The sequence below is a fragment of the Tamandua tetradactyla genome, chromosome 25, assembly GCF_023851605.1.
Source record: "Tamandua tetradactyla isolate mTamTet1 chromosome 25, mTamTet1.pri, whole genome shotgun sequence".
Lineage (NCBI taxonomy): Eukaryota > Metazoa > Chordata > Mammalia > Pilosa > Myrmecophagidae > Tamandua > Tamandua tetradactyla.
Genome location: NC_135351.1, coordinates 29,371,479 through 29,512,511, shown reverse-complemented (window position 1 = coordinate 29,512,511; position 141,033 = coordinate 29,371,479). Strand labels below are relative to the sequence as shown.

Genomic DNA, 141,033 nt, shown 5'->3' with positions numbered 1-141,033 from the left:
CTCCTCGTAGATGAGGCCGGAGATGCGCTTCACGCCGCCACGCCGGGCCAGACGCCGGATGGCGGGCTTGGTGATACCCTGGATGTTGTCGCGCAGAACCTTGCGGTGGCGCTTAGCACCACCCTTGCCAAGACCCTTCCCGCCTTTGCCGCGACCAGACATTATTACTAGCTAGAATATAGAAGAGGAAAAAATAAGAAGACAGCTACAAAGTAACTGCAGCGCTAAAGCTTCAGTAAGGCGAGAGTCTCTTTTATAACCCTTGTGCGGACCTTTTTGAAAACCATGAAGGCAGCGGGAGGTGGTAGGAGGCGTGCGGTGCGATTTTATCCCCGCCCACAAATGCTTTGCGCGGGTCTGTGAGACCGAGGTGGGGAAGAGACAAAGCACTGTGGTTCCTTGCTTATTTCCTCAATTCTCTGCAACAAATCTTGTAAAGACATTAAAAAACAAACAAACAACAACAACAAAACAAAGAAACTACACTTGTTTATCAACGGACTGAATTAACCGCGCCTAATACGCTAACACACATTTTATATATTTGAATTATTTTACATATCTGCACACCTTAAGGCAAATAAATCATCCACCAAAATTATACCTTCCCTTGCAGATTAAACGCCATGTATGAAATGTAAAGTCTTTTGCATCTCCCCTCCCGGAGAAACATTTTTATACATTTTTTTTTTTTAGTCCATAAGCACTTTTTATTTATTCTGGAATTTTTTAATCGTGAAAAATAATATGTACAAAAAGCAATAAATTTCACAGCACACCACAACAATTAGTTATAGAACAGATTCAGAGTTTGATATGGGTTATGATATGGGTTATAGTTCCATAAGTTTAGATTTTTTCCTTTTAGCTGCTTCAAGACACTGGAGACTAAAAGAAATATCAATATAATGATTCAGCCATCATACTCATTTGTTACTCCTAGATATACTTCTATCTTTTCTGTTATAACTCCACCTTCTTCTTTGATCTTTTTCCCAATACTTCAGGGTATTTGAGCTATGCCCATTCTAACTTTTTCATGTTGGAAAGGGCTGTTGATAATATGGGATAGTGGGATGTTAGTTGATATTCTGGAGAAACTGGCCCCTCTGGCTTTCGGGATTTATCTGGTATAGGAACCAGAGGTTGTAGGTTTCTGGAAAGTAATCATAGTGCATGGAAACTTTGTAGAGTCTCAGATAAAGTCCTAGGTGTTCTTTAGGGTTGGCAGGAATGGTTTTGGTTGGGGTTTGGCAAACCATGACACACAGCAATATCTAGCTGAAGCTTGCCTAAGAGTAGCCTCCAGGGTAGTCTTTCAACTTTATTTGAACTCTCTCAGCCCTTATTTGTTACAATTCTTTACCCCCGTTTGGTCAGGGAGACATTGTACATGCCATGGTGCCACAACTGGGCTCATCCCTGGGAGTCATATCTCACGTTGCCAGGGAGACTTTCACCCCTGGATGTAATGTCCCACCTAGCGGGGAGGATAATGATTTTACTTGCAGATTTGGGTTTAGAGAAAGAGGCCACAAAAGAGGTCCTCTGGACATAACTCTAATTAAGTTAACTCTATTAACTATAAGGAGACTTAGCTTCTCCACTACATAAATAAGCTTCACAAGAGCAAGCCTCAAGATCAAGGGCTTGGCATATCCTTAATGTTTGAGATAGTATCAAGGGTTTTCCTGGAGGTAAAGTTTATTAGTTCCATTTTTTTCCTCCCATCCCTTAAGGGACTTTGCCAATCCTTTTCACTTATCTGCTCAACATATTTTGAGATGTATCTGGGCATTACATTAGGCTATACAGAATTACAGCCTTTCATTTCCATTCTGGGCCCCATGTGTTTGGGTTGTTTAAATGCTTTATTGAGACAAGTTGAGTTAGATTATGTGCTACAGCATATGCTCCTTTCAGAAGACATGAATAATTAAGAGATACAGAAAAATGGAAAGATTATGTGCTACAGAAATTTTAGGTTTTGGAGAACATAAATCTCTCTTCCTTTGGCCTTATAGAGTAAGTGAAGTTTTTAAAATTCCGACAATGTCATCCTTACCCCTTATTCTGATTTACCTTAGTCTGTACATGATTGGCTTCGTTTTTATTTCTGAAGCCTGATTTCTTTTTCAATTTAACAGTTGTATGTGGCAATGCTGACTTGCAGACCTTCAGAACTGCTACTCTAGGTCTTACGTTACACAGGTACTCAAAGTTCCAGGGAAATACCAGGTTATACATACATTGAACAACCTCTCAAAATCTAAAAATAACAATTACAGCTCCGGGCTAAATGTGATTGCTGTAAGAGCTTCAATCTAGGCCCAATTTTCTTATAAATATTTTCTAAATGAGATCATACAATATTTGCTCTTTTGTTTTTGCCTTATTTTGCATCATATCGTGTCCAACAGGTTCAATCACGTCATTGCATTCTCATGACTTTGTTCTTTTCTGTAGCAGCACAATATTCAAACATATGTATACACCACAGTTCACCACTCTACTTCCCAGTCAGTGTATCCTTCAGCCATCTCAATCTATTAGGCATCATGTATAATGTCCAAAGTCATCACCCTATGTCTCACATTATCCTCACTTAGTGGTACAATCATCAGCACTCTCAATTTTAGACAATTTTCACTGCTCCCTAGAGAAAAATAACCAACAAACACAACCTCACTGTTCTAGTCTGCTAGCTGCTGAATGCAATATACCAGAAACAGAATGACTTTTAAAAGGGGGAATTTAATGAGTTGCTAGTTTACAGTTCCAAGGCCGAGAAAATGTCCCAATTAAAACAAGTCCATAGACATATCCAATTTAAGGCATCCGGGGAACGATACTTTGGTTCAAGAAGGCCAACGACGTTCAACGTTTCTCTCTCAGCTGGAAGGGCACATGGTGAACATGGCGGCTTCTGCTGGCTTTCACGTGGCTCTACCAAAAAGGGACTCTCTCCAAAATGTTTCCTCTTTTAAAGGATTCCAGCAAGCAACTCTACCTTTGGTGGGTGGAGACACACCTCCACAGAAATCATCTAATCAAAAGTTACCACCCCCAATTGGGTGGGTCACATTTTCATGAAAACAATCAAAATGCTCTCACCCAGCAATATTGAAGGAGGATCAAAGGGCATGGCTTTTCTGGGTTCCACCACAGATTCAGACCAGCACATTCCACTCTTTGGACCCCAAAAAGACATGCTGTTTCCAAATTCAAAATACAGTCATTCCATAGCAATATCAGAAAACCTAAAACGTCTCAGTAGCAATACAAATGAAGTACCAAATTCGAGACAGTATAAAATCTCAAGTCAGTTACAGGCATGGTCTGTTCTAAGGCAAAATTCTCTCCATTTGCTTTGGACCTTCGAACACTCATACAAGTTATTTGCTGCCTACAAAGGAGGAACATTCATAGAATACATATACACATTTCCATAGGGAGGAAGGAACACAGGGATCACTGAACCCATGAGGTTTTGAAAACCCCCATGGCAAAGTCCATTAGATTTCAAACTCTGAGACTCATTTATCCTCAGGGCTTCTGAAAGCGGCAGTCCCACCCTTTCCAAGGGCCTACACAGAGACCTGTCTCTCTCCAAACGCAACTTTGGGAGATTTTGGGGAGACCACCTTTTATTCGGCTCCACCCTCTGCAAGCATCGGGACTGCTCCCGGGCTCTCTGCCATCTCTGGGGCATACACTCAACCCCTCCATGTGGTGGAAGCCAGGCTATCCCTAAACCCCAAGGAATGTGCTTCACCCTCTCCAAGACCTGAGGCAGCATGACTCTTCCACTGCAACGAGGGGGAAGGCCCATTCTCTGCCTTTGGGGCCAACTCACCCTCTCCACAGGCTTGGGTGGGTCCGCTCTCCTGGCCCAAGGCTTCTTGACTTCAGACCTCAGTCTCCATGGTTTTGTCTCTGAAGTTATTTTTCCTCCAATATGCCCCTTCTCTGAACCCCTCAGGCCAGATTGGCAGCAGCTCTGTTTATATAGGTCCCACAGCACTCTCGTTGGCTTTCTATGCAGTAGCCTTGGATCATGCCCATCAGACATAAGGAGTTTCCACAAATCCTTCCTGGATAACTCCATGTCCGATCCTGACTTTCTCCGAAATGGCTGACTGGTTCCACTTCTGGTCAAATTCTCACATGGAGCACTATTTTCTGGGGTCTCCGTTTCTGGAAGCCCAGAATTTTCCAGATCTTCAATTTCTGGTTTCTTTGTACCCAAGAGTTCAGTTTTCAGCTTATCTCTCTCCTGTCGCATTTCACTATAAGCTGTGAGGAGAAAGTAGGCTACACCTTTGACATTTAATTTGAAGATCTCTTCTGCTAAATATCCAAGTTCATGGCTTTTAAAATCTGCCTTCCAGCCAAAGCCACTAGTCAATTTTGCCAGATTATCTGCCATTTTAAAACAAGTATCACCTTCCTTCCAGTTTGCAAAAACACATGCCTCATTTCTGTCTAAGGCCTTATCAAAATTATCTTTAGAGTCCACATTTCTACCAACAGTCTCTTCAAAGCATTTTAGGCCTTCTCTATCAAGCTTCTCACAACTCTTCCAGAATCTTCTCCTTATCCATTAAAAAAGTCTTTCCAACATGTTTGGTATTTGCAAACTGCAGCAGCAGCACCCCACTTTCCTGTACCAAAATCTGTTCTAGTTTGCTAGCTGCCGAATGCAATATACCAGAAACAGAATGGCTTTTAACAAGGGGAATTTAATAAGTTGCTAGTTTCAGTTCTAAGGCCGAGAAAATTTCCCAATTAAAACAAGTCTATAGAAATGTCCAATATAATGCAGCCGGGGAAAGACACCTTGGTTCAAGAAGGCCAGTGATGTTCAACATTTCTCTCTCAGCTGGAAGGGCACATGGCAAACATGGCGGCATCTGCTGGCTTTCTCGTGGCTCTACCAAAAAGGCCATTTTTATACATTTTAAGTCAAGGTAACGATCTGTGAAGATGGGAAAATTCTCCAGGAAAGCCAAGAAAGAACTGAAATTCAGTTTTTTAACACGAACTTGAGGTCTGGGGTTTTGTTGAAGCTAAGCATGTATACCCAACCCTACATCTCCCATCTTAAGGTCCAATACCTGTTTCAGGATGTTAGCTGCTTTCTCTTAGCATTAGCTTTTTCATTTCTAGATTGGGCATGTTAATCTCCACTTCAAAAGGTAAAATTTAGGTCGAATGGTCAATACACTGAATAGTTGAGTTCTAGTGTACCTACTTGAAGAAATCCCATCTTCCACCTCAGACTGATTCCCTCCCAAAGGTTCTTAAATCTCTCAATCTAGTATTTTGCAGCCTGGATTTACCGTTAATTCCATTCATAATCTTATGTGTAAATTTTTGAATTTGGAAGATAAAGCTAAAATTACATGATTACATTAAATTGATAGATTAACTGTTGGCCTCCATCATATCCACGGATCATCTGAATTTCATTATTAAAAAGGATTAGAGGCCTCCTATGGGCTACGGGTAATTGTAGTTAGTTTTCTCACTGTTTATTAACTAATTACTGGAATAGGACTTCATGACTTTACTTGTTAATTTATAGTTTAGAGATGCAAATTATTTCAGCCACAGAAGAAATCAACGAAATATTCTTGCAGCAAAAGTCAGGTCAGCGCTTACCTGACCAGACAACTGGGCATAAGGAGTTGGCCAAGTTGACAGTAGAGCCTACCCATAAAAGTAAGTTTCTTGAAAAATGTAACACTTCTTAAATACTTGCACCCGGTCTTGTCAGTGAACTGGGCAAACTCTTATCTTGTGTTAGGGTCTGAAATCTTTGGAACAGTAGTTACTTGTAACCCAGACGCTTGAATATTTGGATAACATCTTGCGTTGTAATTCATGATTAACTCTTCTTTCTTTCTTTTTTTTTTGTTTTTTTACAGAGTTGCATTTAATATTTACAAAATCATTATGTAAATACAGTGATTTTACATATGCATAGTTGTAGTTGAAAGATTCAGGGCATTTCATTTCTAAGATTAAGCTCCATAGGTATATGCTGTTTAAAGTTCTTTTCATCTCCCCCAAAGGTATATGCAACATAACATGGAAGTTGTTTTAATATTAGTTCTTCTGTTCTATGTACTGTGAAAATGCCAAGTTTATTGACCCTGGAAAAGTGACAGTTCATTTGGCAGAGAAAAATAAAAATGCCCTTTTCCCTTAGAAAAAAGACAATAGTTTTTAATCCTGCAAGTGTTTTATGAAAGTATCATCTGACTCTGTATTTTAACAGCTGGCTTTGTATTTATTATCGGAGAGGCCCTTCATACAGTATGTTTCTTTTTTTCTTTTCTAGTCTAACCTTTTTTTGGAATTATTTAAAATTTAAGAGACCTTTCTTCAGGTTCTTACTAAACAAACGTCTTATTTCTTACCCCTTTAAAGAAAAATAAAAGAGTTGTTGACAAAAAGGAAATGAAAAGATTTTGTAAATAGACTCCATTAGATGATGAGCTCCTTGGATTTGGGAATTTGGACTCTTCTGTTTGGTAACTCCAAAATTTTGCACTTGTCTGGCATTTTGTAGGGCTCAGGAAATGCTTGCTGAGTGGAATTGGTTTAGGCAGGTAATTATTATCCATATTAGTTAGAATGGGGAAACTGAGCCTCAAAGACCTTGTTAGGTATGTTTGTATTGTGCTTTGCATTTTACCAAGGGCACTAAACTAGCAAATTTCAAAGTTGGTATTCACAATTACATATAAAGTAGACAAGACTAATATTTTTAAGTAAAATATAAGTGTAATTAGTTTAGGACAGTTTTGAAAACTTTTAATAAATATGCAGAACTTGGAATTGAGGTAAAAAGATGACTTCTTATCCTTTCATTGTCATATGAGAGTATTCTAACAGGCCTGCCCATGTGTCTTTAATATTCTAGAGGAATACATTTCTGTTTAACTTCTATTTATTAGAATACAGTATCTGTGAAATTAGCTGTTAACTTGTTGGATATTGCTAATTTGCAATACTTTTTGTCCTCTACAGATGAAAATTGTCTTAGTCTGCTAGAAAAGAACCCCCCCCAAAATACACACACACACACACACACATATGTATACACACACACAGACACATACACATGCTGTGTGGTGGGGCACATTTCATTCTTTTCCCATGTGATTATCCCCTTATTGCAGCACCATGTTGAATCACTAATTCTTTTGGTGTAAATTTGGCCTTTTGATCTTCTTTCAATCTTTTTTCTTTCACAAACTGCATATTCTTGGTAACCTCCTATATTCCTTTGAATCAGCTTTATCTTCCTCCTGGTTCACTGACTGATTAATTATATATTTGAAATGGATTCATCATATATTTGTTTATTGTTAACTTACATTTTGATATTTCAGTAAGGGAATGGCAAGAAAGATCAATTTCTCCATGTGGGAAGTCCTGGCTGTATTTATAGTTTTAGGAAATTGAAGCCTACCCAGTGGACTGAAAGCCCATTATGAAGATTTGCATCTCAGTGGGTCACCACAACTCCTAAGAAGTAAATTTCCTGTCCTTTTCTTTCTCCAAAGACCCTTCATTTGCAAACACATTTCATATTTGGCTATAAAACTGCATGGTAGGAAACCTTCCTTCCTTTTGATAAATACCTGGGAGCTATTCTGCACCTCCTCCCCACAAATGCACTTTCCAATTTGAAGCAGTCTGGATAGTAAGAAGTGAAGATTTCCTAAAATGAAATAACGGAAAAGTACACACCATTATATATCTTATATGAACCACACACAAGGTCCTTTGTCAGAACACGATTCTGTGAACTTCTAATTCTGGACCAAAAAATTCCTGAGAAGAGCTTTTCAATAGGGAAGTTAAAATAAGTGAAAGCAATAACAGCAAATAAAATGAGTGCCTGTGAAAAGAGCCTTATTTCAATTCAGAGTTAACAATCGCCTTGGTTTACGCCCCCACCACAGATGCAGCAAGTAAGCTGGTGGCTGCTGTCCCTGGTCATGTAAACCGGCTAGCTGCTTGCTCAGAGCCTTACTCCTGGTTTGGTTTGCATAAGCCTAGAACCAAGTAGAGATGGAAAGTGATAGGACAGTAATAATACTGTGGTTTCTGATCTTATTTACAGGAGCAGGTCAGTCCTCTTCATATGTCAGCTCAGTGATGTAATGGTCTTCTGATTGCTCCCCAAAAATTGATTAGATTTCCTTTAAAGATTGATTGGATAGCCAAATATTATTTAGCAATGTACTTAATAAATTTAGTCCATAAAAGTGAGCTTTCATCATGCATCTATGTGATGATGTTAAGAATTACTGATTGCATATGTAGAATGGTATGATTTCTAAATGTTGGGTTAATTTCTTTTTTCCATTAATTAATAAAAAAAACAAAACAAAACAAAAAAAGTGAGCTTTCATTTAGGATTGATTTTAGTGTACAGGGTTTATTGAGTTTTACTAGAAAGAGAAATAGCCAACTGAATTTAAAACTCCCACTGGCAGGAATGCCATTGTACCTAATATTTGCAAAGCCCACCCTGAAATATGATCGATCAATTCTTTTTTCTTCTCATTTCTTTCACTCGTTTCTAGGCGTTTGAGTGCAAATTTATCTGAATATAGTGTATGAATAATTACACACATGCATGCGTGTATTTGTATATGCGCACCACATATACAATAAAATGTATAAACGTACTGATACCCTAAAGTGGATTACTGCCATTTACATGTAGTCTTATATAGAAAGTCCTAGTTTAAACAGATTTAGAAGCTCTTTTCTCGCCACATAGTAATATTTCCCATCGTTGCTTCAGCAAATTGGGATGCCAGGTTTCACTAATTTTCCTAAAATATTTTTCATGGAACATAAAACATGATCAACAGCTTTAAATATAAACTGATGCATATTGGGGGAAGAACGGAAACTCGCAATTTTCACTTTTAAGTTTGAAGGCTAAGACAGATGAAGGGAAACCTGTTATATTAAATGACGGGAGGATAGTTAACGATCCAGCCATCAACTTCAGATGTTTTTCAGCGCTTTTTAGAAGAAATAGGTGGCTCTGAAAAGAACCTTTGCATTTCGGAGAAATTATGGGTAGGCTACTTACTAGGCGTCTCACTTGCCCTTGGCCTTGTGGTGGCTCTCGGTCTTCTTGGGCAGCAGTACGGCCTGAATGTTGGGCAGGACGCCGCCCTGCGCGATAGTCACGCGACCCAGCAGCTTATTGAGCTCCTCGTCGTTGCGAATGGCCAGCTGCAGATGGCGCGGGATGATGCGGGTCTTCTTGTTGTCGCGAGCCGCGTTGCCCGCCAGCTCCAGGATCTCGGCCGTCAGGTACTCCAGCACCGCCGCCAGGTACACCGGGGCGCCGGCCCCGACCCGCTCGGCGTAGTTGCCCTTGCGGAGCAGGCGGTGCACACGGCCCACCGGGAACTGCAGGCCCGCCCGGGAAGAGCGAGTTTTGGCCTTGGCGCGCGCCTTGCCGCCCTGCTTGCCGCGTCCAGACATGCCACTTATAGATAGCAAGCTTTACAGCCCTTAAACAAGGCAAAAAAGAAATGCGCTGAAAGGAGACTTAAGAAATCCATTTTAATGCTGGATTGGACGACTACTACGCCAGACTGATTGGTTAAAAATAATCTTGACGAGACAACCAATAAAAAAGGAGATATAATACATCTAATTTGCATATTTCCTGTCCAGTAACATATTATCAAATCAGATCACGATACTCTTTAAGCCTTTATTTGCATAGAAGTCTTATAAAATACAAGCGCCTAAGCGGAAGTAGCCACTGTAAGTTGACATTTTTTCCTGTGTTTGTAGTTTTCATCATCATGCCTGAGCCCGCCAAGTCCGCCCCGGCCCCAAAGAAGGGCTCCAAGAAGGCGGTGACCAAGGCGCAGAAGAAGGACGGCAAGAAGCGCAAGCGCAGCCGCAAGGAGAGCTACTCGGTGTACGTGTACAAGGTGCTGAAGCAGGTCCACCCCGACACCGGCATCTCGTCCAAGGCCATGGGCATCATGAACTCGTTCGTCAACGACATCTTCGAGCGCATCGCGGGCGAGGCGTCGCGCCTGGCGCATTACAACAAGCGCTCGACCATCACCTCCAGGGAGATCCAGACGGCCGTCCGCCTGCTGCTGCCCGGGGAGCTGGCCAAGCACGCCGTGTCCGAGGGCACCAAGGCCGTCACCAAGTACACCAGCGCCAAGTAAACTTGACGAGTAAGCTTTATACTTAAAGGCTCTTTTCAGAGCCACCCACTTTTTCAATTTAAGAGCTGTGAACACCAATTTGAAAGCAAAATAAACAGGTGCGCGTTAGATACTGCTCACTTAGACTAAAAGAATAGTTACTGGCTACATATCCACGGCCAATTATTGGTCCTATAAAAAAGATAAAAACAGTGGTTGACACTAGGATGATCCCAAACAGTAGCAGTGAGTATCCTCCAAGGTACCTAATTGAGGATTAGCCCTCAGGTAGGATAACACAACGTCTGGTGGTTTCTTCTAGCAGCCCAGGAAAGAAGCAAGTTTGCTTTTCTTGCAGGCAAAAATATACTGTTTGAACAATTGGTTGACGTAAGCTCCTAGTTAACACTACCACTGTCCTATTCTATGAAGATAATGTAAAATTACTTAAAAGTTGCACTTCTTGCAACTACAACATAAGCTTTTGCCCCCAGCTATGAATGGCATGTTATGTGGAGGAAATGCTCATAATGTATGTGAATTTGAATCCAGTAAAAAAAGGTACTATTCTATATTATTTTTAAGTCATGAATAACAATACTCCCACACTTAATTCACATTCAGGCATGAAATAGAGCACACAACGATGACATAAACAAGCAAATGAAACAGTCTAAGAACTAAGCAACAAGAAACATTTAAGAGAATGAAAATTATGCCTAGCTGATATGTGAAAGCTATTATATAAATGGTCAAGTTTTGTTTTCTTTCTCAGATACCTAAACAAGGGGAGCACATGAACCCCCTGAAGTTATTTGCATAATGTGCCCATATGGCCTTCCACCCCTTCTAGAATAGAATGTACATATCTTTCTTCGAATTCTAAAAAAATTCTGAGACCCACTGTGGAAAGCAAAATAATGCTACCCCATGTAGGCCTCACACCCCAATCCCCAGGGCCTGTGATTGTATTTGGTTACAGGGCAAAGGGGAATTGAGTTTACAGGTGGAATTCTGTTTGCTAATCAACTGCCTTTAACTATAGAGATTTTCTCTGATTTTCCCACAGTGACCAGTGTAAGCACAAAGGTCTTTAAAAGCGGAAGAGGGAACCTAAAGAACCAGAGAGAAGGCAGCATGAGAAGGAATTGGCTCCAGATCACTGGCTTTGGATTTGGAAGCAGGAGACCATATGCCAAGGAATACTGGTGGCCTCTATGGCATGAAGAAGTTCTAGAGCCTCCAGAAAGAATGCAGCCCTGCTGACACCTTGACTTTAGCTCCTTGGTATCATTCGCGTCCCATTTCTGATACACACAACTGAAAATAAGAAATCTGTGTTAGTGGTAATTTGGCATACCAGCCATGAAACTAATTCACCCACACAAGTTTAAGAATCATTAATTAATGCAATCATTAATATTCTTTAACATTATAACCATGTATATTTAAATTTAAATATAAAGATACTATTACATTATTATAACTATTGTAACTTTATCCTAAATAGAGCAGGCTCATGTAATTTTGAAATTGCTTTTATTTCGAGAGCATCAATACACACTTTTTAAATTTAGTGATTAGGGCATCAGATTTTGTTTTAACAGCACAAAACCTAGTTTCATGGAACAGTGCTTTCTCCACTCATTGTAAATATTTTCATTATTTCTGAATCTTATATATTACTTCAAAAAGCTTGCATTCATTATCTGTAATGATTAATGAGAAAACTTACCTCATAATATCCATAATAATTTCATGAATTTTAAACCCATCCAAAATGCTTGTTTAACTTTTATTGTTATTGCATCTGTTTTTACAAAAAAATCATAGATTTTATTTTAATAATACTCTCATTTTATAAGTAAGGAACAGAGGGTGACAACTTGTTTATTTAAGTTCCTGAACTCAAATATAAAGCAAGGTCTTTTGATATGTTCTTTCAAAGATGTCTTGTTCAGAATTCAAAATCACTTCACATCTGTCAATTTCTCAATGCTTTACAAAGCATTTTTAGAAATATTATCTCCTCTCCCCAAAACAAGGTTATATCTCTTTTCCTAGTGGATCTTTTATCCATAATGTTATGTGTCTTGACAAAGTCAACCACCAAAAATGGAGGCTTGGTTAAGGTAGGGCAGGAAATCGCATATCCTAGAGACCTGTAGGGTGCCCTAAACAAAACGAAACAAAAAACAGAATAAAGCAAAACAAAATAAAATAAAATAAAACCTCATTCTCCTAGAATAAATGATTTACCTAACTCTGAGAACTGATGTTGATAAACCCCATTTTGAGGACTGGGACCATGTCGCATCTGATAATTAAAGGGTCTAATGTTGATAGAGTTCAATAAGCAAATGCTTTAAAATGGAAAGTAGCCGAAAAAAACAACTAATGAACAACAACAACAACACGAAATCAAAATGGGAAGTTTTTTTTAAAAAACTTAAATTTAAATTTAAAGCCTCCTTTAAATCAATGGAGGCTTGAGGTCATTCAGGGCTCAATCAGGAAACAGAAAACTGTTACTATGTTAAGAAAGATAATTTAATAAAATTGACATAAGTATTGGAAGAGTGAAAAAGCAAAATCAGATCCTGATAAGTTCCAGACCATTGAAGGAAGCAACAGCTACAATGTAGGGCTGTGGGCATAAAGGATAAGAGTGACACTATTAGTTCCTAGAAACTTAGAGGGGAGAAGTCTGAGGGAATGAGATGAAGCTGGTTCTAGAAGTGTAGGAAAGTAAGGTGGAAATTGGAACCAAATGCTGGTGCCAAGGTGAAAGATCATTAGTGGGGTGATAGTGACAGTAATAGAAAGTTCCCTCTTTGACCTCCTCCCTTCTACTATTGCTAGTGTCCTCTATTTGTTGAACCTACCAAAATTCAAGTTGGAGGAGTAGCAGGAAGGGGATGAGGGAAGGTAGAGGGAGAATACTAGAACACTAGCCCTTGGACCATATACAGTATAGAGATTGGGGGTTGGGGTGGGGGTATTTGAAGCAGAGAAAGAAAGATGAACTCAGTTCTTAAACACACGGGCCTCTTGGTAGGCTGCTCACAGGACAGTGAGCCTCTCTGAGAGCTAAGGACTCCAAGAGAGGGAGAGAACCAAACAAACTACAATGTATTTTGTAAACAAATCTTGGAAGTGATAAACCATCATTTCTGTTTTATTGTATTAATCACTCTGGCAGGCAGCCTAAAAAATTTTGCCCAATGATTACACAAAGGGATCTGCACATCCCTTTCAGTGTGGCCTGGACTTTCTCATGAATAGGATCTAGCAGAAGCAATAGGATCCCACTTATGAGATGAAATAATAAAAGTTCTGTGGCTTCCCTCTTGCTCTCTTCCCTTCCTGCCTCTAAAACAAGTCAACTGTCAATTTTATGAGCTGCCCTGTGAAGAGAAGCCCATGTTACAAGGAACTGAAATTTGGTCTCATTCTTCATGAGGAGCACATCAAAGAGAGGAGGGGGATGAGTTGAAGGGAACCGAGAAGTGACAGAGGAGAAAGTTTGAAATGGGTCACTAACTATACATCTATGATTATTGCTGATGACAATTTTGGACAAAGAAAGCAGAATGCTCACCCATCCCATCCCAGCCCACCTCACCTTTGCCAGCCTAACAACTGAAAATCAGAACACAATTTATTAGCTACAATAATTGATGTCTTTTACATTCAAATTCTATAAGTCATGGAGCAATGACATGAAAATCCATACAAAATAATCACAAAAATATTTAAGTAGCAAAATGGCAATTTAACCTTAAACAGGCCAAGCAAATACTTGGATAAATCTGCACATGTACATATAAAGTTCTAGCCACAGCCATTCTCTGCTATGACACCAGCTCTTTACAAATAAAAGGATGTATATACAGGTTTATTTTCCTGTAATTATAAGGACTTTCAGATGTAGAAGTAGGAAGCAACCAGCCCCATCTCCGTACTGCCAAACACCTTCATTTACCAGCCTTCAACAATAAAAAAGCATGCATTCTGAGATTGGGAAACTCGGTTGTAAAGGTCATTTTGTTAAACATTAAAATCAACATGATTAGGGTTTTTAAAAAAGCCAAAAGCACAAAGCCAACAAAGTGAAAGTAAAACTACAACCCTAAAACACAAAAACTGCTCGAGGGCAACAGGACAGGTGATGAGAGTACATAACGTAATCATCCAGCTGCAGTGCAGACTGAAGACTGGGGGCCAAGTTGACTTGACTATAAACCCACATTTCCTAGATCTGAACATCACCTCTGACACATGGTCATTTTACATTACAACTCTTTATAAGAGAAATGAACTGACTCTGAAAAGAGCTCTTGAGTTACATTCAAAGACACAGTTGGCAAGTTTACTTAGCGCTGGTGTAGTTGGTGATGGCCTTGGGGCCCTCGGACACAGTGCTCTTGGCGTGGCCTTGGACGAGATGCCGGTGCCCGGGTGGACCTGCTTCAGCACCTTGTACACGTACACCGAGTAGCTCTCCTTGCGGCTGCGCTTGCGCTTCTTGCCGTCCTTCTTCTGCGCCTTGGTCACCGCCTTCTTGGAGCCCTTCTTTGGGGCTGGGGTGGACTTGGCGGGCTCAGGTATAGTAAGTATGGACTAAGTTTTTAAATTTTTTTTTCACTTTTTTAAAGCATTTATTATTATGAAATATATACAAAAAAAGCAGTAAGTTTCAAAGTACATTGTAACAAGTAGTTATAGAACAGATTTAAGAGTTTGAAAAGAGTTGTTCCACATTTTTGGGTTTTTCATTCCAGCTGCTCCAAGACCCTGGAGATGAAAAGAAATATCAATACAATGATTCCGCAGTCATTCTCATTTGTTAAATCCTATCTTCTCTGTTATAACTCCTTCTCCTTTGATCCTTCTCCCTTTTTCTTTTTACAGCTTGAGACATTTATTTCCAGAACACTGGATTATAATGTTTAATACTGTTTTTAAAACTTTTTTAATGGTATAATATAACATATACAAAGTAAAGAAAAAAAAAAGCAAGTTTTCAAAGCACTCTTCAACAAGTAGTTACAGGACAGATTCCAAAGTTTGTCATGGGCTACCATACCATCATTTCAGGTTTTTCTTCTAGCTGCTCTAGAATACTTTTGTTTTATCATCACAATCTACTTTTGTGTGTGTGTGTGAAAAATAACATATACAAAAAAGCAATAAATTGAAATGCAGAGCACAATTAGTTGTAGAACAGGTTTCAGAGTTTGGTATCGGTTACAGTTCCACAATTTTAGATTTTTACTTCCACCTGTTCTAAGACACTGGAGAATAAAAGAAATATCAAGGTAATGATTTGCAATCATATTCTTTTGTTAAACCCTACCTTCTCTGTATTATACAGAGGGGACCCATCTGGTGGTTCTAGGTTTCTGGAAAGTTATCCTAGGGCATGAAATCTTTGAAGAATCCTATATATTGTCCTAAATATTCTTTAGGATTGGCTGGAATGGTTTTGGATGGGGTATTATTATTACTGTAAACTAAGTTTTAAAAGATGGAAATAGAAAACACCTTATGCCAAACTTTTAATATTTATAGGATCCTATGCAAAAGAAGTATTCCAATAGTTTACACTCTGATTGGATACGTTGTTTCAGGCTGTATGCAAATTAGGTGACTGTGACTCTCCTTTATGATTGGTTAAAATTGTAGCAAGCACTTTAACCAATCGAAAGCTGGAATTTGCAATCCTGCTTTCAAGTATAATACTTTCTCATTTGCTGAAAAATCTTACGAGTTTTCTCCTTTTTGCTTTGAATTATCGTATTTCTAGACGCTCGAAATGTCTGGACGTGGTAAACAAGGAGGTAAGGCTCGCGCTAAAGCCAAAACGCGCTCTTCTAGGGCGGGGTTGCAGTTTCCCGTGGGCCGAGTGCACCGTCTGCTCCGCAAAGGGAACTATTCGGAGCGGGTTGGTGCTGGCGCCCCGGTGTACCTGGCGGCGGTGCTGGAGTACCTGACCGCCGAGATCCTGGAGCTGGCGGGCAACGCGGCCCGCGACAACAAGAAGACCCGCATCATCCCGCGCCACCTGCAGCTGGCCATCCGCAACGACGAGGAACTCAATAAGCTGCTGGGCAAGGTGACCATCGCGCAGGGCGGCGTCCTGCCCAACATCCAGGCCGTGCTGCTGCCCAAGAAGACCGAGAGCCACCACAAGGCTAAGGGGAAGTGAATTTGGTAAATTTCCTGGAATTTTGGGATTTCAGATTGTCTTTTAAACCCAAAGGCTCTTTTCAGAGCCACCACTTACTTGGTGTAAGGGGCCTCACCATTACTGATCTACGCTTATTTCTGCTTGCAGTCATGTCTACTACTGAAAGTAAGTAGTTTTGACCCAAACTTAGTAAAATTAAAAGCAAGTTTATATTGTGTATGTATCATGATTATTTAGAAAGCTGTTATAACTTCTGCTTTCTCAAGGCTGTTGCTTATATGCAAACCCTCATTACCGTAATAAAACCGTAACCTTTAAAGCGAGTTTAATTCTTGTTAAGCTCCCAGCTACTCTGGGAACACAGTGAAGGGCCTATCAAGCTAAATGAAATTACAGGTTTAAAATGGTAGTGTCGGTAGTATCCTTTACAACAATATCGCTTACGACAATTCTAAGAAACTGAAAATTCCTCAGTTACTAAGCTCCCTAAATTACACGAGATTAAAAAAAAAAGCACTTAGCCAACTACATGGTAGCGCGCCTTTTAAAGTTGTGAATCAAAAAGAAAGCCAGAGTGTTTCAGGCGACATCATTGTGAAGTTTTATTAAGCAGATGCAGGAGTAATTTTGTTAGGTCTGCGAAGAAACGTCAAAGAGCATTGTAAACATACATCAACATAAAAGAGAAACAGAAGCAGTTAAAACCAAAGGGGCGGGGGAGATGCTAACTCTTGGTCCAAACACGAGATTCCTGAGCTCACCGGGTGAAGATCGCCACCACACCTTCAGGAAGAGCTTCCGGGAAACACTATCGTTGTCCAATCAGAAAGTGACAGCCTTAAATATTGAGGCAGAAAAGTGTTCGCTTCCATTTTTCCATCAGGCAGGTTGCTTTCTGTAAGTTTATAAATAACCCGTACGAAACAGACGGCCACGACGTCCCCTGGCTACAAGGCGCCGGCGCAAGCAGCTGGCCACCAAGGCTGCCCGCAAGAGCGCGCCGGCCACCGGCGGCTTGAAGAAGCCGCACCGCTACCAGAAGTTCACCGAGCTGCTGATCCGCAAGCTGCCGTTCCAGCGGCTGGTGCGTGAGATCGCGCAGGACTTTTAAGACCGACCTGCGCTTCCAGAGCTTGGTCGTGATGGCGCTGCAGGAAGTGTGCGAGGCCTACCCGGTAGGGTCTTCGAGACACCAACCTATGCGTCATTCCCGCCACGCTTGTCACCATGGTAGCTCGCCCAATACATTGGTGGTGAACTTGACAGTCTAATCTCCAAAATATTTTTTCAGAACCAACCACCTTATCGGTGGATGATGCTAAAACTACATTTACTCTCCCCACCCCGATGCACCTCGCACCCTCCCCCTTATTGCCTAAACAAATTTACGAAGCTCCTTTATAGAATAGTTGGGTGGCTCTGAAAAGAGCCGTTATGATACGTAGGAGTGGCAGTTTCTTTACTTCTTTTTGGGTGCTGCTTTCCTGGCCTTCGCTACTTTAGGTTTGGCTCCCTTAGGCTTAGGCGCCTTGGCCTTTGCCGGACTGCCGGTCTTCTTCGGCTTAGCTGCTTTCGCTTTTTTTGGACTCTTGGCGACTTTCTTCGTCGCCGCTGGCTTCTTCGCTTTTTTCGGCGTCTTCTTGACGCTTTTCTTCGGAGTAGCCGCTGCTGTAGCCTTCCTGGGCTTCTTGGCGGACCCGGAGACCTTTCTGGGCTTGGCTGCACCGCCTTTCTTGGCCTTAGGCTTGACCTCCCCAGAAGCCGCCTTGTTGAACTTGAAAGAGCCCGAGGCGCCGGTGCCTTTGGTCTGCACCAAGGTGCCCTTGCTCACCAGGCTCTTGAGACCGAGTTTGATGCGGCTGTTGTTCTTTTCCACGTCGTAACCGGCAGCTGCCAGCGCCTTTTTGAGCGCAGCCAGAGACACCCCGCTGCGCTCTTTGGAAGCGGCCACTGCCTTCGTGATGAGTTCGGATACCGGGGGCCCCGATGCTTTACGCTTTACGGCACCCGCTGGCTTACGGGCCTTTTTTTTCGTCGGCGTCTTCTCCGCTGCAGGAGTGGCAGGTGCTACAGGTGCAGTTTCTGACATAATTGTAAGCGTGTGTACCGAAAAGTAAAGCAAAAAGTCTCTGAGTTGAGCGCCGAGAGCCGGGCGTGAGTGTGTATATATAGACAGTGACGCTGCGCGCTGATTGGCTCCGAGTTTAGTCTTCCAGTTTGCAGTGAGCTAGTCTTAGCTCTGTCCCGGAATTGTGTTTGTTACAATTCAGGAATGCAAAAAATTAAAAATTCCCGTGGAGGAATCACACTAATTCTATTCTAGAATGAATCCGGACTGCCTCAGCTTTGAGATTTTCATATTTTCATTCTCCAGTTTTTATTATGTCGGCTTCAGGCTCTCTCGAAAGCCCCTAACTCTCTGGCAAATTCACAGGTCAGAGAGACAACTTCTTGATTTTCGTTTAAAATATAAATTCTTCCCTTTGTGCCTGCAAGTACTTGCTCTCTAATAATGTTCTATACTTTCTTGGCTTTTCTTTCGCTCAACAACTGCTTGATTTTCTTTGAGATTTACCCAGAAAATCTGTTTTGTATTAGGGGAAGTAACACACGCTCTTTCTGGATTTGTCTACAAGAATATTAGTAACAGAGGCTTGGAATAGCGATTCTTTCTGCCAAGAAAAGGCGCTCTTTCAGGCTGAAAAAGTGTTAATATGGAATTTTGTGTCTATTAGGAAGGTTGGTACATTTGGGGGGTTCAAGTATTCAGCATTTCTTTTGGCAAATTAAGAATGCAATGATCAATAATCCCTGTGACATGGTAGTTCTGCCTGGATTGCAATCGCTGATCATAGAGAAGAGCCAAGAAAAAAAACAAGTGAGTTAGACCCTTTTATGTTATTCTTTCCAATTGGTTTTATGGAGGAGATCAATTATTAGAATGGTCAGGAGTGTTTCAAGAGAATAGTGTGCTAAGCTTGGAGAAGATAAATTTAGGCAAAATATTTAAGTAATCAAGGTTTATGCTCCACTCTTTATCTTCATGTATATTTATTTTCCTTGAAAGGGAAATTTCTTTAAAATCATGTTTTATATTCACCACTAAATCTATTCCAGCAAGGTTTATGGGAAACACATCATGGCATATGCTCAATGTTGAGTAGGAAATTGATGGCAGAAAGTGATTTAATTTGTTCTTCACTTCTCAAACTATATATTCATCTCTAGTTAGTATGTGTTTCCTTTAAAACATGTCCAAGTCTATACTGTACTAAGACAATGAAGGAGAGAAACGCTAGTAATAGATGAGCACAGTCTAAGAGATAAGGATTTCACACCTCTCCTTTGTTTTATGAAAGTCACAGATGTCGGATTACTTCATGTAGCACACCCAACTTCGACATACAAAAATTAACACGTTAAATTTAAAGACAAGAACCCAGCTCAATAAAAATGATTTTACCTTGAATGTATATTCACTTTTCCATGAAGCTCATTTATTCCTAATCTTTTAAAATTGTTTTTGACTCATTGTGGTTGGTTTTCTGCAGCACTAATCAAGGAAGCACAGCCATCTACGTGTAGGAATTCTCCAAGGTACTGCCACTTTCACCTTTACTTAGCTTTCTCTGAACTCTCTCCCTTCATGCCTATCCTCTAGTCTAAATGTCAAATCTGCAATTTTACATGCTTGGTGGATATTTGTTTGTACATCTACCTAAACCAGACTCAACATGACCAATCTCATCTTAGAAGCTTCTAGTCAAAATACAACCTTCCAACTGACATTTGTATAAGTTCTATTGACATTGTCATTCTTTAATAAACTTGCACGAAAACTTCAACTCTCCTTTTTCCTTTGTCAACAAATCCAGTCTGTCACTGGGTTTCATGAATTCTTCTTAAATTCACCTCTCTTCTTTCATTTCCCTGGCCATGGTTATAATTCTGGCTCCTTGGTTTCTTGAGTAGATTGGCTAATCTCACAGTCTTCTAGTGGGCTTCTCTTTCCTCTCAGCTCTTTGAGCTATAAGTCATTCTCTTCATTCCTGTCGGTGAAATATTCTTCACGTTGGCCTCCATATGACCTGCAATAGGTATAAGGATATGTGTGACCCTGTTCCTTCTTCTTTTTTGACTCTACCTTGGCATTGGTGGCATCAGCAGCCATGTTTCAGTTGCCAACATGCAGCTCTTTGTGCCCAAGTGGGAGAAACGTTCAAGGTAACTGGCCAGGATGAAGGCTCATGTATTGTTGCACAAAGGCAGCGCCCTGGAAGATTAAGTTGTGTTTCTGACAGGCACATCCCTGGAAGATGACCCTAGCCTTGGTCATCTTGGGGTGAAGGCCTTCTCTGGAAATAGCCAGTCACATTCTTGGAGGTTAAGTCCATGGTTCCCTGAGAGGTCAGACACCCAGTGTGGCCAAACAGAAAAAGAAGAATATGGGTCCAGTCAAGCAAGGGATCCAATACAATCAGCCCCTTGTCAATGTCATTCCCATCTTTGGGAAGATGGGCCTTATGGTTAACTCTTAAGTCCTCATAATTCTGGCTTTTTCTAACAAAGTCTCAGCCTGGCTAAAAAAAAAAATTGAAATGACCCATCTTCCTGTAACTTTCTAATTTCAGAATAAGCTCTTTCATATGGCATTCAAATTCGTGTATATGGCTTTAAATCATCATCATCACAATGTGATTTAGAGAACAAGCACAGACCTTGCAGTCATTTGGATCTGTATTTGAGTTGAGTGTGGCAGCTTACAAACTGCATGATCATGGTCAAATTATCTAACCTTTCATGGAATGTTTTTCCATTTTTCCTTTCCTTACCCTTTCCCTCTCCCTGTTTTAAAAGTCAAGGTATACTTCAGAATAATTTAATGAATTCTTAATGCATTGAAATGTTTATGTGTGTCGTTCCCTATTTCTTAAACTGAATGAGACATCTCTGTTGAATTTCTGCATTGATTTCTTAAGTGACCAATCTGCTTCATTTTATCTACTTTTTCTGCTTTTAAATCTTCCTGGTAGATTGTAGAACTATGGACTTGGTGCTATAGATTTGATATACAACGATTTTGGTACAAGACTTTATACAAATACACATAGGCAGTCCATGTTGAACCACAACTCAAGGGTGCCCTTCATCCCATTGCATGGCATTATGCTTTCACCATGAAACCATCCCCAATGCTTGTTTCTCTACTATGATACCCTGTAGAGTACTATTGGCATAGAGTGGGTGCTTGGCTCTTATTATTCATTTTAAGTGAATGAGGATCACAATGATCAGTTGGAGTCTTATTCACAATTGAAGATGTAGAACAATTATGAAATAAGTAACTTGTCAATGGTAATTGAGCTCTGAGTGGCCCATAATATGCCTCTCCTTAGAGAGTTTTAATCTTTACATTAATCCAGACAGAGATTTCATGTTTCTGCAACCAATGGACCTTATGGTTTCTTTCACATGTTGGGAAAATACAATTCTTTCAACAAAAAGACTCCACTGAATCAGTATAGAAGAGAGAGAGGACATGATTTGTGATTGAATAAGTACTAAGAGATTTACATGAATATAAGGTAGCACAAAAGTGTCTACAAGGTTAGGACAAAATCTCAGTCATTTTATACAACAAAGCAGAAGATAAAACAACAACTGGTCTTATTTCCTGGAGAGACAAATTCCCTACATAAATTGAAAGAAACCTCTAAGTTAATTTCAGAGGTACATTTCTATATATCTGGAGAATATTTGACTCAAAATCTTGGAGAGAGCTCTACTTTGTAAATATTGGAGACTGAACTTAATCCTTAGAAAGATGTATCTCTATTCTTAATATTAGAGTAAGGACTCAGACGTACCTTGTCTCAAGGAAAATCCCTAAGAAAGGAGGGAGGGAAACTAACTTCTCCTTTCTATAATTGGAGAAGATTATTACCATTTACACTTCTTATACCTCCATCAAATTATTGTTACTACCATATGATTTTCATTCCAATATTAATGGAATTTCGTAATGCTCTTCTCTGCACATTTTTGAAGCCCAGGGTCTTTCAAGGCTTTCAGGATAAAATAAGTAGCTTGTTCTGCCATTAAGCTTTCAGTGGCCCATAATAAGGCTCTCCTTAGGGAGTTTTAATTTTCACATTAATCCAGACAGAAATTTCATGTTTCGGCACCATGTCCTTTTTATTAAGATAATAAGAGGGATTCTTAAACATTTCTGTGCTATCAACCTTTATTACTGGACAAAGGTAGTGAATTATTTTGCCTGTGCACTCAAATAACCAATTCCTGAGGGGTTTCAAAGAGAGAAAAAAATTATTAGTAGGTGTGAAGCAGGAGATGAGGTGGTCTATCGGCCCCAAAATCTGTCTTCCTGGAACTGCAGTAATTCTGATAGTTGTATAGCATTAAAAGGTGTGCAGGTCTTAAGATAATGAGCAAAACGGCCCCAGATGATGTAATTAGAGGTGATTTAATTATCAAGCATTCATAGCTTGATTACATGCTTAGTCACAGAATAAATGTAAAGAAAGTTGTAGCCTTAATATGATGATGGGCATGACTTTTAGTATTATGAGGATAGGTGACCTATAGGTTAAAGTGTAAGCTGCTGTGCCTGTCAGGGAGGCCTATTTTGGTTAGATCCAGTTTCAAGTATCAAGACAGCTTTGGATTTGGGGTGGGTTAGTTCTGGACTGACTAAAGATCCTTCATTAATAAACATAAGGGGCTGTCTTTACTGATTACAAGACTCTAAAGTTGAAAAATTGGGTAAATAGTTACAAGTGAAGGTTAGTTACAAGATCTTTACAATCACAAGGGCACAGGATAAAGGCTATACAATCATTATCAGAGATCAAGGCAAATGGATTGCAAGTCAAAGATTTCAGGTATTTCCTTCTGTCTACTCTAATACACCAGAGAGAAAAGGGAACATCTATACAATAATTCAGTAATCAATATCATCTCTTAAATCCCAATTTTTAACAGTAACTTAAATGTGAACTTAAAACTGTAAGCAAGCTGGAATTATAACGTAGGTTTAGAGTGTGATTTTTAAAACAGCGTTTGAATAATTTGAAGCTAGAAGCAGGTTTTAATGGTAGCTTTTAATCCTACAAGGGAGCAATATGTAAATGTAAAGTCAGCAGCAGTATATAAATGTAAAGTCTGCACCCAGACCAGGAAAAGCTTTATTGCCCCAGACATCCCAAATATTAACAAGCCTTTCATCCATATATTAGGCTCAGAGGCACCTTCCCCAGGTGTCACAGGATTTAATCCTGAAGGAAATAGGACATAACGAAGATAAACTACTGAAATTCTCCAGACTTCTGTTACTTGTTAGCTGAAATGATTATCTCTCTTTGTGTCTGAGGGGTATAAAAGCCAACTGAACAATCTCTTCTGAGAGGCTGATTTGGGAAATCTCCCCAGCCCTTCTGTTTGAGTAATTAAACCTCCTTTTCCTCCTCAGCCTGGTAGTTCAGTGTGACTTCTGTTAGCATCCCAGAGCGATGAACCCAGGTTTGGGAAATGCCCCTTCTACAATTTTCTCAGTTACACCTCTTTATATGACTGATGAAGCTTATGGGTTCCTTCCAAGAATAAAGTTTTTAAATGCTTAAAACAAAATATATAGTATTACCAAAAAAAAAATGTTGAAATGCCATTATAAAATTATAAAAATCCAAATTGGTGAGATATCAACATATGTGCTTCTTTACTAATGTATTAAATAACAAGATCTATCTGTATGACTAAGAATTACCACAATTTAGCAGAAGTGAAATATTTAAATGATACTTTGAGATATCAACAACTGCAATATGAAAACAAAAATCGATTTTTTGTTCTATACATGTTCCCAGATCTCCTGAATCCTGCCTACTGATCCTAGGTCATGGATCCTTCTCTGGAATCTGTTTTCATACACTTTAAACTCTTGGCCACAACTGTGGGGAACTTGGTCCCCTTAAAAACTGAGGAAGAAAAGCCAATTTTCCATTCAAAGCAGCTGGCCACTGCTCAGGGAAATTAAGTATGAGCGAAGGCCTAAGTATTTTATCATTTTTGGAATACTGAAAATCAGTTTTTAGCAAATAAATACAGTGTGTAGGTGCATCTCTTCAGTGGGGTACTAAGTGAAGGAGTCGAGAGTCGCCACATTATAACACATTACAAAAACTAATATTTATTGAGTGCTTATTTGCAGATAGTCTTCTAAGCATTTTAAACATATTAGGTCTTTTAAACTTAACAAAATACCTATAGGCTTTAGCAGATACCGTTTAAATGAGGAAACTGAGAACAACCCATCTCTAGTCGCTGTATGCCAATGCGGTGGGGAAATAGCCCTGAAAGGTACAGTTGCTAGATGCACCCTGTCCGTGAGTAAAGGTATGATAAACCCATAGTTCTTTGAACTCACAACAGAAAAAGTTTCTTACATAGACCTCAATGCAGCCCTCAGTAATTTCTAGCTGGAATTCACCTCTAAATGTGCTACCTTTAGTTCCCTAATAGGTGTTGCTTCCTATGAAACGGAGCTCGAAGGATATTAAGGAATGACTAGAAAGAAAAAAAGAAAGACACAGTCGGGTTCAGGGGGTCTGAGGCTTAACTTTAACAAACAACAGACAACTTTATTCTTAACCAGATCTTGCTTATATACTGCAGAATGACAAAAGACACGCATGCATTTCCTAAGGGAACAGAGTAGTTATCTTTCAGTGCTCTTCCTTCATACTTAAGATAACCATTTGGGGTTAACAAACATTCTTTTCCTCCCAGACTGTTCTACCGAAATCAGATAACATAAAACAGTTTACTGCCACCACCACCCTAATGCCATCTACTCCCAACTAGTTCTGCAGGTCTTATGTTAATCCTATCTCCTACTAATAGGTTTTCCAGCCTGCATGTCCCAAAGCCCTGCTTAGCTATGGACATCCATAAAATGATAAAATTAATCTTAGAAACTTAAGCTATAAACGCATGGTTTGCTGAAAACCGTATTTAAAGCTTCTACAAAGCAGCACAAGAAGGTATTAGTGATTTCATACACTGGAGAAGTCTGAATGACAAGTGTCAAGGCTTCTTTGTGAAAAGTAAACAGTTACTCAGGAAGAGAAATTGCGTAACAGCACAGAATAACGGCCAACCCCAATAAAACCAGTTAATGGATGCTGATGATCTATGTAAACACAGTCACATAGCCATATATAGAAGCATTTACTAAATCCCATCCCCAAGCTCCACTGTCGCCTCGGGCATCCGGCCCGGTTTTTTTTTTTTTTTTTTTTTTTTTTTTGTCTTTGAGCCAGAACAATGGCGCAGGAAGGCGGGACAAACCGTGGTTACCGCCCCTGCTCGTGCGGCTTTCTCACAGGTCCGTCTTGTAACTATAAAGGAGCTTGGCTATCCAACAAGGAAGTATCGTTTCTGCCTTGCAGTTTTGTTAGTATGTCTGGCCGTGGTAAAGGAGGGAAGGGCCTGGGCAAGGGTGGTGCTAAGCGCCACCGCAAGGTTCTGCGCGACAACATCCAGGGCATTACCAAGCCCGCCATCCGCCGTCTGGCCCGGCGCGGTGGCGTGAAGCGCATCTCCGGCCTCATCTACGAGGAGACCCGCGGGGTGCTGAAGGTGTTCCTGGAGAACGTGATCCGCGACGCCGTCACCTACACCGAGCACGCCAAGCGCAAGACCGTCACCGCCATGGACGTGGTATACGCGCTCAAGCGCCAGGGCCGCACCCTTTACGGCTTCGGAGGCTAATTTGCAGTCCTGGCTACCTTCAATGCAAACCCGAAGGCCCTTTTCAGGGCCATCCATCTATCCATTTGAAAGAGCTACTACCTTTTGCTGTTGGGGCCTTAGGACGTTGGGTATATTAGAAACACGGTTTAATTTAAAAGGTATCTGTACTTCATTACATGTTCAGTTGCAGTGTCTTTCATCAAACTGTTTAACATTTTTGTAAAGCATACCTACATCATAGGTTTTGAAGTGAAAAAGTCATGTATTAAGCCTTTTGCTCTATTCTTGACATTTTTGTGGCTTAGACCTTTATCTCTTTTCATTTCTACTGTTCTCCAGTCCACGCAATGTCTTACCACCAGAATCTCCAGGAACAGAATCTTTTTCTAACTTCTCATCGTTTGCAAAAGAAATGTGAACATTACTGTTCGTCATTCAGATCCTTCGCAATCTTCCATCACCACCTCACCTTTACTACAAGATCAAGGGCAGAGGCTTTAGTGAGCTTGTTATGCCCCCTGTCAGAGATTCTCAAGTCCCCACATCGTCAGCATCTGTAACACCCTGGGAAATCTTTTTAGAAAGTCAAGGTCTTGGACCTCTGCTTCAGATCTAGTGAAACAAAAACTCTAAAGGTGTCACCAGCATCTGTGTTTTAACAAGCCGTGGGGTGATTCCTGATGTATTCTCACCAGCAATCTGTGGTTTAACAAGGCCTGGGAGTGATTCTGATGTACTGTCAAGTTTGAGAACCTCTCCTGTATATATTCTCAGTACATAATTAAGTGTTTGGCACTGGAAGTTGATGAATGCCCACCCACTCTTAGAACCGGCATGTTCCTTTTTGTCTACCTGCAAGACCCCTGTAACAGACAATGCAGGTGGCCTCCCCTCCTGCACCCCTCACCTCACCCCACCCCTGGCATTTCCTCCTTCCTTTCTAATACCATCTCGATTTTGTACAGGCATACCCCTCTTCCCTGCATGTCCTCCAGGGAAATCAGAGCCCTCTCTGGCCTTAGGAATTGTTCCTAATTCAACCACAGACATCTTAAAAGTTCAAACAGTACTTGGGGCTATGAGTAATTTAGAAGGGGAGTAGCTTCCTCAAGGACATGATGATTAAGCTGACATGGGAGTAGTTGTGTGTGAGTGTGTATTTTCTCTGGGGCAGAGAGAAAAATAGCAAAGGTCCAGAGACTGGAGGGATACAGGTGATTCCAGAAACTAGAAGGGGAAGATAGAGGGGGAAGGCAAAAGGGTTAAGGAGAATCACAGCAGGTTGGGTTCGAGAGTTCAGTAATGTCAGACTTTACAGGCAGGGCTTGAGGATCACAGCAGGTTGGGTTCGAGAGTTCGGTAATGTCAGACTTTACAGGCAGGGCTTGAGGCAGTAGTATAGATTTCTGAATCTGTGCTAACAATGGGAGACCATTGAGGGGCTTTGGGAAGGGATAAGAAAGACATCAGGAAGTGTGCTTTCAAAATGACCACTGTCACTCTAGGTGGAAACTGGATTTGCTATTGACTGAGGAATTTAAGAACTATCTCAAACTAAAATAGAGGCTACCAAAGTTGAAACAATTTTAGCTTGAAAATACATACTTAACTGTATCTCTGTGCTTACTGTAACGTGTCAGGAAAATGAAAGGGCAACCAGATAGACTGGCTGGTAAGGCTGGCAAGGCATGTTTTTCAAAATCCCCTCCATAGGACAGCCAACAGTGATTCTGGGTGGATTTGGGATTTCCACTGCAGTAAGCTGCTTTCAACGCAGACTTTCTCACTGATTACTTGCACACTACCCTTTGACCTGCCCTGGAATCCTTTTCATTCATTCTTACAAGGACCAAGGCATTTACTTAACTAAGCAAGGAAGGCACTACAGGAGGGGTGGGGGAGATGAACTCCAAAGAGAACTCGCAACTAACAAAACCATCGACCAAAGGCCGCGTTCTATGGCCACACTGGCGAGGAGACAGGCTGTTTAACACTGGGGATTGTTTCTGCATGTCTAGTTTGTGATAAGAGGCAGAGAGCAGCAGGACTTAGAACTTAATACCAAGAGGGGCGCTTTTTAAAAATACTTTTAGAAATGGAGAAACCAAATAAAACATTAAAAACCACATTGTTCCTTTATTGGACAGCAGCAACAACTACTCCCCCTCCCCCTCTCCCTCCCCCTCCCCCTCTTCCCCTCTCCCCCCCCAAAAAAGCGGGTTCCATAGGAACCTTAGATTGTTAAAGGTTTAAGAGCTCGGAAGAGTGGTGGACAAAGGTAGGGGTGATTATACAGGGGAGGACCAGCCAAGCAGTGCTAAGGGGGAGACAGACAGAGCCGTGCAGAGAAACGCCATTACGTTTTTAAACACATAACAATTGTTACTGTAGCCCTGTTTGCTACAGGGGCATTTATAAACAAAATGAGGGTAATTTCCCGCTAGGCAGCCACAATTGCCCACGCTAATTAAGAAAAGTCAACCACTACCACGTACAGGAAACGAAGCACAGCCCACGTTTCCATAGCCGGGAATCCTTACAGAGCAAGGTTCTACAATTTTCAACGGAGGGCCCCAGCCACTAGCCCGAAACATGCTTGTCTACTGAATGTTACCGCTAAAACCTACGCTTAAGCATGTAATACAAGAACCCAACAACTGTAAGCAGCTCTGTTAATGAGAGTGTGAGTGGCTCTGAAAAGAGCCTTTGGGATTAGGTGTAAAGACGTCTACTGCCAAGTTTACTTGGAGCTGGTGTACTTGGTGACGGCCTTGGTGCCCTCGGACACGGCGTGCTTGGCCAGTTCCCCGGGCAGCAGCAGGCGCACGGCCGTCTGGATCTCCCTGGAGGTGATGGTCGAGCGCTTGTTGTAATGCGCAAGGCGAGACGCCTCACCCGCGATGCGCTCGAAGATGTCGTTGACGAAAGAGTTCATAATGCCCATCGCCTTGGATGAAATACCGGTGTCAGGATGAACCTGCTTCAGCACTTTGTAAACATACACCGAATAACTCTCCTTGCGACTGCGTTTGCGCTTCTTGCCGTCTTTCTTCTGTGCCTTAGTCACGGCCTTTTTGGAGCCCTTCTTCGGGGCCGGAGCAGAGGATTTGGCAGGTTCAGGCATCTCTCCAATATCGCAGCTTCTCTATAAAGTAAGTCTCCGGGCGCAGAACCCTGTTTATTTGTAGACAGTATTATGCAAATGAAGACTTTGGTTAGGCAAACGCTGATTCGGTCGTTTGCTTGATGGCTTGTACGCAAATGAAGGATTCTAGATCTACGCTTCTATTGGCCGAGTTTTAAGAGTAATTTCCACCAATCAGGCCAGCCTCTTTAACCTCGTTAACCCTCTGCAGTCATGTTCCCTGCATTCGTAAGGAACGCTTATTAATTTTAAAAACTTAATCTCACCTATATCTTGAAATGCCAGGGAAACTAAGCTCGTGGCACAGGTACTTCTCCGAAATGCGAGGTCCTTTGACAGCTCCTGGAAAACTAGATCTTTACATTTGAAACTAGTTTCTAGACCAGTGAGAAAGGAAGACCCGAGAAGACAATTCTGGGGTCAGTAGTTTTTACTGCGTGCAAAGTGCACAAATATAGAGAGAAAGCAAAGGGTAGAGGACTAAGATAGCTGAAGGAAAGAAAGCAAAATAATATTTCTGGAGATAAGACAGTAAATAACTTTTAAATTAATATGCCTAGAAAATATTGAAAAGAAGCAAATCATATCTAATTTAGCCACAGAACTAGGATCAAAATAGTTCTTCAGTCTAACTGGTGCAAAAATACTAAAATGGAAGAACCCGGCATTTAACGGCTTCATTTTAAATTTATCTTACAATCTTTGGCTGAAACAGCCTTCTTAACTTGTTCTCACCTTTCTGCGGGGAGAGTGTCTTTCCTAAATTTGACTTTTTCTAAACTGCTCTTTATCCCCCAGTATCCATGGGTTGTAAGGCGAGGCTTCAAGCAGCTTTCCACCGAGTCTCCACCAGTGGCAAGAACGCAACCAAGGAGCGCTCTCCTGATTTCATCACATCTCATCTTTGCATCGTAAGACATTTATATGTCTTTCTCACGTTAATGATGAGGAAATGGGCCTGAAGATTCATCTATTCAGCTCCTTTTTTTTCTTGCCTGTTTGCCTGGTAAGCCAATTTACTTATGTTCAAAACAAGTTAACCAGCTATATACAAAGTCGCTCATTTAATCATCTAAAAAACACTATGTGATAGTTATTTTTACATGCTCCATTTTACAGAAAAGGAATTTAGAGAACCCGAGACATGGTAATTTCCCCAAGATTCCACCGCTTGGAAGTGATGGTGCCAGGACCCTGATTTTGGCAGATTTGAAGTCAGAGCCTGGGCCTTTCTCCAGAAGACTAACTGCCCTGAGTTGTTATTTCATGAAGAGAAATGGTTGTTGTTGCTTACTTCTGGCTTTAAAGGGAAGAGGAATAGAGCATTTATTTTTTTTAAGATCTAAAAGAGATCTTTAAAAATGAAAACACTTTTATTCTACAGTATGCTTAATCACTGGAGAAATAAGAGAAAAAAATTAAAATCGGATCCATAGAAAGTGGTGGACAGAGAGAGAAAAATTTAGAGACCATGGAAGGAGAGCAAGAGGAGAGGAGTAGAGTCAAGACTAAGAAAGAATGACATAGGGTCTGGGAGACAAGATGTACATACACAAAGGAAAGCATAGGAAGAGGGATTTAGTTTTACAATCTGCAATTGCAAGATCCAGAAAGAGAAAGGCAAATGGAAGCTCTTAGCAAGAATTACTCCTATCACATGGTCAATTGTTAGGATTGAGACACAATAACTGAGTTTAATGAAATAATGTTGCTCTTTGTGATTTTTTAAATTGTTGCTGAAGACTGTTAAACTCTGCATTTTTAGATGCATTTGAGCAAAAAGTAAGCTATGGCACATAAGTAAGGAAGAAGATAGGATGCATGGTCCAGGAAGGAAGAAATTTTTAAAATGCCAAGAACCACTAGGTGGACTTGGTGAGATTCATTATCCCTGATTGAATAGATTTTTAAAATTTTAAAAATGTTAGAGTAATTTTTTTTTAAATCTATACAAAAAAGATTTGTGTAGCAGCAAGAAGAATTATAAAATAAATACCTGCTACTCATAACCCAGTTTAAAAACCAGACTACCATAAATATTTTAGTAAGTCCTGAATAACCTCTTCATTTAATCTCCTCTCCTCCCCCACTCTCCAAACTCCCAGAAATAAAGTACTATCCTTCATTTTGTGTTGATTAGTCCTTTGTTTTTCCTTATAGTGTCTCCATCTAAGTATGGATCCGTATGTTCATATAAATGGACTCATGTCTGTATATTATTTTATGATTTGCTTTTTCATTCAAAGAAATGTTTTTGAGATTCACTCATGTTGCTGTATATTACTCCAGTACCATCACTTTTATTACTAAATCGCAACATTGATACACCTAATTTACTAAAATAGACATTTGTGTTTTGTCTCTTTGGTATTATAAAGCCATGAAATTTCTTGTAAATGTTTCTTGATGTAGATGTGCACACATTTATCCATGAGCTAGATGTTAGATAGACAGATAGATAGATAAAGAAGACTTTCTGGAAAACTGATTTTTCAAAGCAGTTGATTCATAGCTCTTTCATGACAACATACTTTTCCTTGTGCCATTATTATTTGACTCTATGAGACCAGAGACCAACCCTTTTGATCTTTGTCTCCATGGGCCAGGTAGACTGACCAGCTTTTAGTAGCCATTCAGCACATGAATGAATTGGCAATTGAATGGATCAATCGTAACAGTGATAATGAGAAGAAATTCCATGGAGGGATGTGCACACCTGGCCTGACTGAGCTGGAGGTACTGATAAAAGGACATTGGCACATTTCACAGTGTGCTCGTTTGAAAAGATGAATGTACCCTAGAAAAGCTATGTTTTAATCAAAATCCCATTTCATAAAGGGAATAATAGAATAATCCCTGTATGTTTGAAAATGCAATCAGAGCATCTCCTTGAGATGTGATTTAATCAAGAGAGGTTGTTAAACTGGATTAGGTGACGACATGTCTCCCCCATTTGGGTGGGTCTTGATAAGTTTTTGGAGTCCTATAAAAGAGGAAATATTTTGGAGAATGAAGGAGATTCAGAGAGAGCAGAGAGCCCACAAGCCAGTAACCTGTGGAGATGTAGAAGGAAAAAGCCTCCTGAGGAGATTCATGAAACAGGAAGCCAGGAGAGAAAGCTCTACAGATGATGTCTTGCTCTCCACGTGCCCTTCCAGCTGAGAGAGAAATTGTGACTGTGTTCGCCATGTGCCTTCTCACTTGAGAGAGAAACCCTGAACTTCACTGGCCTCCTTGAACCAAAGTATCTTTCCCTGGATGCCTTTGATTGGACATTTCTATAAACCTGTAATTGGGACATTTTCTCAGCCTTAGAACTGTAAGCTAGCAACTTATTAAATTCCCCTTGTTAAAAGCCATTCCATTTCCAGTATATTGCATTCCAGCAGCTAGCAAACTAGAACACACAGGAACAAACTGTTGTATGATTCCACAGCTAAATTTGCAAAGTCTCTTGAGGACTATACAAAAGTTACACTTGTTTTCTCTGATACCTGTAGACAGCCTGCTCGAGGAACATATGGCCCAGATTGACCTCCTCATTGTGTCCCAACTAATTTATACACTTCCAGTCAAACAATAACTTCACGCAACTCATCCTCCAAAATCCATCCTGAATCTTATCAATTCTTTCTGCCTCGTGTTACCATACTGATCCCATCAACTTTCATTTTCACCTGGATCTCCACAATCATCTCTTCATGGTCTTCCTGCTCCCACCCTTACACACTTACAGACCAAAATGCCACACAGAGGCAGAGCGAGCTTTTATAAGCTCAAGCCATACTGTACCCCTACTCTGCTCAAAACCCTGATAGAGCTTCTCTTCCCTCTTAAAACAAAAGCTGAGCTACCTGCATGGCCTGAGGAGCCCTCCATGGTCTGGGCTCATATTACCTCTCTGCCAGCAGGCCTCCTGGTGGTGCCTCAACCTGCCCAGCACCTCCTACCTAAGAGCTTCTGCACTTGTGCTTGCAATAGTCTTCCTCAAGATTTCCCATATAGACTTTCTCACTCACTTTTTGGAGGGTATTGGTCACATTGCACCTTTTCCTAGTCACCATGTGTAAATATCCTTTCTTGGTCTCCATGTAGAAAATACCATGATCCCTCCATGCCTACCCTGTCCCAAATATACACACCATATCCTACCCCTGCTTATTGTTCACCATGTCATGAAATCAACACAAGGCATATTACATATTTTATTTTATTTCTTTTTTCATCTTCTGACCCCCGTATATTTTTTCACATTCCTTGGGGCAGTGGCTTAAATTCTTTTAGGGTCCCCATATTCAAATTGCGGCCCTTGGATCAGCAACAGCTTCTGGCCTGGTGCTTGTTTTAAATGCAGCACCTCGGACTTCATCCCAAACCTACAAACCAGACTCTGCAGTTTAACAAGATCCCCTGGTGTTCCGGGTATTGATCTCTACCTGGAGGAAATGGTGACTGGCAGAATAAAATAAAGGGAATGTTTTTCTTGAAGCTCTCCTCTTTCCCATATTTTTTATATGGGCAGGCACCAGAAATTGAACCCAGGACTCTGGCATGGCAGGCAAGAACTCTGCCAGGGAGCCACCATGGCCCACCCTCCCATATATATTTCTTACATGGGCAGGCACTAGGAACTGAACCTGGGTCTCCAGCATGACAGGCGAGGACTCCGCCACAGAACCACTGTGGCCTGCCCATTCCCATATATTTTTTAAAGCACTAAATCTTTCCAATTCTTTGTCTAGTATCATTTGTTTTTTGTTAGCTTATATTAGTATTGCCATTAGCTTTATTTGTTTTATAAGTTTTACCAACACCATCTCTTTCTTAAATTTAAATAATTGACGACTTGATACATTTCCATTTTGGGTAAAGTTGAAAGCCATTGATTAAGAGCCAAAGCTGGGAAGTTAAGCTAACATGCAGGCATTTTAGGTGTAATGATTTCTCTAGCTTTACTGAAATTTCAGCCTCTTCATGAAATTCCACCCTGAAAAGGGCACCCATTTGTACACATGTATATGCTAATTTTATGAATAAGGACATATTCCCTGGGGACTTTTATGATATGATTTATTTCCAATTTAGGACAAATGCAGCTAATAAAATAACTGTGTCATCAGTAACACTTGACCATTACCTCACAAGTGAAATCAAATTTTGCCACTAACTATTGAATTTATAGAATTTAAATAGGGGTCTGAAGGTCTAATAAACTAATTTGAAATATGTGAATCATGAACATATGAAACTCTCCTCTATACCACTTTGGAGAGTGGTAAGATTAACCCAAACTGGAGTGTTCTTTCCATATTTGCATGAATTATGTGAAACTCACTGAATGGGGCAGACAAAAATTGTCTAACAACTGTGTCGAAAAAAAAATACAGACTTGGTTAAGGGAGCCTTTATTCAGAAGGATTATTGTAGTATGAGTAGAGTGCTCAGATCATAAAATCTGAAAGCTTTTCAAGGGTTAGGCAAAAAAAAATGGGCTTTCATTTATAGGGAGGAGTAAGTAAGGCTTAGAAAGAACAGGGTGTGGGGAAGTGGGTTGAAATGGTCAGGTAGTGATCAGATCATATTTTACCCTGGTCAGCTTATTCTCCACAGGGACCTCTGAGGGGTGGTTGTGGACTGGCTCAGGCTGAGGTTGGGTCACATTTTAGGGGTCTGGGGGGGGAGGAGAAAAACTTAACCAAAATATGATTAGCAAATTTGTGTTCTGATTGATCATTTGAGACGAATCCTTTATGAGGCAAAGAATTGGAATTTGGAAAGTGTATGTATGGGGAAGGACAGTTTAAAAACAATTTAAAAAGTGGCTAGAAAGCTTATTTCTCTGATAGACTTTTTCCCCCTAAAAATTCTCTCCAGATGCAAGAGCAATGACCTTTTTTAGGTGTTCGTACATAATGCTAGATGCTAATTTCAATGTAATGTGTTCTAAATTATTCTGCTATGATTGTACTCTTATGGAAATTTAAATTTCTTTTTGCTTTGACAGAAAAGCTGATGTCAGATTTCTAGAATATGTACAGTATTTTATCTTTTTATGATGTGTGCCTTTTTTTCATAAAGTAAAAGAATGAATGTAATAAAAAGTTGTAATAGAGAGCAGTTCTCTTAACTGAGCCTGAAAATTTAAAAAGGAAAAAGGAAGAGGTAAATAAAAATGCAGCAAAAATATACCTGGGCAATTTTTACCAAGAGAGAATAAATATAGCAATTCTGATAGAAAAAAAAAAAAAAAAAGGAGAGAGAGAGCTTAAGGCTAAAATATTAGTAGGGATCAAGGGGGACACTGTAAGGACTTTTCTTGCCAATGTGGAAAATAAGACATTCTAGAAAGCCCTCTTGAGAGAGAGGAATAGCACCTAAGGACTAGGTAAACTACAGCAAACACACTAGCATATTGAGAACACATAGCTAACGAGAAACCAAAGAAAAATGACGAGAACAACAAAAACTAGGAGCTGAAATTCATGTGATGAAACACTGTAGCTGAGGTTCCATTTTCAGGACTTTTGGGGATTAAGGGAAACTCCTTGGGAAGGAGGATTTTAGGTTTTTAAATGGAACTGGAGCCATTTAGCATAAAGCCAGGAGCCTTGGAGACAGAGTAAACAGAAGAAAAAAAATTGGCAACAACTCCTGAGAAGGAAATTGTTTATGTCTGACGCGCCCTCTGGAGGCATACAGAGGAAATTTGCTTCAAGGATTTAATACAAGGTCTGGGTTTCAATGACTGCTTCTTGAGTGGCAAGTTTATAGCACCCTCCAGTGCCTTACAAAGGCAAACGTAAGGGAAACATCTTGAAATTAAGATTCATACAAATTATTTAGCCAGCAATTATTAATTGAACACATGTTCTGTACTGGGCATTCTTCCAGGAGCTTGGGATATGGCCAAATATAAGCTCATAATAAATGTGACCAAATTGAACTGGAAAACAGAAATTGGAGAGTCAGCCTTCCAAACAAACAAGAACCTTGGATGTGCCCTGCCAAGGCAAAGAATGTCAGATATTAAAATTATCAGATAGGCTATAAAAATAACTATTTACTTAAAGTTTAAAGAAATAAAAATAGAATAATAGAACATTCAGGGATCAAGTGACAATAAAAACTAGGCGGGTTTTAAAAAGAACCAGATAGAACTTCTACAAATGAAAAAGAGCTACACCATATTGATACAATAAAAATCCATTGAGAAGATGTAACATTTGGCACCTCCTTTGCACCATATTGATACAATAAAAATCCATTGAGAAGATGTAACATTTGGCACCTCCTTTGCACCTGGCCATACAACCCACCCTTACCTCTGTAAGACAAGAACTGGCAGATTTAGAAGAATTTCAAATTGATGATTGTGGAGTAACCTTTAATATACTACTGTTATAAATTCATAGAACAAGTCGAGGAAAATGCTTAATGTATTAGAAGATTTTGAACATCACACACAAGTTTGAATATCTATCTTTAATTAAAATATTTGAGTAATTTCAAAAATTTAACTCTTCAGAAAAGCCAAAATGTATACACCAAAGAATCAATTTCTTACACATTGCACTCTTTTATAACAATTTAATTAAAGAGCAATGGATTTGTTTTTTTAAAGGAAGTAAAAGTAAAACAGGAAAGTTTCCCATATATTTGAAAACTAAAAGTCACACTCCTAAATACCATATATTAGAAAGGAATTCATAAGAGAAAATATATAATATTGCAAATAAATGAAAATAAGAATAGTACTTGTGAAAACTGTAAGATGTATCTGAAGTGGTACTAAAAGGAAAATACATAACATTAATTTCACATTAAAGGACAATGAACACTGAAGATATATAAACTAGATATTCAATGAAAGAAGTTAGACAAAGAACAAGAGAGTAAATAGAAATAAAATAGGAAGAAATTTCTAAAGAATAAATGTTACTTAAATTAAAAATAAAGATAATCCATAAACAAAAAGCTTGTCTCTGAAAAAAATAGACTTCTAGAAAAACTCATTAAAGAAAACACAGGGCATAGCTGTAGGAATAAAGAAGGGAACAATTTAGCTTCCAAAAGGTAGATATACCAAATTACAGGAAATGCCTTTAACAACTTTTAAAAATAAATTAACTTAGCAGAAAAGGATACTTTTCAACAAAAAAAAAACATAAAAAAAAGTAAATCTAAGTAAATTATGATTAAGGAAATTGAATAGACAGTAAAACCCAAATGACACCAAACCCAGTTAGGTTTTATGAGTTTTAGTGAATCTTAAGGAATTGATGATCCTTATTTGATGGAAGTAGTTTTATTGGAAAAATAGGGATAGCTCCCTTGTTTTTTATTTTGTAATTAAATGACCTAAAGGTGTTATAAGCTAAAGGAGAACTAAAAAAAAAAGAAAAAAGAAAAAAAGAAAAAAAAACCCCACAAGAAATAGGAAAGAAAGAAAATTATAGGCCCATCTCACTTAAGAACATTCATAAAAAATCCCTATGAAAACACGGGTAAATGGAAGCCAAGACATCATATTATCTAAGAAGTAGTAGTATAGTATGATCATGTACGTGTTTTTTCCAAGAATGAAAGAGTTAATGTCATAAATCTGCTAGCATAAGAGAGTAAAAGATAAATTAAGTGCTCATCTCTATAGATGCTGAGAAGGTATATGTTAGAATATAACACTCCTTCATCATAAACATTTCAAAAGACTGGAATGAGAAGAGAACGTCATCAGAACCAGGTAAAGTCAGCAAAACAATTGTATGACTTTGGAAAGAGGCCCACCAAGTCAGAAGAAGACAAGAGTGCTAAGAGTCAGTGTACCACTCCTACTCAGCCGTGCTCCGCAAGGTCAGGCAGTGCCATCAGACAAGAACAAGAAGACAGGTAAGAATTCAATAAGAAAAGACCCTATCTTTATTGCTTGAAAATAATAAAATTAATGACATAAAAACCCATGAGGAGTATAATTAGATCTAAAAAGAGCTCAACATATAAGAGCAACATAAAAATCCATAATCTCTCTAGACATTAACGATGATCTATCTGAAAAGTACAATAGGAAACCCAGATATCACTCCAATAGTACAACAGATTATAAGCATTCTAAATCCAAGAAAAAAATATGCCAGATAGCTATAAATAAAACTATGAAAAATTGAAATGACACAAAGCAGGATCTGCTTAAATGAAGAAATATATACTGTTGTATGTTTATATTTTATTATGACTCAACATGCTATAATGCTCATACATTCCAAGATAGCATTTACATTCAATGTTACGCCAAACAAACCCTGCTGGATTTTTAGTGGAGCATGGTAAAATTCATACTAATGAATAAAAACAGTCAAGATGTTTCTCAAAAGGAAAGAAGAAAAGGAAGAAAGGAAAAAGAAAGCAGCAGTGACCTTGACTTACTATATGAAGGCATGCAAAGCTACATTAATTAAAACTGTGGCGTTGGTACAGATATAGACAACAGATGAGCAGAGCAGATTCAGGCAATCTGGTTGCTTTCTGGGAACCTTTCTAATTTTCTAATTGCCTTACATAGCTACTCACTGGCTGCTTTGATTCTGTGAGTGTCAGCTTCTGTGTCTTTGGGGATGGATGAGGATGAACAAGTTAAAATACTTCTTTGATCCTAAACTCAACTCACACTGCTGCCCAAAGGAACCTGCCTGGTTGACTCAACATGATGAATGCTACCGATGTATGCAGGAAATTGGGGCTGCTCCAGCATATATACTGGTGGAGTGGTGACAAGAGAAGAGTTGAGAAGATCCCTCCAGGCTGAGAGAAGGGGTGGCTGGATGGGCGTGTATGTGCGAGAGTGGGGTGGGCTGGGAAGCACCTGTGTAGCACCAGTAGTGGAAGAAAAACTGACATGTCACTGATTTTGTGAGAGGCAAGGTTTTAAAAAATGTTATCTGTCGTTATTTGGAGTAATTGCTTAGAATTGCCAAGAGGTAGCGTCTTTAGTGCAATGGATAAGCACAGGGCCCCTATCCCAGTCAGCCATTTATTGACATTGAGTCAGTTACTTTAAACTTTGGGTGACTCAGTATACCCAAGGGTAAAGCTGGGATAATCACCTGCCTATCTTTGTTATGAGGACTAAAGTAGTTCACATCAGGAAAGCACTTAGAAATGTGTCTGTCTGTTTGCCTAAAAAATAAAAAGAAACTAAATAAAAACAAGCTGGGGGGGGGGGGGGCAGGGGCGGGCAACAGTGGTTCAGTGGCAGAGTTTTCGCCTGCCATGCCAGGAGACCTGGGTTCGATTCCCGGTGTCTGCCCATGCAAAAACAAAAAAACACAAGCCTGGAGGGTTGTCCTCTACATGCACTCAGGGCCGCATTGCCTTGTGGGGTCCTAATAATAATAATAATAATAATTGCCTTGTGGGGTCCTAATAATAATAATAATAATTGCCTTGTGGGGTCTAGGCCCTTTGGCCTTGGTGGGCCCTTTCCTGCTTCGAAATAATAATGACGACGATCATAACTAATTGAAATTATAAAAAGCATGATAGAACATTTTCTTCAACCTAAAAGTTCTTTTGTTTCTTCGGCTTTTAGAAGAAATTGAAGTGTTTTCGTGGGCCACAAAAAGTACTGTGAGCCTCGGACCCTGTGCCTCATGGCTAACTGCCCTGCGTGCCCCTTAAGTTGAATTTTAAACAATATGTAAATGAGGGAACACGCCCACGCGTAGATATCCACTTAGCCCTCACAAGAAAGGCCCTGCAATCCTGAGGACAATGAATATGCATGATGAAGGAGAGGCGTCCTTGGGGTTATGAGAGGGAGTCTTCAGCCAGAGGCGAGGGGAAGGGCTGGCCCCCCAAAACGCAAGCAGAGAGGCCCCGGGAGACTGAAGCTGCATTTTCATTTCCGGCTTCCTCACTCCCCTTCCTCTCGTAAGTTGTGAGTGGTCAGAGGAAAAAGACCAAAGAAGGACCGTTGCCCGCTTCTAGGTCTTCAAACTGCCCGAATCTCTGCGTCAATCTGAGAATGACCTCCTAGTAGGAGGGGCGGGGCGTGGAGGGGGGACTGGCCAGCCGGGAGAGGGCGGGGGCGCGGGACCGGGCGCCGCCAGGGGGCGCGGGTCGGAAGTCTCCCAGGCGCTGGGGTCCCGCGGGGGCGGGCTCTTCAGACCCGCAAGGGCAGCCAGGCCGAGAGGCGCCTGGTTTCCCGGTCTCTCACTGTCACTTTGCAGCGCCAAGTGGGATCTGGCGGCAGCGTTTCGGGGCAATCTTGCCCTTGAAAGCAAAGTTCTCCAGGTGTGGTTCCCGGAACATTAGCATCGCTGGGATAATTTCGAAATGCAAATTATCGGGCCACACCTCAGACCTAGTGAATCAGAAACTCTGGCAGGGGTGCTTAGAAAGCTGGGTTTTAAAGAACCCTCCAGATGCATTTTGGTGCACACTCCTTCTTGAGTCTGCTTCATAGTATCGGGTTTCCTATAGTTCCTACAAGGGAGGTGACCTCTCAAGTGGCACTTTTGCTAAACTAAGCTATTTTACCTGCAGGAAGCCAAAACCGTTCTTAAGCCTTCCCCACTGAGACTTTGATGCCGGCAAATAAAATAACACATTAATAAATGTATGAACGTATGTAAGAAGGAGAAATCAGACAATACATGCAGAATTCCACCTCTCCACCGAGTTTATTAATCCTAGCATTTCGTTTACACATGTATGGACATCCTCTCATTCAGACTTTTCCTAGCAAAGATAGTTCATGGAAAATAATGAATTCTCAGTAACGAGGTATGTAAGAGAAGTAAATTCTATTTTTCTCATACCAAAAAACAAAGTTTGAAAACAAAACACCTTGTTTAGGCATGTCCACACAGGTAATGATCTTTTTATGAATTAACGTGTAGCAAACCAGGATGGCTGGGTTTGGACACCGTGTATGCAGCATTTGTTCTCAGGCAGACGGGACTTTTCATGCTTCATAACTTTTCAGTTATTCTTTGCATTCTTTACTTCTCTGCATCATCTCTCCCCACCCTGAAGAAATAAAGAGGATGCATTTGTTAGGGACCATTTTAGCACCGTGATTAGTAACTGCTATTCAAAGAAGAGGGTTTTTGATTGGGTTTTTCATTTGTTTGTTTTTATACTGTGCTATCAGGAATCACTGCTCCTGTGTTACCTACACTTCATCATCATTAGGATTTACAGATAATGGCTCAAAGCATGCTAGGTGAAGAGATATCCCTGCATAATTTTATCTTTGTTCCAAATCCCCAACTACCTTTCCTGGAGTGGGATTCAAAAGTGTTCAAAAGCTTATATTCTTTCTCTTTAGTCTTCAACCTGAAGAAAATTTGCCACCCTGACTTTCACTTTAACTCAAACGAACCAAAGTATAATAATTGTGATAATTGCTAAATGCTAATTAAATACCTATCACTGTTTTAAGAGTTTTATGTGAATTATCGCATTTAATCCTTAAAATAACTCTAAAAGGTGGTTAGTATTATCGTCTCCTTTGTTCCGAAAAGGAAAGTGTGACCCAGAAAAGTGGAGTCACTCAATCAACTGAACCATTGTGGCAGCTCAGCAGTAGCCTCAATTGATCCCTGTTATTAGAGACGTATGTGCACTTTTATTACTTTTTGCATGCCACAAATACTTAATGAGAGCCTATTGCATGTCTGGAACAGCCTTAGGCATTAGGGAGGCAGAAGCAAAAAAGACTCTCTGCCCTCATGGAACTTAGTCTTGAAGATGGGGAAGGAAGACAGATAATAAATTTGTGTCACATAGTGCTAAGTAAAATGACAAAGAAGAATAGAGCAAGTAACGTATGGGATAGAAAAGTGCCTTTGTACATTTGCTGGACAGAAAAAGCCTCTGAGACGTGGTGACATTTTAATAGAGGCGCCAAGAAATGTGGGGAGTTTTTCAGTTATTGTGTGACAGATATTATACCCAGCCGAGATACCATATAATGAAAGGTGTATCATTCCATCTCCCTCATTTTTATTTTTCTTCTGCCTTTATCCTATCGAGTCTGCTGTTGGGTTTTCCCTAAACTCTTCACTTCCCTTTTGTAGCAGCAGTTTGCTTCTTCTTTTCCTTTCCTGGGTCCCTCTGAATTTCTCTCACCTTTCTTTTTCACCCCATAGTCTTCCTTTTTTCCTAAAAAATAGTCGTAAACTGGCTGTGATATTTCTAATGCAGTTTTGTGTTAATGAAATACTGTTTAACACTCAAAAGATCAATTTCTCCACTTCTCTTCAATTTCAGTTCCTTGTCCATGTTAGTAAATGTTCTGTTTTAGGGAAGGAAAAGCCACTCAGTTATTGCTGCTCAGCTAATGAAAAGGAGTCTTTCTTCTATTTAACACTGAATGCCAATGTAACCAAAACAAAGTACCGCCAAGGTGTGGAGAGAGTTGGGAATGTAAATCAGGAAGGAGATTGTTCAGCTGAATAAAGCACAAAAAACCGTCTTCCGTGAGAAATCTTTTAATGATTTTTGGGTCCACAGGTGATCTGAGTATCTGACAGCAATCAGAATAGACAGCAATTTTAATATCTCATTAAAAACGGCAAAAATATCATTTTGTTTGTTTTTTTTTAAAATAACTTTGGGTGTAGTAAAGCATAAACCTTACAAGCAGAGAGGTCTGGCCTTTGCCCCAGGCTCCGCAGAAGTGGTCTCTAGGTCCTTGGAATGTCTTGCCTGATAGGAGTGCCCTTGTTTATCTGGGGGTCCCTGTCATGCCAATGGTCTAACACTCTGATTTATGCTATGGGTTTTGGTACCCTCTCTACCTCCAAGAGGGCAGAAGACTAAAGGTTAGTCACATGGGCACCCAGTCTTGGGTGCCCTCTCTGGCTGGCAATATTCCATGTATGTTGTCGCTTACTAGCAGGAGGAGTGTTCTAGTTTGCTAGCTGCCAGAATGCAATACACCAGAAACAGAATGGCCTTTAAAAGGGGGAATTTAATGAGTTGCTAGTTTACAGTTCTAAGGTTGAGAAAACGTCCCAATTAAAACAAGTCTACAGAAATGTCCAATCAAAGGCATCCAGGGAAAGATACTTTGGTTCAAGAGGGCCGATGATGTTCAGCGCTTCTCTCTCAAATGAGAAGGACATGGAGAACACAGGGCTTCTCTCTTGGCTGGAAGGGCACATGGTGAATACGGCATCATCTGCTAGCTTTCTCTCCTGGCTTCCGGTTTCATGAAGTTCCCTGTGAGGCGTCTTCCTTCTTCATCTCCAAAGGTCGCTGGCTGGTGGACTCTCTGCTTCGTAGTGTCGCTCTCTCTGAACCTCTCATTCTCCAAAATATTTCCTCTTTTATAGGACTCCAATAAAGCAATCAAGACCCACTCAAATGGGTGGAGACATGTCATCCCCTAATCCAGTTTAACAGCCATTCTTGACTAAATCACATCATCCAGGGGTATGATCTCATTACACTTTCAAACATACAGTATTGAATAGAGATTATTCTACCTTTATGAAATGGGATTTATATTAAAACATGGCTTTTCTCAGGGGGCATGCTTCCTTTCAGACCAGCACAAGGAGTTAACGCTCTCCCTGACTCCACTGGGAGAGGACAACTGGAGGCTCTGTATTCGGAAACATCCTTGACTTTGCCCCAGGCATCTCTTCCCTTGGCTGATTTTAATCCATATCCTTTCACTGTAATAAACTGTAATCATGAGTATAACAGTTTTCAGTGAGTTCCATGAGTCCTTCTAGTGAATTGCTGAAACTCAGGATGGTTTTGGGGACCTTCATACTATACTTGGTGTCACAAGTGAGGTCGGTCTTATGGACTGCATCTTAACTTTTCACTCTGTTAACTGATATTAATATTACTATATTTTGTTTCTTACAAAAAAATTAGGATGAATAGTTTTGCTTTAATTTAATGAGTTTGGCAATCCACCTAAGAGTCCATGTCCAGCTGCATGCCTATGGGTTTCAAAGTGTAAGAAACATCTTTTTAGGCCTCAGTGAAAGGCAAAGGAAAATGAAAGCAATTAGTTGTAAGACTTCCTAACTCTCACTATGCAAATCTGCAGGAGTTCAAGGAAAACCTTACCTCTCTGGGCCTCACCTCCATTGCCCATCCCAGGTCCTAGCCTAAACACTCAATAGGTATCTGTTGAACGAATTGATTTATAACAAAAAATCTTGGGCTACAGCAATGCTATAATTTACTGGGGAGTGTTGACACACTTCAAGAATCCCTTGTAAGCTTTCCTGACTAAATTATTCTATTTGGTTACTTTTCCTTTCACCTCCCATGACTAATTCTTAATCTCAATAACCTTACAAGTTGAAACAATCATTTTGAATATTAATCATCAGTTTTAAGTTCTGTTATTAAAATAAATTATTAAATTAGCTTTAAAATTTAACTTCCTGTCCAATTTTAAAGTTCATTTGTTTTGTTTTGTCTACATCATTACTTTCTTCTGTTTTCCTGCTCCACAGTATTTTGGGGATATTAATTTCTTATTTTAAGTATTTACTTTCCTCCATTAATTTGGTTTTCTTCAAAACGGCCAAATCTACTAGTTGGACATTTCAACTCCAATCATGCATCAGAGATTTGCTTTATAGATTGCAGTTTATGATTCTCAGATGAATTAAGTAAAAACATTTGATAGTTTTAAGTATTTGTTATGTGCTGGGCTAATAAAACAGCAAAGGCCACTATTTTGATTTCCCTTTGATTTCAGGGAAAAATCCATCAGGGACACATTCTGATCTATTTTACTGGCTTTATCTCTATGAATAGTGGTGAATTGAGTCTAAGTTAGAATTCTTACCATTTACATAAGGGATCAGGCCCACGTGATTTTATAGCTGCCTTCTAAAGCTGACTTTTAAAGCTCAAATAATTTTTACATTAAAATATTTACAATATTAAACAGGTGATATGTTGGTTTTAAAATTCCTTGACTAGCCCTACCTTAAGAGGTCTACCTGATTCTCTACCTGATTGTGACTTGTTTTCTAACAAATAAAATGTGGCAGGTGATAGTGTGTAACTTCGGAACTGATGTCACAAAAAACATTGTAGCTTATTTCCCCACCCCACCCCCTCTCTCTTTCTCTGTATGATTTATTTTTCTGGGGGAAATCAGCTGCCATGTTTTTAGGACAGTTATTAACCATGGTGAACGGTCTATGTGGTAAGTAACTGAGGCCTCCTGCCAAGAGCTAGACCAAACTTGTCAGGCACATAAGTGAGCCATCTTGGAAGCAGGTCCTCCAGCAATAGTTAAAGCTTTAGATGATGACTGCAGCCTTTGCTGACATCTTGACTTCACCACCATGTAACTCCCTGAGTCATAACCACCCAGCTAAGTTCCCCCTGGATTCCTGACTCACAGAAAGTGTATGAAATAAACTCATTGATTCAAGCTGCTCAGTTTTGGGATAGTCTATTACACAGCAATAGATAACTAGTACAGATGGAAAGCCCTACAACTAAGTTTATAAATTTACCATAATTTTATTGACAAAAGCTGATGAAAATAAATCCAAAAGAGAAAATCATAGAACAAGTTTATGTATGACTAGATACTGGGAAAAATCCATATGCAACATTAACAAAATTTAGCCAGCTGCTATTTAAGATAATGATATATACAACATGACCAAATAAGATTTGACCGAAGAATGTAAATAGGGATCAATATTAGAAAACTGTCTGTACTTCATTGCCACAGGTTAAAGTAGAAAAAGCACATGATTTCATTAGACGCCCAAAAGTGATTGGATAAAATTCATAAATCGTTCCTAAGAAAAACCCTTAAAATTGATTGGAAGGAAACTGCATCAACACAATAGTCTACTCACCAAACTAAAAGAGCAAATACCATCATAAGTCAGGAACTACCAAAGAGTTCCCTGAAAAAGAGGAATAAGTGATGTCTACTGATATTTCAAATATGGCATAGTAATTGCGATTTTAGTTAATACAGTAAGTTGATAAAAACAATTATTGGAAGTAGTAGTCAGAAAAAATATCACACTCTTACTTTCTAATGATAATATCACCTGCAAGAAAACTCAAGACTGTTCATTAAATATTGATTAGAATGAACAGAACTTGGTTGTCATCAAAGAATCAATTGCCCAGTTATTCTCCTCTATATAGAATTTCAAACAGTGCTTCAGGAAAATCAGGATTACATCTGCTGAGAAATTTTTAGGGCTTAGTTCATGATGTCACACAGCGACCACTTTTTCTTGTATCACTTTTCATTTCACTTAATTATTTTTTTTCCATTTAATTTATTTTTAATTGTATGATTAACCCACCAATTCTCAAAAACTCTGCCCCATGATCTTTTCAACAGCACAACTGCATCATTTTCACTAATTTTCCTTCTGGTACTATGATCAAATACATGACAGATGCCTGCACTACTAATTTCAGATTACTTAAACTCATTTCTACATTTTTTCCGCTTTTTTTTACAATTTTTTTTTCTGCGTTTTGATAATACCTTAAGGTCTGGTTATTTAGCTCATTAAATGTCTTCAGTTGGGTCTAATTGGCTTAAATGCATCCAGTAAGCTTTTAATTTTAACTTCGTGTTATAATTACTGTTATATATGTGAATACACACACATATATATATATTACATATGTATATGTGTGATATATATGTTCTGAGAATTCCTATGTAGCTTTTTTTTTTCTTTCAAATCTGCCTGGTCATTCTTTGCATTTTCTTAGTCCCTGAACATATTTTGAACAGTTGTTACTTTTTTCAGGACATTAAAATTAATCATTTGAGGTCTATATCTGATAACTATTTTCTTACTCCCTTTATTCCCATAATCTGTTGCTTTTGGTCATGGTGTCTTGTTTCATGGCATATTTAGTTAATTTTGATTGTGAAACTGCTCAAACACTGTCTGATATTTTATCTGTGGAGATTTGTTGAGGCCCAAATGAGAACTGATTCTCCGTAGAAGATTGGGATTTGCTACTACTATGTTGCTCAGGGGCCCAAAACCAGTTTAGATGATCCCTAGATTAAATTCTCATCTTGGGGTTTTTAAAGCCTGTGTTATGAATACCAACAACAAATAAATGAGAGGGCCAGCTGGCATGAAGTCCAAATTCTCAGTGCCAGAATCTACCCCTGTTCAATACCAAAGTTCAGGACAAACTAACTTATTTGCAATCATTTCTGGTCAGTGAGTCTGCGTGTGTTTGACTTTGTGGTTATTTTCAGTTCATTCTTCTATCTTGAGAATGCAGTTTTTTGTCTTGTGTCTCAGTTACAGGAGGAAAGCTTTTTATTTTATCAGGCTCCCTTCCATGGAAAGTCTCCTAAAACCTATCCCAAAGCCTAATATCTATGGGGCTCAGGTTTTCACCCTAAGCCCTTGGACCTGAAGAGTTTCTTATTTTCCTAGCAGCTTTTCAAATGTTCTAAGAGTTAAAAAAAAAACACAAACAAAAAAAAAAACTAGGATTTTAGTTGTTCACTCACTGCTGAGTTTGCCATATTATGGTAAACCTATTCCCATCATCTAGAAATCCATGTTTGTTTGGGAAGCTGATGAGTCCACTAGACTTTCTAGGGAAATTGATTCCTACCTTAGCCAACCTCACTCCATCAGCACTTCACTCCAAGCCCAGACTCATACATTTGCAATGCGGTTGTCTAACTCTGAGGACTGATTCCTTTTCTCTTGGTGGCTCCCTCCTACCTCCCTCCAATCTCTCTTAAGAGTTATTTTCCCCACAATAATTTCTTGGAAAGAAAATCCTGAATGACATCCTGTCTTACCCAGCAGAAGGAACTTTGCTTTTCTTTCTACCTCCTCATGTCCTTGACACTCAGGAACATTTGGAAAAGGGTTCTGAAAGGGGTGGGGGCGGAGGTGGGGGGACTCATTCCTTACCTAACTGTTGCCTACCCATATTCAGTCACGGGAATTGATTAGGCTTCTCTCCAGTTACCAGGACGACTTTTAAGCAGAATGCTTAAGAAGATTGACTTCTCTGAGTCTGTAAAGAGATCAGACTTCTGCAAAAGAAATTTTAACTTGACAGCACTTGAAGTTATTGCAGACTGCTCACCTATATCCCCTTCCCCTCTGTGCCTTGTAGACACAGCATCTTCTCTTTTCCCCACCTTCCCCTGGCCCCATCAGAGGTTTAGGCAGAAATTGGCCTAATTGCAAAACGAACTGGTAAAACCTTTGTAATATGTCTGTGAAAATGCACACCATCCTCAGCCAATTATAGCAATACACGTAAACAGTAAAGCTCAAAGCAGAATAAAGCTGTCACTGCCCAGGGTGACACAGTCATCATCGAGTTCTTCAAATTGTTGTAGGATTAGTTATGATCAATTTAGAGATCTACACATGAAAACAAAAGCTCTACACTTCAAATGGCAAGGTCAGTTCTTGTTAATATCTAGTTATGGGATACTAAATGAGTCCTATAGAACTGTATTATTTAAACATACTGAAAGCTCAATTTATGCTATTGTTATCACTGACGGATCCTTACAAGTGCCCCACACAGCTAATGAGACATTAAAGAACGGTAGCGTGCCTTTAAGTTTGGCAAGATAAATTCAACAATAACTTTTGGGATTAAAAGATGACAACTCATTTGTTGAAAGCATGCGTGGCTCTTAAAAGAGCCTTTGGGTTAGGCGTAAAGACGCTTACTTGGCAGGTTTACTTGGAGCTGGTGTACTTGGTGACGGCCTTGGTGCCCTCGGACACGGCGTGCTTGGCTAACTCCCCGGGCAGCAGCAGGCGCACGGCCGTCTGGATCTCCCTGGAGGTGATGGTCGAGCGCTTGTTGTAATGCGCCAGGCGCGACGCCTCGCCCGCGATGCGCTCGAAGATGTCGTTGACGAACGAGTTCATGATGCCCATGGCCTTGGACGAGATGCCGGTGTCGGGGTGGACCTGCTTCAGCACCTTGTACACGTACACCGAGTAGCTCTCCTTGCGGCTGCGCTTGCGCTTCTTGCCGTCCTTCTTCTGCGCCTTGGTCACCGCCTTCTTGGAGCCCTTCTTCGGGGCTGGGGCCGACTTGGTGGGCTCAGGCATAGTAACGTTACAGACAGACTCTAAATCAAACACTTGCGGAAATACCCCGTGGCAGTGAGGTCGCATTTATTTATAGACGCGGTATTCAAATTAAGTTAATAGGATTTCACTTACGATTGGATTAATTTCAGAATGTCGTCACAAATGCGAACGTAAATGATTTTTTGCAGGTCTACTTTCTCATTGGCTATTTCGTTACTCTGCTTTGACCCAATCAGAAAGCCAACACCAGGACTACCAGAGCGTACTATAAAATGAACCTTTTCGGACACCGAGCGCTAGATGCTTCAGAAAGCAGACAGGCCAACTATGCTAATACATTAGCTTCTCCTTTGTGTGGAATCCCCAGCTCCCTGCTTTTGAAAGCACCTCTGCTGACTGCGTCTGGCCTAGGGCTAGTGGGTGGGTCCCCAGTAGTCGTACCGATCGCCTGGAGAGGTGTGCGGCTGCCGCTGAAGATAGCGCGGGTTGTTACGGCCACGCTCTCCCACTGCCCAGCAAGGTCCGCGAAAGTCCGGGAAACCTGTCGTTTTCTCTCTACCATGTGCATTCACTGCTAGCAGGATCGCTAGCAGGACCAACCAACCCAAGCTGCCGAGAACACACGCCCACACCATTAACCCGTCAGCGCTTCCAACTTTTTGTACTGTACCCCCCAATAGGAAACTCCCGCCAACCTTCTTCCTGCCCAGGAGGCCCGCCCTCCCGCCTTCGTGGCTTCTTACCAGCCACGCCCCCCCTGAAAGTGCAGCAGCTCTCCTTCAGGTGTGGGGTGGCTCTGAAAAGAGCCTTTGGGTTGTATTGAAGGTTTTAAGTAGTTGGCCAAAGGGAACTTCCTATTTCTTCTTGGCTGCCGCCTTCTTTGGCTTGGCGGCCTTCGGCTTGGACGCCTTTGGCTTGGACGCCTTAGGTTTCACCGCTTTGGTCTTAGCTGGGCTTTTGGGCGCTTTCTTAGCCTTGGTTGCTTTTGCCTTTTTCGGGCTCTTCGCTGCCTTTTTGGCCCCAGTAGTTGCCGCCGGCTTCTTCGCCTTCTTTGGGGTCTTTTTGGCGCTCTTCTTCGGGGTGGCCGTCCCCGTCGCTTTCTTGGACTTCTTGGCTGCCCCGGCGGGCTTCTTGGGCTTGGCCGCACCACCCTTCTTAGCCTTAGGCTTGGCTTCTCCCGGGGCCGCCTTCTTGTTGAGCTTGAAGGAGCCGGAAGCACCAGTGCCCTTGGTCTGTACAAGAGTGCCCTTGCTCACCAAGCTTTTGAGACCAAGCTTGATGCGACTGTTGTTCTTCTCTACGTCGTAACCAGCAGCCGCCAAAGCCTTTTTGAGCGCAGCCAGAGACACGCCGCTGCGCTCCTTAGAGGCAGCCACGGCCTTAGTTATGAGCTCGGACACGGGGGGGCCCGACGCCTTGCGCTTTGCAGCACCCGCAGACTTGCGGGGCTTCTTCTTCACTGGCGTTTTCTCTGCAGGGGCAGGAGCGGCGGGCGCGGCGGGTGCAGTCTCGGACATGCTGCGGGCTGGCGTGGGGAGCGTAATTCGAGCCGGAAACAGAGGCGCTGGCCGGGACTCGGGCCCCGCCGCCGCGCCCGCCGGCTTATATAAGGGCGGAGCTGCGCGGTGATTGGTGCGCTGTCCAGCCCGCCTCGCTGGCAGCCGCAGAGTGTCCTCTTGGATCCCGAGTTGTGTTTGTTACACCTCAAAAAAGGCCAAAAATATCAAAATTCCTTACACCGAATTGCCCAGTTTTTCTCAGAAAATGATCCCTGAAGCCTCAGACTTCACGCAGTTCTCAAAATATAAGAGAAGCACAAATCCTTATGCCAAAAACCATCAATATTTCCCGCCATCCTCGGCAAATTTCAACTCAGAGCAACAAAACTTTCTATTTTCTTCGTAAATTATAACCTGATCTTTAAGTGTGGAGTTTTCTGACCTCTCAAATACGATTCTCCAAGTGGTTAGCTTCCTACATGTCAAAAAAACATGCCACTATCTTTAAGATTTTTATTATAAATCTGCGCTTAAGTGAGGGAAGTAACACAGGCTCCTCGGAGAGTCCTGCCTATTGAGCCGAGGGCATTTGAGTTCATCAAACTGGTTTAGTTTAATCCCAAACAAATTATTGTACATTTTGGGTTAACTCGGGAATACTCAGGACTTCAGTCTATACAGTCATGGTTTTATTTCTGTCCGCTTCACCTGGGTTTTAGTTTTATTTTAAACAATTCCTTAGGATAATTCTTTTCCTTTCGGCTCCCAAGGGTTGGGGGCGGGGCTGTTGCTTCTCTTCCTCTGGACAACTGCTCCCTGGGTTGAGCTACCTTAAATTCAAGATATTTGGGAAAGCAGGGGGTTCCAAAACACTGTCAGAGTACAGAGATGCAGAAGGGTGCATTTTCAATAAACACAGACAATGTTCAGAAAGTGACTGGAAGTGGGGATGCACTTTACTTTGAAGAATTTATCCGCAGCCTTGCTGAGTTCTTTGGGCATATGTTTCAGGACCGAACTGTAATATACTCGTTAGACCTGGAAAAATAAATGAGAAGCATAAATTATAGCCCATCTATTCACATTATTAGTGAAACTCAGGCCCTATTATTACTGAATAGCTGATGAATGACTAGCCAACTCAGAATCTGATTTCAGGTCCTCTGAAGATTATGGTCAAATGCTTCCCAGATCTCCATTTAAAAAAGAAAAGAAGTGGCATGTAAGGATTCAATAACAAGTTTAAATTTCCATTTCAGAAGCAGAACTTTGAGAGGCTATTGAAACTATGTGACCACTCTCTGAAGACATCCTTTACAAAGCCCCTGAAAGAATGGGTTTGTTTATAGGTAGCTGCCCAAACAATGGAAGAACATATGTTGACAATTAAAGTCCAGCTAAAGGAATTATTCCTGGAAAATGGTCTGTAACTGTCTTAAAAGCTGTAAGCCAAGTAGTTAGAGGGACAACATACAATTTTGCATTAGGTTATAAGGTGATGTACCTGGCTAGCTGCAGCATGGCATTGAGCATCATTTTAATTTTTGTTACCCCAGGTTTTCTCCATTCACACAAACCGCACTACAGAAATAGAGGAGAATAGAGGTCTTTGATGCATTAATGAAGTGTTTCAAAATAGTCTTTTAAAATTAATGCTTAATGTCTTATAAAAATGATGTAAATCATCAATATTTCTTCAGCCTTAATGTGTAAGCAGTTTCACATCACCTTCATGGTTACTAGGGCAACTGGATTATGTGGGCATTTGACTCTAGAACTCAGGGATTGTACTCATTTTTAATGACAAATTAAACTACTCCCACAAATGACTGAAATTTGTACAACACTTTGAAGTTTGCTTTCAAATAGCTCACTTTATTCCACGTATACCTCACTGCTTCTGACTCAGAGTTACTTAAACATAACAAATTCTGTGGGGCTCTTATTGTACAGAGTGCTTTCCTATATACTCTTTAATTAAATAGACCTATACATAAAACTTCTTCACCGAATTAGAGAAGACATTGAAGTTCTGCCAACATTAAATCAAATATTTATTTGACACATTTCTATGATATTATAGGATCAATATCAAAAGGCTGTACTTCTGCTTTGCCAGCCTGGCAGGTTATATCAGAACTATCCTGTGTGTGTGTGTGTGTGTGTGTGTGTGTGTGTGTGTGTGTGTGTATGTGCATATGTTTGAAATATAGATTCAAGAGCTTGATCCAAAAGATTCTGATCCAATAAGTCTCCAGACGGTCTTCAGAATTTGAATACTTAACAAGTTTGGCCAGTAACTCTGATGTCCAGCTAAGTCTGCAAACCAATCTCACCAGAGGTCATCAACAAGGCAAAAGTGTTTTCTGTCATGTTCCTGGGGATTGCTGGGCTTGTCTGTGAAACCTTAATGAAGATGTCCATGCTGGATGTGATCACAAGTTGGAAGGATCGGAGCAGCAGCAATTCAGTCTTGACTTACTTGGATTCACACTTGACTGGGCACAAGAGTAGGCTGGAGAAGGAGAAAGAAGAGTAACAAATCAAGCATTTTCTGCTTTATTCTCTATCCACAGAGAGTGGCTTGGCCCTTGGCTGTCTTTTGGTTACCAAAATAGCCAAGTACAGTGTCTCTGCTCCTTACCCCATTTTACACTGTATAATTATCCCTACTACTGACTACAGCACTGTGTGCTGCTGTCTTCTTATTTAGTCAATACAGCAATTCTGTGCTGTGGATACTATCCACATGGAGAAATTGTATATTTATATAGATAAGAAACATAGATGTATGTGCTTATGCATGGATTAGTACACACACGTATATGTCCTTGCTCTGACAGCTTAGAGTGACTATAAGGAGTGACACTCTACTAAAAACGAACACGCCTAGCAACCAATCCTTGGCTTCTAAGTACCAGTCCTGAATGAAAACAAACCAGGGCTCCTTGGAGAAGTGACTGGCTCCCGTGTTGGGGCAGAGAAAATATAGAATGAGTCTGGAATCTCTTGTGGTGCCAGAAAACAAGGAGATGTTCAAGAAAATTTGGGAAATTGTTGGAAAAAACAAAGAATCTAAAGAAGCATTTAATGGCCAAAGCTGGTACAAAATGAAAAATGATAATACTGGAATTTTTTAAGTAATAATTTTTAATTTTACAGCAGTTTTAAGTTTACAGAAAGATTGTGCAGAAAGTACGGGGAGTTCTCATAAACCCACTCCACTGTTTCCCTTCTTTTAGTTTGTAAAGTTACCAGAATGCAATATACTAGAAACGTAATGGCTTTTAAAAGGGGAATTTATTAAGTTGTAAATTTACAGTTCTAAGGCTGTGAAAATGAACAATTTAGGGCACCAACAAGAGAGTACCTTCACTCAAGAAAGGCTGATGTGGAACATCTCTGTCAGCTGGGAAGGCAAGTGGTTGGCGTCTGCTGGGGTCTTTGGCTTCTGGACACCTTTATCAGCCAGGAAGGCACATGACCATATCTGCTAGCTTTCTCTCCCAGCTTCTTCAGTGGTTTCCCTGGGGGAGTTTTCTTTCATCTCTACAGGTGTCTGGCTGTATAGGTTCTGTTGGCACTAAAGCTTTTTCCAAGATGGTTCCTTCTTAAAGGGCTCCAGTAAGCAACCTCACGTTGAATGGCTGGAGATGCATCTCCATGGAAACCAACTAATCAAAAGTTACCACCCGCAATTGGGTAGGTCACATCTCCATGGAAACAGTAAAAAAGATCCCACCCAGCAATATTGAATGAGGATTAAAGAACATGGCTTTTCTGGGGTACACAACAGTGTCAAACTGACACACCCTATTATTCACATCTTGCTTTGTGTACTGTATTAGTTAGAACTGATGAACCAGTATTACTATAATTATATTTTTAACCAAAGTTGGTAGTTTGCATTAGGGTTCATTCTTATGTTGTACAGTTCTGTGGATCTTGACAACTACATAGTGCCATATGGCCACCATTGCAGTATCTTACAGAATAGTTTCAGTGCCCTAAAAATGCCCTGTGGTCTACCTATCCACAGTTGCTTCCTCCTTTCCTAGACCTTGGCAAATACTGATCTTTTCATTGTCTCTATAGCTTTGCCTTTTCTAGAATGTCATGGTTGGAATCTACAGTATGTAAGGCTTCTTTCACTTAGCAATATGCATTTGTTTCCTCCCTTTTTGTGGCTTGATAGCTCATTTCTTCTTATTGGTGAATAATAATATTCCATTGTATGATGTACCACATTTTATCCACTCACTGATTGCAGGATATCTTGGTTGCTTTTAGCTTGGGCAATTATAAATAAAGCTGTATGAATGTGCAGATTTTTGCATGGGCATAAGTTTTCAAATTATTTGGGTAAATATTTAGGAGCGTGATGATTGAATCACCTTTTAAGTCTTTGTTCAGCTTTGTATGAAATTGTCAAACTGTCTTCCCAAGTGCCAGTGCCATGTTGCATTCCCATCAGCAATGAATGAGAGTTTCTTTTACTACAAATCCTCACCAGCATTCAGCATTGTCAGTGTATTGGCTTTTAGCCATTTACAACTAGCATCTCCTTGTTTTAATTTGCAATTCTCTAATGACAAGTAACACTGAGCATCTTTTCATACGCTTATTTCCTGTTGGCTAGGTTTCTGTTCCACTTTCCCCCTATATTTTACTTGGGTTGTTTGTTTTCTTAGTTTAAAGAGTTCTTTGTATATTTTGGATACAAGTCCTTTGTCAATTACTTGAGGCTTTTTTCTTCTTTTTTAGAATTTATTTTTTTAGAATAGTTGTAGATTTACGGAAAAATCTTTCAGAAAGTAGAGTTCCCATATATGTCTCTACCCCAAACTATTGTTAACATTTCATTAGTGTGGAAGCTTTCTTACAGTTAATGAACCAATATTATTATGCTCTTAACTAAAGTCTATAGTTTCTGTTTGGGTCTATTCTTTATGTTGTGGAGTTCCATATTTTTTCAAAATATTTTGTTGTGGCAACACATAAACAACATAAAATTTCCCATTGTAACCATTTTCAAGTATATAATTCAGTGGTGTAGTCATATTCCAGATATGTGTTTTGCAAATATTTTCTCCCAGTCTGTGGCTTTTCTTTTCATTCTCATAACAGTGTCTTTCACAGAGTGGAAGTTTTAAATTTTAATAAAGTCCAACTTGCTAATTTTTTCTTTCTTAGATCATGCTTTTGCAGTTGTACTAAGAAGTCATTGCCAAACTCAAGGACACCTAGATTTTCTCCTATGTTATCTTCTACAAGTTTTATAGTTTTGCATTTTAAATATAGGTCTGCAATTCATTTTGAGTTAATGTTTGGAAAAGGTATAAGGTCTGTGTTCAGATTCCTTTTTTTTTTTCATGTATATACCCAGTTGTTACAGCATCATGATTGAAAAAACTATTCCTTCTCCATTGAAATGCTTTTGTTCCTTTGTCAAAGATAGGTTAACTATATTTGGATATGTCTATTTCTGAGATCTTAATTCTGTTTTCTTTATCTCTTTGCCTATTCTTTTACCCCCTCCTCACTGTATCAATCAGGCAGCTTTATAGTAAGTCTTGAAGTAGGGTAGTGTCAATCCTCCATTCTTTATCAGCATTGCATTGTCTATTATAGGTCTTTGCCTTTCCATATAAACCTTATAATCAATTTGTCAATTTCCATAAAATAACTTGCCAGGATTTTGATTGGGAAGGTAGTGCATCTATGAACCAAATTGGGACGATTTGACATTTTAATAATATTTAATCTTCCTATCTACAAACAAGGAATATCTCTCATTTATTTAGATCTTCTTTCATTTCATTCATCAGAGTTCTGCAGTTTCCCTCCTCATATATATGTTGTTAGATTTATACTTAACTATTTCATTTTTTTGGGTACTATCATAAATGGTGTTGTGTTATCAATTTATAATTCCAATTGTTTATTGCTGGTGAATAGAAAGTAATTGACATTTGTGTATTAAAGCATTGGACTTTATCTCCTAGAATGAAATAAATATCCATGATACCATATTGAGGTACATAAATACATGTTACAAATGAATGAATTAAATTAATTTATTTAATTTATTAATTAAATAAGAGGGGACAACTCCTTGCAGTAGAATTCGAATTAAGTGTAGAGGGAAAGAGGAAATAGAGAATGACTATTAGGCAAGCGCCACAATAGTCTTGTTGCAGACAAAATACAGTGAAGGATGACAAAATTAGATGGCAAAAGTTTAAAAAGAAGTAGGATTTGCAGTCTCAAAGCAGCTCTCTGTGCTTGTTTAAAAGAATTATGTGCCCTAGAAAAGCTATGTTTTAATCCGATCCATCATGTGGAGGCAGCCATTTGTTTTAAACCCTATTCAGTACAGTATGTTGGCAATTTGATTAGATTATCTCCATGGAGCTATGACTCACCCAATCCTGAGTATTAACCTTTGATTGGAGGGAGATGTGACTCCACCCATTCCAGGTGGGTCTTGATTAGTTCACTGGAATCCTTTTTAAAAGGAAGCATTTTTGGAAAAAAGCTTGAAAGCCACAGCAGAGCACGAGAATCATGAGACGTGAGAGCCCACACAGCCAGTGACCTTTGGAGATTAAAAAGGAAAACACCCCTGGGGGAACTTCATGAAACAGGAAACCTGGAGAGAAAGCTAGCAGATGTTACCATCTTTGCCATGTGCCTTTCTAGTTGAGAGAGAAACCCTGAACATCCGCCCTCCTTGAGTGAAGGTAACCTCTTGTTGGTGCCTTAATTTGGGCATTTCTGTAGTGTTGCTTTAATTTGGACATTTTCACAGCCTTAGAACTGTAAACTGGCAAATTAGAATACTCTCCTATAAAACTCATAAAAAGGTAATGCCAGAGACCTGGTCCCTGCCCATGCAAAAAAAAAAAAAAAAAAAAGGGAAAGATAGTAAGTTTACAGTGAAGAAGTCTAGTAGATCCCATTCTAAATTTTCAAAGCAACCATCAGGAGGGATAAGACATATCAACATCAAGAGCTCCTTGCACTGAGAAAGAGCTTATTTTTTATAATATCCTGGTAAAATGCAAATACTCACTCCAATTGTGAGAAAATATCAAACTCAAATTGAGGGCCATCTGTTCTAGTTTGCTGGCTACAGGAATGCAATATACCAGAAACAGAATGGCTTTTAAAAATGGGAATTTAATAAGTTGCTAGTTTACAGTTCTAAGGCCAAGAAAATGTCCCAATTAAAAGAATTCTATAGAAATGTCCAATCTAAGGCATCCAGGGAAAGATACCTTGGTTCAAGAAGGCCGATGAAGTTCAGGATTTCTCTCTTAAGTGAGAAGACACATGGGTAACACAGTCAGAGTTTCTCTCTCGTCAGGAAAGGTACATGGTGAACACGGTCAGGGTTCCTCTCTCATCTGGAAGGCACATGGTGAGCACAGCGTCATCTGCTAGCTTCTTCTCCTGGTTTCCTGCTTCATGAAGCTTCCTGGGAGGTATTTTCCTTCTTCATCTCCAAACGTCGCTGGCTGGTGGACTCTGCTTCTCATGGCTATGTTATTCTACTCTACTCTCTCTGAATCTCCTTCATTCTCCAAAATATTTCCTCTTTTATAGGACTTCAGAAACTTATCAAGACCCACCCAAATAGGTGGAGACATGTCATCACCTAAACCAGTTTAACAACCAGTCTTGACTAAATCACATCTCCAGGGAGATGTAATTACAGTTCCAAATTTACAATACTGAATAGGCATTAGAAGAAATGGCTGCCTTCACAAAATGGGATTAGGGTTAAAACATGGCTTTTCTAGGCTCCATACATCATTTCAGACCAGCACACCATCCTTCAAAATAACTGTTTGGTTTTCCTCAACTGTGTCAGGGTCATGGAAGACAAGCATAGACTGGGGAATTGTTACAGACTTTAAGAGACTAAGGAAAAATAACAACTAAGTGTAGTATGATATCCTGAATAAGACATTAATGGAAAAATTGGTGAAATTTGAATAAGGTCTGATGTACAGTTAACAATATTGTACCAAATATCTATATCTTGTTTTGGATCATTGTACTATGGTTATATAAGACATTAAGCAGACAGAGGGACATAGGAGAACTTTTTGTACTATTTTTGCAACTTTCCTGTAAATCTAAAATTAGTTCAAAGGAAAAAGTTTTCAAAAAAGTTTCTCAAAGGATCTCACCATGCCAAAACACTTTTCATAGAAGAGAAGAATATAACAAAGTGTGTAGATTTGTCCATAGTGATGAAACTATAGATGATGTTTCTTCTTCTTTCTAAACTTTTATGTATTTTCAGTTTCTATGATAAGCATGGATCACTTCATCATCAGTAAAAAAGTGTTTCCTTTAAAAATGTGATACAACAAATTAAAAAATTAAGCATTCTGATTTTCCCAGATATTCAGATTCTATCCTCTTTGCATACTCTCCCTGATCACAAATCCTTTGTGCTGGTTTGAAGCTATTATGTACCCCAGAAAAGCTATATCCTTTAATCCTCTTTCAATATTGCTGGCTGGAATTTGTTTTATTGTTTCCATGGAGATGTGACCCACTCAATTGTGGGTGGTAACCTTTGATTATATGGTTTACATGGAGATGTGTCTCCACCCATTCAAGGTGGAGTTGCTTACTGGAGCCCTTTAAGAGGGAACCATTTTGGAAAAAATTTGAGAGCCAACAGAACCAACAGAGCTACCAGAGCCACCAGAGCCACCAGAGCCACCAGAACTGACAGAGCCAACAGGATGGACACAGCCCTGGGGGAAGCTGTTGATGAGAAAGCTAGCAGATCTCGCCATGTGCCTCTCAGCTGAGAGAGAAACCCCGAACTTTATTAGCCTTTCTTGAGTGAAGGAAACTTCTTGTTGGTGCCTTAATTTGGACATTTTCATGGCCTTAGAACTATAAACTTGCAACCTAATAAATTCCCTTTTTAAAAAGCTATTCTGTTTCAAGTATATTGCATCCCAATAACTTGTAAACTGGAACACTCTCCTTTCCTTCATTCTGTGGACTTTCATTGAAAGTCCTTCCTTATTTTTATCTTAACAGGCCTAACACTCATATATATATATCCATGAATAATATGGTTTAATTTCTCCTGTTTTTGAAACTTGTGGATATGAAATCATAGAACATTTATTTATGTCTTTTTTTTCACCCTTAACTAGATTCATCCCTACTTATAATATTGATGCACATGGTTCTAGTTTATTGGCTTGCATGACTGTTTATATTCCATTTATAAATGTGACCTGCTGTATTTATTCATCTGGTCTATTTCTAATGAACATTCTGTTGGTTGTATAATGTGGTAAATTTTATTTTCCAATGATTATTGCAAAAATTTATTCTGATCAGTATTCCTTTCTGGGATTTGTAGTGGGATATGTCAGTACCCCCCACTCCAAAGCTTAATTCTCTTCCCCTTGAATCTGAGTGGTTTAAGACTCCTTGCATTAATAAAGCATGTAGGAAGGGAGACTGTGATTACCAAGCAAAGGTCATAAAAGGTGATGCATCTTTTACCTTATTTGCTACAGTCTTCAAACTTGGAACCCCAAGCTATCTCATAACAATTTTGATGATTCTGAGGCCACCATGCTGTGGGGAAGACAAAGTGCATGCAAAGACCATGTTTGGCCACTCTGTTGGTAGTCCTAGTCTTTGAACCATTTTAGTTCAGGGACCAGAAATGTAAGAGGAGTCTCCAGATAAGTCCAGGTCTCCGTGGTCACGTCTCCCAGCCTTTGAGTCTTCTTGGCCAAGTTCCAAACACCATGAAGTGGAGACAGGGCAACCCAACTCTACCCTATCCGCATTCTGGACTTGCAGAATCTGTGGGCATAATAAAATGATTATTTTAAGCCACTAGATTTGGAGATACTTTGTTACACAGTATTTGTAACCAAAATAACAGCAGTATCAATTTACTTTTGCATACTAATTAGGTTGCTAGCTAGCTTTTTTCTAAACCTGTTTGATCATAGGTTTTGGTAAGAAGCACATTTTACGTTGTACACTCACTTACACTCACATACACTCCTGCACGAATGTCTTAGCTCCAGCAAACGTTTTAGAAAGCAACTGCTGTACTTATTAAATGTAATTTGTTCTACCATTTACTCTCCTCTCCCCTCCTTTCCCTGCCCCTCCTCTACTCTATTTAATTTAATAAAGAACCTACTAAAGTGATTTCATTACTCAAAGTGTCTCAGTTAACAGATTGAAAGAGCACTGTGTTATATGCTGCAGCTTATCTCATAGTTTGTATATGTATATATACTTACAGCATGCATGTATTTTGAATCTAATAAATTATATATAAACATATTTATGTATAATACATAATAAATATACTGTTGTATATAATAAAATATATACATTTCTTAGATACATATACAAACATATGTATCTATATATTAAGATCTAACCTTAGATTTCAATTGCTTGTCTCACATTATACAATTTCACATTGGCCTAAGGCTAAATAAATAAATAAAAATATAAAAAGGATAAATCTAATAAATGATTCTACTTTTAATTTGGGTGTTGAAATGTATGGAAATTCTGAGAACCCATTGCCTTCCAAAATGAAAGTCTGAGATTTGCTCTCTGGGAACCAGAATAATAATCACATGGAATCTGGAGGATGGATCCCTGCAAAAGATCCAGGTGGAGAGTAATTTGAAACTGGAAAGTGATGGAGAATGGGGTATATTCTTTTGGATAGGAGAGTGTTTTAGTTTGTTAATGCTGCTGGAAATGCAATATACCGGAAATGAGTTGACTCTTATAAAGGGAATTTATTAATTTACAAGTTTACAATTCTAAGGCCATAAAAATGCCGAACTAAGGCATCCAGAGAAATGCACCTTGATTCAAGAAAGGCCAATCTTTTGGCAATGTGGGACAGAAATCCTAGAATGAGCTGGGACTAAGAATCAAGGGATTGAGAAAACCTTCTCAACCAAAAGGGGAAGAGAGAAATGAGACAAAATGAAGTGTCAATGGCTGAGAGACTCTAAACAAAGTCTAGAGGTTATTCTGGAAGTTATTCTTATGCATTATATAGATATCACCTTTTTAGTTAGGGTGTAATAGAGAGGCTGGAGGGAACTGCCTGAAAATGTAGAGCTGTGTTCCAGTAGCCATATTTCTTGAAGATGATTGTATAATGATATAGCTTTTGCAGTGTAACTATGTAACTGTGAAAACCTTGTGTCTGATGCTCCTTTTATCTACCTTATCGACAGACGGTAAAACACAGGCATTAAAAATAAATAATAGGGGGAACAAATGTTAAAATAAATTGAGTAGATTGAAATGGTCACGATCAATGAAAGGGTGGGGTAAGGGGTATGGTATGTATGAATTTTTTTCTGTTTTCTTTTTATTTCTTTTTCTGAATTGATGCAAATGCTCTAATAAATGATCATAATGATGAATATACAACTATTTGATGATATGGTGAGTTATTGATCATATATCAAGAATGGAGTGATCATATGGTAAGAATGTTTGTATGTTGTTATGTTTAATAAATAATAAACTAATTAATTAAAAAAAAGAAAAGGCCAATGTAGGAAGGCATGTGGCTGGTATCTGTGGTCCTTTGGCTTCTGGTTTCAAACAGTCTCCCTGGGAGCGTTTTCTTTCCACCTCTCCAAACCTCTGTGTTGGCTTGAGCAGTCTCACCAAAATGTTTCCTCTTTTAAAGGACTCCAGTGAACCAATGAAGATCCACCTTGAATGTTTTGTTTTGAAACAAAAAAAACAATCTGTTTCTAGAAAGTATTTACTTTCATTATATGTTTGCTTGAATAGGCAGAGTCACATCACCATCTAATCAAAAAATCATACGCATATCACCACGGAAATAATCCAATCAAAGTTTCATGAAGCATGGCTCCCACACAAGATTGGATGGGATAAAAGGACATGGTTTTTCTGCAAGACATAACAAGCTTCAAATCAGCACAGAGAGTGGTAGTTTGAAGTTATATGTACCCCAGAAAAACATTTTCTAAACTCGCATTTCTGTGAGTGTGAACTCATTGTAAGTAGCACCATTTATTGAGGTTATTTCAGTTAATGTGTGGCCCACCGCAATCAGGATGAATCATAATCTTAATTCTGGAGTCCTTTATAAAGGGGATGAAATTCAGACAGAAAACTACAGGAAGTCAGAAGCTGAACATAATAGAGACTGGAAGACTAGGGCCAGAAAAGGCCGCCATGTTTCTTTCCATGTGACAAGCCACAGACATGGATCACTGGCAGCCAGTCTGGAACACCACGGTCTTTGGGGAGAAAACATTGCCTTGATGATGGCTTGATTTGGATTTTTCCTAGCTTCAAAACCATGAGGAAATAAATTCCCATTGTTTAGCCTGTCCCATTTCATGGTATTTGCTTGAGCAGTCTAGAAAACTGAAACAGAATGTTTAAGAATATAAAAAATGAGTATGTTTATATTCTTTTTTATGTGAAAAAATTTTAATTGTGTGTATGGCATTGCAATGCAAAATTTATAAAAAAAGGAAACAAAACACACAAGCACATAGTGATATCAGCAGTATACCAATGAATGCTTTAACTTTGTGCTGTCATTAAAATAATTTCTACGTCTGCCCTCTTAAAACTGCTGCTATGCTTTCCTGTTAAGATTTCATTATATAGTTGTTAGTCTTAAATATACCTTACTCCTTTAAAAAATGCATTAATTTGAATATTTTCTTTAGTTTATACATATGAAACAAATAATAAAATGAAACATTTTTTTGTTACTATGTCATAACGCTGACCTCTTTCGTTTTAAACAAAAATAATAGGAGGAAAATCTGCAAACAGAAACTGAGTAGATTCATGTTAGAGATTACTATGATTTAGGGACAAATTTATTTCTTAATTTACAGACCCAAACTCTCAACTTGCTTACTTGTTTCTTTTTAAGTATTTTCTTCTCTTTCTAGAAAATATTTACTTTCATTACGTATTTGCTGGAGTGACTGGTAATGTGTCAGTGCCCTGCACCCCAGTGGGAAAGCTTTTTCAACACATAACCTTGGCATTAGAGGATCTGGATGAAATCCCAGTTGTGCCCCTAACTGTATTAACTTGGAGAATTCACAAATCTTCTCTGGACCTTAATTTCCTTATCTGTAAACGGAAGGGACTGGTTAGTAAATTGCTTCAAAGGCCTTTCCAGAACTAAAATTCTGTCACTCTGTGACCCTTTTAAGGTCCTTTTACATTCTTCAAAAATATGTCCGGACAATTTGTGTGTGTATGTGTGTGGTGGGAGGCTAACGTGTTTTGAAATGGGTAGATCTTATGTTCTGGGAATTCAGTAAAATTAAATCTCTTGAATATTATCCAACAAAATAGGTCATATGCATTCCTAATCTATTAATTCTTGATTATAAGCTCTTAAAGAGCTCTTAATTGGATAGCTCTTAAAGAGTTGAAAGTTTTGAATTCATAGCATATCAATTATTACTGCCTAGATGTAGACTTTTGGTAAATAAAATTGTATGCTTCCATAATCAGTTTTATTCTTCTATTAGGATTCATGATGAAACTAAATGAGATCTAATAATCATAATTATTAAGAGTTTGGAGTCTAGAGCTGAAATTGGTGTTAAGAATCAGAATATTAATCAAAGTTTACATTAAGATGTTGACATTCAAAATAAATAAATATTCAAAATAATTTTCAATCAGGAATCTCACCATATTTTCAAAATTTCTCCATTTAAATATATTTCTTGTAAAACACGTAACATTATGTCAGGCAAAGAGTAATCTTAATAATAAACCAGAGTTTATGATTATTAAACTATTATTAGCTAAGTCTTAACAAATATTTCCTGAAAATAAGTGAACTGCTGAAGGTGCAGGGAGGAGACAAGTTTTGCCTGTAAAGAATGTCTTCCGGAAGAGTTCACGTATTTTTATTTATTGGTAAGGAACATAATCAGATCCAAGGTTTTGGGGAGAAAAGGGCCATAATGACGTAAATGAAATAGATTTTAAAGAATGAATTTTTGCCTGTTTATTTTTGCTGTTACAAATATGGTAACTAGAGAAGTTAAAATTATATATGAGACTTACGTTATGTTTCATAAAACATTAATAAATCTCCTGTGCAATAAAGCAAAAATAAAATCCTAAAATGGGAGTTAGAATATAGAAGCAGCATCTAAAGTATATTCAAGAAGCATGCTACATTTTATGGAACAAGGGTTGGCAAACTTTCTTTCTGTAAAGGACCAGATAGTAAATATTTTGGCTTGGTGGGTCAGACAGTCTCTGCTGCAACTGTTCAACTCAAGTACTCAGCACAAAAGCAGCCATATACAATGTGTAAACAGATAAGCATGGTGGGTTCCAATAAAACTTTATTTATAAAAACAGGCCACCCAGATTTGGCCAATGGACTGTAGTCTGCCAACTCCCATTATAGAACAAAGCGAAATGAATGAGTTCAAATTTCATAATCTCACAGTGAGTTTTAAATTAACCAGGCTTGGTTTAAACAAGAGCATTAAAGAACAAGAAAGGTCCAAATCAGCTGGAAGACAGCAATGTTTTCTTATTAGGCCAAAGATGTAACCCACAGAATGAGACAGAAATAACGAGAAAAACAAGAAATTTTTTTTTTTCACTTTGGAAACAAAGTCATAGAAAAAAACAAACTTACATTTAACTCTATTAACCACAGTAACGTTACAAATAAGAGGTCAAAGGTGACAAACAAACAGAAAGTAGTTCTCGTGATATTGGATGTGCCTTTCTTTCCCCATCATTCATCGGACTCAATCCTGGCCATGAGTTGTGTGGGGTTGATGGAATGGACATCATGCAATGAGAGCTTTGGCTCTCAGTAAGAGTGTTCTCCATGGTTTCTGGCAGGTAGTTCATCCTGGAGAAGGGTTAAGGAAACTTTTTCCAACTTCACCATGCCTAGAGACAAGAACCCAATGGGCAGAAGTTGCAGACGTTATCTTATCTTTTGATATATATATATACAAAATTCTTATTGGGTGGTTCCAGGGCCACCCACCCTATTTTAGCCCGGGGACAAAACTTCTGTGGTGGCACCTGCAGGGGCCTCTGTGGGTGGAGGGATTATGTTTATATTCTTAAGAGTTAAAACACAGACCCCTTAATCTTTGCCAGAGCTCAAGGAAGTATTTCTTCTGTCTAGAAAGATGACCCAGTGAGAATCAATAGTTTCACTATTAACCTTAATATTGAATCTGTCATTTTTTTCCAAATTAATCTCTTCAGCAACTATTTACTCAAATATCTTCCTGGTGTCTTTAGAAGAGATGGATCAATGAGCAAGACCAAGTGGAATTTGGCTTTACTGTTTATCTTTTCTTTGCTTTTCGCTTTCTCTATCATATTTGATATTAAATTTTTCCTCAACACCCCTTTACTATTCTCTCTCCATTTCCCCTACATTACTTGGAATTGCTAGTTTGTAATGTAAGGATCATTCATTTACACAGGATCAACAATTCATATGCAGTGGTAGTTTGGCTTAACGGTTAAGCAGATAGATTCTTCTATTAGTTATCTGTTGCTGTACAACATATTATCTCAGAATTTAGTGGCTTAAAATGATTAAGAAATGTTTCTTACCTTACACAGTTTCCATGGGCCAGTAATCCAGGGGTGACTTAACTGGGTGCTTCTGATTTAAGATCTCTGTCAAAATTGCAATCAAAAAGTTAGCTTGGGCTGCAGTCATCTGAAGACCTTACAGGGGCTGGAAGATCCAAATTAAGGATCAAGGCTCAAATTCAAGATGGCTATTGGAATAATGCCTCAGTTCTTTGTTACATGGACTCCCTCTGAAGGACTGCTGGAGACTCCTCACAAAGTGGCAATTGGCATACTACAGAGTGAGGAATTCAAGACAGAGCAAGACAGAAGCCACAATATCTTTTCTGACTTAATTTCAGAAGAGATCTCCATTTCCACAACATCCCCCTTGCTGCGTAGGCCAGTTCAATCCAGTTTGGGAGGGAGCTACTCACTTGTGTGAATATTAGGAGACAATAATAACTAATGCCATCCTGGAGTCTAGCTGTCAAAGTTCTGGAGGCAGACTGCTCCATTTCAAATTCCAGTTCTACCACTTGCTAGCTGTGAAACCCTAAGAAATTAACTAAACTCTCTAATTCTCAATTAAAATTTGTTTGAGAATAAGAGTGTGGTAGACTGTACTCTTGCTCCCAATGCTTTGCTATTCTTTGTGGAGGATTGCATATCCCTGGACACTGAAATGGATCTATCATGTCCCTCCCCACTGAGTAGTGCAATATCTCACCACACCAACATTAGCCATAACCACGCAAGTTGCTTTGGTCAATGAAATACGGGTAGAAGTAATATGTGTCCACTTTCCAGCAGAATCTTTAAGAGCTTCAATGAGATCCCATTATTTTCAAGTTCCCCTCTATTGTGAGAACAGTATGTCACAGGCAGAGAAAATGCTCCGTTGCCTAGGTCACTCCATGAAGATGTGGAGCAAAGCCAGAGCTGATCCACAAGGACCTGTAATTTGAACCCGAAATAACTCTTACCCTTGCTGAGTTTTAGGGGCCGTTTGTTGTATAACTTAGCAAAACCTAACCGGTACAACTATTAATACCTTAGTGAGATGGCTGCCACGATTAGATAAGTGAATGTTTTTTAAGTGCTTATAACTCTGCCAGGCACATGGTGAGTACCTGTGCATGTCACCAATCATTAGGATTATACAGATGTCAATTCACAAGAGACAGACTTATAAATAATGTCATTAATTTATTTACTTGTAAAAAGACACCTTTAATATTAAAAATAACAGAGTTTGCCACATCTACTGTGAGAATGGAGATCATTCTCAGCACCCAGACTGTCGACATTCAAAACAATGTCAACATCGCCCTGAAGGAAGCCAAGTTTTGCAGAGTCCCAGAGGAACCCTATAGAGGGGATTTAAACACATGCGGTGTAGGACACAAGGCTTTCGGGATGACAAATGATGGAGAGATAGAAAGGAACTGCCTACAGTCCCACTATCCTCAGTTATGTGCAGAGCATGGTGAAGGGCATTACACAGGGCTTCTTCGGTTACCAGCTGAAGTCTGGGTGTGCGCCCTCCCCCTCCAATGCTGTCATTCAGGAGAGTGGGTCTTCTGCTGAAATCCAAAATTTCTAGGGTAAACACATGTCCACATGGGTTGGCCATGGTGGCCCAGTGGCAGACTTCTCTCCTGCCATGCCGTAGACCTGGGTTCGATTTCCGGTGACTGCCCAGGCAGACCAAAACAAATCCACATAGTTCAGATGAGGCCAGGCATTGCTTATTCTATATCTGAAGCCAAAAAAGTGAATTAACTATCAAAGGAAATGGCATTGCACTTGTATCAAATTCAGCTGCTTTGATCCAGTAAGCCACAACCATTAAAAGCAAGGAGATCAGAAAATTTTAGGATGGCATCTACACTTCTGAAAAAGGAACAGTTCAGCAGGTTGATGAGTAAGATCTATGAATTGTCCTGCCATGGAAACAAGATGCCAGGTGTTTCCCAAAACCTATTTGTGTTATTTTAAAGACACAACATAATTCATCTGTTGAGAAAAAAAAAAAGATCATATATGTGCTCATGGTATTACTTTCTGGTTGGCAGACCAAAATAAAGATTAAAGGATGCATTTTGAGCATAGAGTTATAATAAGGGATATTTTTATGCATCAGTGTTCTCATCCATCAGCTCCTCCATCCTAGGGACACTTGTGATCTGCATTCTGATTTGTGGTAAAGAAACACTGAATAAGTCACCATTCTATGGACTCTTCTTTTTCTAGAGACCTCCATTTTATTTTCTTGGCTGCTGAAACAAACACCATCCAATGGGTTGTCTTAAGTAATGGAAATTTATTGGTTTTGAAGGTGGTAGGCCAAAATCAACATATCATGAAGGTGAGACTTTCTCCCCGAAGTCTATGGCATTCTTGCGCTGCCTGCTGGTGATCCTTAGTCCTTGGCTTTTTTTGGTCAGATGCAATGCACATGGCATTTTCTCTTGGCTTCTCCTTTTTCTTCAGGGTTCCTTTGACTTCCAGCTACTGGCTGCTCCCTGTGGCTTTCTTCCTCTATGCTCTTCCGTATAAGACCATCTGTAATAGGATTATGACCCATCTTAATTCAGTGCAGTGCCACTTAACTGAAGTAGCCTCATCAAAAAGTCCTATTTACAGGAATTCACAGCCGCAGGAATGGATTAAGTTTAAGAACATGGTTTTCTAGGCTATACAACTCCAAGTTGCCACAACCACCAACCTTCCATTTCTCACAGTTGCTTTTACATGAGCTCTACAGTCATATAATTATAATTTCCCAGTATAATTCCTATCAATCACAATATAAATTCAGAATATTGCAGCATATTCATAAAATTCAGGGTAGAATATGTGCCAGGCACTGCACTATGGACTTGCAAATACTATTAATCCTTCTAATAACCCTATGTGCTACCATTATCACCATTTTCCAGAAGATAAACCTGAGTCATAGAGACGTTAAGTCACCTGTGTTGCCTGTACCCCTGTGAAGATTTCGCCCCTGACTAATTCACATCATCCTTGGTAAATTATTTTCTTTCCAAGTACAAACAATGTTATTTTCATATTTGTTAATTTTATTCCTATACACTTCTCCTTGATTTAGTGGTGGCGTAGAAAGTGGAGGGTAGGCATGTAAGTTTGGGGGACAATATAAATAGTCTATAAAATCACAGTGTAATCCCTGGCCTCCACCAGGGAGGAGCACAGCACATCCCTTCTGTGTTATGGACAACTCAGGGTTTTGCGTTGCTGCTGTTGTTGTTTGCTTGGGTTTTTTTTTTGGTTTCACACAAAGTGGTTTGCAAAATGCAACTTCATGACAAGTCTCCTCCCCATATGTCTCCTAAATGGAATGCAGTTTGTAAACTTTTTCTATGCAGAAATTCTGGAGGCCCCAATATTCAGGGATTTAAGGGACCATAGATGTCATTAAACCTCTCATTTTATAAAAGAAGATACTTGAGCCCCTGTGTTAAAGGTGCATCCTAAAGAAGCTGCAATCCTCTGGACTTCTAGCAGCAGAAGGACCAAGGAAGGGATTTAAGACTAGGAAATACTGTGAACACAAGTGTACATGAGTTGCTCAGCTAAGAATAATGTTCATCCATTGTGTTCAGTCCCACTGAGCTTTTACCCAACCCTCTGTTTGTCAGTGTGCTGGTAGAAAAGAGAGAAACCAGTCTAGGGATTTCATATAGAAGGAAGTTAATAGAGGGAATTAGGTAAGTGGTGAGAAAAGCATTGAGAGGAGGCAATCCAAAGATAAACAGCAGCAGAAAGCTGCTACCCTCCCTAAGGCTAGAGGGAGAAAAGGAAGAAGAGGTGATGGTGGCATCCAGGAGTTGGGGTTGGAACTCCCAGTAAATCTGACACAGGATTAGAGGACCAGGGAGGCTGGAGAAGCCCTATGCAGCAAAAATGGAAGGTGAATCTTATGCTGGTCCTGTCAACATCATCTCTGGGTGCCTTCTGGAAAGCAGAGAGCAAAGGAGTCTGGGAAATGAATTTTCGGGCTGAGAAAGGCCAGGCTGGACCTGAGAGTACAAAGACACATGGCAGGTAGGCACAGTGAGAAACTCAGTCAACACATCAAATATTTTTACGACTCCAGATACTTGAATGTATGACTGTCTATCTGGACTTAGCCAGGTTCTCTGGAAAACATACTTTTAAAGATGCTGGATCAGGAAGATTGTTTCACCTTGTTTTAAGCAGGTTATGATTAGGCAACCTCTAAGCCTACCTCCGGTGATCCCTGCCTCTGAGGGTTTAGGCCCTTTCCTTGTGTGTGTGCTGTGTCTATTGACTTGCTAACAAATAGAATATGGCAAAAGTGATGTTAGGTCACTTTTCAGATTAAGTTACCAAATGTTTGTAGCTTCTGTCTTGGGCACCATCTCATGCTCTCTCACTTGCCAGTTCCCTCAGAAGGAAGCTGGTAGCCATGCTGTGGGCTGCCCAATGGAGAGGCTCATTGGGCAAGGGACAACAAAGGAGGACTGAGTTCCCTCACTCTACCTGGCTCTGAGGGAGGGACTGCATTTTCCCAGCAAACATGTGAGTGAGCTTGGGAGGGGGAAGACCCTCCATGGAGCCTTAAGGTGGCTGCAGTTCTGGCCAATTCCTTGACCACAGCTTTATGAGAGCTCCAGAGGACTCAGGTAGCTTGGATCCTTGAAGGAATTTATTATGCAGAAATAGATAATTAATACACTCAAAAAGGAATTGAAAACACATGTTAGGTGGCGATCAAGGGAAGAGGGTACATTGTTTTCAGTGTCTGTTATGTGCTAAATATATTTTCACCATTTAATATTCTCATCTATCCTCTGAGATGGGTGATCATGACTAGCTCCATTTTCCAGACAATTGAGGAGGAAAAAGGAAAATAATTGCCTAAAAGTCACATTGCACTGCATGAAGCATGGGTTTGATAGATGGTCAAACCTGTACTTTCCACCCCCATTAACTCACAGTTTCAGTTTGCTAAAGCTGTCAGAATGCAATATACCAGAAATGGATTGGCTTTTATAATGGGGATTTATTAACTTGAAATTTACAGTTCTAAGGCCATGAAAACGTCCCAATAAATGCCTCAATAGGATGATACCTGTACTCTGAAGATAGGATAATGACATCTGGGATACCTCTACCACATGAGAAGTCTCATGGTGATGTCTGCTGGCACTTCCCTCCTGAGTTCTGGTTTCAATGATTCTCTCATCTCCTTTGGGGGCTTTCTCTCTCTCTACTTTCTCTAGGTATTTTTCTCTGAGATCTTTTGGCTTTTTCTATACTTTATCCTCGCATAAAGGACTCCAGTAAAGGATTAAAGATCCACCTTGAATTGGGTGGGTCACATTTCAATTGAAACAACCTAATCGAGAGGTCCCACTTACATCAGATCTGCACCCACAGGAATGGATTAAAACACATGGCCTTTTCTGGGGGTACATAACAGCTTCAAATCAGCACACACAATACTTCAGAAATCTAAATTACCACCCTTTAAGGTTGCTGTCACGTCATTTGGGTTGTATACAAATAAAAAGAACAGATTACCCCAAATCAATCTCAACTTTCTGAAAATTGAATCTCTATTTCTCACTCCCTGAACATCATAACTCACCTAAAAAATAAAAAAGTATAGGATCTCATTTCCAGTGTTTCTTAAAGACTGAAGTACATGGGGATGATTTGAAATTGGAATGTCAACAAATGACCAAACCAAACCAGTCCTCCAAAGAGATAGGCAGATCTTACCTCCTTGGTCTATCAGGACACTGGTAACATTGTGTATATGTTAACAGTTATTATGATAATAACAATAGCAAATGCCCTTTGTGTTTAGTCCTCTTCTAAGGATGTATTATCTTGTTCACCCTCCCAATGCCACTATGACCTGGACTCCTTGTGCTTAAATCCCACCCCATCTCCACTGCCCTCTCCCTGCCCCCATCTCAGTAGGTCTGTGACCTGGGCAATCTATTTCACCCCGTGTGTTTCAATCTCTGCATATACAAAATGGGATTATGATAGCACCTACTTTATAAAACTGTTATGAGGACTAAATAACATGAGTTAATATTTGAAATTAGTGCTTGACACATTGTAAGCATCATAAGATAATTAATGCCATGAGGTTGGAGCGACTTCCCTCACTGTGCAACTCTACTTTGGTGGACAGCAAACATGGACAGCAAGGAACACCATCTGGTTCTGAACTGCAGCTTCGGTCTGAGCAGCTGGTTCCTGCCTGTGGAGCCAAGGCTCTTTGCACACGAGCTGCTCCCCAGCACAGATGTGCCCCACCCCATACCTGGAGGTCCAGGATGGCCAAGTCTGCTGTGAGATGGAACAATCTTCACATATGTCAACTTGAACTCCCCGGTGTGAAAACAGCAAAGGTGTTTTTTAAATGACTCCTTTAAGAACAGTTAACAGTAAATGGAAAGGAAAGAGAAAGGATAAAAAGAGAATAGATAATAGACAGGGGGACATGATAGGGGACGAAAGTAACTTTACAGAAGTCACCATTGACTTGTGGCTCTAATTACAGCATCTGAGATGATGAGACAAGAGGTGATTAGAATAATGATTTTGAAAACTTAGATCTTAGCCTCTTACTGGAAGTTTGCATGTGTCCATTTCCACTGACTTCCAGAGGTAATTTCATTTCTAAATGAAGACTTCCCACTCTTCAATTCTGCCTGTCTCATTAGCAGGCACAGGGTCACTTGCTCCAGCTGGAGCCCGCGGCCGAAGCTCAGCAGATGCACAGTGCCCGCGTCGTGTTCCGCAGAGTGGTGTGCTGGGCAGGGTGAGGCTGAGGCACACAGGCACTGGGCTCCGTAAGGGGACCCACCGCCTGTGGTTTTCCTTTTTTATAGTGAAAGCATGAAAGCAGGCTGGAATATGGAGAATAAACATTCTCTGCTTGGGAACGCAGGCTGATCCTCCCACAGGGAAAGAAGCAGCCGCCATTCTGGGTTCATCTCCAGGCAACCCAGAGGAAGCCCCAAGGGTCACTTGCTCCCAGCCCTGCATATATCCTCACAGTTCCTCTGCTCATGGTATTTTTATCCACGCTGTGCTAACAGCCCACACTCTTGTTTCCACCATCCACCAGACCACGGCCCGCTCCCAGATGGCACCTCCCTACCTCTGGGAGTGGGAGAGTGGTAAGGAAGGCTTCAAGGACAAGGGGGCATATGAGCAAAAGCCTGAAGGAAGTGAGGGGGTGAGGCAGGTATTTGCAAGATAGGCTTCCTCATAGAATTTGAAAAAATATATATGAAAATTGAGAGTTGTTGGGAAACAATACAGAGGTATATACTATGGTTACAGCTCCTAGGAGCCAGGGTGGAACTTGAATGAGCCCAGAAGGATAGGGACCATTCGGAAGGCGAGGCAGAGCCCTTGCAGGTAGGACCATTGCATAACAGACAGCGGGAGAGGGAGAGAGGCATGGATGAGAGTACCTTACCAGGCTGGTAAGCAGATGGTGTTTAAGGTAGTGGTGTTCCAGTAACTCTCTACTCTCCAGGATATAAACAAAACCAAAGACTGATTTGTAGCATTTGCCAATTTCCATCTTGTGAATATTGCCGCCATGGCCGATTTCAGACTGCCAATGTTACACCAAACACAGAGTAGAGGACCGGAAGGAAAGATGCAAAATGACGCGTAGATTCCTAACTGGAGGCCTGAGAGAATGAAGATACCAAGGGCAGAAATATAAATCTGCACGTGGAAGTGGACAAACCACTGACCTGTTTCGCAACCATGCATAAGACCAGTTGATTCGGGCCTCAGTCTCTTCACCTAGAACCTGAAAAGACTGGGCAAAAAGAAATCGAAATGTCCTTTTGTGCTCTGCGGTTCCTTTATTCTTTCCTCCCACAGGGCAGATGTGCCTCGGGCTCTTCTACTTAAAGGCCTTCCTCATTCTTCTTTTCTCTGCTAAGAAAGCTCAGCTACCCAGTAGGGATGAGTGCCCCATACCCTCACCGAAGGCGGGGAGAGAAGTTAAGCCAAAGGCTAAGTGGGCAGAGTGTGGGCCACCCTTTGTGTGTCGTGATTGCTCAGCTCAGTTTGACATACCCGTCCACTCCGCTGGGCTGCTGCTTCTGAAGGAGGTCTGGCGAGCAGCATGTGGGTGCGCCCTGCTGCCATTTCATTAAGACACCTCTGCCAGGCCGGCTTCTCCAGTTTCCTCTGCCACAGGGACAAGCTGCCCACAGGGGCAGGTAGGACTCCGGCTTTGGGTGACTCCAATTCAATCCTTGCAGGTTCCGGCTGACAGATCTCTGGTGGAAATCCCCAAATCAGGTGTTACTTTCTCTTCTCTGTGTTTGGAAATTTCTACCCATCCACCCATCCATCCGGCATAAAACCCTGCATATTTATATTTGGTTTGTCCGTGAACAGAGTGCTTTCCCATGTGCCCCCATCTCATTGGACTGATGTTCACAACTCTGGGAGGTGCTATTGTCCCATTTTAGAGATGGAGAACCTGATCTTCAGAGACGGTAGGTGACTCACCTCCAGTCTGATATTTGGTAAAATACAGAGCTGGACCACAAACCCAAGTATTTGAGCTCTAGGTTCTTCTGTCTATCCAGTGGACTCTACTCTGCATGGTTGTGCATATGTGTTATGTATGTGTCCAGGGAGAAGGATGTGTGTGCACACGTACACAGGCCACTTGCTATAGATTTATTGCGTAGGTATTTCTTAAGATTAAATTGGGTCTTCATCTAATGACCCAGTCTGAGATTTGGTGGCTCTCCCCACAGCTTCTGGAAAATCCGGGTCAGAATCAGAACCTCCACCCAGAGCAGAGTTACCCAGAGCAGGCCTCCTGAACTCATCAGGTATTTCTTGAATAACCAGTATAAGCCAGTGGAAGACCAAACAGCTCCCTCTCAGCTCCCACAGATGTTAGAGTGTAGCAGAGACATTCTTAAAACCTGACCTCAACCTGGAGCAGAGGGCGTGAGGCAATAGGTAGGCCAGGAGGGTGCTGACTCCTATGCAGGGAGGACAGGAAATAGGAATTTAACTGTGGAGGTGTCATTATCAAATAATTAAGGAAACTGCCTTGTTTCCTCTTTGCGCCACCTCTTACTTCCTCATGCCAGCCTGGAATTTAGGAAATCTGCTTCTATTACAACATATCCTCATTACTCTCACAGAGAAAATTCTTCCCAAAGCAAAACAATTTGCATTTGTTCTGCTCTTTAGAGTTCCAAACAATATTTATCCATTATCTTTTCTCATTATTATAGTCACTTAGAAATTTATTTTATTACCAACATTTCACGAAGAAACTGAGGTTCAAAATGACTAAGCTGGCTTGGGGGTGGGAAGCACAGTTTTTTAAGGTGAAGACTCTCAATCCCAACTCAAGAGTGGCTTGAATTTCTGTTCACTTTCCACCATCCCAGAAGAAATGATACTAATTCCAATTTTTCTATAAATCAAGGTTAATCATTCCAGAATAGTTTATAATAACAGAAGACTAGAAATAACCCATATGCCTCACGTGTCCACCAACAAAGGATGGGCTAAATAAGCTATGACATGGCCATGCTGCAATACCATGTGGCTATGTTCAGGAAGCTCCGTGTTGCGCACATAAGAAGAATTCTCCAAGGCATATTGTTATGGAAAAGAGCAAGTGCAGAACAGTGTATTTGGTCTGTTCCCTTTTGAGAATGAGTGACATTAATCATTAACACTAAATTAGCATTCGATGGATAGACAGTGAATATCGAGAGGGGGTAGTGGTAGAGGGAGCAGATTCCTCATACATAACTGGTTCTTTCATTTCACTTGAACTCTGCCTGGGAATGTATTATCTATGCAAAAACCTAGAGCCATTAGTGGAGGGTAAAGAGAGTTTACCCCCACTTATGTTATTTCTCAACCACCTCTACCCTCCTTACCCCCAATACACACACATGGGCATGGAAAAAATAAATCCAAAATTTTTAATAGAAAAAAATATGCAGGCACAGATGCAGTCAGTGATGGAATGGTGAAGCCATCTATTCCATTTGCTTCTGAGAACTGGTAGGTCAGGTAGTCCCAGTATCTCTCTGTAGGGTATGCTTCCGAAACCTAAAGGAGAGAAGAAACCGAAGTAAATATATCTGGGAACCTCCTTCTCAGCCTTGCTTACATGTGCAGAAAAACTGACAGACCTCTTTCCTCGCAATGAGCTAGCTTCTTTCTGGGTCCCAGCCCTTCTCAATTCTTCATGTAAACAGTAACTCCCAGTGGTAAGTGGATGAAACCTCCTAGGATGGTCCCATTTTAATTCTCAGACAGTTGTCAGATTTAGCAAATAAAAATACAAAGATGGTCAGTTAAATTCGAATTTCAGATTAAAACAACTTTTTTTTTGAGGGTAAGTATGTCTCTTAGAACTGGGGGCATACTTACCTTTAAAAAAATATTTACTGTTTATAACTGGGCTTCCTACATATTATCTGGGAACAGTATTCTTAGATGCCAAATGAAAGAAGCTTGAACATGTTAACTCAGAGAGGCAAGAAATACCTAGCCCAGCTTTAGCCAACAGAACTCTCTGTAATGATGGACCTATTTTGTAATTGCAGGGTCCAATACAGCAGCCACCAGCAACATGTGGCTATTAGGCACTTGAAATGTGGTTAGTGCGACTAAGAAACTGAATTTTTAATTTAATCTAAATTAAAAATGCCCCAGTGGCTTGTGGCTACTGTGCTGGATAATGCAGCTCTGAGCCAATCACATAATTTCCCTCCAAATTTAGGAACTGGAATTTAAGACCAGGTGGTGGTTAAAATGGTATGTAACTCAAGAAAAAACTCACAAGTTCCTACAGCTTAGGTGTGTGATTATTCCATCTCCTCAGAGATAAAAACTTATTGCCAAACATATTCATTTATTCATTCAGTCTGAGTATTTACTGAACATCTGTTATAAGGGAAGAGTACCAAAAGCCTGAGTAGAGATGGATTCTTTAATCCTGTTTGTTAAACAGGATTCTTTAACAAACTCCCCCCTGAAGAGTTTTCACTGGGGAACCCCTGTATTAGAATGTGAGAACCAGCAGAGGTGCCTGTATGCACAGAGCAGATGTTGTTAAGTGGCTGAGAAGCACACACCAGCTGTATGTGTGACTCTTTTCTCCCAATGATTCTAAGTCAACATCTAGTAACCATAGACTCAGTAACACATATACTAAAGTGGATGCGTTTATGCCTCATACCAGCCAACAGAGAATAATAGGCCCTTAAAGGAATTAAGGAGAGAAACAGTGGAGCAACAAGAAAAAGGCAGAATGAGGAAAACAAAAGGGGTTTATTTTCACACTTGACTGCATCCTTGGTAGGTGGGCACCGGGAGTACACAATGTTCTAACAATGGTTTTATTGTTCGAGAGAAATCCAGACAAGCTCACATTGAGCTGTGGGAGGAGGGCTTTCTGGGCTAAAACATCCATTCTCCTGCTCCATTCATTAGACAATGTGAGTGCCCATAACAGGCAACAGACAGACCTGGCCACTACATCCCCCACAGGCTGATGAGGAGAGACAGACCACCAGAGAGCCAACAAAATCTCCGTTTAAAAATCCCTGTTTTTAAAGACTCCACGGGGGTGACTGATAGAAGGCAATCTGAGGTGGGAGGTGAGATGAAAGAAGCTACTTTTTAAACTTTTTTTAAGTTACAAAATAACACATGCTCATTCTCACACAATCATTTAGTATTAAAGGAAAAGTTAATAATTTATCTTTATACCCCCCAATCTCACCTCCCCAAGATAAACAGTGATGTGTTTTCCTGCACACCTTCCTTTATATTCAATTTACTCTCTTCAGTTGTGTGTGCCCTTCTGTTTTACTGCCTCATTCTTTTTGGTAGCTGCAGAATATTCTTTAGCATGGATGTCCCTTAGTTTAAGTCAACATTATCCTTACTGAGGGTTATATAGATGGTTTAAATGGTTTGCTTTTGTTTTTCACTTTTTCCCATTACAGTATTTCAAAGGAATCCTCACATAGATAACTTCACACAGAGGGACTTTAATTTCTGGATGGTAGACATGTTCCCTACTGAGTGTCTATTAATAAATTTTAATAAGGTATTGCCAGGACAATTTCTCAAACAAATGCATGACAGTGGCAACTCTTCCTTGCCCTTAGCAGTCTTAGTACTATTGGTTATAACAGTTGCCTCTCCTTAATTGAGAAGTGGTATCCCTTTGTTATTCTAATATACTTAACTTCAGTAGGAAAGTTAACAGGTTTTTTTTTTTAATACATTGACCATTTGAATTTAATAAAGAATGTAAGACACCTGTTTTAGTCTCCGTACTATTATGTTGTTTGCCTTTTTCCTAACCGTTCACAGGTCTTCTTCGAAGATTGAATTCATTAAATTTTTGTACATAACATTTTGCAAATCCTTTATCTCTATTGTCTACTTTTTACTCTCTTTATTGTGTGTGCTATCTTTGGTCTTTGCTTGCTTAATAATGACACCCCAGAAAAAATGGAGGTTATACAAATGGTTCCTTAAATTTCTTCTAATATTCCTGTTTTATATTTGAGGACTGACAGGAAGAAGAAGCTTGCCAGAAGAAAAGTCAGGGGATGATGGGCTTTTCAGAGAAAAGAGACAACTTGGCAGGTTGGAAGAGAGACCAGGCAGGAACAGCGTGATGGAGATGAAGCCATGGGGCGGTCCCTCTGATTATGGGAAGGTGTGTGGAGAATAAACTAGGATATACTCTTAAGGTGGAGGTGACCTGACTTACATATAGTTTTTGGAAATGTAGAGATAAAGGCAAAGGGAGCAAGGCTCACTTCCACAATTTTGGGTTGAGTTAATGGATTTAGGGGAGCATCATTTATGTGTTGGATAAGTTAGGGGTGGTGAAGGAGTTAGCTACTATGTTTAGGGAGCAGTGTTAACTCTGGATGGAATTCTGTTAGAGAGGCCTGTTAGAAGTTCCCAGTGAATCAAGTCAACTAAGAATTTGGATACACACACTTGCATTTCAGGGAAGAGGTCAGACATGAAGCTGTACAATTACAAGTTTATTGCATATGGGGTCTTTGGAACGGAAGTACTGGCAAAATCATCAGGGAGACAGAGTAAAGCATGGAAACCAAGCAAGCTCTAAGATTCTAACATTTAGAGTACAACCTTTGGCCACTTTGAGTTAGATATTTAATGAGAGGACAATTTGTCACAGGATAAAAGTCAGAGCCCTGTACCTTCTGCAATGGGTACCACCCAATACAAGAAATTTATCGTGTTTATAAAAAAAATTCAGATAATACCGAAATAAAATAGGAAGTTAATGGAGATAACTAATGGGGTAAATAAAAGGTTGTTACAAGGATTTGGAGATTTAAGAAGTATTAAAATTGGCAGTGTTGTGTCAAATTGATTTGTTACGGATGGCCCAAATAACCAAGTGATTGTCTCTGCCTCATATCTCAATTAATTCCTGGTGCCCAGATGACTTCCATTACTGGGAGATTTGGGATTCAGCATTCTCATCAAACTGCAATTTAAATAGGACCCTGTCCGGCTGCCCGTTAAAACTCTTAAATTTAAAAAATCCTCAGGAGATTCTAACATTTGATCACCAAGGTGGTCACTTGTTTTTCCAGCCACTTTTTGACTTCACCAAACTCCTGGCCACTGGAGCCTGTCACCTGCCCGGTGTTGGGGAGGTAAAGGGGAGAAAAGACGAGGATGCTCCCTTAAGAGCACCCTGCAGTCAGTGCCAAGACCTGGAACTGTACACCGTACACCGCAGGGCCCGCGGGAAGCAGATTCTGCTTGGATTTAAAAAAAGGAAAAAAAAAATCCTCTTCCGGCACACTCCGATGTGAACCCTGGAAACCTGACTATTACACACAAAATGCTTCAGTGGCGCTCCAGGAGCATTTAACTAAGTGGTTATCTACTTGGGTCGTCCCAGCTCGTCACAGGCCACCCTTGGCCGCCTTGGCCTCCGGGTCTACTGGTTCCTGGAAGCGCAAACAGCATAATTCAGGAGAAAACCTTAGGAGGACGCAGAGGACCCCCAGAAATCCGCCCCGGATCCCTACTGTCGGAGCCGTACCTGCTAAATCACCAGATCCCTAGTCGCGAAGCCCGTCGGGAGGCAGGCCCGGCCGGATTCCACTCATTTTCCGGCGGCGTTGGGGATCTAAGCCCGAGCCTTTTAATACATGTCTTTAGTCCAACTCTCTGAATGCCAGGCATTGTTCTAATCTAGGGGCACGTAATTCAACTATTCAGCAAAAGAACCTAACAAGAAAGATGGTACCATCGCTTTCCAATCTACAGATGATCAGATCAGAGATGGCGTGTTTCACAAGCGGTGGGGGAGGAACTGCAACTCGAGCCGGCAGTCTGTCTCCAGAGCTGCCGTGCAGTTAATGCGAGCACATTTTTTCAAGTCCCTTTCAAAAGTCTAGGAAGTTTCAGATCACATTCACGCACTAACGCCAGCGGAGCCTTAAAGTTCCGATCAAATTATTTTAGGCGGGCAATGTGCTGCCTAAAAGCCAAGCAAGGGGAAAGGATTACTGATCGCCTATTGGGAGTAATTTGATCCTCTGAAATTGAGAACAGTTAAGCTGCAATGAATTTTAACCGAGCACACACGGACGACTATTCCCTCGTAAATGCGCTTCTAGTGGAGCAGCTACTCTGGGATGTAAATATACATTAAACCCTATTTTGGGAGGAAGGCCGTTTATAGCTGACATTCAAGGCATCTTTCAAAATACAACTAAATTTACCTCGGTGTTTTCCTGTCTTCAAATGCAATAGTGTTTTTCGCTCTTCCTTAGAAACTGTGGGGGGCTCTGAAAAGAGCCTTTGGGTTCAAAAACGTCTCCGGAAAATCAAGGATGCTAGATCACTTGCCCTTGGCCTTGTGGTGGCTCTCGGTCTTCTTGGGCAGCAGCACCGCCTGGATGTTGGGCAGGACGCCGCCCTGCGCGATGGTCACGCGACCCAGCAGCTTATTGAGCTCCTCGTCGTTGCGGATGGCCAGCTGCAAATGGCGTGGGATGATGCGGGTCTTCTTGTTGTCGCGGGCCGCGTTGCCCGCCAGCTCCAGGATCTCGGCCGTCAGGTACTCCAGCACCGCCGCCAGGTACACCGGGGCGCCGGCTCCCACCCGCTCGGCGTAGTTGCCCTTGCGGAGCAGGCGGTGCACACGGCCCACCGGGAACTGCAGGCCCGCCCGGGAAGAGCGAGACTTCGCTTTGGCGCGAGCCTTACCTCCTTGCTTTCCCCGACCCGACATCACAAACGCAAAACCAGAAGAAGCTACAGTTAACCAAGGCAAAGCAACCAAAGACAGTGGGTAAACACGGCTGCTTTTATAGGCATTTCCTGGACAGTAAATCCAACTGTCTGATTGGCTAATGTTAGTACTCAGTCAAGTAGCGAATAGAGAAGCTTCATTTCCATGCCTCATTTGCATAGTTCTGCCCATGGATGACAAGCCCGCTGTTTGTCTTCCAATTAACTAAAGCGCGCTCTGCATCCCTCATTAGCATAAAGCCCCTATAAGTAGCAGAAATCCGCCTCTTATTCTCGCCGTTTGTTTTGCCATTTAAGCTTCTAAGATGCCGGAGCCAGCGAAGTCCGCCCCGGCCCCGAAGAAGGGTTCCAAGAAGGCGGTGACCAAAGCGCAGAAGAAGGACGGCAAGAAGCGCAAGCGCAGCCGCAAGGAGAGCTACTCGGTGTACGTGTACAAGGTGCTGAAGCAGGTCCACCCCGACACCGGCATCTCGTCCAAGGCCATGGGCATCATGAACTCGTTCGTCAACGACATCTTCGAGCGCATCGCGGGCGAGGCGTCGCGCCTGGCGCATTACAACAAGCGCTCGACCATCACCTCCAGGGAGATCCAGACGGCCGTGCGCCTGCTGCTGCCCGGGGAGCTGGCCAAACACGCCGTGTCCGAGGGCACCAAGGCCGTCACCAAGTACACCAGCTCCAAGTAAACCGGCCAAGTAAGCGACTTTACATCTATCCCCAAAGGCTCTTTTAAGAGCCACCCACTTAATCACAAAGAGAGCTGTGGTCAGACATCTTAAGCTTTCGATACGCGGTGCCGGAAATATATACGTATTTGTGGGGGGCTATACAGATTTCTTACTGAGGAATGAGGCTACACAGAGTGGTTTGGGTATGTCACTGCCATGAACCGCTACGTGTAGTTTGTTTGCGGCTCATGCACCCAGACTAGTTAAATGTATCGCCTGGTAGGCTTTTAAGGGGAAATCTGATTCCGGTTGCTAACGCTTAGTATCTTAGGAAATCTGGTGTGATGTTCGAATATGTAAAGAGTTTAAGCCTGATAAATGCAGGCATATTTAAAAAGCTCTAGTTTCGGGTAAACAAGCTCTAGGGATAGGGCCACTTATAGTAGTCCTCCACTGCAGGCTGAATTGACGGCAAGTACTAGGCCCTAGGGCGGGGGGTGAGGGGGGGGCGGGGAGGAAAAGAGAAAAGCCATTGAGTTTGCGTAATCAGGCCCACAACCAGGAAACCTGATTCCTGACAAACGCAGGCTGGCTTGTGGGCCGGTAAGTTACACCTTCCCGTAATAAACTCACGATTGCTGTGGATAAAGGTCTTAAGGTAAGAACGTGGCACTTACCCCATCTGGGATTTTTTCCAAATCTAGAGCACATTTTCAGCCTCTACGGGTAAAGTTTACTTTTTCTGCCAAAAACATTGGAAAGGACCGGAAATAAAACTAGTTAAAAGAATTTTACCATTTAAGGTGAAATAACGTGATTCAGATTACAAAATGCTTTAACATAAGGACTCATTTTAAATCTGCAGCTTACTTTGACACCTGTGAAGAGTATAATGTACTAAAAGGCCTGTCTTTGGTGCCAGACGGGCCTCCATTTCAACACAGCTCTGTAATCACTGGTTTCCTGATGTGGACGAGTTACCTGAGAAATTCTTATGAAAAATGGTGCAGGTCTAGTCATTATACAAGACCCTGGCAGAAGCTTGTCATGATGTTTCTCACCCAGACCCAGAGTTCAACTGAGATTGTTCTCCCATGCCCTTAGTGGACCTGGCCAAGGACCGATAGCCCAATCAGATTAACCTCTCGTAACTGCAAATTAAGTATACCCCCAAAATGTGCAAATAAAGTTCCCAGGCAAATTGCAGGGTTTTTCTCCTTTCCCCTCTTTCCTTTCTCTCTTGTTTAAATTCTGGTTTGGCTTCTGTTGTATGAAATAATTTAATTGCTTGTACTATGTTTGATACAAAGCAAATAGCAGGCTAAAAATTAACTTCTTGGTTAGTTATTGCTGGTGGTTCTACCAAGGCATTTTCTGAGACCTACCATAACAAGCCTTGTCCACCCTTGGGCCCTTTTGAGTTTTCTGTTCACCCTCCTTTGTCTCCCCTGCTGTAGCACCTGGATTCTTTGGCTCTTTATGGTCTTGCTGAAACTTTTTTTGTTGTTCTGGTTCTGATTTTGCTAGGCTGATTGTGTACCCTTTGATAAAATGTGATAGTAGACTTTGAGTTCTGTTTTGAACTGCTAGATTATTAAGTGATTAGTGAGTGGCAGAGGATAAAGAATCTGGAATCTTGTTCATTTCTTCCTTTTTTGTGGTTGTTGAAGATACAGATATTGTCTGGTATTTGAAAACATAGGATCTGAAAGTCCTTAGTGTTTTTTCCTTCCGCCTTTCCACTATGTTTGGTGTTCTGTTTGCATGCTGTGGGCTCCTTTAACTAAAGAACAGAACTTCCTCCTCCTGGAAACTCTGTTGTGTATTCACTCATTACGAGTCCAAATAGTGATCAATATCTGCAAAAAATGGCATTCCTGTATCAAAGATGATATATTAAATGGCCTCCTATAATAATGTTTGCTTTTAATAAAAGTACTAGGCCATATGGGAGACAAGGAGGAAACCATATCCCCAGCCTATACTCATCTGACCCTTTAATTGTGATGACAAAGGGGCCTCTAAAGTTGAAGATTGAGCAACAATTATTTCAAATTAATGTCCTTTTGGGAATTTTAATTAAGATTAAAGAGGAGAGAGGTAACATGTCACTAATAGATCTGACTATTGAGATAGAAAAAAAAATAAAATGGGTTTCCAATACCCATATAGTACTAAATGTCTTAGACACATATAGCAAATTGACTATTTTCTTAAACTTTGCGGTATTTGTAGTGAGGGATATAGCACTGAAAGTGAGAATTTTCTGCCAAACTTGGAATTTTCTGCCAATCTTGGGATCACAGAATTATTCAGATTTCTTAACAGTGGGACTCCTTGAGGGGTCTTTGGTCTTAATTTATATACCTTGGTTTTCCTTCTGATTAAAGTACTTGTGGCTCTGTTTCTACCTACTTTTAATTGTGCTCCATCATGAAAATTAGCTCTAATTTATACAAGGATTGAGGATATTTTCTGTTTCATGAATATGAAATAATTTTGAGCGATTGTCTACTTCAGGAAGACATAATTGGCTTATATATAATTAGCTTATATAAAAAGTAAAAACTGAATAAGAAATCCAAATTTTTCTTTAAAAAACTAAAATTCTTATGCTTTAAATGTGCAGCCTCTTTAAGCTATAACTCGGGAGAAAAAAAGCTGAACTGTAAGTTTAATTAATGGTCTTGTCTTGATTACCAAGTTACAAGAAACAAAACAGAACTTAATTATTTTTAAACAATTTAAAAATTTTAATACCTGGCATGTAATTTTTTAGGAAAAAAGTCACCTATTATTTCTAATCAAGATAGGTTTTTGGGATGATTCACTGGTTTAATCATTTTGCTTTAAAAATTGCTCTATATCTTTATTATCATAATAGAAAAAAACTGTATAATATTTTAGTTTTTACAGGTCTAGGGTTTATTTTCTAAGAAATCCTGATTTGCATTTACTAAATTCCTCCCACTGAGGTTTAGATGTGCTAACATCATTTTATTTTTAATTAGAAAATTGTACCTTTGTATCCAGCTAATTAAATCATAATAGAAAGTGTCATTTTAAAATGGATTTAATTTTATGATAATACAAATCATAAGGCCACACAATGTGTCCATTAAAATATTGAATTTATGATCTGTCGATAACTTTATGAACTCACATGAATATTAAATTGAGTAAATTGATGCCTGATGTTTGGATAACTGGACCATTTCTAAATTGGAGGATAAAAAGTACTGGCCACTAAAAATAGTTCGATCTGTGCAAGTCTCTTACCAAGTATACAGGGACGGATTAATCGGTTAAAGAATATATTGAGACGCATTTGGAGAATGGTAACCAATATGCTTGTTGTTTTTGCCCCTTTTAATTTGTAAAAGGGATATGTAATGGGTACTTGTGGGCCAGTCAGGGCCCAGGAGATTGCCTCCGAGTTTTCCTTGTGTTTGGAAGGGAACATAACAGCCACTTGGTTTAAGGGCTGTCGTTAATACAAACAGCTCTGACCCCTCAGGTTCCATGGTTACAGAGAAACACAAATGTGTACAGAATAGCTGTACTTCTGCTTATTAAGGAAATTGTTACTGTTTGTGAAATATAGTAATCTTAACATGTATTTTATTTATGCTGAGAAGGTAAATAGACATCTTAGAGCTGAAGTTAAAGGCTTACATTTATCATATTACAATTTGTTTATTTGTATGTATCTAAACATATACAGATTTACTAGGATTGGTTATAAAGCAGAAAACGCTATAATGAAGAGAAAAATCCAGTGTTCAAAAATGGAACTTTTAAAATATTGTGCCTTTGTCATAATTTAAATCTTTTTTTAGCAGAAGTTTAAAAAGAGTTTGTTACAGTTTGTTTTAAATGTTGTCATTCTTAGACTTTAACTGTTTGGGTTTTTTTTTAATACCCATTGTTATGTTCAAATCCAAATGCAATAATCAGTTTTTTTTCACAACTTTTTTTTTTTACCTACCCTAAATCCAAGGTGTACATTCAGAATAATAAAATTGACGAGATGTCTTTTACATCAAAAAAACGATCTCTGGGGTTTCCTGGATAGCCTTGCTGTTTTCTACATGTCACTTATAAAGTCATTGTTCAGCCTGTTTCTAGTATATAACTCTTAAATGTTCCAATCTAAAGCCATCTTCCTATCCTAATAAGGGTAAGCACCATGATTTTCTAATAGCTGTTATCATGCTAAAGTTATGTTCAACTCAAATTACAATCTTGACATACTATTATTTGGAAGTGGATCGTTAGCTGATGAAGAATCAAAGCATACTTCTTAGTGTTATGTTCTAACTTTTAAATACTCTGTAAGCGATACCTGTCTGCTTAATATCTCAGATATGAAAATGTCTGTTTGCTAGAGCTGACATAATATTTATGGTAGACATGCCTTAGTGGGGGTGTGTTCATTACTTTAGCTTATTTGAAAACAAAGGATTCCTAACTTGTTTAGACTACTTGATCAATACTGGGGGCAAATATAAACACTTTTTTTTTTAAAGATAATCACTCAGGAAAGTAAAGAAAATCTCAGCTGTTAAAAGTAAAGCCTATGCTAGAGAAAATAGAAAATGCCCTGACTGCTCTGCAATCAAATAGACCTGAAGGGTTTCATCACCATTAATCCTATGATAGTTGTGTGTATTGATTTCTAAATTAGAAAAAATCAAATCAAATACAAATGTTCCCTCAATAAAAAGTGTCAACTATCTCAAAACTCACATTGCTCAGTGTTGCCTGTCTCCCCACTATACTCATAACAAAAAGTAATCCCAACGACAAAGGCAAATTAGTTCCAATTTTTACAAAAATATTAATTATTTAGGAGATTTCACAAGTGACAGACTCTTACCTTATCTATAATTATTGTAAACTGAAAAACTGTAAATGTTGGGCAGAGTGACCACCCCCACTTCAACAACTGCAACATTAACAACCGATTTCATGTAGTTGTTTCAAAGAATAGGGATTTTGTTTTCCTTCTTGTAGATACCCTCAATAGTTTTCAATGATAAAAAATATATATATTCTAGGTAAAATACTTTTTAAAAATCTACAGAAATGTATTTTTAGACAGAATCATCATTGTTCACATCATTCCCCAAATGCTAAGAAGATAAAATGAGATATGATAAATAAAAATTGCTCAAAAGAGCTTAATCTTTCTGCATCAAAATTTTACTCTTAACACATGCTGTTGATAATTGCAGTCCACAGTCTACACCTAAAAATTCCCATTATTTGAAATTATACCAAAAGATGCATGAGTCTTAGCTCTTCTCTTTTGACATGTTTCACCTTGGGCCATATGCTTTGTTATAGTATCAGTAATGTTAGCTTTACCTGACATTTGTTACCTAACAAATGCAAGTTACATTTCCAAAAAAATCACCAGACACATCTCTACATAATATACAAATAGAGGCTATTTGAAAGACTGCAACAAAAGTTAACTTTATAACTATCCTGGAAAAGGCCATTTCCAATATGCTTAACTACTAGTATTGTTTTTAAGCTTCCGGACAGTGTAAACACACTCAGAATCCCACCATTTGGATATATACTTCCATTGGAAATCCAAATCTGAGACTCATTAGAAGACATTCAGAATTCTGGAAGAAGGAACACGTCAAGATGAGATCCAATGTAGACAGCTTCTTCTGATTGTCCTTTTCTCACCGTCTTTCTGATGATTAAATTTGTGATCTGGCCTCCCAAGTACCTGGAAAAACAATCCCCCTTCCATATTTTTATATTTCGAGTTCCTGACCCTCCTTCTCTGGCATCACCATCCTTGTCCTCATTCTAGTGGAGATTTGAAGGTTAGTGTGAGTGTGAGCCCAGGGAGGCAGAGCTGAGTTTCCTTCCAAATTTGGCATCTTTCCCACAGTATTTAAGATCATATGAGGCACCTAAGATTGTTAAGATTACTCCATCTGAAGCAACAGTGAGTCTGTTAATGCATAGTTGGAATATCACAGGCCACACCTTGAGTTTGCAGAGCTTGCTCCCTCACCAGCCAAAGAGAGGCCTGAAGACTGCCTCCTCCAACCCTTCCCCCCCCAACCAGACACTGCCAGATCTTTCTTAAAACCTACCCAAATGTGACCTTTCTTAGCACACAACTAAAGACAACTTATTTATTTAAAGATCGCTTTTTTTAAGAACATGCAAAAGATATATATATTTTATTGAGAAATCTTCACACATATACATTCCATACATGGTGTACAATCAATGGCTCACAATATCATCACATAGTTGTGTATTCATCCCCATGATCATTTTTTTAAAATTTTTAATTAATTTTTTAAAAGAAATTATAGGAAACACAAACATTCTTAATATGTGATCATTCCATTCTACATATATAATCAGTAATTCACAATATCATCACATAGTTGCATATTCATCATCATGATCATTTCTTAGAACATTTGCATTAATTCAGAAAAAGAAATAAAAAGACAACAAAAATAAAACGAAAACAGAAAAAAAACCATACACGCCATACCCCATGATCAATTTTTAGAACATTTGCATCACTCTAGAAGGAATAAAAAGAAAAGAAAAAACCCATACATCTCATACGCCTTACCCATCCCTCTCATTGACCACTAGTATTTCCATCTACCCAATTTATTTTAACCTTTGTCCCCCCTATTTATTTTTTTTGTAGCTTTATCACTTTAATTCATATGCAGACTGTTAGAAACTGGAAGACAACTGAAGCTTGTAAAATTATAGACGTAATATATGCCAAGCACCTACCATTTCATACAAGGTAGTTGCTACTATTGTTATAGATGTTAATATATTAAAAAGCATTGTTTCTTTAGTGATCACTAGGAGAATACAGGAAAAGTATTTTTTCCTAATTCCTTTTCTTTTTTTTTATTGTGAAATATACATACAAAATTTTTCATTTTTTCGTTTTTTCTTCTAGCTGCTCCACTGGAGACCAACAGAAATATCAATATAATGATTCAGCAGTCATAATCATTTGTTAAATTCAATCTTCTCCGTTATACCCCTCCTTCTCTTTAAATAACATATACATAAAAGTAATAAATTTCAAAGTACATTGCAACAATTAGTTGTAGAACAGATTTCAGAGTTTGGTATGGATTACAATTCCACAATTTTAGGTTTTTATTTCTAGGTGCTCTAAAGTCCTGGAGGCTAAAAGAAATATCAGCATAATGATTCAGCACTATATATATATATTTTAAATATTTTTATTGAGAAATCTTCACAGATATATATTCCATACATGGTATGCAATCAGTGGTTCACAATATCATCACAGAGTTGTATATTCATCACCAAGATCATTTTTTAGAACATTTGTTTCGCTCCAGAAAAAGAAATAAAAAGAAAAAAGGAAACATACCATACACCTTACCCCTCCTTCTCGTTGGTGACTAGTATTTCCATCTAACCAATTTATTTTACCCTTTGTCCCTACTTATTATTTATTTTTTCACTCATCTATCCATACCCTAGATAAAAGGAACATCAGACACAAAGTTTTCACTATCACACAGTCATAGTGTAAAAGTTATATCTTTATATACAATTGTCTTCAACAATCAAGGGTACTGGAACACAGCTCAACAATTTTAGGTACTTCCGTCCAGCCACTCCAATACAGCATAAACTAAAAAGGGGTGTCCATATAATGCATAAGAATAACCTCCAGGATAACCTCTTGACTCTGTTTGAAATCTCTCAGCCACTGAAACTTTATTTTGTCTCATTTCTCTCATTAAGAAGGCTTTCTCAATTCCTTGATGCCGGGTCCCACCTCATCCTGGGATTTCTGTCCCATATTGCCAGGGAGATTTACACCCCTTGGAGTCATGTACCACATAATGGGGAGGGCAGTGAGTTCACCTGCCAAATTGGTTTAGAGAGAGAGGTCACATCTGAGCTGCAAAAGAGGTTCTCTGGGGGTGATTTGTAGGCCTAATTTTAAGCAGCGTTAGCCTGTTCTTGGCAAGAATGAATTCCATAGGGGCGAATCCCAAAATTGAGGGCTCAGCCTATTGATTTGCCAATATTTTTTGATTATCAGCTTAATATACCCCATATTATTTTATTAAGCTCCTGGCATGCTAAATTTTTTGCATGTTTTTCAAGGTTTGCATGATTCTAGCAAGGACTTCTATAAGTTGACTAAAAGCTCCTAAACAAGAATGTGATTTACATAATTTATTTCTGACTATGGCCCACATTAGAGTTGAAACAATGTCAGCTAAGCACTTTACTATATTAACTCAATCCTCAAACAATAAAATGCTGGAAAGCACATATATAAAGACCTTGGGTGATGAATTCCTGTTAAAAGAAGAGGTGAAATCAAAGCCGCATTGGTCCTGTGGCCTATTTCAAGTTCCTGACCCTTCTTCTCTGGCATCACCATCACTGTCCTTCATTCTCGTGGAGATTTGAAGGTTGGGGTGAGTGTGAGCCCAGGGAGGCAGAGCTGTGGTTCCTTCCAACAGAGTCAAATTTGGCATCTTTCCCACAGTATTTAAGATAATACGAGGCACTAAAATTGTTAAGATTACTCCATCTGACGCAACAGTGAGTCTGAAGCAACAGTGAGTCTGTTAATGCACGGTTGGAACATCCAGGCAACACCTTGAGTCTGAAAACCTTGTCCCTCACCAGCCAGCGAGAGGCCTGAAGACTGCCTCCCCCAATCCTTCCCCCACTCACCACCACCAGGTACTGCTTCCAGGCAGATCTATCTTAAAATCTACCCAAATGTGACCTTTCTTAGCATGCAACTAAAGACAGCTTCTTTGTTTAAAGACTATTTTTTTTTTACAAGAACATATAAAACATGTAGCAAAAGCCTTTCTTTAAAGTGAGAGATGATGAGAAATGAAGCAACGGCCTAGGTGTTAAATAGGCCAAGCATATGGTGCAAATAGGGGCCCTCAGATTAGCAGAGGGTGAGAACCATCCACGGAAACCCACCTCTCTGCCAGCCCTCTGCCAAGGTTACCACCGAGGCATCCACCGAGGCACCCACCTTGGAGCCACACCGCTGGGCCTTTGTCATTCAGTCTCCTGTGTGAAAGCCCAAATTCTTTCCCTGTCTTGATAAACTCTTGCTTGCCTTTCAAGACTTAGTGCAAATGCAACTTCATCTGAGAGTCTTTCTCTTCCAGGCTACAGCACCCTTTACTTAAGACTCACGTGCTGGAGGTTGTGGGTTTACTGCAAGTCATCATCATCCGGTAACTTTCACCTTAATTTCATCCATAAAACAGGGAGACTGATGGTAGTGGCCTCATAAGGTGGTTGTAACATTGGTAGTTTATACAGTGCTTGAAACACTGCTTGGTCTGGCCCAGACATGTGGAGCAAAACTAAAAGCCACTGGCATTATTAGTAGTATTGTTCTCTGAGTCAAATATAGTATTCAGTATCTGATGGATTACAAAAATGCAATCTCTCTCTTTTTACAGGAGGAACAAGTGGGCTTTAGATATATCTCATCTACTATTGGTCGCTGCTGAACACTGTTTTATCTCACAAATAAACCAATGAAAATAAGTGATACTGGAAGAAGATACATGGAAGAATTTCTAACAATCAAGGAAGGATCAATAAGCACCTGGCTGTAGCATTTTTTTCTGATTATAAAAATAATTCATTGTACAAATTTGTGGAAAGGGAAATATAAAAAGAAAGAAAATTAAACTAAAATCTTTCCTAGTATTTCCTATTCTTTTTTTAACGTATGTGATACATATACATATGAGTATATATGATACACATAATAAATATTTTTCATATGTAAAGCAAACTTAGGTATCAGGCTACATATACATAGACATAATTTTCTAGGTAAGTAAATATAATTAGAAACAATTTTTTATGGATGTATATTTCATATGGAATTGGTCCACTGTTACTGGATATTTAGGTTAGGTTCCACTTTTAAGCATTTTAGATCATATGAATCATACATCTTTGTGCATAAATCTTCATTAAAATATTCTATTACTTTTAGGAAGCCTTCTAGAAGTAGAAATACGAGATCAAAAATTGTAAAAATATTTTCTAAGGATCTTAACATATACATTACCCAACTGACATCCAGAGGGACCATGCCAATTTATAATCCCAACAAAATACAGGAATTCCTGATTTACTACACTCATATTTACACTGAGAGTTGATCTTAAAGCATTGTTAAACTGAGATTAAAAAAATAATCGTTTAGAATCCTGTTTCCTTTATTATTAGTGCTTTAATTAGCCATGGCTCAATAAAAAGAAACTGTGCTGCAGCACAATGGACCTGATTGCAGTCATTCCATGGAAAGGCCTGCTTAAAGCGTAATATGTAGGATTTTAGATTAAAGCCAGATAATTAATTTAATCAGATGCCTCTTCCCTCCAGGGTTCTGCTGAAATTATAAACTGTGTGCTGCTGCATATAACCTGAAACTCAACTACTTTGACCTATACTGTGTCTTACCCACTTAACTACCCAGCCAGGAAGGTGTTATTGCTTGAATGTACAGACAAGGAAACTGAGTGATTCTAGCAGTAAATTTCAACTTGTTCCAAAGCCTAACACACAAAAAAACAGAGAGGCTGTGGGGAGTTAATACCATTCTCCTCCTTCCAAGGCCATTCCATGTGGATGCAGCAGCCGAAGAGTCAAGAGCCAGTGGCCCGAAAGCTGACATTAGATTAAGACTTCTCACAGGAGACAAATACCCAAGCCTAAATAAATATGCTCTGTCAACTCACCCATGAAAAACGAAAGAAATGCAAATTAGGTACAAAATATTTCACCTATTCAACTGATAATGACATAAAAATAATAAGGATATCATTATGGGTAAGGAAATAGGTACTCACACATACTCTAAAATGGCCCTAGCGTGATGCCTGAGAAAGATAAATAAACTGGGATGACATAGTTATGAAATTGCTTATTTAAAAAAAAGAAATAAATGAGACAAGGCTGGAAGTGCCTTATCTTAAGTACCTCCACCCATTCATTCGTTCAGTGTGCACTGCTGAGCACCTCCAGGGCAACTAGTGTACACGGTGGACAAAAATCCCAGCCTCGTGATGTCGACATGCTCATGGGGAGATACCACCCACCGAACCAGTATTTGTGTATCAGCTAGGCCACATTTCACAGACACTCAACTAAGGTGGCTTAGCCAGAAAGGAATTTGGTTTTCCCAGTTAGCAAGAATGCTAGACTGGGTTGTCAAGGACTGTTGGGGGCTGCTGCATTTCCCCAAGGTTGCAGGTTCCTTCTCTGATCCTCTGCTAAAACTTCCATGAAGATTCTGACCTTATGGTCCTAAGATGTCCGGAGCAAAGGTGCCATCTGAGTCTACCCTTCCTCTTGTTATTGGGAAGTTTCAGGAAAGTGAGTTTATATTTTTTCTGAGTACACCATATTTTTGATCAAAGTGTAACAGAAAATTCACCCAAATTCTAATGCTTGTGTTTCCCTGCTTTGAAGACTGGCTCATTAGCATCCATGTTGTTTGGGAAAATTATTTCAGTCTTGTATAAATAAATTGTTCATAAAACGGTTCTGGAAAGGTTCGTAGAAAGGTCTGCATCGTTAACATAAAATGTTAGTCACAAATTAAGAAACAAGCATGATGTGGATACAAATAAATAGCTTGTAAGGGAGGTTGGAATGTCAGGAAGAACAGAAATAAGATTACCTGGATGGCTTCTTGTGATGGTTTGAAGATGTATATATCAGAGAAAAGATCATGTTCTTTCTTTTTTTTTTTTTACCGGGAAAAGATCATGTTCTTAAAGCTAATCCATTCCTGTAGGTGTAGACCTATTGTGGGTGGGTCATTTTGATTCGGTTATTTCAGTGAGGTGTCCCCACCCGGGGCTTGATCCTTTTACTGGAGTCTTTTATAGGAGATGAAATTCAGAGAGGCACACAGAGAAGCTGAAAGAGAAAAGCCAGAGAAAATGTGAGAGAAGGACACAGAGAAAACTGAAACCACAAAAGCAGAGAGGAAGCCCCTGAAGCCAGAAGCTGGAAGCAACCAGCATGGCCTCAGAACTTTAAGCTTCCTGTTGTAAAAAACCAGTCCATTTCTGGTATATTGCATTTCAGCGACTTTAGCAAACAAAACACTCCTCTAGGGGTTTTCCAACAATGCAAATTACTTTTATTCCAGGTCAGGAAGTTCCAGTACTTCCTAATTCAGATGATGGCCTCGGGCTGTTTCTCTCTCTCCTACAAATAATTATGAAAAATTTGTGCTCAAAAGAAGGTATAAATATACAAACATATTTGTTTTATTGCTCTTTACTTTCTTGTAATCCAGAGAATGTGTTTTTTTTTTACAGATTGAAGGTCTGTGGCAACCCTGCATTGAGCAAGTCTATCTGCACCACTTTTCCAACAGAATGTGCTCACTTTGTATTTCTTTGTTGCATTTTTGTAATTCTTGCAATATTTCAGACATTTTCATTATTATTAAAACTGTGGTGCTGGGCTGTCATCCATAATTTTTGATGTTACTATCTGTTCTAGTTTGCTAGCTGCCGGAATGCAATATACCAGAAACGGAACGGCTTTTAACAAGGGGAATTTAATGAGTTGCTAGTTTACAGTTCTAAGGCCGAGAAAATGTCCCAGTTAAAACAAGTCTATAGAAGTGTCCAATTTAAGGCATCCGGGGAAAGATACCATGGTTCAAGAAGGCCAATGGCGTTCAACGTTTCTCTCTCAGCTGGAAGGGCACATAGCGAACATGGCAGCGTCTGCTAGCTTTCAAGTGACTCTACCAAAGAGGGACTCCCTCCAAAATGTTTCCTCTTTTAAAGGATTCCAGCAAGCAACTCCACCTTCAGTGGGTGGAGACACACCTCCATGGAAATCATCTTATCAAAAGTTACCACCCACAACTGGGTGGGTCACATCTTCATGGAAACAATCAAAATGCTCCCACCGAGCAATATTGAATGAGGATCAAAGGGCATGGCTTTTCTGGGGTCCACCACAGATTCAGACCAGCATATTCCACCCTTTGGACCCCCAAAAGACATGCTCTTGCCAAATGCAAACTACATTCATTCCATAACAATATCAGAAGCCTTAAACCTTTCAGTAGCAATACAAATGAAGTACCAAATTAGAGACAGTATAAAATCTCATCAAGTCAGTTACAGACATGGTCTGTCCTAAGGCAAAATTTTCTCCATTTGCTCTGGACCTTTGAAAACTCATAACAAGTTATTTGCTGCCAACATACAAAGGAGGAACATTCATAGAATACATATACACATTTCCTTAGGGAGGAAGGAACACAGGGGTCACCCGACCCATACAGTTTCGAAAACCTGCAGGGCAAAGTACACTAGATTTCAAAGTCTGAGAGTCATTTATCCTCAGGGCTTTAGAAAGCCACAGTACCACCCTTTCCAAGGGCCTACACAGAGGCCTGCCTCTCTCCAAATACAACCTTGGAGGACATTGGGGAGACCACTTTTTTCTCAGCTCCATCCTCTCCAGCATTGGGGCTGCACCCGGGCTCTCTGCCATCTCCAGGGCACACACTTAACCCCTCCATATGGCGGCAGCCAGGCTCTCCCCAAACCCCAAGAAACATGCTTCACCCTCTTCAAGGCCTGAGGCAACATGACTCTTCCACTGCAATGAGGTGGAAGTCCCATCCTCTGCCTTTGGGGCAAACTCACCCTCTCCATGGGCTTGGGTGTGTCCGCTCTCCTGGCCCGAGGCTTCTTGACTTCAGACCTCAGCCTCCATGGTTTTGCCTCTGAAGTTATTTTTCCTCCAATGTGTCCCTTCTCTGAATCCCTCAGTCCAGACTGGCAGCGGCTCTGTTTATACATGTCCCACAGCATTCTCGTTGGCTTTCTATGCAGTAGCCTTGGATCATGCCCATCAGACATAGGGAGTTTTCAGACCAGCACGCTATCATAATTGTTTTGGGGCACCATGAAACAATTATAATATGCACCCGTATATAAGATGGCAAATGTAATCGATTAATGTTGCATGTGTTCTGACTTTCCACAGACCAGCTGTTCCCCACCTCTCTCCTCTCCTTGGATCTCCCTATTCCCTGAGACAGAACAATATTGAAATTGTTTAAATATTTGATTTAAAGTGAGAGACACTTAAGAGGCCCATTTTTAAGAGGCTATATGATGACACTATGAAACACTGATTGTACAATTTAGATGATTATACGGTATGTGGATATATAATATATCTCAATAAAATTGCATTAAAAAGGTAAGAAAGGCAGCTTTTAGGATAATGAGCACAATGGCCTCAGATGACGTAATTAGAGGTGATCTAATTGTTGAGCATGCACGGATTGAGTACATGCTTAGTCACAGAAAGTATGTAAAAAAAAAACAGTGGAGTGAGGTATAGGTGACTTGTAGATTAAAGTCTAAGCTACCCACATATCAGGCCGGCCCGTTTTGTTTAGATCCTGTTGGAGATGGCTCTCTGAAGGTTCAAGCGGTTGGCTGTCGGCCAAGGGCATGAGCATCTGCACACCATGCTCTGCTGACGTGGTATACCGCCGAAGCAAATGTTCTCAAGGACGCTGACTGAAGAGCCAGTAGAGACCTGAATAAAGAGCATGCTGATAAGAAATAAACAGCTCCTGAGGCAAGGAGCTGGGAACCAAACTTTGTAGCTTTGCAGGCATGACAGATGTTCAAAATATATCTTGCTTTGATTATATTCCCTAAAGCAGTTCCCATGTAAGAACACAATAAATATGTGGATGTCAGTTTATTCGAGGCTCAAGCTCAAGCTCAAGCTATAGGTCAGGCTATTGCTCTTGCACCCGATGAGCTTGAGTCCCCTGACCCCACTTAAATAACTCTTATGTCTGTCATTTCTTAATCCTGCCTGGCGCCCCTTCTTTTCCCTGTTCTCTAGGGAAATCCCGGCAAGATCCAGATTGGTTATCAAAATAACTTTGGACTTGGGGTGGGTTAGTTCTAGGCTGACCCAAGACCCTTCATTAATAAGTATTAGGGGCTTCTCTAGTGATGACAAGACTCTAAAGTTGAAAAACTGGGAAAATGGGTACAAATGAAGGTTCAAGGTTTTACAATCACAAGGGCATAAGATCAAGGCTATACAATCATTATCAGAGATAAAGGAAGCTGAATTACAATTCAGAGGTCTTAGGTATTCCCCTGACTATTCCAATATATCAGAAAGTAAAAAGAAATATCTAAATAATAGTTCAGTAACCATAATCGTCCCTAAAATTCTGACTTCTCAGTTATGAAATAGCAAAAGAATTGAAATTAGAAGTAGAGTCTGAAGCTGTGACTGAATTGCTGCAATCTCTTGATAAAACTTTAATGGATGAGGAGTTGTTTCTTATGGAAGCTAAGGAAGTGGGGTTTTTGAGATGGAATTTATCTACTCCTGGCGACGATTCTGTGAACATTGCTGAAATGAGAACAAAGGATTTAGATTATTACAGAAACTCAGTTGATAAAGCAGCAGTGTTTGAGAGAACTTTTGAAAGAAGTTCTACTGCGGATAAAAAGCATCGCAGGCTACAGAGAATCTTCCATGAAAGGAAGAGTCCATTGATGCCTCAAACTTCATTGTTGTCTAATTTTAAGAAATTGCCACAGCTACCCTGACCTTCAGCAGCCTCCTCCACCCTCATCAGTCAGATGAGATGAGACAATGTCTAGAGAAGACCCTCCATTAACATGGAGACATGACCCTCCACCAGCAAACAGATTAGGACTTGCTGAAGCTTAGATAATTGTTCACATTTTTTTTAGCTATAAAAGACTTTTAAATTAAGGTACAGACTTTTTTTTTCAGTCATAATGCTATAATACACATAGTAGACTATAGTCTATGCTATAGTGTAAATACACTTTTACATATACTGGGAAACCAAAAAACTTGCATGGCTTGCGTTATTGCAAAATTCACCTTATTGCAGTGGTCTGGCACCAAACCTGCAATGTCTCCGAAGTGTGTCTGGACAGGCCTAGCTTAAAGAATAATAATAAACATTTGTCTTCCCACCACCTTGGATGTTTTTTGATGTTACATGGAAATTCCTCTGGTGATGAGACGCAAACACAGAGAGCCAGCCGGCTCAGGATGCATGAAATGACAGCTTTATTAGAATCAAATGCCCTGGAGGGGTTTGGGGAGAATGAGGGTAGCAGAAGGGCTCAGGGCTTACCTAAACTAGGCTCTGTGAGCGTCCATGGAGGAGGGAAGGAAGAGGTACTTGTGGGTCCCAGGCTCTTGCCTTTATTGTGACCCAGAGGCGAGGGGTAGGGCTTTCCTGCAGATACTGGGTTCTGAACATTTCAAATGATGCAATGTGAAAAGCAGAAGTGACAAGGGCTGTTTGGAGAAGCTGAGAGCAACTTCTTACCACCCCAGCCGTATGGAGACACAGGCCTTCTCGTTGCAGTTGTCCTGCTAACTGGGATGGCCACTCATGATTCAGCCAGACAGGATGATGAGGCACCAAACAGAATTTCTTCTATACCATTATACCCAGTTAAGAAATAGAATATTACTAGTACCTTCAAAGTCTCCACTTCCATGAGTCCCTTCCTGACCACTCCTTTTCACATCCCTTCCCATGGAGGAAACAGCTATATGGAATCTTCCATTCATCTTTTTGTTTTTTTTCTTTTATGTGCATCTTACTTACTATCCTTAAAGAATATATCGTTTGTTTTCCCCTGTTCTTTGACTTGATATGAATGGACTCTTCCTCTCTGCATTCTTTTGGCATGGTGGCCAAGGGCATCGGTTCTCGAATGAACCTGCCAGGTCCCAATCCTAGAGCTGTCAGGTACTACTGGTTATATTGCAGAAGTTACCAAAATGCTCCTTGTCCAATTCTCTCATCTGTAAAGGGGAAATTAATAATGCCACCTCCCTCCTAATGAACTAATTGACTTGGGTAGTGATCATCAACAGCTGTTAAAACCATCAAGTGAAAGACATATGGAGAACTTTATAATGGATGGATCCCACTGGCAAAACTTGAACTCATTTATAAAAGGGCAAAAAGCAAAAACAAAAAGATATGGCATGAAGGTTCAGGCAGCTGGGATCCCTCATGAAGTTGCCCTTCATGATCTGGAAGCTAAAAGGAACCCCTAGCAGCACCACCAATATTCATCTCTTAGGGCCATGGAAGGCGCCTGCTCCTGCCTTCAGTTCTGACCAACCCCCAAATGGCTAGTAGTGCTAAACAACCATGCATTACACCTAGCACCCCTGTCCCTGCAGCGCACCTCTCCCCCTCCTAGGTGACCGATTTTGCCTAGGAAATGTCATGAGGTGCCTTGTGTGGAGAAAAGCTCCTCTCCTTAGAGGAAGTTATTTCTCTGTGCGTCTCATGTTCCTCATCTGCAAAACGGAATTAATATCTACCTTTTTTTGAAAGTTAAATGAGGAAATATGAGAAATAGCCTGAGAAAGGGGGAGGAGGAAAAGCCCTTCAAAATTAGGTCACATTATTCTCCTGTTGGATATAAAAATCTCACAGAACGCCAATATCACAGGAGCTTACTCTGAGACCATGATTAAATGGGGCTATTTCACCATTCTGTTGAAGCACAGATAAAAATAAGGTATTTGGTCATTTCACCAAGTATTTCCCTCTCTTGGCTAAAAGGAATGACTGCTGCTTTTTTTTAAACCAGTTACAGCTATATCCTCTTTCTAGTCTGCCCTCCCTATAATGAAGATTTATTGTGATGTTCTACTAGAATTTCCCAGCTTTCTGACAGCATATGCTCAAAAGTGACCATCTATTTCCTTCGACCATCCCCCAAATCAGTGACTGAAAGCCCCAATTTTATAATAGGTGCTTTACCAGCCTGTTACTGAGATGCCCCACACTTTCCTATGGTATGTGTCCTCCATCATTGCAATGAGTCCTAAACTTAACTTGTTCAACCGCAGGCATGGTTCCTCGTGGTATTTGGCTGAAGGATACTGATGAACTTCACCAACTGCTGGATGCCAAATGCATGCTTGATTTCATTATTTCTAGGACAGGTGAGCCAGGGGGCAGGGCCTATGATTAGAAGTTTTCCCAGGACTCCTCCTGTGCAGTTTGCAAAGGAGCTGCAGAAACAAATTTTTCTGGGTCTCGTGACAACAGAGAAGACACCCCCATTGCCACCCACTCTCAAAGAGATCTCCCTGATCCTGAAATCTTGGGCAGATGATTGTTTTGGACATTAATATGGATACCTCATAATGTTGTTATTGCCTCTGTTTAGATCTTTTTCCTGGAATAGATGGTCATTCCTCTAGTTTAGAGACCAAATGATATTTTCTAATTTAAAAAAGTACCTGTTTTCTGTGGGTCACTCAGACTTGGAACAGCATCAAATTGCACTTAATACTCAATAAATATTTGATGGGAAATTAGAAACGACTTTTACAAACTATTGAATTATCTATACTCCTAAACAACAAACAATCAAAGCAATTTCTCAATAGTTAAATGAGAAAGTTATCAAAATAAATAATTCAAAACTAAAGAAATATTGGGATAAGTCTAATTTATGAAATAATGTCTCTATAAAGATGATTGCAAATCAAATGTAAAGTCCAAAAATACATCCTCAAAAAAGAAGAAACATGAAATGAGGACTAACAGTTTAAAAAGGGATGTGAAAATCTTAGATATCAGTAAAATCTAAGAAATGGATAGGGTAGGGGTGATGGGAAAAGCCTCTTCCTAGAACATCCTCTCTATACATAAGCAAAAATGTATAGATGTTATTTTATTCACACACATAGGGAGAGAAATACAGGATCAATATTTTTAAAAACATGATAGAGTATAAAATTATTATTTAAAATGGGCTCTATATCTTTCCCATCACCAGAGAGATTTTTAAAAAATTATTTTCTGATTGCTTCCATTGCTTAACTGGGTTGAAGTGAGAGATGTCAGCAGATGTTTATCTAAAGAAATATTGATGACAAAATTATATTGATAATGAAAGTTCAGAAGACTGAATTTCCCACACTAGAGGATTTTTTAAAATAAAAACGATAGGGTTGCTCTAAAAAGCATGTTGTGAAAAATGTAATCAATCACGTGCGCATCGGTTCTGACATATTAAGTGAAGAAAAAAAAATAGAGCAAGATGAGGAGGAACAAAGCCGTTTAGACGCCAGATTTCCTGGGATCCAATCCCAGTTCTCCAATCCGTAGGTCTAAGCCCTTGGTCTTTATTATGCCTCCATATCTTCGTCTATAAAATGAGCTCCTCAGCAGGTAACAGTGCTTGCCTGCCATGCCCGAGGACCCAGGTTCGATTCCTGGTGCCTGCCCATGTAAAAAAAAAAAAAAAAAAAGCTCCTAACTGCTGTTTTAAAGGGGCGGTGGTGTGAGGTAGTGACTGACATGGAGTAAGTGCGTGTGATATGTTTTTATTACATCTTTTATATCAATCCCATGGTTTGCAACCACCATTAAAAAAATGAAATAGCATAGACTAGATCCCAGTATACAAGCACTCAGGGTTGTATTGTTTCCTGAATTTCTGTTTCAGCTGTGTGTGCGTGTGCCTGTGTGTGACAGAGAGAGACTTTTTCAACACAATGCAGTCAGAAGAACTTTAAAAGTCAGCAGTCTCATCCTTTGGCTTTGGCTTCGGCTTCAGAAGTATTTTAAAGGCAAACACTTTCCTTTCCCACACATTCCCCTCAGAAATCCTTGTCATTCTTGTGAGCCTATTGCCACAGACTCCCAACCTGACACCAAGCCCTTCTCAATAAAGATCATTTATGTGAAAAATGTAAAGCCAAAGCAACAACAGCAACAAAACAAACTGGACCTCTCTCCTTAAAAACCTCTGGTGACTTCCCGGCCTGCAGAATAACCACCCAACTTCCCACTCAGGCATTTGGGGACCTTGACGAAATGGCTCTTCTGGGGATTTCTCTGCTGAATCGGCGGGCTGTAGACAGGTACTGCATCCGCAGCGTTCTCCTGGCGTGCACTCATCTCCACACCTCTCATGGAGCCACCCAGAGGAGCCTACCGGACTCAGTTCCAATCAGTTTTTTTTCCCACAGTCTGCTTCAGGACCTGCCAGCCGAGTTTTGTTAAAGATGAGGGACTGTGGTTCCCTGGGGACCCTTCAGGGCAGGGTTCCTGCCGAATGAATGTCTTATGGTTACTTGAGAATGATTCGCAATTAAGAGTGGGAACTGACATAAAGAAACCAGACATACAACTGAGATGACACCAGCCGAGAGAGTGACCTGATTTTGATCAATCAGAGAACATGCGAGACCCACGTGACGTACCTGGTCTTTGAGGGTCTGCTATCAAGCCGCCGGCTCTGGGGGAGGGGGGTGGCTTGTATTACAGGCAATCCATGTGCCTCGTGGATTATGCTTTAGTAGATTAGGATTGCGCAAATATGATCATACCCGGAATTTTAGGCAATTCTACAAGTATCTTCTAACTCCGCCATGAGACATCTTGGAAATCTGTGTTACTTCCCTCCCATATATATACAAATTTCAATAAAAATCAAGTTGTGAATAACTTATTTTCTTCACTGATCGGAAGCCAACCATTCGGTTGATCACTCAGAAGAGGTGAGATAAATCTCCCACTAAAAATTACTTTTCAGTTTACAAGGAAAACAGGAAGTTTTGTTCTCCCCGTTGGATTTTGCTGAAAATCGCGGGATTTATGGGAAAGTTTTGGCATGCAAGGTTGTCTTTCATTAAAAGGTGATAAGGTATGTGAAACCCGAGTCTCCAGGGATCATTCAGCAGTGGAACTCAGGCGATGCAGCGCAGAGAGGTTTTGTGGGATTCAATTTTGGGGTGTAGAACAAACACAAATGCTCCTCCTCCGAAGGGCGGGGGCGGCACCCGGGCGATGCACCAATCACAGCGCGCCCTGCCCTATATAAGGGCGGGAGGCCCACAGTCACTTTGCTTTTCTCTTTGGTTATCGCTTCTCTGTTCACTTCTAATCTTTTCTTCTCATGACTGAGACGGCTCCTGCTGTCCCTCCTGGTCCCACTCTAGGCCTGATGGAGAAGCCTCCGAACAAGAAGAGAGGCAAGAAACCGGCTGCTCTTGCGGTTGTGAGCCGCAAGGCTCCGAGTCCTTCCGTATCGAAGTTGATTACGGAGGCCTTGTCGGTGTCTCAGGAGCGAGCAGGCATGTCTTTAGCCGCCCTGAAAAAGGCACTAGCAGCCGCTGGCTACGATGTGGAGAAGAACAACAGCCGCATCAAGCTGGGTCTCAAGAGTCTGGTGAGCAAGGGCATCGTGGTGCAGACCAAGGGCACCGGCGCCTCCGGCTCCTTTAAGCTCAGCAAGACGGCTGCTCCGGAGCCCGCCAGGAGTAAGGTCAGGAGGCCTGCTTCTTCCAAGACCAAGAAGTTAGTTTTGTCCAAGAATTCAAAGTCTGCAAAGAGTCCCAAGACCACCAAAACCAAGAATCCTAGAGCAGCAGGAGCTAAGAAAGCTTCTAAGATTGGGAGGAAGGCTAAAGGGCCCAAGAGCAACCAGCAGCGGAAGAGCCCTGCGAAGGCCAGAACAGTGAAACCCAAGGCCGGCAAGCCCAAGTTGACCCAGCAGAAAATTAACCCTAGAAAGGCGGCGTCAAAGAAGTGACAAGTTTTCTGGGAAACCAGACTTTGAAGAACCCAAAGGCTCTTTTAAGAGCCACCCAAGTAATTTAAAAAGAGTGTAACACTAGACACTCAAGGTTCAGTAATGGTGGAGAGGGGGGCATGCAAAGTGACTTAATTCCCTCTCTAGTGTGTGGTGTGGCATATGTGTGCTACCTTGAACTTCTAGGATGTTGTCAGATGTCAGTAATTGAGCCAGTGGTTAGCTCCAAATACACTTAAAGGTAGTCCCCCTCCCCACCCCAGCAGCTAGTGTTACATATCTGTCCACCCATTCACGGCAGCCAGGGTTTTTTTTTTTTTGAGAAAATCCACAAATACAGTCCAATATAAATAATCAATGGCTCACACTCTCATCACATACTTGTGTATTCTTAACCCATGTACATTGTTAGAACATGTACATCGCTCCAAAAAAAAAAAAAAATCCTACACTCCTTAACCCTCTCTCATTGGCCTCCAGTATTTCAATCTACCAAATTTTTTACCCTTTATCTCCTCCTACTTATTGTTTTAAATATTTTTATTGATATATCTTCATGCACCATACAGTCACCCAAATTATATAAGCAATGTTTCACAATATCGTCTCATAGCTGTGCATTTTATTCATCACCATGACAATTTTTAGAACATTTGCGTCACCCTAGAAAAAGAAACAAAAGAAAACCCTCATACATCCCATACCCTTAACTCTCATTAATATGATCAATTTTTACCCATCATGCCCCCATTATTATTATTATTGAGTCTGACCATGGCAGTATTTAATGTTTAAAATGCAAATTATATTCTGATTAAAAATTTTTTTAAACATTTATTAAACTTGGAAATAGTGTTGAGGAGATCAAATTTGCTCCAGTGAATTTTATATCACGATTCTTGCTTATTAGAGGAAAGGAAAACTTCTTTTAAGCCTGACTTCATTTTTTTTTTTAACTTTTTTAGTTTTATTATTTTTTATTATACAACTATAGAAAGCAAAGAAATAAAAAAGTAATAGTTTTCAAAGCACTCTTCAACCAGTGGTTATAGGACAGATCCCAGAGTTTGTCATGAGCTACCATATGATCCTCTCATATTTTTCCTTCTAGCTGTGCCAGAATATAGGAGGCTAGAGGGCTAAATACTTTTTTATTATCACAATAGACTTTTTTTCCTTTTTTTGTGAAAAAATAACATATATACAAAAAAGCTATAAATTTCAAAGCACAGCACCACAATTAGTTGTCGAACATATTTCAGACTTTGACATGAATTACAATTTCACAATTTTAGATTCTTACTTCTAGCTGCTCTAAAATACTGGAGACTAAAAGAGATAGCAATTTAATGATTCAGCATTCATATTCATTTGTTAAGTCCTACTTTCTGTGTATAATTCCACCATCACCTTTGATCTTTCCATACCTCTCTTTAGTTTGGACTACGGCAATTCTAAATTTTTTATATTGGAAGGATCTGTCACTAATATGGGGTAGGGCGATGGAACTATCTGATATTCTGGAGAGGCTGGGCTACGTTTCAGGATTTATCTGACCAGGGACCCATCTGGAGGTTGTAGGTTTCTGGAAAGTTACTGTAGTGCTGTAATCCTTGTGGAATCTTATATACTGCCCCAGGTGTTCTTTAGGATTGGCTGGAATGGTCCTGGTTGGGGGTTGGCAGGTTATGATAGGTAGCAAGGTATAATTGAAGCTTGAGTAAGAGCCACCTCTTACAAATCTGTCCATAACCTGGATATAAGGAGTGTCAGATACAAGGTTTTTCACAATCACACAGTCACATTGTTTTTGTAAAAACCATATAGTTAGACAATCTTCAAGAATCAAGGCTACTGGAATACAGGTCAACACTTTCAGGTATTTCCTTCCAACCACTCCAATATATCATCAACAAAAAAAGGATATCTATATAATACTTAAGAATAACCTCCAGGATAACCTCTCCAATCTGTTTGAAATCTCTCAGTCATTGAGACTTTATTTTGTCTTATTTCTCTCTTTCCCCTTCTGATTAAGAAGGCTTTCTCATTCCTAGATCATCCCTGGGAGTCAGGTCCCACGTTGCCAGGGAAATTTACACCCCTGGGAGTCATTCCACATACAGGGGAGGGCAGTGAGCTTATCTGCGGAGTTGGTTTAGAGAGAGAGGCCACATCTGAGAAACAAAAGAGGTTTTCTGGGGGTGACTCAGGCATAATTATCAGTAGGCTTAATTCTCCTTTGCAGGGAATAAGGTTCATAGGGGCAAGCCCCAAGGTTTAGAGCTCAGTCTATTGAATTCATTGTCTCCACTACTTATGAGAATATCAGGAATTACCCAGATGGGGAAGTTGAATATTTCCTCCTTTCCCCCAGTCTCCCAAGGGGACTTCAACCAGGGTTTTTTAACCAGGTATCTAACTCTTTTTCAAGGAAGTCAATAACTGGAAATATAACTGTTCTGAATTTGGATTAGAGCCCAAAATTATGCCTTTACTCTTACTCTCTATGCCTTTACTCTTACTCTCTAACAACTTCAGCATTTCCTCCTATTAAGTGTGGCTCTGCATCTGATAGAAAATGAAATATTTTATAGTTCACAGTTCCAAGTCGTGACATAGTGTTGGTCTTCATAGTTATTGCCAAAGTTACTAGATGCTGTTATTTAAATAACAAGCACATACACTTCACAATTCTAAAAGTTTGATGGTTGTTTTAATAAAATTGGCCTGATAAAATCGTAACCCTATATATTTTACGTATCATTACTTACGAAAAGTGTATGGGTTTTGCCATACTGCCAAGTATTCTCCGTAAACTGAAAAGTGTTGAAAGCTCAGAATCTTTATGAAAATTTTGGTTACTTGTTGCTTCCTTTGGAACGGAGCTTGAAGGATATTAAGGAAAGACGAGAAAGACGAGATCAGGGGGTCTGCAGCTTAGCGATAACAGACAACAGACAACTTTATTCTTAACCAGATCCTGTTTATATACTGCAGGATGACAAAAGGCACGCATGCATTTCCTAAGGGAACAGAGTAAGTTATCTTTCAGTACTCTTCCTTCATACTTAAGATAACGATTTGGGGTAAACAAGCATTCTCTTCCTCCTAGACTGTCTTACATAAATCAGATAACATAAAGCAGATTACTGCTGCCACCACCCTAATGCCATCTACCCCCAACTAGTTCCGCAGGTCCTATTTTAATCCTATCTCCTACAGTTACTCGGCAGTAGTTAGAATTTAGGATAAACCTTACTAAATCAAGAAAGCTGCTTGAATTAGGAAATTCTCAGGGACCAAATTAAAGTATGTTAAGTAAAATTAAGTGGCTGCGTGCATTAGGCGTTACTAGAAGACCCTTTTCTGAGAAGGGCCTTTACAGAAGACAAAACAATTCACCTGCAGAGGTTTTCCCGGAATGTGGACAGAGTTGCTGATAGACAACACTCAGTGACAAAGGCAGTTTTGGTCCAGAAGCAGCAGCTTTCCAGAATGGACAAGCAGAATCAATGTATACATGCTCCCCACTTTTAAGCTTCCCCCTCCAAATAAAATGGAAATCTAATGTGAGCCAGTCAGCACATTTTCTCACTTGCATCTACATTTTCCCATAGGAGCTTCCGTTCAAGCTTAAGTGCCTTTCCACTTCAGCAATGGGAAACTGCCCCTGCTAATTGCTCAATAAAGCCTTGAGACCCAAAATTGCATGTTGTTTTTCTTTTATCAAGTACTTTCTCTTTCTAAACAATTATAATTTCAGTTTTCAATTTGTTTCTTTACAGCGACTTTGACAAAAGCCCAATGCAAAACTGCAATTTTAACATTCCAGCATTTTCTCCAAACACCAGGCCCGCACCTTTCTGAACTCAAATTAAAACTGGGCAGAAGAAAACAACGCTTTAAAATATAAAACTAGTACTTGAACACTTCTTTACGTGTTCAGTTTCTAAAGATCATCCACAGCCCTCTGTGGCTCACCCACACTGCTTTCCTCGGAGGTGGCGGCCATTATTTCTCCAAGAGTTGCGGTGCAATGCAAAAGGGCTTCCGTCTCCCAACTCTGAGGCGAGCCGCGAGTCAGGCCACGGCTTTCCGCAGCGAGCCGGCTGTCGTCTGAGGGAAGCCCGGCCGCCTCCGCGGCCGCGCCACTAGCCATCCGACCCGGCATAGCTGGCTGTACGAACGCGTTTTGCTGCTCACGCCGGCGCACAACGGGTTTAAAAAAAGTCGCTGGGCTTTCAGTTCCGGATCACACCGCGTGCCCTCCAATGACAACGTTCTAAGTTTTTTCTGCATTGTGAGGTACCCACTGCCAATTTTCGTCTACTTGGCTCAAGTCAAATCCAGGGTATTTTCCTTAAATGCTGTACGGTAATATTCGCGTTTCTAGTGAAATTACTTGGTATGTAGTATTATTACTTACGAAAGACTAATCAGTGAATGTCAGCCTTTAAATTGAGTTTTTGGGTGGCCCTGAAAAGGGCCTTTTTTTTTTTGTAAAACTGCGCTAAGGCCTTGTAGTGTTTTAGCCGCCAAAGCCGTAGAGGGTGCGGCCCTGGCGCTTGAGCGCATACACCACGTCCATGGCGGTGACCGTCTTGCGCTTGGCGTGCTCGGTGTAGGTGACGGCGTCGCGGATCACGTTCTCCAGAAACACCTTCAGCACCCCGCGGGTCTCCTCGTAGATGAGGCCGGAGATGCGCTTCACGCCACCGCGCCGGGCCAGACGGCGGATGGCGGGCTTGGTAATGCCCTGGATGTTGTCGCGCAGAACCTTGCGGTGGCGCTTGGCGCCTCCTTTTCCAAGGCCTTTACCGCCTTTGCCGCGTCCAGACATGGTTTTCCAAACAAAGACAATACAGGGTTGTCGCAATTCCTTAAATAGGACTTCTGCGGACCTGACTGAAAACCAGAGGCGTGGGTGGAAAAATTTTTTTTTCCTTCCTTAAATTAGGTCATCGAGGGGTGGAGCAAAGAGAGGCGGTTATTTTACTAAGATTTCAATGCTGTGATTCGCCAGTAAAACCTCGCGATTTGTACGGCGGGCTGTAACGGGAAGCTGCAAAGTTCCTCCTACTGAAAAGCTTTAGATTCTTTTTTGTTGTATGTTGATTTGTCCCAGGAGTTGCAAGTTCTCGTCAGCTCCAAAATGCTGGACAAAGAGCCTCATTTCACGTTCTTCCCCCCCCCCCCCACTTAGTACCTACTAAATGAGGTACTGATTTTTGAAGTAGAAATAATATACGGTGGGGGATGGACTTAAAGATCAAGGGACTTCCCTTGCTTGTCCTTTTAGTATTTCTATTCACATAGACGCTTTTCAGCTGCCTCCTCCATGCTGGACAAAGTCACAAAAAGTGGCCTGCCTCTAAAGGTCTCACTGTCCTATGGGAAGACAGAAGGGTAGACAGATATTTGCAAATGTCACCTCATTAAGTGCAAACGTCTTCCCCTTCTTCCTTACCTCAATTCAAATATTTATTGGGTGATTCCTTTTTCGGCAAAAGTCTGTAAGAGAAACACAGAACCTTAAAGTTAAGCTTAGATAATTACTTGCTCCTGGACTCCGTAACTAGTCCGCTGGGCCTGTCTGATCAGTCTGCAATTTCGAACAAGCTTCCCTTCCCTTCTTTATTCATCCTTTATCAGTCCGTTCCATTTTTAGAGACGAGAACTTAAGAAGTTTTGTAGAGTTGAGGATTAATTATAGGATAGAGCTAATACTCAATTAAGGTCAGTACAAGCCTGAAGATTCCTTCCGAGGGAGGACTTTGACAAGACTGCTTTAAACAAGGTAAGGATCACTCTGATTACACGGGACGCCGTCTCCATCATGTTTAACAAATAAATTCTTGTTGTGGATATTCACGTTGAGACTGGCCTGACAGAGACAACATATTATAACAGCTTTGTTCACATGAAGAGAGAGAAAACCCACGGTTGAGGGAAAGAATGATTGGGGAGAGGGCAGGAAAGCTGTAAATGGCATATTGTCTGTGACACTTCTGAAATATTAAGCAGTTACAACTCTTAGGCCCCAAATTGAGAGTTTTAAGGATCCTCACTATCTATTCACCACCACAAACACATGTTTTATAAGAGGAGATTTACCTAGGAAGGAAACATGGCAGAGAAAAATTGAAAGAACTGAGCTATGGGGAAACTTCTGAAATCTCAACATGTTTTTTAACTTGTGAAAATAAATAAAAGTAGAGTGTATACACAATGGTCATTTCATGCAAGAATACATGGCGTGAGCACCCTGATACACAGCCCTGCAGGTGCCCTTTTCATTTAAATGAGGTTTTATAGAAATATGAAATAGCCAGGATCCTCTGTAGACTAACTCAATCAGGATATCAGAGTTGCGGATATGGTATATGTGTGTGTGTATATATAAATATACAAATTTATATTTATATGTGTGTTTGTGTGTGTGCTCATATATATACACATACCCCTTCATACATATTTACATAGATGCATAAATTCAACCAATGATTCTGATACATAGCCAAGAATGAGAACCACCATCAGTCCAGCATACACTATCACTTTTAAGAGTATAATTTAACTTTAGGAAAAAAAAAAGCTATTCAAGATTAGAAATACTTCTGAGCTATATTAAACTCAGGTACACTCTCATCCAACTTAGACCTCCAGGACTTTGCAACATTTCAGGAGTTTCCTGCAGTCATTTGAGGGCGTTACCTTTGGTCTGGGGCAGAAGTTCCTCTAGTCTCTGGCTGATTTATCTCCCTCCCATTTGAGACCTCAGTTTATTTCTCTTTTTCAACCACCTAACCTCAACTCTAGTTATGAATACCTGTTTTCTTATTCACTTTTCCTGAATTATACTGTTCCCATTAGCACATCTTTGGTTCCATAATATACACCATGTTTCCGTTCTTCCTGTTTTACTTTCTCTCTTTCCTTTTTTCAGGAAAATATTCCTGCTGCTGCTTTTCACTCCAAACTCTTTTACTAAAAGTGAACTTCACTTGCATTTCCTAACCCAGCTCTCCTTTAGTGGGCTGTCTTCCATAAACACTCTGAATGCACTTTGATGTTTAAAGAAAAAGTTATTTAGACAGAGAATTTCTGATATCCCTTATTAAACATTTGTTTCAGGTTTTTTATTAATATGGGTATAATTAAATTTGATTTTCAAAATTCCTTTGAGTACTTCCTAAACAATTCACATAAAACACAAAAAAATTATTTTGCATTTGTTTAAATCGTGAAATTGTGAACCCATATTTAGATTAAGGGAAGAGTATCCATATTTAAAATGGATATCCATATTTAAAACAGATGCTCTCTTATGAATAATTGACCTTTTTTGGCAGTAGTGACTATTGGCTGTTGACTGATTTATGAAAAGGCCATTATGGTAACTCAGTTTAAGGAACAAAACATTTAATCAATGCATAGAATAAGGTTTACTGTAAGACTTGAAGTTTATACAAATATTGGTACTTACCCCCTAAAGAGTGCATTGAAGACTATTGAATTCTTAAGAATCTTTGGATGAATTGGCTAAATTTGATTTTTTAAAATATTTAGAACAATACTTTCTACCCAGACTTGGTAGATAAAATGATTCACAGGTGCTTCAAATCTACCCATCCCCAAATTCCTCCCTGAACAAAAAGAACAATTATAAATGTGATCTTAAGAATTTGAAATGTGAAGTATTCTTTCAACAATTGTAACAAATGTACCACACTAATGCAAGGTGTTAATAATAGGGTGGTATATGAGAACTATGTATTGTATGATTTTTTCTGTAAAATTACAACTTCTCTAATAAAATATAGCTAAATAATAATTTGAATTTGCTAAAAAAGTTAGAAATCTGTATGTGGGCAGAGAAATAAAATCCTTAAATTAAAAAATATGCTCACAGACAATGCTTCAAAATAATTATGAAAAAACTAGATGGGTAGTGAAAATTCTGAAATGTTAGAACAGGTTCCTTCTTCACTGCAGAAAATGAAGGATGCCAGTATGAGGTAGAAGGGCCATTTATAGTATAATCCTAAAGTGAAAAATAATATAAAGTAGAATCCCAACAAAATGGTAACACTGCCAGTGACACATGTTTTCTTGAACCAGAGCTCAGTATTGTGTAGTGGTTAAGTGCTTGGGCTCTGGATCCAGACCGGCTGGAATCAAAACCCAGCTATTTTCTAGCTGTGTAACCCTTAGCAAGTTAACTAACCTCTCTGTGCCTCAGTTTCCATAACAGTAAATTAGGGGTACCAGAATAACAATAGTTATTGTTATAACATTCAGAACAGGGCCTGGCAACTAGTAAGTATTCAATAATAATGAGCTGAAAAGACATTGGTTTTAGAAAATATTCATGTCATGGAACACTTTACTCAGGATGCAAACTGAATCAAGAAACAAAAGATACAGATGCATCTACTCAAAACACACCATATATATCACTCACACATACATGAGAAAACACCTCAAAGAATTACTCAGAAAGAGAACTTGTGAGAAATCAGAATGCATGCAATGCCAAGTACTAAATATGTGCAGGATGCCAGGGCAGCCCAGGCTTTCTAATGAAAGTGTCACAGACTTTAACATCGTATTGCTGGACTAAATATTACTGTATAGGAATCAAATTGACAGAAAAGGTGAGAAGAAAACAGATTTACCCAAAGTAAATAAAATTACAAATATCAGTTCACACATACAAAAGTTTTAATGTTTGAAGTCATTCATATTTGAGTGCTAGTCATTATTAACCCGGTGTGGTTAGAAACGGTGGTTTCACACTTGCACACCAATGTTCACAGCAGCACTATTCACACCTTTTGGCAACTGTCCATCAACAGATAAATGGATAATCAATATGTGGTATATCCATACAATGGAATATTATTTGGCCACATTAAAGGAATGAACTTTTGATACATGCTACCACATAGCTAGACTTTAAAACATCATTGCTAAGTCAAATAAACCAGACATAAAAGAAAAAATAGTATGTGATTCCACCTATATGAAATAGCTAGAATGAGCAAATTCAGAGACAGAAAGTAGATTAGAGATTACCAGGGACTCAGGAAGGACAAATAGGGAGTTATTGTTTAATGGGTACAGTCTCTGTTTTGAGTGATGACAAAGTTTTGGTAAAGTGGTGATGGTATCAACATTGTAAATGTAATTAATGCCACCGAACTGTGGCATTGCATAAAAACATTTAAGATAGCAAGTTTTGTAATATGTATTTTATCACAATAGAAGTTAACAAAAGTGGCTTATAAGAAACTTCTAGCATTTCAGAGAAAGCATTTTTTAAAAATGTGTGTGTGTACATGAATGCTTGGCAATATATAAAGTACACACACCATTGTTAAGATTGTATTATTATAACACAACAGTTTGAAGATAACAGGTTTGGAAGGAAAATGAGTTTGGGCCTGTGCTAGCAGGGCTCTATTACCTACTATACACTGCTTCAAAGATTAGGAAAATTCATTGTTTTCTTTCTCTTCTGCTCCCAGTCCAGGCAGCTCAACAGTGCCCTCTAATTCCAGGAATTCAAATAGCTGGTGAAAGTTTCCTTTTGTCTTCCTTGAATTTCCAGGCTTTTTGTGCCACTATTTAAATAATCTCCAGCTTCCCACCCCTTTACCACCCACCTCCCCTTCAGACAACCTCCCAGCCTGTTCTTTCTACCGTGAACTCTCCTGTCACATGACTGCGGCGACATACTTGATGATGGCCACCAGATGTCACCCTTCCCCTTACTCACACTTTTTATTTATGGGTGGTTTTGACAGAGGCAAAATAAGATACAGAATTTTATATGTAGGCGTTCTATTTTTCAAATGTAGTAGACTTTAAGAATTGATGAACACAGCCAGAAAAAACCAAACCATATAAAAACTAAAAGAAAATGGAGATTTATAATTTCTGATATTAAAAAAAAAATCTAGGGCAGGCCACGGTGGCTCAGCAGGCAAGAAAGCTCGCCTGCCATGCCAGAGGACCCGGGTTCGATTCCTGGTGCCTGCCCATGTTTAAAAAAAAAAAAAAAATCTAAAAGGCCATAGTCACCAATGGTTAGTAAATGTGTTCCTATAAAGGATAGGGTGCTTCCTAAAAGCTGGCTTTGTGAAATAGAAACAATATAAAAATAAAAGTCCCCTAATTAATTGTTATATATCCTTCTCGAGGTAAAAGAGTAAGAGGAACTTTTGGTCTGCTTTGAGTACAGAATAATATTTAGAAGGAAAGAATTTGTTAGTGTACTTCCAACATGGTTTGGAGGTAAAATGACTAATGAGTTACAACTTAGATGATAATGTGATTAATACAAAGAAGAGCAATTAATTCAGTAGAATTTCGTAAAAATATTCCATAAAACAAAATCCCCCCCAAAAAAGGAAATGATTAAGTACATACATGTAATGTAATGGACAAGTAAAACATCAGCAAAAAAATCATGCAATACAAAATTGCATAGTTAGTAAAATATACATGTTTGTTAACTTTCTATATTTTTAGGGTAGCAATAATGTTGAAAGAAGTACACACAATGTTAACAGATTTTATCTCTGGCTGATAAAAGTATAGATGATTTTAACTGTTCATTATTTCAAGTTTTCAACAATGAGCACAAATTATTTTTACTTTTATTCACATGACTTTCATAATCAGGAGAGCAAAAAAAAAGTTAAAAAAATATTTGAGATCTCTTTGCTGAAATTCAATGCCTACTTAATCTTTTGAATTTTATTTGGTGTTTTTATTTGCTAAAGCTGCTGGAATATGATATACCAGAAATGGAATGGTTTTTATAAAGGGAATTTATTAAGTTGCAAGTTTACTGTTCTAAAGCAATAAAAATGTCCAAACTAAGGCATCCAGAGAAAGATACCTTGACTCAAGAAAGGCCAACAGGTCTGGAACACCTCTGTCACGTGGGAAGTCATGTGGCTGGTGTGTGCTGGTCCTTTGGCTTCTGGTTTCAAACAGCTTCCCCAGGGGCATTTTCTATGTGCATCTCCAAACATCTGGGGCTTGTGTTGGCTCTGAAGCTTTTTCCAAAATAGTTCCCTCTTAAAGGCCTCCAATAAGCAACCCCACCTTGAATGGGCAAAAACATATCTCCATGGAAACAACTTAATCAAAAAGATCCCACTCAGCAGTACTGACACAGGATTGAAAAGCATGGATTTTCTGGGGTACTCAGTTTCAAACTAGCGCATTTGGTTTCCTGAACACCTGCCTTCGAAGACAGAATGCCTGGTGCCACCACTCTGCAGCCAGATGTGCACAGCAGCATATGAGAAACACATGACCGCTCCACCTAATGTTAAGTCTCTTCTGAACGTGGTCAGATGAATTACTTCTCCAGAATCAAGTCATCCCTGAGTGGCGTGGCTAATGCTTTTTAATGTGCACAGCTGGGAATGAGAACTGGAACTCCACAATCCCAGAAAGATGTCTGGGGCTTCCCACAGGCCACTCATAGCTTCCATTTCATCAACTTTAACATCAGGAGGGTGCTCCAGTTGGTTGAGGAAAATGGGGCGCTGGAGCCAAACACCGCCATGAACTGACACCCCCAATCAGAGACTTGGCCTGGGAGCTGAAAAGAAAGATGCCAGAGAGCAGACTGGTGGTGGCATCAGATGATGAGGGTGTCACATCCTGGGATCCTTCCCACAGGGATTTCAAAAGGGAACATGGCTGCTAAGGATCAGTAGATTGTTTTCTGCTGTTTTCCCTTCATTTGGGTCATGTTCACTGAGAAGAAACACAGTGAGAGAAGAGGTGAATGGGGAAGAGACCCTCAAATATCACCCATCTCACCCAGTCACCTCCTTCCTTCTACATTTACTCCACATGTCTAAAAGATCTGAAAGTGGTGGTATGTGAAATGGATCAAAGAGTCAGAGTGACTATGTTCGATACCGGTTTCTATCCCTGGCAGGCTGTGAGATACTCTGCACCTTCATCTAAAAAATGGGGTGGGGATCAATTGGGGGTTAGTAACAGTACCCACCTCAGAGAATTATTGTGAGAATTACAGGAGATAATGCATGTGAGTACTAGGAACAGAGCCGGCACCAAGTAGGTGCTTTTTCTAAGTTTAAGCCACATCATCATCACCATTACCATCACTATCAGGACAAGGACCTGATGTGTCAGCAGAGACCAGGGAGAAAATAAATGTGATAGTTTCTGTCTGGCACATAGGAGAGGCATTGCAAATGCAGGCACCACGAATCTGAGAAAACCCATATAGCACCTTTGTGTAAATGAGAAAATGACATCCCTCTTCCTGTCTGCTGGAAGACTATCAGAATACACACAAACATCCATGATGCATCTGCTGGGAAGGGCCCCTCCTTGTCCTGGGCAATGCATAGCCTTCATAGTTACACAATGGCCTAGATTGGCCTCTAAAGGAAGAGACCACAGGGATTGGTGACAGATGAGTAACTGGAAAGCAGCGAAAGCGATACAAAGAAAGTCTGGGGTGGGGAGTAGGAGGAGGTCCAGGAAATGCCTGGATGTGTGTGCAGAATCTTGGTAGGGTATGAGTGTATATGTTTCTGGGGAGAAAGTTCTTGCTTTTCTAGGATGGTAAAAGGAACCTTAAGTCTCCCAAATTTAAGGAGCCCTTTTCTAGAGGTAGAAGATGAGGTGACATAGGTGTACATGGTCTCAAGTAATGGAGGAAATCAAGGCAGGGCTAGAGGTAACTTGAAAGTCATGAGACACAATTCAAGGGAGAAGTCCAAGGTGGGGGCTGTAAGCATTCATGGATCCAAAAAAAAAAAAAAAAAAAAACTAAATGGGAGACTCCTTCTTGAGAGAGAACAGGGAAGACTAAGACCATAGAGTTCCTTGGGCAGTTTCTTTTTATTAGGTCCACACCTCTTCTGAAACTTGAAGAACTCCACAAGTATATCCCCTCTTTGGGTTGCCAATTGTGTCTCCTTCCCACAAAGGTTCTGCAAAGTCACTTCACTCACCTTCAGCTAAAGCATAGTCCCCCATGGTTCCTCCTATGGAGACAAGAGACCCAAGAAAGAGCCATCACAGACTTAGACATCATCCTTGCCTCCTCCCCATCCCTCATCTCCCTCATATCCACCCATCTCAACTCTGACCACTCTTGTACCCAGATTAGGTTGCTACTGGATTTCAGGCACCATTATCTCTCATCTGGAATGACTTAACAGTTTTCCTTACCTCCCATCTCACCAAACAACCTATTGCCCATCCCACGAGGATCATATCCCTCCTTCCTTATAGCACTTCATCGGCCCCCCAGAATTCAGTGAGTCTCAACAAGCCTTTGTGGGCCTGCATGAGCTGAATTCTTTCTGCCTCCCTTTTCTCCACATCAGAGATGATTTGGAGGTAGACATGCAGAACTTGGGGGCTGATCAGTATGTAAAGTCAAGGACAGGGTATAGTAGTTATTTCCCACCTCCCAGCATGCCTCATATTCTCCCACCTTACCTGAAGTGTTGCTCTATCTATGTATACCATCCCCTGTCCTCAACCCCACCTAAAAGAAAATTCCATTTCCCTTCAAGATCCAACTTGGAAGCCAGCATGCTGGAAGCCTTTCCTGATCCCAAGCTGAATATGGTCGTTCCTTCCTTTTACACCCCAAAGCATTTGCTTCATACCTCCTTGAGGAACTTAGGATATCTACTTTAACTGCACTTGTACTGATTTCATCCCCCAGTAGATTTGAGTTCTGAGAATAGCAACAGTGTCTTACTCAATCTCAAAGCCCTGCACTATCTTAAGTAGTGCCTTGGAAATAAATGGTGCTCAGAAGATGTTTGTTGAATTAGGAACTTTCATTCAGGGGAAAACCAATAATTCCTTTCCTACTTCCGGGAGGAGCTGGTGCCCCCAAAGAGGCTCATGGAAGCCAAATCCCATCTGTCCCACTTCTTGGCAGGAAGACTATTATATCCCAGGGGCAGAGATACTAAGATATGTTCCTTTTTCCTACTCACTCAAAACCTGCCTCTTCCTTAAGATTCTGAACAAAATTCCAGTAAAGAAGATGACGACACAAACAGCAATCCCACTGATGATTCCAATGACCAGGGTGCCACTCAGCGAAGGTTCTAAAATAGCAAAGGCAAATGAAAAAACCTATGACTGCTGCTTGCAGCCCATCCCCCAACTCAGAGCAGACCCTCTTGAAATGCCTTGTTGACCAGTCTTGTTCCACCCACCACAGATTTTCTCAGCCCCTGGCCCTCATCCATACCCCAAGTGGCAGTGAGGGGCTGGTCCAGGCCTGGATGCTCCACCTGGCAGGTGTATCTCTGCTCTTCCCCAGGGGCCACAACGACACCTGTCCAGCCTTGGTAGTTCCCATCCCCATTGGGCAGCACATCCATAGACTCAACCTCCTTGCCATCCAGTGGCTGCTTGTCCTTCAACCATCTCATAGTGATGTTCTGGGGGAAGAAGTTCATAGCCTGACACCGAAGAGTGGTCAATCCAGGGGCCACATGATGAGTCACCTTCACCAAAGAAGGCACTGGACAGGAAAGAGGAAGGCTGAAAGAAGGGGACCACTCTAGCCTGTCAAAAAGGCTGAGACTTTCACTTCCCTTCTCTGAGGACTGGAGGAAAGAAGTATCCATTTCAGACAAAGCAAGCTGCAAGAAAGACAGCATTTGTGTCCTAAAACTTGTGCCCAGATTCAGCTCCAGTGTGGTGTTACACAGAGAACAGTCACAGTTGTATCAGCCTTGTTCTTTGTTCCAGTATGCAAAGTGCATATACCTGTTGCCTATGTCTTATGTTCTCTGTTACTATATTAAGCTGAACCAGATGAAACTGTTATTTGTGTAGATCAAAAAATGACTGAGGGACACTCTAAGTCCAACTCTGAAAGTGAAATCATTGCCCTCCCCTTAACGTGGGACATGATATCCAGGGGTGAATGTCTCCCTGGCGGGATGGGAGATGACTCCCAGGGATGAGTTCAGCCCTGGTACCATGGGATCAACAATTCCATCCTGACCAAAAAGGGGAAAAGGAGTGCAACAAACAAAGTATCAGTGACAGAGAGAGTTCAAATAGAGTTGAGAGGCTACTCTGGAAGTGGCTCTTATGCAAGCTTCAGTTAGACCTTGCTACCTATCATAACCTGCCAACCCCCAACCAGGACCACTCCAGCCAATCCTAAAGAACACCTAGGGCAATATATAAGATTCCACAAGGGTTCCATGCAGTAGAGTAACTTTCCAGAAACCTACAAACTCCAAATGGGTCCCTGGACCTGAGAAGTTGAAACCTAGAGTGCTCAGCCTCTCCAGAACATCAGACAGTTCTATCTCCTTACCCCATATGATTGACAGACCCTTCCAACATGAAAAAGTTAGAATGGCCATAGCCCAAACACCCCTAAAGGGAGAGATAGAAAGATCAAAGGTAATGGTGGAGTTATACAGAGTAGACAAGATTTAACAAATTAATATGATTGCTGAATCATTGAATTGATACCTTTTTTTAGTCTCCAGTATTTTAGAGCAGCTAGATATAAAAACCTAAAATTGTGGAACTGTAATCCATACCAAACTCTGAAATATGTTCTATAACTAACTGTGATGCTATGCTTTGAAATTTATAGCTTTTTTGTATATATGTTATTTTTCACACACAAAAAGGAAAATGTTCATTGTGATGATAAAAAAAAAAAAATTATGCCTTCCAGCCTCCTATATTCTGGAGCAGCTAGAAGGAAAAATCTAAGAGGATTGTATGGTAGCCCATGACAAACTCTGAGATCACCCCTGTAACTACTTGTTGAAGAGTGTTTTGAAACCAATTGCTTTTTTATTTTTTTGCTTTGTATATATGTTATATAATACAATGAAATAGTTAAAAAATGACTGAGGGAAATAATGAATGAAAAGAGAAAATAATAAATTTAAAAATGACTGAAGGGTGGCTATATTATTATAAGAGAAAGTAAATTTAAATTCAGAAAGAGACTGAGGACATCATGTATCAATTAAAAAGTTCCCTTCATGAATATAATGTAACTAGTAAAGATGTATGTACCTAACAACATAATCCCAAAATATTTGAAACAATAAATTGACAGACTTGATGGGAGAAATAGGCAGTTCTACAATAATAGTTGGAGACTTTAATAATAGATAGAAAAACCAGAGACAAGGTTAATAAGGAAACAGAGGATCTGAATAAGACTATAAGCCAATTAAGCCTAATAGATATACAACGAACACTCTACCCAACAGCAGCAGAATATACATTCTTTTCTAGTGCACATGGAACATTCTCCAGGATAGAGTATATGTTAGGCCACAAAATAAGTCTTAATAAATTTAAAAATATGTAAATCATACAAAGCATCTTCTCCAACCACAAAGCAATGAAACTAGATGTCAGAAATACAAGGAAAACTGGAAAACTTACAACTATTCAGTAATTGCATAATACATTCAGACAACCAATGGGTCAAAGAAGAAATCACATGGGAAATCAGAAGATACCTTGAGATGAATAAAAATGAAAATGCAACATAGAAAAACTTAGGGGCAGCAGTAAAGCAGTGTTTGGAAGGAGATTTATAGCTGTAAACATATACATTAAAAAAAGAAGTGAAAGATCTCAAATCAACAACCTAACTGTCCTCCTAAAGGAACTAGAAAAAGAAGAGCAAACTAAACCCAAACATAGTAGAAGGAAAGAAATAATAAATTTAAACAGAGACAGTGAAATAAAGAATACAAAACAATAGATGAAAAAATAAGTTGGCTCTTTGAAAAGATCAACAAAATTGGCAAACCTTTAGCTAGACTTACTAAGTAAAAAAGAGAAGCTTTAGTTTCCTAGGCTGCTCAAAACAAATACCATGAAATGGGCCAGGTTACACGACTAGAATTTATTTGCTCATTCTTTTGAGGCCATGAAAATGTCCACATCAAGGTATCATCAAGGTGATGCTTTCAGGAGATCAGCTGTCAGTGATACTTGGCTTCTTTGTCACATGACTCTATTTGCTGCTCTCTCCCTTCTCTGCAGGATTTCACTTATTTCAGCTTTTTGCTTCTGTGGCTTTCTCTCTCTTTGTCTGAATCTCATTTTCATATGAAGGACTCCCTAACAGGACTGGGAACTATATCCTGTTTGACCACACTTCAACTGAAGTAGCCTCATCAAAAGATCCTACTGACAATGGGTTCACACTCACCAGAATGGGTTACGCTTAAGAACGTGTTTTCCTAGAGTACATACTTCAAACCAGCACAGGACAGAGGATTCAAATTATTAAAATCAGAAATGAAAGAGGGGACATTACTACTGACTTCAAGAAATAAAAAGGATTATAAGAGAATATTGTGATCAACTGTACACCAACAAATCAAATAACCTAGATGAATTGGACAAATGTCTGAAAACATACAAACTACCAAAAACTGACTCAAGAAGAAAGAGAAAATATTAATAGACCTATAACAAGTAAAGAGATTGAAATAGTTATTAAAAACTTCCCAACAAAGCAAAGCGCAGGACCAGATGGCTTCACTGGTGAATTCTACCAAACATTTAAAGAAGAGTTAACACCAATCCTTCTCAAACTCTTCTAAAGAACTGAAGAGTAGAGACAATTTCCTAAGTCATTCTTTGAGGTCAACATTACCCTGATTTGGAAGCCAGAAAAGACATTACAAGAAAATAAAACTTCAGACCAATATCCCTTATGAAAATAGATGTAAAAATTAATCAACAAAATACTAACAGATTTCAGCAACATATTATAAGGACTGTACATTTAAAGATGTATTATCAGTTAAGGAGTGGGATCATTTGTAAGCAAACTAAATCAGGGTAGGCCTTAATTTGTATTATTAGAGTCCTTACAAAGAGAAACCAGAAGTCAGCAGAAACCAGAAGAGCTGACAGAAGGAGAAACAGATTGCCATGTGACAGGAGGCAGAGATGCAAGCAAAGTAACCCCAAAGATTTTGGCAAGTCAGCACCAGAATGCTACTATAGACTTTGAGGAGAAAGTGTGGCCTTGCTGATGACTTAGTTTCGGACTTCTAAGCTCTGAAACCATAAGACAATAAACTCCTTTGGATCTGCAGAAAGAAAGGATTATACACCATGACCAAGTAGGATTCATCCCAAGAATTCAAGAGTTGTTCAACATATGAAAATAAACCAATATAATACAACACATTAACAGAATGAAGGAAAAGAACAACATCTCAATTCATGCAGAAAAAGCATTTGACAAAATCCAACACCCTTTCATGAAAAAATCACTCAAATTATGAAAGGAAAGGAATTTCATCAACATGATAAAGGCTATTTATGACAACTGCACAGTTGACATCATACTTGTGAAAGACTGAAAGTTTTTCTTCTAAAATTAGGAACAAGACAAGGATGCCTAATTTTACCACATCTATTTGACACAGTAATGGAAGCATAGCTAGGCAGGACAAAAAAATTAAAAGCACCCGGATTGGAAAGGAAGAAGTAAAACTATTTGTTCATAAATGACATGATCTTGTATCTAGAAAACCCTAAAGAATACACACACACACAAACTCCTAAAGCTAATGAATGAATTCAGCAAAGTTGCAGGATACAAAATCAGTACACAAAAATCAGTTATATTTCTATATATTAGCTATGAACAATCTGAAAGAAAATTGAAAAAACAATTCCACTTACAATACCATAAGAAAGAATAAAATGCTTAAGAATAAATCCAACCAAGGAGGCTGAAGAATTGAACATTGAAAACTATAAAACATTGCAGAAAGAAATTAAAGAACAACCCTAAGAAAATGGAGAAAAAATCTTGTGTTCATAGATTGAAAGATTTAATATTGCTAAAATGACAACACTACTCAAAGAAATATAAAGATTCAATGTAATCCCTATCAAAATCCCAATGACATTATTTTTTTACGGAAATGCAAAAACCCATCCTAAAATTCACATGGAACTTTAAGGAACTCAAAACAGCCAAAGCAATATTTAAATGGAAGAAGAAAATTAGAGGACTTGCATTTTGCCATTTCAAAACTTATTTCAAAGTTACAATGGTCAAAAGAATGTGGGAAAAAAAAAAGAAAACCAGTGTGGTACTCGCATAAAAAAAGACATAGACACCATGAGATTGAGAGTCACATCTATGGTAAATTGATTTTTGACAGTGGTGCTAAGACTTTTCAATAAGAAAAGAATAATCTCTTCAACAAATGGTGCTAGCAAAAATGGAGAGACTTATGCAAAAGAATGATGTTGTACCTTTACCTCTGACCATATACAACAATTAACTCAATGTGGATCAATGACATAAATATAAGGACTAAAGCTAGACAAGTAAACATAGGAGCAAATCTTCATGACCTTGGATTTGGCAATGGTTTCTTAAATATTATACCAAAAGCACAGGCAACAAAAGAAAAAGAATTTAAATTGGACTTGATTAAAATTAAAAGCTTTTGTGTATCAAAGGACGCTATCAAGAAAGTGAAAAGACAACCCACGAAATAGGAGAAAATATTTGCAAATCATCTATCTGAGAAGGAACTTCTATTTAGAATTTATAAGAGACTTTTTCACCTCAAAAATAAAAAGACAAACCAGTGTAAAAATATGCAAAGAATCCAAATAGACATTTCTCCAAAGAAGAGAAACAATTGGACAATAAACAAAAGAAAAGTTGCATAACATAATTGGCCATTAGGTAAATGCAAATCAAATCCACAATAAGATACCATTTCATACCTGTCTGATAAGCATAATAAAAAAGAAAGAAAGAAAACTAGCAGGTGTTAATGAGAATACAGGGAAATTGAAACTCTTACACACTGATGATAGGAATGTAAAATGGTGGAGGCATGAGGAAAACAGTTTGGCAGTACCTTGAAAAGTTAAACATGGAACTACTATATGACCCAGAAATTCTACTCCTAGGCATATAACCAAAAGGACTAAAAACAGGAACTCAAACAGATACTTGCACACCAGTGTTCATAGCAGCATTATTACAATAGCCAAAAGTCAGAATCAACGAAGTGTTCATCAAGAATGAATAGACCAACAAAATGTATACACATACAATGGATTATTATTCAACAATAAAAAAGGAATTAATTTCTGACAAATGCTATAGCGTGGATGAACTCTGAAGACACCAGGCTAAGGAAATAAGCCACACATTAAACTATAAATATTGCATGATTCAAATGATATGAAACATGTAGAATAGGCAAATGTATAGTAGATTAGGTTATGAGGGGCTGGGGGGATAAGGAATAGGGATTTATTGCTTAATTGGTACAGTCTTTTGATTTGGGGTGATGGAAAGTTTTGGAAATAGTGGTGATTGTTGTACAACATTGTATTGTACAATTAATATCTTGGGCTGTGCAATTAATGCCTCTGAATTTTACAATTAGAAATTGTTAAAATGACAACTTTTATGATATATATTTTTTGTGGTACTATATATATATACATGTGTATACATTTTGTGGTACTATATATGTGTATACTATATATATGTATACATTTAGTGTGGTACTATATATATATGTAACAATAAATGATTGAATACAGACTATCAGCAATTTCATCTGGTTCATCCCAATAAGTGGTTTTGTAAAAAGGGACTTGTGAAATAATCAGGCTTCAGAGATTATAGGAACTGTTCAATTCCAAAAAAACTCTGAAGCTTTGATAGCTTGTCTCCCACGGAAACTTCTTGCCTTGGTTATTATGTGATAACTGACATCTCTGAGTTTCTAAAAGGTATAAATATACACAGGATTCTTTTAAATCAAAAGAACACCACAGGTATTATTTCCTGACCCACAGGCATAAGAAGAAAATAAACTATGACCCAGGGCTGTGTCATACATCTCAGTTATGAGATGGAGCCCTTATGGATGGGAAAGTCCCTCCCCAGAACTTGGGAGAGTCACAACCACACAAGCTCAGCCACCGCTGACACCCCCCCACTCCCACCCCCACCCCCTTTCCCCATCACTAGTGAGTGCCGGCAGGAGGCTGCTCCGTTCCATACCTTGCTGGTCCACAGCCCCTCTCCCCAGCTCCAGCAGCTGCCGCAGCTGCTCAGGGCAGTCCCTCTTGAGGTAGACCCTGCTCTGCTTGGCCCGAATCGGGTTCACTTCCCACTCCAGCTTTGTGACCTGGGCCCCAGGCCCTGTAGCTCTCCAGTTCAGGGTCTCAGGACAGAATTCGAGGTGGTCCTGTCCGTCGTAGCCATACTTCCAGAATCCTCGGGTGCTGTTGTCTTCCTGCACCTCGCAGCCTAGAATCACCTGCAGGGTGTGGGACTCTGACAATGCCCCCAGCCTCATTACTGAGACAAAAGGAGCGGGTCCCTACCTCCACTATCCCCAGGGACCACTGAAGGCCTCCTGGAACCAGCCCCCTTCCCTGATCCCTGACCCCCAGCTCTCTTCCTCGTGGTGCTTCCCTGAGGTTGGGAAACACTCTGCTCTGCTGAGGAAGGAGCGGCCCCACCCTCCAGCCACATACCCTTGCTCTGATTGTGGTTGTCCATAATGGTCCAGAAGTCCACGGTGAACATGTGGTCCCACCCTTTCAGGCTCTGACTCAGCTGCAGCCACAGCTGGCTCGCGGCCCCGTCCCAGACCCACGGGGTACGGGGCTCGGCGCGGCGGCTCTCGTGGTCGTATGACACGAACAGCAGGTCATCCACATAGCCTAAGGCCTCAAACAGGGGCAGCCCGAGGTCTGGCTCCGAGGCGCCCATGAAGAGGTAGCGCAGAGAGTGCGATCCTGGGGAGACAGGACAGCTTTCACCACTGGCAGCGGGACAGGCTGAGACGCAGCACACCTTCTGGGTCCCTGCACACCGCCAACTGTGCAGGTCCTTACCCTGTGAAAAATGAGTTCCACAGGGCCTGCCCTCCCTCCACAAAAGGCCTGGCTGCTTCCCTACCCCCCCACCCCCTGGCCCACATGTGGATGCTACCCTCTCACCCCCCACCCCTGCCCCAGGACCCACATTATGGCAGGACCTCCTGAAATGCCAAAGAAATCTCTAATGATGGCTGTTGAACCCAGGAACTGGTGCTCAGAGTTCTTAAGGAATTTGTTGCTGTGGTTTTCGCACTCTTCCCATCTCTAAACCCTTCCATGTGCAAAGATTTGTTGTTAAATACTGGGAGATCTGCTGTTAAATAACTCGGGGCAGCTCTTCTGTTGAAATCACAATGGTTCCAAAGCAAATACAGGAGCTCAGGCAAGAGAACAAGGACTAGACCTCTAGGCAAGGGAGAGTTTCTCCACCACTGCCCTCAGCTATAGAATGAGGAAGTTCAGACTGCATCCCCAGTGCCTACAGTTTGGCATGTCATTGGTGCTTCCTAATAATTGTTGAATGAAATATTTGCTGAATGAATTAATTTATGGATAAATGAATGAATGATGATGACTCCTAGCTTTTTATCTCTGGTCCTGAAGTGTCGACTCCTACACCCAATTGCCAAGTTGACACCAGCTTCTGGATGACATTAACATCCCTCAAACCCAGGCTTCCCAAGCTGCTCCATCCCCTGCCTTCCCCAGCTCAGAGATGGCATCACCTATGTCCTGGTGCTCAGGCCAACAAAAGAAAATTTAAATTCAATTAAATAACTGAATCATCTCTGACTCTTCTCTTTCTCTCATACAATACATAGATTGTTCAGCAACTTCCTTCAAAACAGATCCAGAGTGCAACCTGTTGTGACCACCTCCTCTGCTTCCACCCATCCTCTCCCAACAGCTCTTGTCTAAGCTACTCTAGCAGCTTCCTGGCTGATCTTCCAGCTGCTATGGTTGTCCCCTTCCTTCTGCTTTCCACCTGGCAGTCAGAGCAATCATTTAAAAAAACCTATGAAATGTCATATCACACCTTGGTTTGCCAGAAACTGAGAATCCACACCATAGCCTACAAGGACCTAAGTGAGCTTGCGCAGGGGTTCTTCTTTGAGCCAGATACCCACTTCTCTGCCTCTAGCCCTGAACTCTGGCTGCACCGGCCTCCCAGTGGTTTTCAATGGGGAGATTTGATTCCCCAGAGGACATGGGAGAATGTATGGAGACTGTTTCAGTTTTCACAACTGGGGCAGTATGTAGTAAGCAGAGGTCAGGGATGCTACTAAACATCCACAATACTCAGGAAACCCCGCAAAACAAAGAACTACCCAGCCCAAAATGGCAGTAGTGTGAGGTGGAAAAACCCTGCTTGGACCCAACTTCCCAGGCCCGCTCCACCTCAGTGTGCCTGGGAAGTGCGGCTTCCACTCAGCATAACCATCGTTTACTTCAGGTCTCGGCTCAAACTCAGCCTGAGAGAGATTTTGCCCTAACCTCTCTGGCTCCTGTCTTCCCAGTTCCCAGCATGATCTGATATTATGTATCCTCTTTTATTGCCATCTCCCTCACCAGAATGCAAAATTTCAGAGGGAGAGGACTTCCATTCCCTGCGATCTCTCCTGGGCCTTGAAGGGTACAACACATGGTTAGGACCCATTCATTGTGACTTATTCATTGTGAACAGATGAATATTTCTGTTCAACAGCAAATTTTATGAGTCAGCCTCTAATGCAGTGTTGTGTTGAGGACTCGCAGCCACGGAGGAGAGACACGGATTCTGCCCCGCTGTGGAACGTTGAATACCTGTGAGCAGGCCGAGCTCCACTTTTGTCATCTGTAAAATGTGGATACACATAGCACCTACCCTCTGCTCTGGGCCTGATTCACGATACAGCGTGCAAAGCTCTGCACCGCAGGGCCAGTAACAGCCAAGGCCTAACACCCTCTGCTAAGGTAAGAAGGAGGGTAGCGCCCAAGGGAACACCAGACAACCAAACTGCCCCAATAACCAGGGAAAGTTATTCCACTTAAAGGTCAGTTAACCACTGGTAAAAATAAAGCTATTAATAGCTCCTGCCTCCTCAGTGCAGGGCGACAGTCGAATTAGACCACACATAGGAACGCGTTTTAAAACTGAATTCATCACTTATATGTTAATTATTATCTCTGTGGCATCAGTGAATTAATTATACAGCACCATTAACTGCAAACCAACAAGCTACCGCTGAAAAAGAGATCCTGATCTGCTGTTGAAAGCGAGCAGATTTCTTGCCCCAGCAGAGCAAGTCGGAAAAGGCCCGGCTGGTCTCCCGCAAGGGGGTGTGGTCTGCGGAAATCGGATCCCCCCTCCTGCACACCCCCACCCCCTGCGCCGAGCTCCGAAGTGGAAACCCCGGGCCTTCCCGCACTGGGTTCGCTCAGCTAAGTCTCCCAAGCCTCGGCAGGTCCTAGACCTTGACTTGGGACCCAGTCAAGATCGCACTTGGTGAGGACTTCCTGTTTGGGAACGACGGGGTGGGGTGGGGGGGGTAATTGGGGGAGGGAGGGAATGGCACAGCCAACATTAGAAACATGCAAAGGGAGATCCGACTCCAAAGACCCCCCAGCCCAGCTCGACCGCAAGCCCCGCTAGCCCTAAACGCGAAACTTTATTTAAAGGCGTCCCGGCGGGGAGGGGGCAGGTGGTTCCGAAGAGCAAGGATAGCAGCGGTGGGGCGACAGGGTCCTGGGGTAAGGGCACCGCATCTGCAACTCGGTGAGAGGAGTCCCTTCCCACGCTTGGGACACAGAAAGTTGGCCGAAAGGATTGCGGATGAGGCTGAGCAGTGCCTCGAATTTTGCAAACACCCAAGAGCTAACCTAAGCTAGTTTCGATTTTTTTCTTCTCCGCGGTGCCCCCAGCCAGCCCGCAGCCCCCAGACTCACGCGGCGGTCGCCCGGCAAGGGTGACAGTCCGCAGGAGCAGCAGGAAGAGAAGCGCGCGCCCGGCTCGCGGGCCCATTTCGTGGCTGGGTCTGCACGACCCCGCGCCTAGCCACCGAGCTGCTTCTCCCTCCCGCCCCGCCCCGCAATAGGCGGGGAAACCCGGAAGGCCCTAGGAGTCGCCCCGAAGCCATTACCCGGGCTCCGGGGATCCCAAGGAAAACTTCCTGGATTTCTCTCCGCGCCCTTTTCCTGAACTTGAACTCTATCCCTGTCGCTGCCAAGGGTACCGGCTTGAGAGACAGTGGGGGATACTGCTGATTTGAAGAGTACACTTAACGCTTTCCTAATTTAAGTAGTCACTATTTAAATATTGCATATTAAGTAACTTGAACAGTCAATTATCCATTTAAAAACTTCTCTCAAGCTTAGTTCAGTTTGCCAATGTTGTTATTCGATTTAGAAATCTAATGAGTTTGGCATAACGCCTTCATTTATTCTGTGATAAGAATTAAACCATTAGATTAACAAATTAAATCCCACGAAAATATCTTTCACAATTTAAATTGATTGTCAGAGGCCTGTTTTGTGAATTTTGCAGCACAGTGGAATCTCCTGGGGAATCATTAAAATGACTGCATTCCCACCCCATCCTTAGACACCGACTCACCTGGCATGGGGTACCACGTTGGCATTGGGCTTTTAAAAGCTCCTCTGTGCAACAAAGTTGGGAACCACTGCTTTATACATTTCAAGCAATTATAGCAAACTGAATACATCTGATTTGCCCGAACCCCCTTAGGACGGCTAGAAATGAAAGATGGACAATAACAAGTATTGGTGAAGATGAAGAGACACTAGAACCCTCACATGTTGCTGATGGTAATGTAAAATGGTGCAGCCACTTTGGAAAACAACCTGGCAGATCCTCAAAAGGTGATTGTGTAAGTTTGAAAGGATGTTTGTCCCCTAGAAAAGCCATGTTTTAATAAAACTCCCATTTCATAAAGGTAGAATAATCCCTATTCAATACTGTATGTTTGAAACTGTAATCAGATCATCTCCCTAGAGATGTGATTTAATCAAGGGTGGTTGTTAAACTGGATTAGGTCACGACATGTCTCCACCCATTTGGGTGGGTCTTGATAAGTTTCTGGAGTCCTATAAAATAGGAAACATTTTGGAGAATGAAAGGGATTCGGAGACAGCAGAGAATGCTGCTGCACCATGAAGCAGAGAGTCCACGAGCCAGTGACCTTTGGAGATGAAGAAGGAAAATGCCTCCCGGGGAGCTTCATGAAACAGGAAGCCAGGAGAGAAAGCTAGCAGATAATGCTGTGTTTGCCATGTGCCCTTCCAGATGAGAGAGGAACCCTGACTGTGTTCGCCATGTTCCCTTCCCCTTGAGAGAGAAACCCTGAACATCATTGGCCTTCTTTTTTTTTTTTTTTTGCAGCTTCATTCAGTGTTTTAACATGATTACTTTACAATTAGGTATTATTGTGCTGTCCATTTTTGAGTTTTTGTATCTAGTCCTGTTGCACAGTCTGTATCCCTTCAGCTTCAATTACCCATTGTCTTACCCTGTTTCTAACTCCTGCTGAACTCTGTTACCAATGACATATTTCAAGTTTATTCTCGAATGTCCGTTCACATCAGTGGGACCATACAGTATTTGTCCTTTAGTTTTTGGCTGGATTCACTCAGCATAATATTCTCTAGGTCCATCCATGTTATTACATGCTTCATAAGTTTATCTTGTCTTAAAGCTGCATAATATTCCATCGTATGTGTATACCACAGTTTGTTTAGCCATTCTTCTGTTGATGGACATTTTGGCTGTTTCCATCTCTTTGCAATTGTAAATAGTGCTGCTATAAACATTGGTGTGCAAATGTCCGTTTGTGTCTTTGCCCTTAAGTCCTTTGAGTAGATACCTAGCAATGGTATTGCTGGGTCGTATGGCAATTCTATATTCAGCTTTTTGAGGAACCGCCAAACTGCCTTCCACAGTGGTTGCACCCTTTGACATTCCCACCAACAGTGGATAAGTGTGCCTCTTTCTCCGCATCCTCTCCAGCACTTGTCATTTTCTGTTTTGTTGATAATGGCCATTCTGGTGGGTGTGAGATGATATCTCATTGTGGTTTTGATTTGCATTTCTCTAATGGCCAGGGACATTGAGCATCTCTTCATGTGCCTCTTGGCCATCCGTATTTCCTCTTCTGAGAGGTGTCTGTTCAAGTCTTTTTCCCATTTTGTAATTGGGTTGGCTGCCTTTTGTTGTTGAGTTGAACAATCTCTTTATAAATTCTGGATACTAGACCTTTATCTGATATGTCATTTCCAAATATTATCTCCCATTGTGTAGGCTGTCTTTCTACTTTCTTGATGAAGTTCTTTGATGCACAAAAGTGTTTAATTTTGAGGAGCTCCCATTTATTTATTTCTTTCTTCAGTGCTCTTGCTTTAGGTTTAAGGTCCATAAAACCACCTCCAGTTGTAAGATTCGTAAGATATCTCCCTACATTTTCCTCTAACTGTTTTATGGTCTTAGACCTAATGTTTAGATCTTTGATCCATTTTGAGTTAATTTTTGTATAAGGTGTGAGATACGGGTCTTCTTTCATTCTTTTACTTATGGATATCCAGTTCTCTAGGCACCATTTATTGAAGAGACTGTTCTGTCCCAGGTGAGTTGGCTTGACTGCCTTATCAAAGATCAAATGTCCATAGATGAGAGGGTCTATATCTGAGCACTCTATTCGATTCCATTGGTCGATATATCTATCTTTATGCCAATACCATGCTGTTTTGACCACTGTGGCTTCATAATATGCCTTAAAGTCCGGCATCGCGAGACCTCCAGCTTGGTTTTTTTTCCTCAAGATGTTTTTAGCAATTCGGGGCAACCTGCCCTTCCAGATAAATTTGCTTATTGGTTTTTCTAATTCTGAAAAATAAGTTGTTGGGATTTTAATTGGTATTGCATTGAATCTGTAGATCAGTTTAGGTAGGATTGACATCTTAATTATATTTAGTCTTCCAATCCATGAACACGGTATGTCCTTCCATCTATTTAGGTCTTCTGTGATTTCTTTTAGCAGTTTTTTGTAGTTTTCTTTATATAGGTTTTTTGTCTCTTTGGTTAAATTTATTCCTAGGTATTTTACTCTTTTAGTTGCGATTGTAAATGGGATTCGTTTCTTGATTTCCGCCTCAGCTTGTTCATTACTAGTGTATAGAAAAGCTACAGATTTTTGGATGTTGATCTTGTAGCCTGCTACTTTGCTGTACTCATTTATTAGCTCTAGTAATTTTGTTGTGGATTTTTCTGGGTTTTCTACGTATAGTATCATATCGTCTGCAAACAGTGATAGTTTTACTTCTTCCTTTCCAATTTTGATGCCTTATATTTCTTTTTCTTGCCTAATTGCTCTGGCTAGAACTTCCAACACAATGTTGAATAATAGTGGTGATAGTGGACATCCTTGTCTTGTTCCTGATCTTAGGGGGAAAGTTTTCAATTTTTCCCCATTGAGGATGATATTAGCTGTGGGTTTTTCATATATTCCCTCTATCATTTTAAGGAACTTCCCTTGTATTCCTATCTTTTGAAGTGTTTTCAACAGGAAAGGATGTTGAATCTTGTCAGATGCCTTCTCTGCATCAATTGAGATGATTATGTGATTTTTCTGCTTTGATTTGTTGATATGGTGTATTACATTAATTGATTTTCTTATGTTGAACCATCCTTGCATACCTGGGATGAATCCTACTTGGTCATGATGTATAATTCTTTTAATGTGTTGTTGGATACGATTTGCTAGAATTTTATTGAGGATTTTTGCATCTGTATTCATTAGAGAGATTGGTCTGTAGTTTTCTTTTTTTTGTGATATCTTTGCCTGGTTTTGGTATGAGGGTGATATTGGCTTCATAGAATGAATTAGGTAGTTTTCCCTCCACTTCGATTATGTTGAAGAGTTTGAGGAGAGTTGGTACTAATTCTTTCTGGAATGTTTGATAGAATTCACATGTGAAGCCGTCTGGTCCTGGACTTTTCTTTTTAGGGAGCTTTTGAATAACTAATTCAATCTCTTTACTTGTGATTGGTTTGTTGAGGTCATCTATTTCTTCTTGAGTCAAAGTTGGTTGTTCATGTCTTTCCAGGAACCCGTCCATTTCATCTAAATTGTTGTATTTATTAGCGTAAAGTTGTTCATAGTATCCTGTTATTACCTCCTTTATTTCTGTGAGGTCAGTAGTTATGTCTCCTCTTCCATTTCTGATCTTATTTATTTGCATCCTCTCTCTTCTTCTTTTTGTCAATCTTGCTAAGGGCCCATCAATCTTATTGATTTTCTCATAGAACCAACTTCTGGTCTTATTGATTTTCTCTATTGTTTTCATGTTTTCAATTTCATTTATTTCTGCTCTAATCTTTGTTATTTCTTTCCTTTTGCTTGCTTTGGGATTAGTTTGCTGTTCTTTCTCCAGTTCTTCCAAGTGGACAGTTAATTCCTGCATTTTTGCCTTTTCTTCTTTTCTGATAAAGGCATTTAGGGCAATAAATTTCCCTCTTAGCACTGCCTTTGCTGCGTCCCATAAGTTTTGATATGTTGTGTCTTCATTTTCATTCGCCTCTAGGTATTTACTAATTTCTCTTGCAATTTCTTCTTTGACCCACTTGTTGTTTAAGAGTGTGTTGTTGAGCCTGCATGTATTTATGAATTTTCTGGCACTCCGCCTATTATTGATTTCCAACTTCATTCCTTTATGATCCGAGAAAGTGTTGTGTATGATTTCAATCTTTTTAAATTTGTTAAGACTTGCTTTGTGACCCAGCATATGGTCTATCTTTGAGAATGATCCATGAGCACTTGAAAAAAAGGTGTATCCTGCTGTTTTGGGATGTAATGTCCTATAAATGTCTGTTAAGTCAAGCTCATTTATAGTAATATTCAGATTCTCTATTTCTTTATTGATCCTCTGTCTAGATGTTCTGTCCATTGATGAGAGTGGTGAATTGATATCTCCAACTATTATGATATATGTGTCTATTTCCCTTTTCAGTGTTTGCAGTGTATTCCTCACGTATTTTGGGGCATTCTGGTTCGGTAAATATTTATGATTGTTATGTCTTCTTGCTTAATTGTTCCTTTCAATAGTATATAGTGTCCTTCTTTGTCTCTTTTAACTGTTTTACATTTGAAGTCTAATTTGTTGGATATTAGTATAGCCACTCCTGCTCTTTTCTGGTTGTTATTTGCATGAAATATCTTTTCCCAACCTTTCACTTTCAACCTATATTTATCTTTGGGTCTAAGATGTGTTTCCTGTAGACAGCATATAGAAGGATCCTGTTTTTTAATCCATTCTGCCAGTCTATGTCTTTTGATTGGGGAATTCAGTCCATTAACATTTAGAGTTATTACTGTTTGGATAATATTTTCCTCTGCCATTTTGCCTTTTGTATTATATATATCATATCTGACTTTCCTTCTTTCTACACTTTTCTCCACGCCTCTCTCTTCTGTTTTTTTGTATCTGACTCTAGTGCTTCCTTTAGTATTTCTTGCAGAGCTGGTCTCTTGGTCACAAATTCTCTCAGTGACTTTTTGTCTGAGAATGTTTTAATTTCTCCCTCATTTTTGAAGGACAATTTTGCTGGATATAGGAGTCTTGGCTGGCAGTTTTTCTCTTTTAGTAACTTAAATATATCATCCCATTGTCTTCTAGCTTCCATGGTTTCTGCTGAGAAATCTACACATAGTCTTATTGGGTTTCCCTTGTATGTGATGGATTGCTTCTCTCTCGCTGCTTTGAAGATCCTCTCTTTCTCTTTGACCTCTGACATTCTAACTAGTAAGTGTCTTGGGGAACACCTATTTGTGTCTAATCTCTTTGGGGTGCGCTGCACTTCTTGGATCTGTAATTTTAGGTCTTTCATAAGAGTTGGGAAATTTTCAGTGATAATTTCTTCCATTAGTTTTTCTCCTCCTTTTCCCTTCTCTTCTCCTTCTGGGACACCCACAACATGTATATTTGTGCAGTTCACATTGTCCTTGAGTTCCCTGATACCCTGTTCAAATTTTTCCATTCTTTTCCAGATAGTTTCTGTTTCTTTTTGGAATTCAGATGTTCCATCCTCCAAATCACTAATTCTATCTTCTGTCTCTTTAAATCTGTCATTGTAAGTATCCATTGTTTTTTCCATCTTTTCTACTTTATCCTTCACTTCCATAAGTTCTGTGATTTGTTTTTTCAGTTTTTCTATTTCTTCTTTATGTTCAGCCCATGTCTTCTTCATGTCCTCCCTCAATTTATCGATTTCATTTTTTTTTTTTTTTTTTTTTTTTAAAGAGAGAGGGAGGAAGGGAAGGAAAGACAGAGAAGGAAGGAAGGATGGAAGGAAGGAAGGGAGGAAGAAAGGGAAACATCTTTAAACATTTTCTTGTTTTATTATATTTTGTTTGTTTGTTTGTTTTTTACATGGGCTGGGGCCGGGAATCGAACCGAGGTCCTCCGGCATGGCAGGCAAGCACTCTTGCCCGCTGAGCCACCGCGGCCCGCCCGATTTCATTTTTGAAGAGGTTTTCCATTTCTGTTCGTATATTCAGCATTAGTTGTTTCAGCTCCTGTATCTCATTTGAACTATTGGTTTGTTCGTTTGACTGGGCCATATGTTCAATTTTCTGAGCGTGATACGTTATCTTCTGCTGGCGTCTGGGCATTTAGTCAGATTTCCCTGGGTGTTGGACCCCACAGGTTGAAAGATTTTTCTGTGCAATCTCTGGGTTCTGTTTTTCTTATCCTGCCCAGTAGGTGGCGCTCGTGGCACACGTTTGTCTACGGGATCCACCAGTGAAAGTTGCTGGGGGTCCTTTAACTCTGGAAAATTCTCACCGTAGGGGAGGTTCGGCAGCCGAAGCGTCTTGGAAGAGTGCCAGCCGGCCTGGGGTTCCAAATGCGGGGAGGGTCGCCGGGCGCCGCAGCACGGGAGAGCGTCCGGCCGAATTAGCTAGTCGGCCCGGGGCGCCAAGCGTGGCGGGAGGGCGCCAGCTGTCACAGCCCGGGAGAGTGTACTGTTCCCAGCCGGACGGGGGAGTCACGTGTTTGGAAGGGATCCCCCGGTCACTGTTCTCCGTAGTCTGGGGATTTCCAACCCAACTCTCTCAGTTGGTCCGGGGGGCCTCGCGTGGTGGGGGCGCCAGCCGCTGCGGCCTAAGGGGACCGCCTGTCCAATCCTGCCAGCTGGCCTGGGAAGGTGGAAGGGAGGGACTCCGGCCGCTTGCCGTCCCACCCAGGAAAGCCCATGCCCCTCGGTGATCTCACCGGAGCTGGTTCTCCCAGACAGTCAGCCATTCCAGGATGGGGTACGCCGTCCCTTTGATCTCCCTCGTGGCTCCGGGAGCTGCTTTGTATTATCTCCACTCCCCCAGTAGCTGTTCTGGAGGAGGAAAGGTGAGGGTGGCAAGGCTGTCGAGGCTGGTGGCGGAGGAGCCGGCGGGAGGGGAGAGAAGGGCAGGTGGGTCCGCTGCTGCGGGGCGTGGGCGCCGGCGGACAAAAGAGGGGAGAGGAGGGCGGGCGGGTCCGCTGCTGCGGGGCGTGGGCGCCGGCGGACAAAAGAGGGGAGAGAAGGGCAGGTGGGTCCGCTGCTGCGGGGCGTGGGTGCCGCGCGGTGGGCCGGCGGACAAAAGAGGGGAGAGGAGGGCGGGCGGGTCCGCTGCTGCGGGGCGTGGGCGCCGCACGGTGGGCCGGCGGACAAAAGAGGGGAGAGAAGGGCAGGTGGGTCCGCTGCTGCGGGGCGTGGGCGCCGCGCGGCGGGCCGGCCTTCTTGAACCAAAGTATCTTTCCCTGGATGCCTGTGATTGGACATTTCTTTAGACTTGTTGTAATTGGGACATTTTCTCGGCCTTAGAACTGTAAACTAGCAACTTATTATATTCTCCTTTTAAAAAGCCATTCTGTTTCTGGTATATTGGATTTTGGCAGCTAGCAAATTAGAACAGTTATACGTGGATTTATTCTGTGACTCAGCAATTCCAGTCCTAGCTCTTTACACAAGAGAAATGAAAACATCTGTCCACACAAATACCTGCAAAACAGACGTCAGTAGGCGCATGATTCATGTCAGCCAAAGTGTGGAAACAACCCAAATTCCATCAACTGATGAGTGACTAAATAACATGTGGCATGTTATATACAAGTGAATATTATCTGGCAATAACAAGGAATAAAATACTAATACATGCCACAGCATGGATGACCCTTGAAAACGTTATGCCAAGGGAAAAAGCCAGGCACACAAGACCAAATATTGTACAATTCCATTCATATGAAATAGTCAGAATAAGTAAATTTATAGAAATAGAAAGGAAATCATTGGTTGCCTAGGATTGGTGGTGAAAGGTAGACCAGGGTTATGGGAGATAACTAAAGTACATAGGTTTTCTTTTTGGGGTGAAAAAAATGTTTTAAAATTGTTGTGGTTATGGTTGCACACATCTGTGAATATACTAAAAGCCATTGAATTGTACACTTTAAATGGGTGAATTATATGGCATGTGAGTTCTATCTCAATAAGGTTATCAAAAAAGAAAAAAGAGAATAATACAATCAATCCCAAAGTAACCCTTACCAATGGTCAACATTCTCCCAATCTTGTTTCAGGTATTCCTCCTAGAGATATGAGGTCCTAATTTCCAACACTGATTTTTTTCCTTAGATTGCCAAAATTTGCATAAATGCTTAGAAAGCTTTTAATTGTTTGATTTGTTAGTGATTTGAAGGTTTTGGGCAAATCAGATATATATTTTTTCTTTTGTTATTTCTGCTTTAAGTGTCATATCTAAGAGACAATTGCCAAATCCAAGATCATCAAGAGTTTCCCTTATGTTTTCTTCTAAGAGTTTCATAGTTATAGCTCTTCCATTTAGGTCTTCGATTCATTTTGAGTTAATATTTATATACAGTGTAAGGTAAAGATCCAACTACATTTTATTTTGCATGTGGCTATCTGGTTGTCCCCGTATTTGTTGAAAAGACTGTTCTTTCCTCATTGTATTATATTGGCACCCTTACTAAAAATGAATGGACTGTAATTGTGAAGGTTTATTTCTGGGCCCTCAATTCTATTCCATTGATCTATATTCCTATCCTTATTCTCCTCCCTTCCCAGGCCTTGCCCCACCTCCCTCCTGAGACTCAGAAGCCACCTCCATCTCAGAGGACAACCTCAACCCCTCAGCCACAGATTCAGCTTCAACCCTTCACATCTCTGGAAACCCTCATGGATTGGTTAAAAAAGGATGAATCATGGAGTCCCAAGTTCCATGAAACTCATGCCTCCAGGAAAAGGCTTCATGAAAACTCAGCAAACTATAAGTGAATTAAATTAATCTTGAAAATCTTTTAAAGAATTTGATAAGTTTTGCCAGTGCTGGAGAATGTTTGAAAACTTCTGCCTTATAACTCTCTGTGATGATAGGAATCTTTGTGCACTTAATAACCACTGGCCAAATGTACCTATTGAGCATTCGAAATACTATATTGCTAGTGTGTCTGAGGAACAGAATGTTTAATTTTTTTAATTGTAATTTAATTTTCAATAGCCGTGTGTGTCTCTTAGTTACGGTATTGGAGAGCATAGCTCCTTTACCATGAGATAGGACATGTCATGCTGGACACTGGTGGCCAAGCAGCAGGGACAGGTGATAGACATATAAGAAACAGACACTACCAGTGAGGCCTTCCAGAACCTGGAGGCAAGGTCATCTCATGCCTAGTTACCCACTAAAATAAGAGTTGATGCTGTTAATATGAGTTTTTATGTTCTTTTACATAAGAAAGATTATTCAGGGTTTAATTTGTTATTATGACAAAATGAAATCAATAACTCTTTACATTTTAAATGCAACTTACGAATATCATCACTGCATTTGTGAGTCTAGCATATTTTAACAATCATTTTAAAGGAGAATTTACAATTAGATCAAAATTTTAATAACTTTAGAATTGCAACTGTAAAGTTAGTATGTTTGATTTTTAAATTAGCTAATTTTCAGATTAACCAAGTTTCCCCAAATGCTTAAATATGTCTTCAAAACAAAAGATAAAATGGATAAATGGGACCTCCTAAAAGTTGAATACTTCTGTGCTTCAAAGGACTTTATTGACAGGGTGACAAGGCAGCTGATTCAATTGGCGAAAATATTTGGAAACCACCTATCTGACAAGGGTTTGATATCCAGAATATATAAAGAAACCTACAAATCAATAATAAAAAGATAAGCAATCTGATTTTAAAAAATGAGTAAAAGACATGCATAGACATTTTTCCAAAGAGGAAAGACAGATGGCTAAGAGGCACGTGAAAAGAGATTCAGCTTCACTACTTATTAGGGAAATGCGAATCAAAACCATAATGAGATTATCATTTCACACCTACTAGAATGGCCACTATTAAACAAACAGGAAAGTACAATTGTTGGAGAGGATATGAAGAAAAAGGAACACTTATTCACTGTTGGTGGGAATGTAAACTAGTACATACAGCCACTGTGGAAGGCATTTGACAGATCCTCAGAAAGCTAAGTTGCTTTATGTCCAGTAATACTTAGAAGATCTGAAAGGAGGGACACGAACAGACATTTGCACACCACTGTTCATAGTAGCATTAGTCATGGTTGCCGAAAGATGGAAACAACCCAAGTGTCCATCAATAGGTGAATGGATAAACAAAATGGTGTGTGTGTGTGTGTGTGTGTATACGTGTGTATACACGATGGAATAGTATACAGCAGTAAGGAGGAATGAAATCTTGAAGCAAATGGCAACATTGAGGATGTTATAGTAAGTGAATTAAGTCAGACATAAAAGGACAAATATTGTATTATCTCACTGATAATGAACTAATTATGATGTGCAAACTCATAGACATAAAATCTATAATATGGATTACCAGGATACAGAATGAGGCTAGAGAATGGGGACTGATTGCTTACATGTACAGAATTTTTAAGTGGGTTGAATTTAAACGTTTGGAAACAGAAAGAGGTAATGGTAGTATATTATTGTGAGACTAATTAACAATGCTGAATAGTGTATGAATGAGGTTGAAAGGGGAAATTTAGAGTCATGTAGGTCACCACAAGGAAAGCTGGAGGTTAAAACAAGGGAATGTATAACAGTGAATCTTGTGGTGGATGATGACTGTAACTAACTACAAATATTAAAAGGTTATTCATGAACTAGAACAGATATAAAACATTACTAAAAGGATTTAATAATAGAAGGCTATATGGGAAAATATGTCTATTGCAAACTATGGACAATAGTTAACAGTAATATCTTAAAATTCTCTCATCAACAGTAACAAATACACCACTCCAATACTAGGGGTCAATAACTGGCGGCTTAAGGGGTATGGAAGGATTCGGGTTTTCTTTTTTCTTTTTATTTCTTTTTATGGAGTAATGAAAATGTTTTTAAATTGATCATGGTGATGAATGTACAACTATGTGATGATACTGTGAGCCATTGTATACTTTGGATGGATGGTATGATGTGTAATTATGTCTCAATAAAATTGCATTTTAAAAAATCTAATAAGTAAAAAAATTAATATAGTAAATCTTGTGTTCTTAAAAGTTCCAGTGCTGCTTATCAACAGTAAGAGTCCAAATTAAAAATTAAAAGTATACATTATTTTCTCAAGTATAGTTTTATGTTAGTCAAATTTTACATCAAATGTGAAATGCGCACACATTCTTTCTTAACACAAAAATATTCACACAGCGGGGACTCGAGTTACTACATTTCTGAATTTAAATCTACATCTATTCAGAGTTAAGAGATATTTATCTCCTGTGCTGGTTTGAAAGGATTATGTGC

At 40.2% G+C, this 141,033-nt stretch overlaps 15 protein-coding genes, 1 long non-coding RNA gene and 1 pseudogene across 27 annotated transcripts in view; 7 read left to right on the top strand and 10 right to left on the bottom strand.

Annotated features, from left to right (window-relative positions):
• The window catches only part of LOC143668925 (histone H4), a 436-nt gene extending 207 nt beyond the window's left edge, over window positions 1-229 (bottom strand). Inside the window, exon 1 of the mRNA XM_077143544.1 lies at window positions 1-229. This exon is cut by the window's left edge and continues 207 nt beyond it. Coding sequence (XP_076999659.1) covers window positions 1-162 — 162 coding nt within the window. The 5' untranslated portion in view covers window positions 163-229.
• An 8,199-nt stretch (window positions 230-8,428) lies between these two features.
• On the bottom strand, window positions 8,429-9,624 carry LOC143669222 (histone H2A type 1-E). Its single transcript, XM_077143849.1, has one exon. It carries the CDS (start codon window positions 9,526-9,528, stop codon window positions 9,136-9,138), a length of 393 nt encoding a protein of 130 aa, XP_076999964.1. The 5' UTR covers window positions 9,529-9,624; the 3' UTR covers window positions 8,429-9,135.
• Window positions 9,625-9,800: 176 nt separating this feature from the next.
• LOC143669223 (histone H2B type 1-K) lies at window positions 9,801-11,977 on the top strand. The gene is made up of 2 exons (XM_077143850.1): window positions 9,801-10,247; window positions 11,287-11,977. Exon 1 carries the CDS (start codon window positions 9,858-9,860, stop codon window positions 10,236-10,238), a length of 381 nt encoding a protein of 126 aa, XP_076999965.1. The 5' UTR covers window positions 9,801-9,857; the 3' UTR covers window positions 10,239-10,247; window positions 11,287-11,977.
• A 3,986-nt stretch (window positions 11,978-15,963) lies between these two features.
• On the top strand, window positions 15,964-16,557 carry LOC143669221 (histone H2A type 1-D). The gene has a single exon (XM_077143848.1). The coding sequence runs from the start codon at window positions 16,036-16,038 to the stop codon at window positions 16,426-16,428; it is 393 nt and encodes a 130-aa protein (XP_076999963.1). The 5' UTR covers window positions 15,964-16,035; the 3' UTR covers window positions 16,429-16,557.
• A 2-nt stretch (window positions 16,558-16,559) lies between these two features.
• LOC143668955 (histone H3.1-like) lies at window positions 16,560-17,771 on the top strand (annotated as a pseudogene).
• On the bottom strand, window positions 16,988-18,572 carry LOC143669220 (histone H1.4-like). The gene has a single exon (XM_077143847.1). It carries the CDS (start codon window positions 18,497-18,499, stop codon window positions 17,870-17,872), a length of 630 nt encoding a protein of 209 aa, XP_076999962.1. The 5' UTR covers window positions 18,500-18,572; the 3' UTR covers window positions 16,988-17,869.
• A 7,293-nt stretch (window positions 18,573-25,865) lies between these two features.
• H4C4 (H4 clustered histone 4) lies at window positions 25,866-26,330 on the top strand. Its single transcript, XM_077143543.1, has one exon. It carries the CDS (start codon window positions 25,888-25,890, stop codon window positions 26,197-26,199), a length of 312 nt encoding a protein of 103 aa, XP_076999658.1. The 5' UTR covers window positions 25,866-25,887; the 3' UTR covers window positions 26,200-26,330.
• A 2,253-nt stretch (window positions 26,331-28,583) lies between these two features.
• Window positions 28,584-29,329, bottom strand: LOC143668923 (histone H2B type 1-C/E/F/G/I-like). The gene has a single exon (XM_077143542.1). The coding sequence runs from the start codon at window positions 29,303-29,305 to the stop codon at window positions 28,922-28,924; it is 384 nt and encodes a 127-aa protein (XP_076999657.1). The 5' UTR covers window positions 29,306-29,329; the 3' UTR covers window positions 28,584-28,921.
• Window positions 29,330-40,982: 11,653 nt separating this feature from the next.
• On the bottom strand, window positions 40,983-49,599 carry LOC143669219 (histone H2B type 1-M-like). Of its 3 annotated transcripts, XR_013168787.1 has the most exons (3): window positions 49,030-49,599; window positions 48,250-48,374; window positions 40,983-41,350 (listed from the first exon to the last, which is right to left on the bottom strand). XR_013168787.1 is itself a non-coding variant. In XM_077143845.1 (2 exons), exon 1 carries the CDS (start codon window positions 49,483-49,485, stop codon window positions 49,039-49,041), a length of 447 nt encoding a protein of 148 aa, XP_076999960.1. In that variant the 5' UTR covers window positions 49,486-49,599; the 3' UTR covers window positions 40,983-41,350; window positions 49,030-49,038. The 3 variants fall into 3 exon arrangements, 2 of the variants coding, with proteins under 2 accessions (XP_076999960.1, XP_076999961.1); XM_077143845.1 differs by lacking the exon at window positions 48,250-48,374; XM_077143846.1 differs by lacking the exon at window positions 40,983-41,350 and having other exon boundaries at window positions 48,339-48,355.
• Window positions 49,600-50,142: 543 nt separating this feature from the next.
• Window positions 50,143-50,968, bottom strand: H1-4 (H1.4 linker histone, cluster member). Its single transcript, XM_077143842.1, has one exon. The coding sequence runs from the start codon at window positions 50,916-50,918 to the stop codon at window positions 50,256-50,258; it is 663 nt and encodes a 220-aa protein (XP_076999957.1). The 5' UTR covers window positions 50,919-50,968; the 3' UTR covers window positions 50,143-50,255.
• A 25,545-nt stretch (window positions 50,969-76,513) lies between these two features.
• On the bottom strand, window positions 76,514-81,944 carry H2AC6 (H2A clustered histone 6). 2 transcript variants are annotated; one of them, XM_077143841.1, is made up of 2 exons: window positions 80,683-81,944; window positions 76,514-76,673 (listed from the first exon to the last, which is right to left on the bottom strand). In XM_077143841.1, the coding sequence occupies exon 1, from the start codon at window positions 81,877-81,879 to the stop codon at window positions 81,487-81,489; it is 393 nt and encodes a 130-aa protein (XP_076999956.1). In that variant the 5' UTR covers window positions 81,880-81,944; the 3' UTR covers window positions 76,514-76,673; window positions 80,683-81,486. The 2 variants fall into 2 exon arrangements, with proteins under 2 accessions (XP_076999956.1, XP_076999955.1); XM_077143840.1 differs by having other exon boundaries at window positions 76,535-76,673; window positions 81,368-81,944.
• Window positions 81,945-82,157: 213 nt separating this feature from the next.
• Window positions 82,158-92,317, top strand: H2BC4 (H2B clustered histone 4). 6 transcript variants are annotated; one of them, XR_013168784.1, is made up of 3 exons: window positions 82,158-82,594; window positions 91,777-91,845; window positions 92,077-92,317. XR_013168784.1 is itself a non-coding variant. In XM_077143837.1 (2 exons), exon 1 carries the CDS (start codon window positions 82,205-82,207, stop codon window positions 82,583-82,585), a length of 381 nt encoding a protein of 126 aa, XP_076999952.1. In that variant the 5' UTR covers window positions 82,158-82,204; the 3' UTR covers window positions 82,586-82,594; window positions 92,077-92,317. The 6 variants fall into 6 exon arrangements, 1 of the variants encoding a protein (XP_076999952.1); XR_013168783.1 differs by having other exon boundaries at window positions 82,159-83,170; XR_013168781.1 differs by having other exon boundaries at window positions 82,159-83,225.
• A 4,577-nt stretch (window positions 92,318-96,894) lies between these two features.
• LOC143669213 (uncharacterized) lies at window positions 96,895-108,577 on the bottom strand. Its single transcript, XM_077143838.1, has 2 exons — window positions 108,269-108,577; window positions 96,895-101,963 (listed from the first exon to the last, which is right to left on the bottom strand). The coding sequence occupies exons 1-2, from the start codon at window positions 108,452-108,454 to the stop codon at window positions 101,802-101,804; spliced, it is 348 nt and encodes a 115-aa protein (XP_076999953.1). The 5' UTR covers window positions 108,455-108,577; the 3' UTR covers window positions 96,895-101,801.
• H1-6 (H1.6 linker histone, cluster member) lies at window positions 103,579-104,342 on the top strand. The gene has a single exon (XM_077143836.1). It carries the CDS (start codon window positions 103,645-103,647, stop codon window positions 104,278-104,280), a length of 636 nt encoding a protein of 211 aa, XP_076999951.1. The 5' UTR covers window positions 103,579-103,644; the 3' UTR covers window positions 104,281-104,342.
• Window positions 108,578-108,810: 233 nt separating the features above from the next.
• Window positions 108,811-109,152, bottom strand: LOC143669214 (histone H4). The gene has a single exon (XM_077143839.1). It carries the CDS (start codon window positions 109,121-109,123, stop codon window positions 108,812-108,814), a length of 312 nt encoding a protein of 103 aa, XP_076999954.1. The 5' UTR covers window positions 109,124-109,152; the 3' UTR covers window position 108,811.
• Window positions 109,153-111,688: 2,536 nt separating this feature from the next.
• Window positions 111,689-129,267, bottom strand: HFE (homeostatic iron regulator). 3 transcript variants are annotated; one of them, XM_077143832.1, is made up of 7 exons: window positions 129,139-129,267; window positions 125,866-126,129; window positions 125,387-125,662; window positions 118,565-118,840; window positions 118,305-118,418; window positions 117,300-117,332; window positions 111,689-115,401 (listed from the first exon to the last, which is right to left on the bottom strand). In XM_077143832.1, exons 1-7 carry the CDS (start codon window positions 129,212-129,214, stop codon window positions 115,283-115,285), a joined length of 1,158 nt encoding a protein of 385 aa, XP_076999947.1. In that variant the 5' UTR covers window positions 129,215-129,267; the 3' UTR covers window positions 111,689-115,282. The 3 variants fall into 3 exon arrangements, with proteins under 3 accessions (XP_076999947.1, XP_076999948.1, XP_076999950.1); XM_077143833.1 differs by having other exon boundaries at window positions 115,284-116,064; XM_077143835.1 differs by having other exon boundaries at window positions 115,284-115,906.
• LOC143669216 (uncharacterized) lies at window positions 128,561-140,759 on the top strand. 2 transcript variants are annotated; one of them, XR_013168786.1, is made up of 3 exons: window positions 128,561-128,698; window positions 129,938-130,079; window positions 138,320-140,759. It is a non-coding gene; the product is annotated as an uncharacterized LOC143669216 (long non-coding RNA). The 2 variants fall into 2 exon arrangements; XR_013168785.1 differs by having other exon boundaries at window positions 128,563-128,698; window positions 129,938-130,071; window positions 138,320-140,758.
• Window positions 140,760-141,033: the final 274 nt, after the last annotated feature.

Bases quoted from the DNA above. Each gene is read 5' to 3' on its own strand.
- LOC143669222 (XM_077143849.1), bottom strand. From the start codon at position 9,528: ATGTCTGGACGCGGCAAGCAGGGCGGCAAGGCGCGCGCCAAGGCCAAA.
- LOC143669223 (XM_077143850.1), top strand. From the start codon at position 9,858: ATGCCTGAGCCCGCCAAGTCCGCCCCGGCCCCAAAGAAGGGCTCCAAG.
- LOC143669221 (XM_077143848.1), top strand. From the start codon at position 16,036: ATGTCTGGACGTGGTAAACAAGGAGGTAAGGCTCGCGCTAAAGCCAAA.
- LOC143669220 (XM_077143847.1), bottom strand. From the start codon at position 18,499: ATGTCAGAAACTGCACCTGTAGCACCTGCCACTCCTGCAGCGGAGAAG.
- H4C4 (XM_077143543.1), top strand. From the start codon at position 25,888: ATGTCTGGCCGTGGTAAAGGAGGGAAGGGCCTGGGCAAGGGTGGTGCT.
- LOC143668923 (XM_077143542.1), bottom strand. From the start codon at position 29,305: ATGCCTGAACCTGCCAAATCCTCTGCTCCGGCCCCGAAGAAGGGCTCC.
- LOC143669219 (XM_077143845.1), bottom strand. From the start codon at position 49,485: ATGCGACCTCACTGCCACGGGGTATTTCCGCAAGTGTTTGATTTAGAG.
- H1-4 (XM_077143842.1), bottom strand. From the start codon at position 50,918: ATGTCCGAGACTGCACCCGCCGCGCCCGCCGCTCCTGCCCCTGCAGAG.
- H2AC6 (XM_077143841.1), bottom strand. From the start codon at position 81,879: ATGTCGGGTCGGGGAAAGCAAGGAGGTAAGGCTCGCGCCAAAGCGAAG.
- H2BC4 (XM_077143837.1), top strand. From the start codon at position 82,205: ATGCCGGAGCCAGCGAAGTCCGCCCCGGCCCCGAAGAAGGGTTCCAAG.
- H1-6 (XM_077143836.1), top strand. From the start codon at position 103,645: ATGACTGAGACGGCTCCTGCTGTCCCTCCTGGTCCCACTCTAGGCCTG.
- LOC143669213 (XM_077143838.1), bottom strand. From the start codon at position 108,454: ATGCCGGGTCGGATGGCTAGTGGCGCGGCCGCGGAGGCGGCCGGGCTT. The intron at 101,964-108,268 runs GTGGGTGAGCCA...TTACATGGGCAG, and splicing joins CCACCTCCGAGGAAAGCAGT to GCACCAGGAATCGAACCTGG.
- LOC143669214 (XM_077143839.1), bottom strand. From the start codon at position 109,123: ATGTCTGGACGCGGCAAAGGCGGTAAAGGCCTTGGAAAAGGAGGCGCC.
- HFE (XM_077143832.1), bottom strand. From the start codon at position 129,214: ATGGGCCCGCGAGCCGGGCGCGCGCTTCTCTTCCTGCTGCTCCTGCGG. The intron at 118,419-118,564 runs GTATGGATGAGG...TTGCTATTTTAG, and splicing joins GCCCCTCACTGCCACTTGGG to AACCTTCGCTGAGTGGCACC. The intron at 117,333-118,304 runs GTGAGTAGGAAA...TTGTCTCCATAG, and splicing joins AAGGAAGAGGCAGGTTTTGA to GAGGAACCATGGGGGACTAT.